The 139840-nt window shown below is 39.0% G+C and overlaps 18 protein-coding genes across 30 annotated transcripts; 8 read left to right on the forward strand and 10 right to left on the reverse strand.

Moving 5' to 3' along the window:
* The first annotated feature begins 677 nt into the window (after window positions 1–677).
* Window positions 678–10108, forward strand: Elp1 (elongator complex protein 1). The gene is made up of 6 exons (XM_002056289.4): window positions 678–1319; window positions 1419–2499; window positions 2932–4341; window positions 6340–6574; window positions 6673–7034; window positions 9897–10108. The coding sequence occupies exons 1-6, from the start codon at window positions 747–749 to the stop codon at window positions 9959–9961; spliced, it is 3726 nt and encodes a 1241-aa protein (XP_002056325.1). The 5' UTR covers window positions 678–746; the 3' UTR covers window positions 9962–10108.
* A 578-nt stretch (window positions 10109–10686) lies between these two features.
* LOC6632569 (mucin-2) lies at window positions 10687–40405 on the forward strand. Of its 2 annotated transcripts, none has more exons than XM_002056292.4 (5): window positions 10687–11279; window positions 32132–36300; window positions 36916–37012; window positions 38914–39488; window positions 39808–40405. In XM_002056292.4, the coding sequence occupies exons 2-5, from the start codon at window positions 32408–32410 to the stop codon at window positions 40040–40042; spliced, it is 4800 nt and encodes a 1599-aa protein (XP_002056328.2). In that variant the 5' UTR covers window positions 10687–11279; window positions 32132–32407; the 3' UTR covers window positions 40043–40405. The 2 variants fall into 2 exon arrangements, with proteins under 2 accessions (XP_002056328.2, XP_015026098.1); XM_015170612.3 differs by having other exon boundaries at window positions 39834–40001.
* Window positions 20268–23789, forward strand: LOC6632567 (histone H3.3). Its single transcript, XM_002056290.4, has one exon. It carries the CDS (start codon window positions 20916–20918, stop codon window positions 21330–21332), a length of 417 nt encoding a protein of 138 aa, XP_002056326.1. The 5' UTR covers window positions 20268–20915; the 3' UTR covers window positions 21333–23789.
* Window positions 40406–40654: 249 nt separating the features above from the next.
* Window positions 40655–41395, forward strand: LOC6632570 (peptidyl-prolyl cis-trans isomerase FKBP2). The gene is made up of 2 exons (XM_002056293.4): window positions 40655–40847; window positions 41037–41395. The coding sequence occupies exons 1-2, from the start codon at window positions 40698–40700 to the stop codon at window positions 41301–41303; spliced, it is 417 nt and encodes a 138-aa protein (XP_002056329.1). The 5' UTR covers window positions 40655–40697; the 3' UTR covers window positions 41304–41395.
* Window positions 41334–45217, reverse strand: LOC6632571 (zinc finger protein 271). The gene is made up of 6 exons (XM_002056294.4): window positions 44974–45217; window positions 44707–44916; window positions 44408–44649; window positions 43427–44357; window positions 42761–43360; window positions 41334–42199 (listed from the first exon to the last, which is right to left on the reverse strand). Exons 1-6 carry the CDS (start codon window positions 45103–45105, stop codon window positions 41396–41398), a joined length of 2919 nt encoding a protein of 972 aa, XP_002056330.1. The 5' UTR covers window positions 45106–45217; the 3' UTR covers window positions 41334–41395.
* Window positions 45218–45335: 118 nt separating this feature from the next.
* Window positions 45336–48393, forward strand: Ho (Heme oxygenase). 2 transcript variants are annotated; one of them, XM_015170613.3, is made up of 3 exons: window positions 45336–45406; window positions 47250–47458; window positions 47524–48393. In XM_015170613.3, the coding sequence occupies exons 2-3, from the start codon at window positions 47281–47283 to the stop codon at window positions 48267–48269; spliced, it is 924 nt and encodes a 307-aa protein (XP_015026099.1). In that variant the 5' UTR covers window positions 45336–45406; window positions 47250–47280; the 3' UTR covers window positions 48270–48393. The 2 variants fall into 2 exon arrangements, with proteins under 2 accessions (XP_015026099.1, XP_070063656.1); XM_070207555.1 differs by lacking the exon at window positions 45336–45406 and having other exon boundaries at window positions 47175–47458.
* On the reverse strand, window positions 45430–46843 carry Taf12 (TATA-box binding protein associated factor 12). Of its 4 annotated transcripts, none has more exons than XM_002056295.4 (3): window positions 46708–46843; window positions 46049–46283; window positions 45430–45976 (listed from the first exon to the last, which is right to left on the reverse strand). In XM_002056295.4, exons 2-3 carry the CDS (start codon window positions 46256–46258, stop codon window positions 45656–45658), a joined length of 531 nt encoding a protein of 176 aa, XP_002056331.2. In that variant the 5' UTR covers window positions 46259–46283; window positions 46708–46843; the 3' UTR covers window positions 45430–45655. The 4 variants fall into 4 exon arrangements, with proteins under 4 accessions (XP_002056331.2, XP_015025854.1, XP_070063657.1 ...); XM_015170368.3 differs by having other exon boundaries at window positions 46049–46521; window positions 46708–46842; XM_070207556.1 differs by having other exon boundaries at window positions 46049–46277; window positions 46708–46817.
* On the reverse strand, window positions 47869–54634 carry LOC6632772 (uncharacterized). The gene is made up of 9 exons (XM_032433734.2): window positions 54218–54634; window positions 53090–53610; window positions 52458–53017; window positions 51661–52399; window positions 50765–51324; window positions 49640–49830; window positions 49093–49583; window positions 48663–49029; window positions 47869–48600 (listed from the first exon to the last, which is right to left on the reverse strand). The coding sequence occupies exons 1-9, from the start codon at window positions 54561–54563 to the stop codon at window positions 48404–48406; spliced, it is 3972 nt and encodes a 1323-aa protein (XP_032289625.1). The 5' UTR covers window positions 54564–54634; the 3' UTR covers window positions 47869–48403.
* Window positions 54635–56371: 1737 nt separating this feature from the next.
* On the reverse strand, window positions 56372–58713 carry LOC116650339 (uncharacterized). Of its 3 annotated transcripts, XM_032433736.2 has the most exons (5): window positions 58513–58712; window positions 58016–58072; window positions 57731–57961; window positions 57137–57657; window positions 56372–57075 (listed from the first exon to the last, which is right to left on the reverse strand). In XM_032433736.2, exons 2-5 carry the CDS (start codon window positions 58035–58037, stop codon window positions 56551–56553), a joined length of 1299 nt encoding a protein of 432 aa, XP_032289627.1. In that variant the 5' UTR covers window positions 58038–58072; window positions 58513–58712; the 3' UTR covers window positions 56372–56550. The 3 variants fall into 3 exon arrangements, with proteins under 3 accessions (XP_032289627.1, XP_032289626.1, XP_070063655.1); XM_032433735.2 differs by having other exon boundaries at window positions 57731–58072; window positions 58513–58713; XM_070207554.1 differs by lacking the exon at window positions 58513–58712 and having other exon boundaries at window positions 57731–57951.
* A 1992-nt stretch (window positions 58714–60705) lies between these two features.
* Window positions 60706–62466, reverse strand: LOC6632775 (uncharacterized). The gene is made up of 4 exons (XM_002056300.4): window positions 62220–62466; window positions 61662–62149; window positions 61049–61415; window positions 60706–60983 (listed from the first exon to the last, which is right to left on the reverse strand). The coding sequence occupies exons 1-4, from the start codon at window positions 62419–62421 to the stop codon at window positions 60778–60780; spliced, it is 1263 nt and encodes a 420-aa protein (XP_002056336.3). The 5' UTR covers window positions 62422–62466; the 3' UTR covers window positions 60706–60777.
* Window positions 62467–64603: 2137 nt separating this feature from the next.
* Window positions 64604–66280, reverse strand: LOC138910959 (uncharacterized). Its single transcript, XM_070207436.1, has 4 exons — window positions 66079–66280; window positions 65522–66015; window positions 65106–65460; window positions 64604–65045 (listed from the first exon to the last, which is right to left on the reverse strand). Exons 1-4 carry the CDS (start codon window positions 66260–66262, stop codon window positions 64894–64896), a joined length of 1185 nt encoding a protein of 394 aa, XP_070063537.1. The 5' UTR covers window positions 66263–66280; the 3' UTR covers window positions 64604–64893.
* Window positions 66281–66936: 656 nt separating this feature from the next.
* Window positions 66937–68142, reverse strand: Fer3 (48 related 3). The gene is made up of 2 exons (XM_002056302.3): window positions 67808–68142; window positions 66937–67745 (listed from the first exon to the last, which is right to left on the reverse strand). The coding sequence occupies exons 1-2, from the start codon at window positions 67941–67943 to the stop codon at window positions 67285–67287; spliced, it is 597 nt and encodes a 198-aa protein (XP_002056338.1). The 5' UTR covers window positions 67944–68142; the 3' UTR covers window positions 66937–67284.
* A 2150-nt stretch (window positions 68143–70292) lies between these two features.
* LOC6632778 (sn-1-specific diacylglycerol lipase ABHD11) lies at window positions 70293–72492 on the forward strand. Its single transcript, XM_002056303.4, has one exon. It carries the CDS (start codon window positions 70424–70426, stop codon window positions 71438–71440), a length of 1017 nt encoding a protein of 338 aa, XP_002056339.2. The 5' UTR covers window positions 70293–70423; the 3' UTR covers window positions 71441–72492.
* An 8640-nt stretch (window positions 72493–81132) lies between these two features.
* LOC6632779 (uncharacterized) lies at window positions 81133–82562 on the forward strand. Its single transcript, XM_002056304.4, has one exon. It carries the CDS (start codon window positions 81229–81231, stop codon window positions 82486–82488), a length of 1260 nt encoding a protein of 419 aa, XP_002056340.3. The 5' UTR covers window positions 81133–81228; the 3' UTR covers window positions 82489–82562.
* Window positions 82563–95181: 12619 nt separating this feature from the next.
* On the reverse strand, window positions 95182–96000 carry LOC6632833 (uncharacterized). The gene has a single exon (XM_002056305.3). The coding sequence runs from the start codon at window positions 95854–95856 to the stop codon at window positions 95269–95271; it is 588 nt and encodes a 195-aa protein (XP_002056341.1). The 5' UTR covers window positions 95857–96000; the 3' UTR covers window positions 95182–95268.
* A 283-nt stretch (window positions 96001–96283) lies between these two features.
* On the reverse strand, window positions 96284–97161 carry LOC6632834 (uncharacterized). Its single transcript, XM_002056306.4, has one exon. The coding sequence runs from the start codon at window positions 97063–97065 to the stop codon at window positions 96430–96432; it is 636 nt and encodes a 211-aa protein (XP_002056342.3). The 5' UTR covers window positions 97066–97161; the 3' UTR covers window positions 96284–96429.
* A 10822-nt stretch (window positions 97162–107983) lies between these two features.
* LOC6632835 (uncharacterized) lies at window positions 107984–124285 on the forward strand. Of its 6 annotated transcripts, none has more exons than XM_002056307.3 (9): window positions 107984–108367; window positions 108869–109198; window positions 116757–117436; window positions 117991–118289; window positions 119939–120628; window positions 120704–120927; window positions 121762–121934; window positions 122527–122650; window positions 123532–124285. In XM_002056307.3, exons 3-9 carry the CDS (start codon window positions 116970–116972, stop codon window positions 123661–123663), a joined length of 2109 nt encoding a protein of 702 aa, XP_002056343.1. In that variant the 5' UTR covers window positions 107984–108367; window positions 108869–109198; window positions 116757–116969; the 3' UTR covers window positions 123664–124285. The 6 variants fall into 6 exon arrangements, with proteins under 6 accessions (XP_002056343.1, XP_032289594.1, XP_070063338.1 ...); XM_032433703.1 differs by having other exon boundaries at window positions 108869–109174; XM_070207237.1 differs by having other exon boundaries at window positions 107984–108246.
* A 5867-nt stretch (window positions 124286–130152) lies between these two features.
* Scm (Polycomb protein Scm) lies at window positions 130153–136257 on the reverse strand. The gene is made up of 4 exons (XM_002056308.4): window positions 135326–136257; window positions 134336–135253; window positions 133221–134276; window positions 130153–133146 (listed from the first exon to the last, which is right to left on the reverse strand). The coding sequence occupies exons 1-4, from the start codon at window positions 135812–135814 to the stop codon at window positions 133009–133011; spliced, it is 2601 nt and encodes an 866-aa protein (XP_002056344.1). The 5' UTR covers window positions 135815–136257; the 3' UTR covers window positions 130153–133008.
* Between the last annotated feature and the right edge of the window lie 3583 nt (window positions 136258–139840).

Here is a 139840-nt window from a genome sequence, read left to right on the forward strand (position 1 = left end):
TTTTTTTCTTTTTGATTACCAATTTTACAAGGCTTATCGAGTTACAAAATTACGCAATGAGCAGCTATCGATAGGCGTAAATTCAGTAGGTCGTGACGTAAAATCTTAAATATTTTTTTATTAATATTAGTTAAATTAATTTCAAAGAGCTTATGCGCCTTTCGTATTGAAATTCAGTATAATTCAAAAATGAATTATATTAAGGCATATATAGTGATGTTTATTATTCAAAAATTTGATCTCGGCGCTAAACATTGCTGACGCAGTAGCGCTAAAAACGATAGTTTAAATATGTTATCGTTGTGTTTATTTTGTATAGAAATTAAACTGGAACACCAAACAAATATAAAAAAGTATCTTGATGGCTAATTTTCCTATTGCAGACATTGCTTATTGTGCTGCAAAGTATTTTTAAATATCAGTATGGCGCCCTGCCTTCTTGCTTGACGTAGTTGCGCATGACAGCGATAGTAGAAATATCGTGATGTAAATATGTAAGCTCGATAACTGATGTTTATTTTAATTTGTCTATAACAATCTATAATGACACCAATAAATTGTTTTAAGAATAGCTTTAAATGTGCCAATAACAATGGTTAGGTTTTAGTTTTTGCTTATTGTTTGTTACACTCGATTATTATTCGATAAGTGGCTCATTCGATATAAAGGTCATTGAGAGTATTTTATGTGGTATTTACTCGTGCGCACGTTGTTGTCATTGCATGACAAAATAATATAAAGAAAATATGCGCAATCTGAAACTGCAATATTGCAAGGAACAGACCACAGGCGTCAAAAATGCCAAACAACTGTTGCTCCAACCGGATCACGAACGTAGTGGCCAAGAAATCACATTCATTGTGACCGACAGCACAATCTACGCCACAGACAATGAAGCCGGCGATGGGGAAGCGCCTAAACTGGTAGCCGAACTGCCGGATATAGTCGGTGCAGAGTATCTGCAGCTGGAGAACGCAATATGTGTGGCCACGGGCGCCGGCGAGGTGCTAATCCTCAAACCCGACACACTGGCCCAGAGCGAGGGCACCTACTGCGACGTGGGCATTGAGTGCATGGCCTGGTCACCCAACCAGGAGGTGGTCGCCTTTATAACCAAAACAAAAAATGTGGTCGTCATGACCTGTACATATGATGTACTGGGCGAGCAGCCCCTAGATGCGGCACTCGCGGACGATCAACAGTTCGTGAACGTGGGCTGGGGCAAGAAGGAGACACAGTTCCATGGCACGGCCGGTAAACAGGCGGCCAAGCAGTCCGCAGAGTTTCAACCGCCTGAAGATGTGCAGCAGTTACCTCAGGTGAGTGAGACTGACTGAGCGGTTAGATTTTATATTAGAAGATTTGTAACATTTGCTTGTGTACATATATTTACTTATTTACGATGTATTTTCCAACAGGACGTGCAGATAGCCTGGCGCGGCGATGGCGCCTATTTCGCCGTCTCATATGTGGCCACCCAGGTGGGTCGCACCTTCAGCGTCTACGACTGCGAGGGCAAGCTGCAGTATACGGCGGAAAAGTGGAATGGATTGCAGACACCAATCGCCTGGCGTCCCAGCGGCAATTGGATTGCCCAACCACAAATTCTGCCCAGCAAATCAACTGTGGCGCTGTTCGAAAAGAACGGTTTGCGTCATCGCGAATTTGTATTGCCCTTCGATTTGCACGAGGAGTCAATTGTGCGGCTTCGCTGGAGCAACGATTCAGACATCCTGGCGCTGCATACGGTTACAGAAGAGGCGCAAACAATTTATTTGTATACGATTGGCAATTATCATTGGTATCTGAAGCAGGTGCTCGTCTATAAGGAGCAACTGGATCCGCTTGCCTTCTTCCACTGGGACACTCGCCTGGGTAACGAGCACATGCTGCACGTTCTGCTCGAGAGTGGCAAACGTTATACGCATCGCTTTCATTATGCCATCGATTGCCAGCCGGGCACAGCCATTGTCTGTGTTATCGATGGCAAGCGCCTACTGCTGACCAATTTCTCGGCGGCTGTGGTGCCGCCGCCCATGTGCTGGCGCGTCGTCGAAATGAGTAGCTATATAAATGCCGTTTGCTCCTGCGATTCTCACATATGTATTTATACCAGCGATCGTGTGCTGCACTTTTATGTGCCGGAAATGAATCAGTTCTTATGCCACGAGCAGCTTCAACCTGAGTTCGAGCAAATCCAATTGGCCAATTTGAGCTGCTTCTTCGATTCATATTTGCTGGCCACACACAGCGTGGGCAGCCAGACTCGCATCCTCTTGCTTAATAATGGCAAGACGACAAGCTCGCAGCGCATCGCTGGCACCATAAATGCCCTGGCCGTGAGCAATGGCAATTTCTACATCCAAACCCTCAACAATGGCCACATCTACGAGTTTGCCCTGACCGCCGACAAGCAGACAAAGCTAATGCGCAGCTATTTGCAGCTCGGACAGGCCGTGGACCAAATGATAATTCACAGCAGCCCCTTTGCACCGGCAGGTATGTTCCAATCGATATGCATAAGCGTGTGATTGATTGACTGACTGACTGAGCTTACTCTACATCTCTTTTATGTGCTGAACATGAATACATAGACTTGAGAAAGCGAGGAAAATTAGTGACTGATCTAGGCTCTTGTGATGTAAATGAATTCAACTTTTTAGTCTGACTGATTGATTGAAGATTCAAAAAATATATATAATTTGGTGCGGCCTGACGTTGCTGTGTCAAGAAAGAATAATTATGTTCGGCACGCTTTCAGTAAACAAAGAAGGGCTTCGCCCAATCATTCCTATAGCAGCTATATGCTACAGAGATGCTGATCCTGTCGATTCCTTGGCACCTTAGTTCCTTAGCGGAACCTAATTATTAAATAATTAATTAAAGTCTGAAGTCCCTTTGATAATACTTACCAATGCACTTATTTTTCAGGTAAACTGATTACGCTGCGCTCGCAGCAGCTGCTACACATAGATGGGCAGAGGATTGACGAGGATGTTACCTCAATCTGCGTGGTCGACGACTATTTGGTCTATACACAACTGAATTCGCTGCACTTCGTGCGGCTGTTGGATAAAAGCACTGTGTCCACGCGCAGCATTGAGCGTGGCGCCAAGCTGGTGACATCGGCAAGTGATGCCCGGCTGGTGTTGCAGCTGCCGCGCGGCAATCTAGAGGTGATCTGTCCCCGTGTCCTGGCACTGGGCCTAATTGGCAGGCAGCTTGATCGTTATCAATACGAGGAGGCAATGCGAATAGTGCGCAAGCAGCGCATCAATCTGAACATCATCTGTGACCACAATGTCGAGCAATTTCGTGCCAATGTGGACAAGTTTCTGCGCCAGATTGTGGACGCCCAATGGATATGCCTGTTCCTTAGCGAGCTGCAGAACGAGGACTATGCGCTGGGCATGTACGCCAGCAACTATGACGCATCGCAGCAACACTATCCGCCCGACTACAATGTCAAGCAGAAGGTGCAAAAGATATGCGCCCTATTGATCGCCCACATGACCCAGGCCACAGATCCCGCTCTAATGGCACGCTATCGCCTGCCCATTATCACCGCGTACGTGAAGGCCGGCAGCTTGCCGCATGCATTGCAATACATTTGGCGGCACAAGCAAACCGATGCACAACTGGGCGAGCAGCTGCTCAAGTATCTGCTCTATTTGGTCGATGTGAATGAACTGTATAATGCCGCCTTGGGCACCTATCATTTTGGCCTGGTCCTGTTCGTTGCCGAGCAATCGCAAAAGGATCCCAAAGAGTTTTTGCCCTATCTCAACGAGCTGAAGGCTCTGCCGCTGAACTATCGCAAATTCAAGATCGATGAGCATCTGAAGCGTTTTGAACGTGCTCTCAATCATTTGGCTGAATGTGGCGAAGAGCATTATGATCTGGCGCTCGACTTTATACAAAAGCATAATCTTTATGGCCAGGCTCTGGTCGCCTATCAGGCTCAGCACGATTTCCATCGGCGCATTTGTGTCGCCTATGCGGATCATTTGCGCGCCAATGCCCAACTGGAGGCGGCCAGTCTTATGTACGAGCGGGGCGGGCAGCTGCAGCAGGCGCTGCTCAGCGCCCGCCACACACTCGACTGGCAGCGTGTCCTGAGGCTGGCACAGTGTGCCGGCGAGCCACTGGCACAGGTCGCCAATTCACTGGTGGCGCCGCTCCAGCAACACGATCGCCATTTGGAAGCCTACGAGCTGCTCAAACGGTTTGAAGAGCCGACCAGTGAGGCGCCGCTGGAAGTGCTGCTGCACGGCCATCTCTACGGACGCGCCATCTACGAGGCGGGCCTGCTGGACCTAGACGGCACAGCTGATCTGTTGGGTAAGTCAACTCTGGGAGATCTCCAAATAACTTCTGTTAAATTAGTTTTCAAGCGAATTGCTTGGTTTGAATCGGCAACTCTTGAAGTTCATAATTTTAGCATTATTTAAAATATGGAAATTTGCCAAAAACAAGATCTTCTATGCCTCGAATTCAAAAAGTAATTGAAGCTGCCGCTGGCTAAAAAGTAGCTTGTAAATAGACGAACGTGCCATTAAATAGCTAAATCAGTTTAAAATGCCAACCGATTCCAGCTGAAAATAGCTACATACAGCTAGCAAATAGCTAAATTCGTAATACTTTGTATTGAATCTTGAAAATATTAGCTTGTGATGGTTTTTGAAGACTTTTTCGGTTTAGAAATTTGATAACGCCCATGCAATAAATTATATTTAATATGTTTTTATATAACAAATAGTTTCCAGAACACAATTTTTCTTCCAAATTAGAAATTGCTTTGAAAGCAAAGTTCTGCTAAAAGGGATATTAAGAAGTTAATATATGAACTAAAACTTCATCAGTTCACATTTAATAGTTAAACGTTGAAAAAGTTTCAGCGAAAACCATTTAGTAAGTAATAAATATATTTTCAAACCAGACTCTAGTTTAAAAAAGCTCTAAATGGTTAAATTTTGGAAATGTTTACAACTGACAACAGTGAAATAAAGTTAAAGTCTTAACGATCCGAAAAATTGCGACTTCGGATTTCGGTAATTGCATTAGATAAGAGCAAATTGTCGAGACCCTAGCCAAATGAATAATGGTCCATAAATTTCGACAAAAAGCTAGCCAAACGGAATCTCAGCTAGACTTGGGGTATAAATATGGCCGGGTCAAGATTGGAAAACATCATTCAAAAGCCGATATCATGAAGTTTTTAACGCTTGCAATTTTCGCAATCTTGTTGGTCGCCGTCCTGGGACAGCAGCTGGAACGCTTTGGTCCCCGTTATGGGCCTGGTGAATTGGAAAAATCAGCTCGTAACCTATTTGAAGCGCCCATTACTCCCATGGGGCGTGTTCAGCGCAGTGTGCGCTCAGAGGAGAAGGTATCCGTTGGACCTCATGTGGCTTACATGCCTCGGCATGTCTTTCAATAAAACTATGAATGAACGAACAAAGGATGTTGGGCTAACAGTGGACACCCATCAGCATTCATAGAGGCTACACAAGTAACCCATCTATCTATCTTCCCACACTTCAAAATAGAGCATTAAAAAAAAATGAAATTTTTTTCCTGCACAAATCGATTTCAATAAAAATCACTGTGAAAGGAACTTAAAGTGTTTTAAGTGTGATTTCAAGATTTAATACCAGCTCACAATTATATATGCATAGGGAAGTTTGAGAAATTCTGGATGAATCGCGAGAAACTAAAGCTATGAAAATTGTAGATAATCCATGGAAATGTATGGAATTTTTCATGTTTTGCTTGCGATCTTTGTTAAACAGCATAATCCATTTCTCTTGGTTGAAAAATAGTTCAAAATAGGTCGAAAAATGTGCAATAGTTTTTCATTTTACTTCTAATTTATTTTCAACAATTTTTGTGGTGCACACCAGGCACTTAAATGGGCGAAAACTTTGATTCCAACTTTTGGCTTTTCATTCGTATGTTCGGAAATATTTTCTTTCAAATATATTATGTGCGGCATTATCTGTGACGTTGTCATGGACATGGGCTTCCAGCAAAAAACTTGGGCCGTGCAAGGCCGGATAATTTTCGCTTGTAATAAATATGCAGAAAAATTGTTATCCCAACTGACTAAGGGAAGAGCTGAATTTCAGTTTTCGGTGAATGCTTGAAAGTTGTTTTTAGAAAATTCCACGCGCAAGCGTGAAAAATAAGTGGAAACTGGTTGCATGAAACTCTTTTTTATTCGATATGTTAGAAAGTAAATGAAGAAGACTATATATAGTCTCTAGATATTTTTATTTAAATGGTATTTTGTTAAATCCAGTCTATATCCAGCCAACTAATTTAATTCCCTGCAATCAGGTAAACGCGTTAGGCCCGCGCTCATTGCATATGTCGGACAATTGGAGGCTTCACTGCGTGCAGATCGGGACCTCTTCGTGGAGTACAAACAGCGTCTGCTGGACATACGCAAGCGCCAGGCGACGGCGGCGGATGCCGGCGAGGAGCACGAGCTGGATATTGATGAGGTGGATTTGTTGTCGGACACCAGCAGCATCAGCTCGTCGCGGCACAGCGGCAGCTCGCGGGGCACCGGGTAAGGCGTCACTTGCTGTTGCACCTGACTGCATCGGAGTTATATTTTCTTTTTGTTTTTTGTTTTTTTTTCTGGTACACACTTTCGTTTTGGTGCAGAAAAACATTTCGCTCCAGCAAAAATCGACGCAAACACGAACGCAAACTGCTTAGCCTGAAGCCGGGCAACCCCTTCGAAGATATCGCGCTCATCGATGCGCTGCACAACCAAGTCACGAAGCTCGGCCAGCAGCAGCAGCAGCAGCTTGTGCGTGACACATGCAAAGCGCTCCTCCAGCTGCACACCGAGGATGTCCAGGCGGCGGCACTGCAGCGCCAATACGAGGGCATACTGACGGAGCTGCTCGCGTCGCTGGACGAGATCTGGTTGCCGGAGCTAATGGGCGGCACCACACAGCATCTGACCGGACCCAATGTCGACTATCTGGCCCTGCAAAAGGAACAGCGTTATGCTCTAATATGTGGGTATTATTCAAATTAGCCATTGGCTAGGCTTAATAATAATATGCGTAGTCAGAGATTTTGAGAATCGAGTAGGAGGGTGGGTGTCTCCATGCATGAAAAAAATAATCGTAAAATAATATGTAATATACAGTACGATATATGAAATGCAACTGAGAGAGAGCTTTCCTTTTTCATATGTCTAAAAAAAAGTGTAATAGAAATTGATGTAGTACTTTCTACAATATTTCATATGACATACAGTATGTCAATAAAGTGTTTTTACTAACAAAAAAAAACTAATTTTTTGGGTTTAGTTGAAAATAAATGTACCTAAAAGTGAGAATTTTTTTTCAATTATAATTTATTTCGATTCTATATTTCTCCTAGAACTTAATGGCAAAAAGAATTGTTAAATAACATTACCCAAACATTTTATAAAATTAAAAAACTAAAAACATTCACATTTTATGCTGTCAATAAAGTGTTTTTACAGCTACGGTAAATTGTTTTGCCGTTCTCTTTTGGGTGATCCCGTTAGATTTGGGCCCATGCGTTTTGGCTTCTCTTGTGTCTTCGACTTTTCTTGTCATTTTCTATTGCAATTTATAACGTTTTGCTTTAATTTTATGAAAAATAAAATGCCAGGAAAAAGAACAACTTTTGAAGTCGCTCAGCTGGTGTATTATAACCATCAGATGGGACGTCAAGTCTCGGAACTGGCTGATATGTTTAATTTATCAAAAGCAACGATATACAACATATTAAACAGAGCCAATAAGGAAGATAGGCTAGAGGCAAAGCCAGTATGTGGTCGACCCTGCAAAATTTCTGACAGAGATAAGCGAAAAATTCTGAGAAAAATTGAGAAAAATCCACAAATTTCGCTTAGGGATATTGCTCAGGAGTTCAAGGAAGAAAGTGGTGTTGATGTGTCACATGAAACTGTCCGAAAATTACTGAATTCCAATGACTACACATCACGAGTTGCCAGGAAAAAACCTCTACTATCGGCGGCGAATATTTTGAAGCGGCTATCGTTCGCTCAAGTCCATGTAAATAGTTCGAACGATTTTTGGAGTAACGTCATATTCTGTGACGAAAGCAAGATGATGCTATTCTACAACGATGGGCCATCCAGAGTCTGGAGAAAGCCACTAACAGCGTTGGAAAACCGCAATATTATTCCAACCGTTAAATTCGGAAAACTATCAGTGATGGTGTGGGGGTGTATTTCGAGCAAGGGTGTAGGAGATTTGACCTTCATTGAGAATACCATGGATGCTAGACAATATCTGAGCATTTTACAGACACATCTCGTCAGTAGTGCACAGAAATTTGGATTCTATGAGGACAATAAGCCAATTTTTAAATTTTACCAGGACAATGACCCGAAGCATAAAGCTCATATGGTAAGAGTTTGGCTGTTGTACAACTGTGGAAAGGTGTTAGACACTCCACCACAAAGTCCAGATATGAATCCAATAGAAAATGTGTGGTCATATTTGAAAAAAAAAGTCGCAAAGCGGAGTCCAAAATCAAAAACTGATTTAAAAGCTGCTGTACTGGAAGAATGGCAGAAGATTCCAGAAACATACATACAAAACCTTATTGTTTCAATGAAACGGCGATTGCAGGCTGTATGTGACGCTAATGGCAGCCACACAAAGTATTAAAAAAAAATATTCCTGTTTTTTTAACATTGTTATTTAGTAATAAAGTTTCGTGTAAAAACACTTTATTGACAGCATAAAATTTGAATGTTTTTAGTTTTTTAATTTTATAAAATGTTTGGGTAATGTTATTTAACAATTCTTTTTGCCATTAAGTTCTAGGAAAAATATAGAATCGAAATAAATTAGAATTGAAAAAAAATTCTCACTTTTAGGTACATTTATTTTCAACTAAACCCAAAAAATTAGTTTTTTTTCGTTAGTCAAAACACTTTATTGACATACTGTATGTCATATTTGATATCTCAAAGAGAGAGATTCCCTTTTCAATTATGTGAAGTAATAGAATTTTATATGATGTGATATATGGCATATGCTATTTAACTGATTCCTTATCTATGCATATCTCAAGGAGAGAGAAATTTTTCTTACATATATCTATAAAATAGTTTAATAGAGTTGTATATGATGCGATTTACCATATGATATATAACATATGATTTATATATATTATATCATTCTATATATATGTCATGGTACATGTCATGTCATTGGGTTCTCTAGGAGTTAGATTATGTAGATATGTATGTATGTAATATGTATTATATCATATATATTCAACAAAATTGTTCAGTAGTTCGGTTGAGGGCTCAAACCCATGCTTGGATCTATAAGAAACAGGCACAATTCTTGAGTAGAAATTAAATTAAATATTATACATAATTACATAAATATATTTAGGAAATTAATTACCTATTTGCATTCCCATTTGAGCTAGTGTTGGGTAATTTGTTGAACTGCTCGAAGTCCTAAGTATTTTCAAGTTGTCCTTATTATAATATTAAATTCCTGGCAAATACATGAACTTAGTAAACTGATTGAAAATGCTCAACATTAGTCGGAAATTGTGTTTTGTTGTCGATTGTTAACAGATTTTCACTCGCAAAACGTTAACAAGTTTTTTAAAATTAAATTTAGATCGGCATTTTCTGTCTCTGTCCAACGTTTTAAATTAACAGTTTTAAGGCTTTAGGAGACTTTTGTAATTTAACGAATAACTATGGAGAGTTTTAATCCTAAGTAAGATATTATTCAATTATATTTGATCTGACATATCGACCGCTCAGTTGAAAAACCGTCAAATCTTTATTTTAACTAGAAATCGATACTAATTCAAAGTATTTCCCTCCCCCCCTCTATTTATTTCAGCTCCCCTGAAGCGATTCAAGCCGCAATTGATCATTATCGATTGGAAGCATGGCATATTGCATTAGTTCTTGTCATAATTGTGGTCATATTATGGATAGGTTAAATGGATATATAATTTACGTGCAAAAATAGTTTATCTATCGAATCGCCGCCTCTCCTTGACTTTCACTATGTTTTCACAGCTCTGAGATAAACGTTGCATTAAAATATCACTAATTGAGTTTATTTATTGGCACGCAAACAGTTGCGTGCTTTGGCTGTAAAAAATGGGTGTATACATATTCAATTAAATGTGGTATTTGGTACGGACTATCATTTAGGAGGCGTTTACTTTTGCTTATCACTGTGCAACGCCCTTCAAAGAATTCCAGCTGATTTCCTGGAGCTGCTGCGCTGCCGTTAACAGTGGCGTGGGCGTCGCTGCCTGGAACAAGTTTACAGTGTTTTGTTCAGACGCACGGTATGCCGTTATATCCAAAGCAAGACATTTAAAATACGTTTAGTAAAAGTAAAAGTTTTGTCTAAGGCATCACTACCATATTATTGGTATACTTATGCCTTCAAGCATTAATAACTGCATTAAATTAGTATACAATTTACTTAAGCACCCATTTAATTAACTCATTTCGCCACATGAAACACCCTAATGCCCGCTGGACATGCGCAGCTAACATAGTCAGCCGCTGCTGCTGCTGCCGCGCTGAGCGCCGACGTCGACGTCGCAACTCCAATTGAGCTCTCTCTCTCTCTCAGCAGTGCTCACGTAGTTTTCGTTTTCGCAGCGCATTTCAGTGAGAGACATTGAACGCTGCGGTCGTGTGTTCGCTGTCGCTGCGCATAACGTTTACATTGGCGCGTCTCCTGTTTCATTGTGCGCCAAAAAATAAACTAAACTTGGGTGAATTTGTTAATAAACAAAAAAGAAATATTTGTGCGTGTATATATTTGTATATAGAGCAGCTGCGAGCTGTTTAATAAATCGAAAATTTTGGCCCAAGCAACAAGTGCGACAGGAAACGCGCGCGTGGAAAACGTAACGAAATCGAAAATAAAGTGCAAATTAAAAAGTGTGTGTGCATGTGGAATTGCATTTTTTTGCTAATTGGAAATCGCACTGGAAGCTTATAGCTATTGATAGCTTATAATAGTAAGCATTTAATAGTGCTAATTGGAAAGAAAGTGTGAAATGCATTGAAATATAATTAAGTAAAAATATAAAAATTCCATTCAAGCGCGCAGTCGCAGTTGTGCGTTAAGTTAATAAACGCGCTAAATAAATAATAGTTGCTCAAGCGAAATCAAATAATATTAACCAAAGCAGATTAAAATTTCCCAATTGGAAGCGGCCAGCAAAACAACAGCAACAATTATAACATATTCTTGGTAAGTTCCAATGTGTTCTATATGTATTTATGTGTTAGAAGCAGCGCTGTCCAGTCCAGTTTTAAGCTTTGCATTTGTTTTTGTTTTTGTTTTTTTTCGGTAAGTCACCTCTTGGTGTTCTATAAGCAGCGCTGTCGACGTCAAGTGCTGCTGTTACGCGCGCTCTCTCTCTCTCTCTCCTCTCTTCGCTCTAGTACGCTGTCCAGTTTAAAGCTCAGCTCAAACTTGCAAAACGACTTTCAACATCATTTTTGGTGTTGTTGTTTTTGCTACTTCTATTCGCCCCAACGTTGTTGTTGTTTTTTTAATTACACCTACTTTTTTCGCCGTGCTTTATATATGGATTTGTCGCTTTTGTTGTGTTTTGCTGCTGCTTTAGCACTTTTATTTTTTGGCACATGTCGAAATCGCCGCGGGCCTTAAATTGTTTTTCGCACAAAGCAATTATTTATTTATAGACTAAATGCCATAATTGCGTGGCTATTTTTTTGCTGGAAAATTTGAATTTGAATTTTTTTTTTAATTTTGTTTGGCACAAGTCTGGAATATTGCTTAACTGTTATAGTTGTTGATTGAAACCAATTTTTTAAGCCTTGACATTGATTAAAGTTTTATTGGAATGCGCTGAAAATCCTTGGAATTGGAATTTGAAGTTGGAGTTCGAATTGGATTTGGAAATGTTATAGATCATGTTAAAGATTAGAGTTACAATGATTACAATGAATTACATAACTAAGGCAAGGTTAATGTTAACATTAACATTAACATTATCCCGTTTCAGATTCCTGAGATTCCAATTAGGATCCTAATGGGATGTTCAAGTTACTTTTTTTCTCTATGTGTATCATTCGGTTTCGCTTTGCAAATCTGTTGATAGATCTTATTTAAAACAAACAATGCCAAGCTGAGCCCATTTTGCGAATAAATTATGATTATTTGTAGTCGTAGCGCGACTTCCTATACGGATTCTATGACTGACATAAGAGTATAGCATAAATATAGCACACGATTATCATTTATCTCATGATTTACAATGCGAATGTTGCCGTTGTTTCATTGTTTTGTTTTTGTTGCTTCTGCTCGTCTAGGCGAATGTTACCCAATCCGAAAAGTACACACAACTCGAGGCACGTCTCGTATCTCTACGAAAGAGCCAAAACCAAAAAAAAAAAGTGCTGAACGTGACTCAGACTTAGCTTATGCTACTCTTATCTCACCGAGCTCGAGCCCCGAGTCCGAGTTCGAGTTCGAGCTCGAGCCTCGAATCGACTCTGACCCGGGCTGACCACAGACCCTGTAAAATACAATCCATAAGCTACCTAAATCTGATGTGGCAACGGCTCCATTGGAACCGGTTTATAGCCAAACGCGTTCTGGACTCAAATCGACGACATTCCATGGAAGTCAAACATTGGGCTTCTCTGGGGTTGGGTCTTTCGATATTTCTTTGCTGAAACCTCTCGCAAATGCCTTTGCAACGTTGGCGGCGGCAGCTCATTTGGCATTCAAAATGTTTTCTCTGTAAGAGACCCGAGGCCCATTATTAACAATTTATGTTGTAACTGCAAAATGCATAATGCATTTGTTGTCTCAGTTGTTGTTTGTCTCTAATTAAAAAAAAAAAAAAGAAATGAAGAAAAAACCTGACTGCAACATGATGTGGCAAATGGCGACGAGTGGCAACCTTCGCTTGAGGCATTCGATCTTGCATAGATTGGCTTAAGAAGAAACATATATAAAGTCATATATATATATATATATATATATATATGTGTAGAGATAGAGAGACTTATAGATATAGTCAGAGTCTCAGCCACGTTTTAAATGCAGCTCTTAGCACAAGTTAAGGCTTTTGTTTTATGACCTTCCCGCTTGTTAAGTTGCGCTGCACAGTGGTACACAGCTGTGTGAAAAGCGCATGAAATGCAGTGTGCAGAAGTTGAGCACTCACAGAATCTTGTTGCGTGTCAGGGACTGAATACAGTGCTCACTCGCTAATAATTACCTCCGGAAAGGAAAAAAAAAAAAAAACAAAACAATATCAAAAGAAATCCGGTTATTTTTTTATTTATATTCATCTATTAGTCAATATGAAAATAGGAAATACAATTGAGCTGTATTTAAATATTTATCATATTTAACATTCTGTTAAACGTAACTTTTTAGTTTTGTCTAAAAAAAAAAATATATATGAAATGTAGAAATTAAAGCGAGCGGTAAAACTCAATTTTCTTTATAGACTCGCTTAGATTTTTACAGTAGAAATCGGTTCTCAAGTTGTTAACCTCAAAGTTGAATATAAAACTATATAAAGATACTTGGAAATTTTAGACCGCATGCAAATGAGGCATTTTTACTGAGAGCTCTTTCCGATTGTTTGCTTCTTTAATATCATCAATAATCGATAGTAATATTGTTGAACAAAATCGAAATTAAACTTGGAATTTGTAAACTCGCAAAAAAATCAAGAAGCATAAGAGACGAAATAGAAAAAGTTGTAGAAAAATGTAAATTGCAGAAATTGTGTTGCAAATTGGAATAGTTACTGTAGCATCGCTCTCTCACTCACTCTCTCTCGCTCTCTCTCTGTGTCTCTCTTTTCAACTCTCTTGCTTCTATTATTTCTCGTTAAAAGCACCGTTCTATAACTTTATGCTGAAAAGATACACTTCTCCCCCTCTAACTTAAATCATTTCAAATTAGTTGTCTCTTAAATAAAGAAACTTTTGCGTGCCCAGAAATTAACAGCTTTGGTCTCATTAACTTAAATAGCCTATGCTCTGTGGGCGTTACTCAACACTAGCTGTCTTCAGTTTCAGTGGAGGTCTGTGGAGCAGGAAGGCGGAAGGGGGGGGGGGGGCACCTGAAACGAGTCGCATTGCATTAAGGTTGCCCTGCAGACCCACAGACCTGACCTATCGCGGTTCTTGTTTTTTCTTCTTAATTTTTTTTCTCTGTCGTTTTCATGTCTAATTCTTTCTTCTTCTTCTTCTCTTTCTGCATCTCTCAGTTTCGGTGTCTTTTATTCAGTTTTGTTGTTGGTTTCGTCTTGCAAAACTTTTTGCGGTTTGCATTTGCAATCATCAAATGGCCATTTGGTTACGTTGTGGTTGATTGATGAGGAGGAACAGATTACACAGCAGAAGCTCTTCAAAATGTGCTAGTACAACGGTACAATAATCATAAGAGACAAAGGTCAAATTTTCTGGAAGTCTTAGTGGAAGCCAATTTCACTGGAAAGCTAAATATCTTATTGCAAAGACACTTAAAATGATAGCAACTGGAAGTCTTGGTTTCTGAGAGCCAGCTCCTAGAAATCTCTGAAATCTCTGGAAGTCTTAATTACTGGAAGTCAAAGTCTCTGGAAAGCCGAAAATTTAAATGTCAAAGACAGCTTAAGCGTTAGTTACTGGAAGTATTGATCCCCTTAAATGAAGTCAAAGTTATTGGAAGCGTTGGTGCTTAAATCCAAGTTCTTGGAAGTGCCTGGAAGTCTATAAAATTAATATACCTATAAGTCAAAGTTACTGGAAGTCTTGCTTCCTCACAGTCCGTGTTCCTGGAAGTGCCTGGAACTGCCTGAAATGGAAATCCGTGGAATTTACTGTACTCAAATGTCAAAGTAGCTGAAAATCAATGTTCTCGGATATTAAAATGTCAAAGTTCCGGAAAGTCAAAATACAACAAAATGAAGACTGTTTGTCAACTTAAAGCAATGGAAGTTTTTCGCTTTTTATCTTATTAAATAAAGTTTAAAAGTTGTGTCAACTTTTAAATTCTCTGAATTTATCAATCTCCCTCTCTCTCTCTTGTTCTCTTTCTCTCTCTCCCCTGTTTATCTCTCTGTTTCTTTTTATAAGATGCGTGCTGCTCTTTGCGCTTCTCACACAAGTTTTCCAGACTTAATTCAATTAAAAGTTAAATTATTTTGTTGACAAGCGCAACTACTTGCAACGGAAAAAAAGTCAATGAACGTTTAGCTTTTCGTAGGAAGCAACTTTTTGGGTGCAAGTGAGACAGCGAATAATTCGGTATAGAACATTCAATGTTTTCTTTCAGTTTCCATTTGCAGTTTCTATGCAATGCCAATTTGTTTTCTTTACATTATGCCCGGCATCTTCTTACGTCGTGTGGCAAGCTTTTCCGCATTCGAATAAAATTGACCATGGAGAACTTGATGCAAGTATAGAAATTAGAATCAAACTTAATAATGACACGCTTTTAAAGGTAACTCAATTCGTACTCCAATAAAGTAAAGATTATGGTTTCTTTTGTAGCTGCCAGTCTAAGCCCAGGTAGCTGTCCAAACGGCGTCCTCCATGGTCACATTATGTTGAGTTAAGAAGCAGCCGCTAAACATCGAATTCGTTGAATATATTAAGCTAAAATTCTTCCACAACAGGGTATTTCATGCACGTCACCTGGCATTGCACAATGCACATATGTACATATATCAATATCTAGTATATATATATTGTAATTTTTATGTAAGTCCAACTAGTCTTTCAGTTTCTATTGTGGAGTGCTTGAAATTAATTAAATTCTGAGAATGCTTTTTGTTGGCTCTATTATTATTCGGCACATTGCGCTGATTGAACTTAATTGAATTATGTGCTGTGTGTGTGTGTGTGTGTGTGTGTGTGCGTGAGTTACATCTTGCTCTAGCATTGGTTCTCTCTGCTCCAATCGGCCCTGAACTGTAACCCATTGTGCCTGGCCCCTTTGCGCCACAAAAAGCAGGAAATTGTTGTTTTGGGGCCTAGTTTTATGTTTTTGTTTCTTTCGAGTTGGTAACCAGCTTTTGGCCCAAAACCCATTTGTTTTGGCTTTGTGTTTACCTGTACACATATGTCGCCATATTTCTGAGTGTGTGTGTGTGTGTGTGTTTAGCCGCAGCTGCTGGCATAAAAATGCATTTAACAAAAACTGTTTCTGTTTACCTTTCACATACGGCCATTGAGGGCAGCCCACACACACACATCAACACACACACACACAAGTGTTGTTTGTTTATGCTTTGCACTCACAGATACTTTGCGTTTTTAGCTGCAGTTCTTTTATGCATCCCTAAGATACACAACCTATGCCCATTGTCAGCCGCTGTCAGTGCAATATGGCTTGCAATTTTTTGTTCAACAAAAATAAACAACATTTGTTGTAAACACTCGCTGTGAGTGGTAGGCGATGCGGCTTACACTGACAGAAAATATATGTAAATGCTTGGGTTCACCTCTTTTTTTTTTTGTTGGCAAGTAGGCAAAGTGTCCCATACACATCTAGTTCTTATATCTATTAGTTATTTGTAGAAAAGTAATCTCCAAGTTGTTATGTACAATACGTGTTTTTTTAATTGTTTATTTTTTTTCTCAAAATATATTTATTTATGATTTTTGTTGCTCTGGTTACATGCAAGAGCCGGGTTATATTATTGCATTTCCTAAAATCTATCTTATTTTATTGAGCCCATAAAGTGCACGAACTTTCACCTATTTAATATGTATAACTGTCAATACTTCTGTTCGGAATATTACAGTATTACCACAAAAAAAAATGTATTACTCTTTCCTCGGAGTAGCACCTTTTATATCTATATTGCTTATACTACTTGTTACTCTTATACTAACTTCTAAATATACTTCGTAGTAATATCTTTCATATTATATTATATTTATATCTTATAATTATACCTTTTACTACTACTTATACTTCTTATACTACTTGTTACTCTTATACTGACTACAAAATATATTTCAGGGCAATATCTTTCATATTGACAGTTCTTCCCTTCTTATACTGTCTATACTACGACTACTTATATTTTTAACAATTGCTTATACTATATGTTCTACTTATACTTACACTACTTATATACAACTTATAACTCAATATATATCCTGCTACTACTTATACTTGTTTTTTCGAGGCATATAACTTTTTTTTACGTATACGTTCTTGTACTTTCTTGTAGTTTCTTTCTGCGTATACTACACCACCTAAATACTACTTATATCTCTACACTACTTATATTATATTAGTTTATCTTCTTATACTTCTTATGCTTTCTACTAATACTCTTGCTTATATCTGAACATGTTTTCTACTTTTACTTGTACTTATACTTCTTTACGCATACAACTTATTGTATATACTCTTACTCTCTACTAGAACTTTGTTCTTTTTCTTTTTATTTAATGTACAAAAAACTCTTGATCTTATCACATATTCTCTGCAGAAGTACAGAGATTGATACAAAAAGTTGTTCACAAACTAAATATAACTAAAAAAAGTGTTTTGCTTAAGTTGACATTCTTTTCTCACAGTGCACGCGCTCGTATCCATTATGGCCGACTCTGAACACTTAGTTTTCCGTAGGCGCAACACGTGCACCTATTTTGCATAGTAAATCACATTCCCTATGCGCCGCAAGTAATTGGCCACAGAATATTCTAAACTGTGTAAATGTACTTCAAATTTTGTATATATATTATTTTTTTGATTTGTTTATTGTTTGTGTTTGCCCTTTGGGCAGAGAAGTTCCCCGAATTCAACATACACAAACACCTGGCATGTAGAGTTCCCATGAATTTCTTTCTATCTCGACATAAAACCAGTTTTTATATTCGTGCTAGCCACAGAAGTCAGGCAAAACAGTTGGTCCAGTGGTCCGGCGGGGCAAAACCCACACAATTTATTATGCATTTGCGATTATTTAATAAATGTATATATATGAGTAGGTATACTATATGGCATTCAACATTTGGTTAACTTTTTATTATCAATTAGCAGCGTCTCGCCATATCATTTGTCTTTACTCGAGATTGCGCATTACACAGATCGTCGGATGTATTCACTATATCATTCGAAAGCCATATTAAATTCTCGAAATGCTAATTAAATTGTTAATTTATTGTTATTTTTTTATGCACATTAACTGCGCACTTTCAATTTAATTTTTTTCTTTCTCTTAGCTGACTTTTCGAACCAGGAATATTTTGTAAATACAAATCAGCTATTTTCAATACAAGTTCTAGGAAGTTAGTAAATTGTTTATGTTGTTGCTTATATTAAATTATTAACATATACTGTAGTATATCATAAACAAAGATTATTGCATGTATTTCCATTCCATTCCCTTAACATTTATTTTGAGATGAACAATAAAATTAGTTTTTAAAACAATTCCTAAATAATTTTGGGCATATACACACATTCGAATACTAACTTAAAGCTCATCACCGAAGTTATTGAAGAATGAAATTTTGCATTGGATGCGTCTCAATTGGAGAACTCTTGTGTTTATCAGCCGCTAATTTTTATGCCCTGAACCCATTAAAAATGGGTATATATATATATATTAAAAATATATATATATTCTTGATCAGCATCAATAGCTGAGTCGATCTAGCCATGCCCGTATTAACGAAAGGATCTCAGAACCTATAAGAGCTAAAGACTTTTAGATGTAGGTGCTCCTAGTGCCTGTGCAGATCGAGTTTGTTACCGATTATCGATAACTTACTCCATTTCCAAGCAATCGATAAAAATCTATATAGATATCCTGTTTTTTGAGCAATTTTGGTAAATAATAAAAGCTAGAGTCACCAAACTTGACATATAAGTAGCTTCTAAAATAGAATATATATATATGCATTTGATGTTGGGAGAATAGGGTTCAGGGTATTCCCCAGTCGGAAGCTCCCGACTAGAACCTCTTACTTGTTTCATATTATTTGTAGCTTTCAGCTTATACGAGTATATTAATAGCAAGTCTTGAGTTCCATTAAGACCTTTCACTCCAAACAGCATACATTTTTGCAAACAGCTTTAAGTTTTTTATGGGGCATATTATTTGAGTTAAAAGTTAACGCTCCATTGCTAATCAATTACTTCTACAAACCTTGAACTCTCGAGGTAAAGATTCAAATTTAAGCTAAATATATGTCTGCCCCACAAGCATATATATGCCCTTTACGTATACATGTAAATATTTTTGTTTATATTTTACTTTTGTTTAAACCTTAATATTCGCATTGCCAATGACAAATGAGCGTGTGCAGCAACAACAGAAGAGGAAAAGCGAATTTGCGATGACCCTAAAAAATAAAACCAATAAAAAAAGTCAAAAAAAGCAGACAAAATGTATATATATATATATAATTTATATATATATATTCCATAGGTTATTGACAATTTTTTTTAAGGTCCAAATTATTGTTTGTCATGTGAAAGAGCCGCAAAGTCTGGGAAAATTTCTAAAAGAGAAACAGCTTGGCATCAAAATAAATGTAATTATATGCCAAATACGTTATATCGATGGCGATGGGCGATATCACCCAATTGAGTGGAACATAAATGAAAGTCAAGCCTGAATTGAATTATATAATGATCAGCTGCCGCCCACGTCAACCGCAACAACTTGTCGCCTCTCACTGGCAGCTCACCCGCTCTCTGGCATTAACACATTTAAATGTGGCTGAGTCTGCGGAAAAACTTGTTTTCTTTCTTTCTCTTTGTTTTTTTTTTTTTGTCTGCCGCTGTGAAAATTAGCCATGAAAATGTGTCTGGGAGAGATGCCAAGCGATGCCATCTCAGAGCTCAGCTGGAAAGTAAAAGTGCTGTGGCAGCGCCTACTTTTGCTTTCATTTAACAACAACTTTAACTGCAGCAGCAGCAGCAGCAACAACTAAAACAACAACAACAACTGCAACTATTACAAGCACTTGCTTTCAATAAAAACAAAAATTACAATTCATTTAGTTGACATTAAACTTAAGAAAACAAACCAAAAAAAAAAAGCAGTATTGTTTTTCCACTTTCATATTTTTTCGAGCGTGCATTTTTTAAGAAAAGTATTTGAGTATTTCTCTTTGAGCATGTACTCAATATTCTGAATATTATTTCGTAAAGCCTGGGGACCCAACCAGGCCAACTGTATTGTTATAATGAACATTTATAAAAAAATATATATTCTTTTCTTAGTTTGAGCAAATCTTAATGCTACTCAATTCTTTTCCCTGCTCAGTCGAAGTACTTAGGGTGCTAAACCATATCATTAAGGCTTATGACAACAAAATCGAATGATATGTGGTCTTTGTAGACGTTAAGGAGGCTTTCGACTGCGTATCGATTGAAGGATTGCTCTAGAAAATAAATATGAGTCTACCCATTCCCTTCTTTCTACTCCGGCGATCATATCTAGTAGAGTGAAAATTGGAATTTAAAATCAGGCCAACATCTCTCTTTTTCGCAAATGAAGGCTAGTTTCAGAAATATGAAATTATGCCTGACCTTTTCCAGTGTAAATATAATTGTTTACGGCTTAAAGGAACTGGGAACAATCCCTTTATCCATGTTTTGGTTGCAAACATGATTTTCCTTTATCAAAATAGTTTGGCAAATATTCCAAGATCTGTTTAAACGCCAAGTCAAGTATATGAGTTGAAAGTCTTTAGCTTCTTTAAGAGCTTAAAGTTCAAGCAGTAGAAATGTTGTTTACGATGCGGTTCAATTTGAAAACTATTTTAGAGTCTTTTACAAGGCACAATAGACTTAGCAAATTGTAAGAATAGTTGGCCTAGTTAAACTTTATATTCAGTGTAATATTATTTCAGTCAAAAGTCTTAAAATCGGCTCAAAATGCCGCGCATTAAGCAAACCCCTCATCTACAAATTATTGGCAAGACGCCACGCAAGCCGCTGGCACCGAAGGTGACCCGCAAGACGACAGCCCCTGGCATCGGTTTCCCCGAGTTGAGGAAACCCCATCGCTATCGACCCGGTGCAGTTGTGCTGCGTGAGATACGTCGCTATCAGAGGTCCTCGGATCTGCTCATACATAAGCAGCCCTTTCAGCGTTTGGTGCGTGAAATAAGCCAAGCGTTTGGCTGTCGAATGCGCATCCAGCCGGCGGCTCTGGCTGCCATGCAGGAGGCTGCCGAGGCCTATCTGGTTGGTCTGTTCGAGGAGTCCAATCTGTGTGCGCTGCATGGCCAGCGAAAGACCCTTATGCCCAAGGATCTGTGGCTAGCTCAGCGTATAAGGGGTGACAAATAGTCTGAAATATTTAAATATTTATTTGTTAGCTGTTTCAAACGTTTTCAGTTGCTAGTTTAAAATGTTTTCAACGTTTTTTAAATTGTTTAATAATTTGTTAAGTTATGCTTACAAATTTTTGAGTAGTTACCAACTATTTTTCTATAGAAGCAATTACAGAGCCAAATACCAAAAATGAATTACTTTCTATGGCTTTACTTTTGTATATGTTTTGTTCTTTCGGCTTATGTGAGAAAATCAGCCCGTTTCGAACTCTATTATAAAGCTGCGATAGGAAGGATAGGTAGAAATTGTATTTATTGCATGAGAAACTAGTTGGTTTTGCAAGATGTCTTGCACAAGCTCCACAGTTAGGAATTTCGATATGTTCGAATATCTCGAACAATTTCACTTTGCTTTTCATATATTTGCAAAATCTTAATAAAATCGGAGCAGATATGTGAAAAATATGTGAAGATATGTGAAAAATACTCTGTTTTTCAAACTCCTTTACGAGTTTCACTATGCTCAAATATTTGTAAAACCTTTGGACAAATGTCTGTAAGGGTATTAAATCTTCGGTATGTCGAAGATATCTCTACTTTCTCGTTCGAGCTGCAGTTAAAAGCTTTGCTATACTTCCCTAACGAGATTTAGAATTAACTCTCATACTTCTACTTGTAGTCAACTTTCCTGTCAAACCAAGTTGCAATTGCATAAATAGTTGGTCGAGAATTGCCACAGCGTATTATTTCACGACTTACATGATCCGCAGCTCATTTGCCATGCTGTGAGCTAAGCGAATGCGCTAAAAGTTTTCAGCTGACGCGACAACAATGAATGAACTCACATGAGTCACAACTCCAATGCACACACACTTCACACACACACACACACACACACACACACACACACACACACACACACACACACACACTATACACACTTTGCAGACCTGGCTTAAAATGTTAACTCATCTGGCTGCTCGTTTGCGCTTGTGTGGAATAACCTCAATTTGGTTCACACTGCGGATTGCGACTGCGTCACGGCTCCAACTATTTTCATGCTCTTCGTAACGAAAAGCGAAAAACCCAAAAAAAAAAAAAAAACACGGTCCAAACCCAACCAAATACCACAAACTACAAACCCAGTACACGTGCAATTGTGTCCAGCAACAACAATAACAAAACCAATAGCTGTAGAAATTTGTCGAGTCTTTTTATTGCTGCACAGTGGGACGGCATAGCAAAAAGTTGGCCAAAAATGGGTATTGAAAGACTTGTTTTAATTGCGTAAATATTTCTCAATTAAATATTGGAGCAAACCAAGAATATTTTTCGTTTCATTAATATTATATTTTTGATTGGAACACGTAAATTATGCAAACATTTCTTTGATGATAATTGTGTAGAATTTCTCATTGTACTTAAATAAAGAAATCTTGAATGTTTTTTAATACTTCAAATCTTCTCCATTAATTAAATGCGATCCGAATCCGATTTGGAAAGAGACCTACGCGTGTTAATATACTTATATACAGAATTATATTATCATAATTAACTTACCAGCTGTCTTCTAGCTGTCTCTTTGTGGAATTGGAGGGGATTGCGAAGGTCTCATCCGATCGATCTCTCAGATTGGCTTATATACCCAACCAAGTTTTGTTTATTCTCTTTAGTTAGACTAAGACAACTTTACTTTACAAAAGCATTTTCAGCTCAACTAACATGTTTCATACCAAAATATATTGAATGTGACCACTGTGCAACGGTAGCCCTCTTCTGTCAGTGCCCAATTTACCAAACGCTTTTCAATTTCGTGACATTCAAATTGGCCACGTAAAAAGGGCACAGATTTTCGAATTAGTTGCCTCCGTATTCGCATGTAGCAAGTGGCCAAATGTTTTTTGTATTTGCTCCAATTTTCAGTTTAATTTGGTCACCATAAAAGGTTTATTTTTGTGGTACTTGGTGGGCGAATAAGTGTTTGTTGATTGACGGCCTTCGGCTGATTGAATGCGTCAAGATTCAGACAAGGCTGTTCCAAATGGTCTGCTTAAAATAAGATGACAAATGACAATTGTTGATTAATCAAGTGACATACATTTATAATAAACTGTTTTATTTGAAGTGTATTGGACATGTTCTGAGCGATTTAAAGATTACATTACAAACATAAAATAATTTGCTGCGAGCTTTTATTTAAGCCCCTGAGTATAAAAAGCTTCATGTTCTGAATTTAAAGAGCTTTAAGCACTCTTACAGCGCATTTTAATATTTTGTTTCTTGTTCTGAAAGTAAAAAGATTCAAATTTTGAAGACGTTAAAGCTCAGTTTTATTTTTGATTTTAAAGCCTCTAAGCTACAACGAAACAGTGGTTCAAGCTAATAAACATTTAGACGTCAAAGTCTATTCAATTTAATAGCATTTGAATAAAGAACTCAAGCTTTAATATTCTACAGCTAAAACTCCTAAAGCTCCGTCTAATTTTTGTTTTTAATCCTCAAAACGAAAGAGTGGTTTAAGCAAATAAACACTGAGACTTGAGGTTTGAAAATGAAAACTTTAAGCTTCTGCGAAAGCTTAAAAGCGTAAGCTTTAAATATATTTTATCAGTTTTGTAAGTCTCTAAGCTAAACGCAGTTCCTTTGTATTTCAGCTCGCCCTAACTATTTTTCCATCAGAGATAATACTTTCCGGCTCTATCTGGAGCCACCCTACAAAATGTGCACTGCTTCTGTAAATTAAAAAAAAAAAAAATCAACCCCAAAGAAACACATAAATTGCCGTACAGTTTGCCGCTCGGTCTCACTTTGCCGTTTCATTAGGCAGCATAGATTGAAATCTTGGCCACACCAAATGCAACTTATGGGCCCGGCCTACAGCCATATATGAATATATATATATATATATATATAAATGTCTGAACAGACGACAAGTCGCGTGCCCAATTTGGAGCCAAACTGGCTCAGTAAATCAAATTTAGTATTTGCCCCAAATGCATACGAATATTGTATCATGTTTTTCTTTCTTTGGTTTTCCTTTTTTTTTTTTATACTGTACAATTACTCTAATGACAAGCTCTATGGAATTGGTGGAGATATACGAGATATGCGACACGAAACGAATTCATTTGCTCGTTAATGTGCTGCTGCATAATTGCCTCTAATGCAGTTCAACAATTAGACGAAATTGCATCGTTTCCCCTATAAAAAGTCCTATTTCGATTGTAATGCTCTATGATTAACATACTATTTATATATGTACTGACTTTTTCAGTTCTGTTTCGCTTTTGTCGTTACTGTCATGTCGTAATTGCTTTACACTCTCTTTTTGTTTTGCCATTCACAGTGAATGGGCTAAAGCCATGCTTTTGGTACAGTCTCAGCCAAGATAGGGTACAACAATTCTACCTTTTCTGTGAATATTATGACACATTGTTTGCCTCTCCTTCTCTTCCTTTCTCTCTCTTTCAGGTTAATTGTCATGTAATTGCTGTTTATTCTGTTCTTTGTTTCCTTTTTATTGGCTCATTTGCCATTCACAGCGATTGCAGAGTAGTGACACCTTTGTTTAGAGTCTTTGCATAGTTGGGGTAAAAAACCTAGCGTAATATACGCTTCTGTATTCTATGAATATTATATCATAGTGTCTGTCTCTCTCTTTCTTTTTAATGTTTATTATCATGCAATTGATTTTAATTCTGTTCTTTGTTTGCTTTTTATTGGCTCATTTGGCATTCACAGCGAATGCAGAGTAGTGACACCTTTGGGTACTCAGGTCTCAGTTTATTTGGTGGGCAGGCCATTGTAATATTTATATGGAGCGCACATTTGTCAACTTGATTAGTGCACATAAGTCTTTGGCCATTCAATCGCACGAATTTAATTTGTGGCGCGGCTTTTGTTGTGGAGCCAATTTCATTTCTGTGATCAGGCGATTGTGCAGTTGACGCCAACTAAGCGGCTTATGAATTGGCTTTGTGTGACTTGATTTCGACACGAGCTATGCATGTAATTGCAACTAAAGTAGTTTATGTCAATAAATCATTTCACAAAAATTTCAATTTTATATAATTATGCACTCTGAATCGTATGTGAGATGTGTGAATCGTTAGTTTACTGAAAAAAAAAAAAACTAAATATTTGATGTTTGTGTTTATTCAAGTGCTGCCTTTTAATGGGTTATGAAAATATTCAAACTTATTTTAAATTTCTCTTAAATATTGAAAAAAAAAGCGAGACAGTAAAGTCAGTTTCGGCACGCCGAAGATCTAATACCCTTGTATTAGAGAATACATGAAAACACTTTTCGACAGATCGTTCCTATGGTAGGTTTATGATAACTTGATAAACAAAAAATAACCTATTTTTCGACTGATCTTTCCTATATCAGCTATATGATATAGTGGGCTCCGATTCAGACAGAATAATCTATGCAACGTTGCAAGACGATAACTCTATGGAATTGAGAGACTAGTTCGCATAGAAAAGACAGACTGACAGAAGGACATGCCAATATCAACTCGGCTGTTGATGCTGATCTACAATATATACATATATATATATATATATATATATATATATGCTTTATTGTGTCGGTGACATCTCCTTCTATGCATTACACATATCATGACAAAATTATAATGCCTTTAAAAGCGTATAGAAAGACTTGATATAAGAATTAGCTTTTACAGATTCGTTTGGATTTTAATTTGCCAAAAATACAAATTTGCTAATGTTTGCTAAAAGTCTGGCAAACATATGATGCAGTCGCTGTGGCCATTAAATGGCTAAAAGGGGTATATAAAACCAACAGACTGATGAATATATACGCACAACTTTTCTGATCTAAGTACAAGGATAAGGATAAAGATACCCTAGGTGTGCTTAGTTAGTTATCAATAGCTCATCAGCTACTGCATACAGGGTATTTTGCCGTTTTGCTTCCATTTGATTTATAATTTGAAGTGCACTACATCAAAATAACTGCGGCTATATCTACATCATTATGGAATGTATATGTATTTCTACAATAAATTAAATGTCTAATATGCTCGTTAGCTATTTGAGCAACAAATATGAGAGCTAGAAGAAAAACTGACCGGCATATTGTGGAGGCATCGCTGCCTGGTTCAATAAACGCCATAGCAGTTGGGGCCACAAGGTCAAAATTGATGGTGTTTTTGGCATATTATGAATTTGTGGATTTTTGTTGTTTGATTTTGATTTCTATTTTAATTACGTTGAAAGTTCAGCCCGAGGCGCCCACAAAACATAATGTGAATTGAGCTTTGATTTCCCTCGAATGCGTGATATAAGCAAATGTCATGCAAATGAGTCATCCCAAAGACGTATTCAAACGAATCAAATGAATGAACTGCGGCTTGGCCCAAATGCTTTGAATGCATGTGAATTATGAATAAAAAACAAGATATAACGTACTATCTATAAATTAAATTGAAAAAGTTGGAATAGACTTGTATTTAGTTGAATTGAAACTTTTTATTAACATGAAACATTTGGAATTTGTTTAAAATTTCTCTCACATTATATAATGACTGAATGTCAGACACAAATTGACAATATGCTACATTTTTACCTTTCCCCTCATATTCCACTCGAATATTTAAGTTTTTAACAAATTCCACCTTTACCAGTGGAACTGTTGAATACACAAGTATGTTGCATGTTAATTAATACTATTGAGATTTACTCAGTGACTTCTCCTTAGAAGCGTATTCAAAACTTTCCATTCATATTCCACTCGTATGAAAATTTCCACGCGTGCGGGTGAAATTCTATTAGTTGCATATGTATATAAACTAGAATATGTTTAATATTATATGTATGCATTTATACCGTATAATTGTATTTTTACCCCAGATGTACATTTCTGTTATTACTAGAGTTGTTTGCGTATGGAAATACCTATTATATTCCATATAGGTATCTCTTAGAGAGTTGCCCACCTTCTGCTTTATCCACCCACAGCCCGACTTTTAAAAACTTGAGCAACTGTCAAACATTTTGCGAAACAATTATTTTCACATTTCGACACACATAATTACCAAGGTAAAGTAAAACAGTTATAAATACTTTTAGTCAACGTACTGTGAATTACAAGCCAAAATAAAGCAGAAGAAGAAAAACAAACGTGGAAGCCAACCTTATACAATAATTAACGCCCGGCAACCGCTATAAAACGTCATGTGCCCCATTCTGCACTTGGCTGATTTTTGTGCAAAAAAAAAAAAAAAATAATAGAGTAGAAGTTGAATAAAAATTCCTATTTATTATTGTTAAATAAGCTTCTGTGGAACTGCATGAAATAGTTGCCAACAATTAGTCGGCTGCGATCTGTGATTAACAAGCATAACTGTCTGCATTCTCCGCAGATTCTACAATTCTACAATTTGTTGAGTGCGTGCATATACCCAGATTTGGGTTAGCTTCAGATTTGGTTCGTGAATTCTGGTGATTAGTCGCGCAGACCCGCAGCTGAGTAGAAAGAAAGCGGCAAATGCTTCAATTAAGGCTAAAGATTGTAAATAATTGTTGACTTCAAGAGTTGATTTAAATTTCTTGCAGATGATATCTCTGCGATGGAAGAAAGCAGCAGGCCAAATAAAATTCTTGTATATTCTTTGTTCACTTTGAAGCTTTCCTAACTATCTATGCATTTTTTAAATTTTCTAAGCTTCTCCTATTACGATCTACAACTAGGGCTATCTTCGTTGCGATCATTGTTCAATTTCCTGAGCTACTAAGGATCAACGATCAACGGAACAAAACTTCGATCGACGCTAAGATGATCTTGCTGTGAAGTATTCAGAGTATATAATTGATCTTTTCACATAACGATCGACTATCAAGCCAAACATGGAATTTTAAAAAAAATTTCCGCAAACAGTTCTCATGCAACCTGCGATCATCTATTAACAAAATTATCTCATTGTTCTTAAGAGTTCAATTACACTTTTTAAGATAATCTGAGCTGCTGTTGATCTTGGAGTCAAACTAGAAGATTTTCAACATTGCAGAGTTGCTGCCATGGCTTTCCACATAACGATCAGCAATCAAGAGATCAGCTCTTGCTCAACTTGCGATCATTTGGAGTAAAAATAGCTCACGTTCTGCTCATCAATCAATGCTACGGTCCGAACTTATGACTGACTGTCTGATCGAGTCACAGGTCTTGGTCTTAGGCAAGATCATTAGACGATCGTCACAGTATGCAGCAATACATTTTCCAACATTATCTGTTTCTGTTTCTGTGTCTGTTTCTGTTTCACTCGAAGTGAAATCATTTTAATTGCAAATCGATTTCAACTAAAGATCGTTGGTAAATCTCCCTCTCGGCTGGGACGCCGCAAAAACTGGTTTAGCATTCAGCTCACGATCATCCGTTGTGTGGCAGATCGCTAAAGTGGTCTTTGCTGAGATATTTTCAGATTCTAAGCCATTCGTTCATCTTCAGCGCGTTGCCGCTGATGCGGAAATGATACTTCTTCTTCTAGTTAAAGTCTGCGGATTTCTTTCAGGGTTTCCATTAACATTTCTTTGGGTCTTCTGCACTTGTTGTAATATCTTGCTCGAGTCACGTTTATAGCACCAGTTGCCTGCTAACTTGTTTTGATTTGGGTTAAGTGTACTGAGTTTCAAATTGCAAACCAAGTTATGCCCTTTTGTTTTGTTGCTCTTTTAACCCTCTGCCTTGCCTGTGGCTATAGTTCAACTATGTTTCGTAATTGGATCTGCGTAATGCTTCGATTATGCTGTAACATTCTGCTCCGTCATGCTAGACTTCAGGCTTTTAGTGTTCTTGGTTTTTCTTCATTTGGGTTCTTAGTTTACTATATAATATTTACTGATGCATTGATCTAAATCATATATTTTACACACTAAGCAATTATATATTTTTCTCACTTTATAAAGAATTGCAAATAATAACGATTCAGTTTTAGAAATATTAAAAAAAATTAAATCAAATAAATTTCAACAATTTATAAATTTTATAAGAATGCTTTTTTTAAGAGGTAATTTTGAAAAAAAATATTAAATTATTTGTACTTCTTTCCAATGTATATAATATATATATATATACATATACATATTTTGTTAATTTTAAATAATCAATTTCATATATATTTTTTTGAGGAAAAATTCAAACAAACATAATTTTGTATAAATCGGTATTTAAAAGTATTTTTCTATAATTTAATACTTATTATTTCTAAAGATTAAAGTATTTTATTATAATTTATTTAGATGGCTTTTATGGCAACAAAGAGCAAGCTTCAGTTTAACAACCAAAATTATGTTTTACTTTAGCTTAAATTTGGGTAATGAAGCGGCTTTTGATAACATTTCCCGTTTAGCCTAAAAGTATGCTACGATTTGTATGCGATGATTTGTACGCCCATTCATCACATATAACATTATATCGTATCGTACCCAATACACAAAAATAACTCGAGTTTTCAGTTAGCTACTTAAAAATTCAAATAAATAAACTATAATTTAATATTTGATTTCTAAGTAATTTGCCTATGGTCCCAAAACGGATTACAAATAAAGAACAAATTTTGGAAATTGTTTAAAAACTTAAAATATCTTTTGCATAATGTTTCAAAAATAGCCGTATATATATTTTATACATTCAAAGATTTGATAAATTGAAACTCGAAATAATACAAGCTCGTTTCAAATGAATATCCGTTTAAAATATAATAAATAAACATCTCAATCATCTCGCTCTTGAATACTCTATTTGTGAATTCTGAGCATATTTTCGGCAGATTTGTTGTGCTCAATAAAGATAACTGTTTGCCCTGCAATATGGAATTGTTGTAAGGTCTAAAGCAATCTTTTTGCCTTGCCCAGTTGCTGGACAAGCAGCCGGCCTCCGCTGATAAGAATTTACCTTTGCCGACGCTGCTTATCAGCAGCGACAGTTGACATTCAGAAAAATAAAGTTACAAAATTCTGTGTTTTTTCTTTTTTTCTTTCTACTATATCTGACTTATATATCTTATCAGCGTGTTTGTGTTTTTTTTTCTGTTCGTTTTCGGTTAGTTAGCAAACATTCGCAGTTTATGGGCTTAACATTTTTTACATATTTATTTGTGAGCTTCTGTTATTTGTATATATACATTTTGTTGTAAATTGCCCAACTGTACCATATTTGCATGCCCAGGCGCCCATTAAGAACCCATGTGTGGCCCGAAACTCCGTTGACACACCTGAGCTCAAGCCACACCTTACGCTTGTGTTCACAGGTAGCCGCCACCAAGGCACAGTGGTTCAAGCTCTGATAAACTAGGGCTGAAAGTTGTAAAAAAGGAAAAAAGTAATATCTATATTATATAATTAAAATAAAATTATATAAAAAAAATAATTAGCTGAAAAATAATCTCAATTTAATAAAAACATAAAAGTTAATATTAAAAAAAATGTTAAACAAATAATTAGTAAAAAATTAATATTTAATTTGATAAGTTAAAATAATGTTTTTGTTTTTATAAAAAACCTTTCCTAGAAATGAAACCTAGATTATAATAATTGTTTGTATGTGACTCACGGTCTTCACAATTTGTTATGACTTTGCACCACTGTGCAGCAGTTGCTTTCAACGTTAATTGCCACCCGTTCGGGCCCTTTGCGTAGACCAGCACCTCGTGACCAGGGTGAACTGTAGCCGTTGCATGCCTTATTGACATGACATCGGGCGAATCGGTAGATAACAAAGCCTCGAATAACCATGGTGAAACCAGCCCCCAATTGGGCCAATATATAAACTAGCTGCCTCATATACACCAAGGCTTGCAATAGTTTTTATTGCTGCATGCGAGACGATGAACTTTGCCGAAGGGGAGTGTCGATAATTGGGGGACCTTTGCATTAATATGGCGTGTGAGCTGCAGTTGAATGAACCCAACATTTGCTCCATTTTGATTACATATTTGATTTCATTTCATCAATAGTCAAATTGGAGTTTCATTGCGAACCAAGTGCACTGAACTGTTCAGCTATTGTTCGTGGCGTGCGCCAAAGTAAAGATCGCGTTATCTATATATATATGATAAATAGGTTATATCTGGACTCATTTGTGCTGCAGTTCTGTGAGAGGTTCGCAGGGTTAACTAGTTTTCGTAACAAAATGGGTTAATAGACGACAATTTGGCTATTGTCATGATGATGATGAAGATGATAAGAATGATGATGATTATCATGATTATATTAGCAATCTATATGCATACGATATATACAGTATTGATTTGTCTACAATATATATATGTATATACTGATATAATTATTTATTTTTATATTTTTAGACTTTAAGAAAATTCCCAAAAGTATTGTAATTATGGAACATACGGAAAACACGCTTAAAGCCTGTGAAAAGCAATTTCAAAGCTACAGTTAATTATTTTTCCAGCTTTCATATTCGCTTGGCCTATTTACTTTTGCCTAGAACCGATTAACCTTGAACTTGTGCGAGGCTTATGGAACCCACAAATAATTAAAAAAAAAAAGAAAAACATTTCATAACGTGTTCTAATGATATTCCAAACGTTTATGGGGAAATTGTTTGATTAACTACCGTTAAGGCAAGGGAAATTGTTTCGATGTTTGTTTTTGTTTTTGTAATTATTTCAAAGAAAGTGCCGCGAAATAGTTAAACGTTCCTGACCCGCATTGGGCTGACCTTAAAGGGAGAAACGCTTGGGCAAATATCGACTTTAATTTAGAAATAAAAAAAATGATTATTAATAATTCTATTGTTTATTCATATTTATGTTTTACGTATTTTTGCAGGTCGCGCTAATTGAAATAATTACAAAATGGCAACGTGAAGAAACGTGGAACAACAGCAAAACACGTAAAAATAAAATATTAAAACAACAATAAGCGAGCTTAAAATGGGCACATAAATACGCACAACAATTGTAACCAAAGCTTTAAGCATATATTTAGTGGAAGAAGAATAAGAAGAAGAAGCAGCGAGTGCAGGAGAACAAGCGTTAAATTGCAGCAACAATTTTCAAACGCAACGACACGAGGAATTTTATTGAGAGCGAGCGAGTCGGCAGTATGCGTCTAGCCGGTGGGTCTCTGTCACGCCCCTGGGCCATGGGCGCCTGTTTGCTGCTGCTGTTGCTGCTTTGGCCCGTGACGCCGACGCAGGCACGTTTTATTGCTAAAAGAGAAACCGCCCATGTGGGGGATATGGGTGTGGATGCCCATACAGCTGACCCTGACATTGTTAAACCGAACAGTGAAAGTGCGAGCGGATCGGAACTGACAAACACAATAACAGCCACAAATACACATCAAGAAAATGTAACTGTGTTAGCAGAGCGATCACAGCTGAGAACAACATCAACAACAACAACAACAACAGATGCACCAATGCGACAGGCGCAGTTAACAGTGAACAGCAGCAGCAGCAACTTAACAGAGCTAAAGCCCGAATTAAAAATACCAGAAGAGCCACGGTTAGCGACAACAGCAGCAACAACAGCAAATGTTACTGCAAACTCCAGCACTGCAGCTACCCTGCCTGCTTATATGGAGATAGTTAAGCTAAATGAAGAAGTCAAGCACGATTCCAACAGCAGCAGCACTGTAGCAGCGCTGTTATTAAATGCAGCACAGCAGCCGACAGCCAAACAGCAGAATAACAGCGCTCTTGAAATTTTACAAAATATTACAACAACAGCAGTAAATGCAGCCACAGTTACACATGCAAAAGATGTTGAGCTGAACATAAACAAAACACATGAAATTTTACAGCAAGTAACAACAGCGAATGTAGAAAATATGCAGCAACTGCAAGCGACAACAGAAATGCCTAAGGCAGAAATTCAGGAGCAGCTAAAACCTCTGGAAGGAGATTTATCAGACCAGCAGCCAGAATATACAACATCGCCCACAACAACAACAACGAGGATGACGACAACAACATCAAGAACACACTTTGCGTCCACACAGCGAGCCGAGGATCATGCGCGTGCCATGCAATTTCCCAGCAGCACTGAAAATGTTGCCGCTCTCTCACCCGTTACGCCCATGAAGCTGCGACCGCTGCCGCTGCCGGCAACGACAACAATAACAACCACGCACACACCACAGCTGCTGGCAGCTCTGCTGCACGCTGGCGTCACTGTTACGCCCAGCGCCTCGCACGAAAATGTTATCGAAGAGGAGCAGCTACTTCAGCCACAGCACGAGAAACGTGCGAAATTCATCAGCGGTAATTCGACAAATGCGCAACAGCTGACGCTGCCCAATGGGGCGGAGGTGTGGAGCTTGGCCGCCATGAAAATGGTGCCAACAACAACAACCACCAGCACCATAGCGCCCACAGAGCTGGCCAATGAAATTGAGCTGCAGCAACAGAATCTAACGGAACAGCACAAGGAAAAGAATCTCTTAGACTGGCAGCAGATAATGTTAATGCAAACAAGCCAGGAGAATCACACAGAGCTCACGATGAGCACCACGCTGGATGCCACCGAGGCAGCTACACAGGCGACAACATTAAAATTGAATGATATATTAGATGCCAAGGAAATGGAGACTTCAGCTAGCAGCGCTGTAACAGCCAGCACTGTTAACAGAACTGCTACAACAGCGGACAGGCGACAGGATGAGTATGCAATAGATGAGATAGCAACAACAACAAAAGAGAACTCAACAGCGGCCATAAAAGCTAAGCCAGAGTTGGTAAAGGTAGCTAGCACGGAAGATGCAATAGTGACAGCGACTGCGCAGCCAGAGTTTACAGCTGCAGCTAACGTAAAAGCAGAGGCAAATATAACAGCGACAACAACTGCGCGGCCAGCCCTAACAGAGCTTGATAAGCAAATTCCAAAAGCAGGCGTATCAGACGATCCAGTTACAGAGACTGCAACTTCACAACCAGACCTAACAGTGCTAGCAAATCCTAACTCAACAGCCCACGCAGCTGCAGTAGGCGCAACAGGCGAAACAGACATAGCAGCAGCAGCGACTGCGACTGCACAGCCAGCGTTAACAGTTGCAGAAGCAGGCGAGCAAAATCCAACAATAACAGCAAATGCAACTGAGCAGCCAGCGTTAACAGAGCTGACAAAGCTCGCCTCCCAAGTAGCAGCAGCTGCTGCTGCTGGCGTTGCAACGGAGTCCGTAATAACAACAACTGCAACAACGAAAAACGCAGAGACAGCTGCAGCAACAACGACACCTGCTGCGCCGCCAACAGCTGTGCCCGAGATGCCAACAACAACAACAACTATAACAACAGTAACACAAAGAACAACAACAACAACAACTGCGCTGCCAAGTGCGTTGAACGACACCCGCTATGCGAATGAATTGGCAATGAAAGCGACGGCGCATGAAAATAATGAAAACGGCGATAAAAGCAACAATGTCGACAGCGACGACGTCATCAACGTCTCCGTCTCAGTCGGGGTCTCAACGACCGAGCGCCAGCCAATAACAGTTAGTATGCGAACAGCTGGCGAGGTGAGCACAACGAAGACGACGCCAACGTCAACGCCGACGCCGACGCCGACACCGCGTACATTGCTTAAAGAACAATTAGAAACAACAACAACCACTTTGGCAACGCCAACGCCAACGGAAATTGTCCAAATTAGCAATGAAGTCAATTCAGACACAATTACAGTTAAAAATGTGACAAAAGACACAAATAATATATTAATTGAAAAGAGCAACGAGAAAAACAATAACAGCGCTGCCAACAGCGCTGCCAACAGCGCAGCCAACAGCGTAGCGCAGCCAATCAATAACAGCGCTGCCCACGACCCAGCACTGCAAATCAATAATAACAGCACTTCTAGTACAACAACAACAACAAGAACAACACCCTCAACGCTGTTGACAGATGCTAAGGCTAACAGTGCGCTGAACGAGCATGACACATTGCTTGAAACTAATAACATAGGCGAATCACCGGCTATAGCAACAACAATAACAACAACAACATCAACTACTGTTAAGCCACTAGCAACAACAGCTGTTAATGAGCTAGACGCAAGCACAGCAACAATAACAGCTGTTACTGCAGCAACAGCTGCAGCTGCTAAGGACGTATCCGAGCTTTACGATGAGGATGATGATAATGAGGATAAGCGACAGCAGATTGAACATGAAAGTGTCACAGAGCAACAGTTGCTGAGCAAAACAAAAATGGCGAACGCGACAACACCAACAACTGAGACTACAACAACCACAGAGGCAACAACAACAACAACATCAATTAGGCCGCCAACAACAAGCACCACAACGGAGGAGCCGTTTATCAGTTTGCTAGATGATAGCACCACAACGACGACATCAACAACAACAACAACAACCACAACAGAAACCATAACAACAACCACAACTACAGCAACAGAGCCCATCTACAGCTCCACCAGCGACAATAACATTAACATTAACAGCAACAGCACCAACAACAGCATGCTGCCCACTGCCAGCAGTGCCAATGTTAATCAACCCACCACCACCAGAATCCCTATGTTAATGCCAACACAACCGCCAACCGATGTGAATCACATGCAACAGCCGCCCGGCAACACTGGCACCGATGTCAACGTCATAATTGCCATAACTGTGAGCGTAATTGGCGTCGTGGCGCTCATCCTGCTGGTGGCTTTCCTCTATTTGATGCGCAAACGCCAAAAGCAGATGTCCTACAGCCAGCGCTGTCGTCCCGTCAGCCTGGATGCCTACTCCCTGGACAATGTCTCAGTGTTGGGCAGCGTGCGGCGCAAAGGACGCGACTTACGCGCCTCAAAACGTACCTACGGCAACGCCGCCTTCGATGATCCCTCGCTGCGACACAATCTGCTGAGCGCCACGGAGCTGGGCAAGTTTGTGGAGCGGCGTTCGACCATCTTTGAGGAGTTCCGTGATGTGCCGCAGATCATTGCTAGGGCGGATGAGGTGCCAGCCGGCTGTGAGGACAAAAATCGGTGAGTAAGAGGGCAAAATGCGCGGATTAATAGCTGAGAATAAAAGAGTGAATGAAAAGAATAACAGAAGAAAGGCAAAGCAATAAGATGAGGCAGGAAATTCAGCGAGAGCGAGCCAGAAAAGGAATAGAATTGAAACTTGAAGAGTCATTGGAAAGCAATGAAAAGAAGGAAACAAAGAAACACTTCATGTTCAAGGTTACAAGCTTGTGACGTAGTATGATGAGTGTATAGAGGTAGAGGTAGTGTATAGAGGTAGCAATTATTCTATACGATTTTTGACAGAATACACCAAAAATTATCTCGTTCTCTTATCTTATCAACCAGTTTTCCATTATAAAGTACAAGCTCGCGGGTTCAAGTTGCTTTTTAGGGAAAGTTATCTGTATAAATCATTTTTGCTCTGATATAGAAGCTCACGTGTTGTACTTAATATAAAGATTACGCATCTCATGCCAAATACATAAATTATACAATTCTTTATTTTCTTTTTTTTTTCGAATCACTTCCTGATGATCGTGAATTAAATGAATCAAACAAATCGCTGAATCGCTGGATTGTCGGATTGCTGGATTATTGCTCACATCCAACGTAACCTCAAACCTGAAACCGCAGCTACGCAAACGTAATTCCGCTTCCCGAGACGCGAGTGGTGCTCCAGCGGCAGGGCGATGATGACAAAACGGAATACATTAATGCCAATTATGTGCGGGTGAGTGAAACGAACAGATCTCCTTTGCAAACAAAATGCAAATTATTGCTGAATTGGAGATACCCTGTACACAGCTCCGAGGCCTGCTATCTCTCTCCCTGAGCTCTCATTTAAGATCTAAATACAGCCTTAAGTTTCGCTTTTATCTTTCAAGTGCTAGGGTTCCAAAATCTGTTGTATTCCTTACAAGAATCTACAGACCAACTAGGGTATTTCTAGATATTATATTCTATATTCTAGAGATATGCTCGAACGCCTTGGCTGAATATAAACTTACTCTGCGTACTATATAGAATTTATGGGTTCAACCTTCACATACATGAAGCCTGTTACATACAAATCTACGCAATCAGCATACCTTTCTAGCCCCTTTACAATATTTCCAGGGTATACAAAACAATCAAAAACTGTCTCTCAACAGCCAAAGCTGCAGCTTTCTCACATGTGTGTGGGCGTCTGTAGTTGCGGGCGTGTATGTGTGTGTGTCTTAATATTGCAACGGTACTTTTCAGAGTTGCCACTGCGTCTAGCCTTGCATGACGTGTGCATGAAAGGGGGGATGGTGTGGGGGCGTTGCGAGCGGCCATAATTATACGGCCCATGAGATTAGCGAAGTGCCAAGAAAATTGTTTCAACCTCTTTGTTACATTGCCTGTTGTAAGTAAATGAGTTTTGTGCAAAAATAAAAATAAAAATAAAAACATAATAATAAACGTATCAAAAACAAAACAAAAACTTTATGCATAATAATCATAAACGGAGAGAAAGTTTTTCGAGTGCACAACGAACTGTGAATATCCTAAGCACATTATATTTGCAGTAAAAATACAAACTTAAAGTAATACAGTCTTACAAACTGATCAAATCGAATCCGTATCAATCATTCCGAGATAAGAAATCCCAAGTTAAATTTAAATAACTGAACATTTTTAGCTCACTTGGACACAAGCCCTTTTCCTTTGTTAATTATATTGAATCGCTGGAAAAGCAGGCAGCTTCATACTTCAGTCAATATTTACATACTCATGGCAAACTTACCAGGCGGATAGTCTTTGTTGCGTTCTTTCAGCATTCATGCAACAGTTTGTATACATATATGTATGTGCATATATGAATATATGTATATAAAGTTTATTGATCATAATTATCAGGATGTCACTAAACTTGTTAAATTGATTCGATAACAGCCAAAAAAAACTAAAAAAACAAAAAAAAGAAGCACATTTGTGAGTCACATTTGGAAATTGAGTAGTTATAAATATATTTTGAGGCGTTCGACTGTTTGTTGTCAAAGCACATGCATAGCTGTTAAGCCCCTTCTGTTGAGGGTATTCCCTAGATCAATTAAGGCAAGCAAATGCGCTACAGCATTGACGCGTAACGCGTGCGTTGCGCTGCGGTGCGCTTTTCAGGCGTTAGCCAAGTGCATTCAGGCGAAAAGGCTGCAACAAGATAAGCTCGCAGATATAAATGTGCATATGTATCAGTGCGCTTTATATGTATGCAACTAGATTCTCAGCTCTTAAAACGTGTGGCAGCTGGCGATAAGCAAAGCATGCCTTGACTTTATATACATACATACATGCATATACATGTACAATAAATATGCATGCATTTGTGTACACAATAGCAAATGTAAAGCAATTTTTTAAAAAGAGCGCGCGTGCAGCTCAATGGCGGTCATTAAATGACGCACGCACACTCACAACATGCACAAAGAGAGCGCCAAATTGAGAGAGCGGTCGAGAGAGTCATGCATGTAATGTAAAGCTTTTAATTAACTGTTATGTCATTGAATAATGTTCGTTATGTTAAGTTACGCATTAACACAATGTATATTATCTGTTATTATTATGCATTAACATAATGCTAAACTTTTGCTATCTCTTTTACACGCACAGGGACCGCGGGATGCGCCCAACTATTACATTGCCTGCCAGGCGCCCCTGGAGAGCACCACCGCCGACTTTTGGCGCATGATCTGGGAGCAGCAGTCGCGCGTCATCGTCCAGGCAACCGACCTCACCGAAAATGGCATCGAGCGCTGTGCCGAGTATCTGCCGCCGTCGGTGACACTCGATAATCACAGCAGCTACGGCGACTATCAGGTCACGCTGAAGCATCGCGAGGTCAAGGATAAATATGCGATCTCAACACTCATGCTGAAGCGGGTCGATGGCGCCGAGTGCCGCGAGCTGACGCACTACTGGTACAAATGGCCCGAGTCGGGCGTGCCGCTCGAGGAGGCGCCCATCATTGCCATGCTGCTCGAGGCGCGCTCCTCACTCAAGTCGTATGCCCTGGAGCAGGCCAATGAGCTGAAGCATGAGAAGTCCTCCACACTCACTCTCAAATCGCTGGAGGGCCAGACGTCAAAAGCACCGCCAGCCCAAGAGGAGGAGTGCAGCACGTCGAGCGCGGCGAGCAATGAGATTAACGGCAATGTGGCCAACAAGACGGCGCGCACTCAGCAGGGGTGAGTGAAAACTGGAAAGAAGCATTGTTCGGTGTACCGAATTCGAAATACCCTTGCAGACTTGTGAGTGAAGTGCTCACTACAAAAGCCTAATTTTAGATCTATTACGAAAAATAGATAAGTTGACATTTCTGTGAGTTACATAGTTCGTGGCAAAATCAGAATACCCACTGCAAGGGTATTAAAAAAAAAAAAAAAACCAGTAAATAAATACTTGTCAATTTTGTGACTTTGTTTATGTGACGTTGATTGTTGATCGTTAATTGTTTTCTGTTACTCATTCTTTTGTGTGTATCCTCCCTCCTCCCGTCCCTTTTAGACCGCTAACCATTCACTGCTCCCCAGGAACGGGCCGTACCGGCACCATCATTGCCTGTGACATGGCCATACGGAGCCTGGAGACGCCCAAGCGTTCGGTGGATGTGCCCCAGTTGGTGTATTATGTGCGGCGGGGTCGGGCAAGTGCCGTGCAGACCAAGGAGCAATACGAATTTATCTATAAGGTGGCCAATATGTATGCGACCAAAATCACAAATCTGTCAAATGATAATTGAGACTGTGCGAAGACAGTTGAGAACATTTAAACAAGTCCTTATATACACGCTGTATGCATATTATAGTCATAGTTCATATATGTATCCATAAATATTTACATATATATATATATATACAGATATTTAAAATGTAACGCTATTTGTATTAGTATATTATGTACCTAGGTATTATCTATGATATACACATGTACGTGCTGGCAAAAAAAATTCATTTGTGTATGCTTGTATTCCTTTATTATTGTGATATATTCGTATATTTGTAAATCTCTTGTATAATCTGTTGCATATTTATAATAAGGCTTTGTTTTTTAATTGTGCGCTATTTGTGTTATTTTAGATTAAAGCATCAAAACGTTAATATTACATTCGGCCCAACTTTGTATTTAAAAAAGAGCTTTAATGTAAATTGTTTAATAAATACTTAGCATATTTGATGTGTGAAAAAGATGAAATAAATTTCGATCCTACCCGCTGTGAATGGCAAAACAAAGCGCTAATAACGAAGGTAACATTTAAGTGTAATTCAAATTTGGCGCCAACTGCGCTGTGAATGACAACACTGCAGCGATGATTATCAAAAGAGCCATGCGGCGATAGTTATCGATACTCGATAGCACGTTTGTTTGCATTTGGCAAAGCTCAAAGTTGGGGCAAAATGAAGCTGCAGTATTTGTTATTTATTTGCGCGGTTTTTGGCGCCGCCGTTGCCAATGACACGCCCAAAGTGAAAATAGGCGTTAAGAAGCGTGTGGAAAACTGCACGCGAAAAGCCAAAGGCGGCGATTTAATACACGTGCATTATAAGGTAACGGTGAATTGAAATTGCGGTACACGTCAGTTTATTTAATCTATTTTAATGCTCTGCTCACAAAGTAATAAACAGGGTATATCGGCTATTTAAGCTTAAAGGGGCAACCAAACCGATATATTCTTCTACTTTTCGTTCTTGATGTTGGAAATTTAAGGTATAGTGATGATATTCCTCATATTCTAGGGCACCCTACAAGATGGCACCGAATTCGATAGCAGCCACAATCGCGGCAAACCATTCTCCTTCACGCTGGGCGCACGCCAGGTGATCAAGGGCTGGGATCAGGGCCTGCTGGGCATGTGCGAGGGCGAACGCCGCACGCTGACCATTCCACCCGAACTGGGCTATGGCGCCAGCGGTGCGGGCGGTGGCAAAATACCGCCCAATGCGGTGCTCGTTTTCGATGTGGAAATGATCAAAATCGAGGCACGCGGCTCCGAGGAGCTGTAGAAGCAAGCAGTAAAAGGCAACCGTAAACAATTTGGTGCACATTTGATTAGAAAACCAAACATTTATTAAAAATTAAATAATTATAAACATAATTAAGCAATTGATGTGTTAGTGCTGCGCTCCTCCACCTCGTCAAAGTGGCGGCGCATCATGCGATGCTTCTCCAGGGCGGTGCCCTGTATGAAACGTTCGCCACAGGTGCCGCATATAAAGGGGCACTCGCCCGTGTGCTGCTGCAGATGGAGCTTCAGATCCTTCGCCTGGCGATAGCTCTTGTCGCAGTAGGTGCACTTGTGCGGCTTCAGGCCACTGTGCGTCAGCATGTGCCGCTTCAGTTTGTCGGATCGCGCAAAATCCTTACCACACACAGTGCAATGGAATGGCTTCTCGCCCGTATGCATACGGCGGTGCGACATCATCTCCGAATGGCGCGGAAATGCCATTTCACATAGATCGCATTTGAAGGGCTTCTCGCCCGTATGACGCCGCATATGGGTGACCAATGTGGCCGCCGACTGGGTCTCCCGGCCGCACAGTGAGCACAGAAACTTCTTGATGGCCTCCTTGCGCTTGCGATCCCCATTGATGTGCACATCCCGTATATGATTGTTCAGGCGCGCCTTCATCTGATAGGTGCGATCACAGTGTGGACACTGCAGCAGCTGCACATCATCTGCCGGCGCTGCGGTATCAGCTGACAAAGCTGGCACCTGATCCGCGCTGGCTGCTGCTGCTGATTCACTAGCGGCTGCAGAGCTCAACTCCGCGCCACCATGCTGCAGTTGCATGTGCTGCTGCAGATTCTCTGGCCACATGAATTTATAGCTGCATCTGCTGCACGCCAGTTTCTTATCGCTGCTCTGGCACTGCGATTGCTTGTGCTGGTCCATGATGCTCTGGAAAATGCAATAAAAGGTAAGTAATGTCACTTAAGTATTGGATTACTATTGAACTCTATGAAAAAGCTCAACTAATAGGTCTATTCAAAGAGCTGGGCAAAGTAAGCGTAGAATTCAATTAAAAGCGATTTTTCAATGCTTCAAGTTTGCAATTCTGATAAAATATATAGAATCTATGCAAAAGCGCGCTTAAAGCATACACTCATAAGCTTTTTGAGAATTTAATGTGCTTAATCGAACTATTGCTCGATTTGAGATTCATTTATATTAATACTTATAAATAAAGCTCATTTCAAGCACGCAGTTTATTAAGCTTAAAAGCTTCTAACATACATTTTAATCGCAAAAAAGTGTTCTTGAAATTTAAGCAGCTTTTTGAGATAGCTTAAATTTAAGCAGCTTTCAGATCTCGTTTAAACTGTTTGAGCTTTTAGATTTTGGAGCCAGCTAAGATTAATGCTTTGTTTTTAAGATAACATTTTTAAGGCCGTAGGATTAATTTGGTTCCAAATGCTGCAAGTTGTTGTTATTGGTTTGGCAGGAGGTTTATTATCTCACCTTGCATACGCATTTGAATATGCATAGCTCGCACTCGTGCGGCATCTTGTCAAAGCGATGCATGGCCCGCTGATGCTGGATCATCTCGTACTTGCGCTTGCATTGCACTTTGCACAGCTCGCAGATGTAGACAAGTCGCGTGTGGGGCGAGGCACGCGGCTGCATTTGCGTTTGCATTTCATCCTCCGTTTCGGAGTCGGCCAGCTGTAGCTCGTAGCCAGATTCGTTTGTGATCGAGTAGTTGTGCGGCGAGTCGTAGTTTTGGTGCAGTGATAGGGCCAGTTTTAGCTCCAGCTGAATGTGCGCACGCAGATCACAGATGCGCTCGAACTGAAGATTACAAACCTTGCAGGTGATGCGCTTGGCGCCGTTGGGCTTTGAGGTGGCCGCAATGAGCGTCTCGGCCAGCGGTATATCCTGTTCCCGTATGCCATGACGCTTCAGATGCTTCACCAGGTAGTCTCGACGATAGAACTTGCGTGTACACCATTGGCACGGTATGAGCTTGGATTCCTCCGCATGCACGCTGAGCATGTGCACCGTCAGGGATTTCTTCTTGTCGAAGACGCGCTTGCAATCGTTGCATTCGTACGTTTGATTCTGGAATATATGTATGTGCTTTAAGTTAGCGTCTAATAAGGCGCAAAAGATTTGTTATACCCTTACAGTAATACGGTGTTCGCGTATATGCGCCTTTAGATTGTGCCGCCAGCGGAAGCGTAGCGGACATCTGTGGCACAGGAAACGTTTTTGTGCGTTCTTGCACTGCAGCTCGTTGTGATGTCGCAGCAGCTGGAGGCTAACAAAGCGCGCATCACAACGTCCGCAGACATGTGGCGCATCCAGCCAGGCGTGCATCAGACGCTGATGATCAAAGATCTGGTATTTGCGTTGAAAGCGCTCGTGGCACAGTTCACAGCTATATTTGGCTTTGGGTATGCTGCGCAGCTGTTTGCCATCCAGCTGTTCCTCGCCATCCAGCTCAGCCTCGCTTTCCGTCTCCGAGCTGTCCAGATCCATTTCATAGCCCGACTGGTTGGTTATTGAGTAAAAACGTTGGTATATGCCCGCAGCCAGATCTTTGTGTATGAGCACCTTTAGCTGTTCTTCGCTGATATGCTTGGCATCCGGATAGAACAGCTCGGCCAGTTCGTGTGGCTGCATATTTGAGCGTGCGCCAAAATTAACAATGTCCGGATGATGCTCCAGATGTCGTCGCAAATCCGCTATCTTCTCGTATTGACTCTGACAGATCATGCACTCGATTAGCTTATAGCCATGCGGCTTGCACATGTTCACATCAATATCCTTGGCCTTTTTGCTCTCGCCCAAGTTGGCTGAACGCTTGGAATCGCGATGCACTTTCAGATGCGATTGCAGAGCTTCTCTGTGACTGAACTTGCGTATGCAATAGGAGCAGGAGAACCAATCGGTTTTTGATTTGTGCGCCCGTGTTGCATGCTGCTTGAGATACTCGGGCCGCTTGAAGCTTTTTGGGCAATCCGTGCATTTGAAAGTTGAACGCTTCACGGTGCGCATCTTGTCCATTTGCTTCCACTTGCGCACACGCTGTTGCAAAGGCAAATCATCGAGTGATCTAAAATAAAATCCATTAACAGAATGTTATTTTTGCTATTCGACGCTTACTCCTCGTCTTCAATATCAGCCTTATATTCCCGTTTCTGCACATTGGTTGCTCCGGCAGCAGATGGCTCATCCTCCTGTTTCACTGGCTCGAGCATGGTAAGCGGATCGTCAGACTTTTTATTATGCAGCTCGTCGTCGGCATCCACTTCCACATCGTGGGCGTTTTGTACAGTTGTAAACTCCGGCAGTTCCGTGCAGGTTATATCATTTTCAGCCTCCTCCTCCTCTGTCTCCATTTTAATCTGCGCTTATACAATTGATTATTGAGTTCTATTAGAAACCTGAAACAGATGACTAACCTCCACATGCTGCTCGGCGCACAGCTCCATGGGCGCCTCCTGCAGGCAGTCATTGACCGCAGTTATGTCGCTCCCCAGGCGGTCCACATGATTCATGAGCAGCTCATTGGCGGCCAACGCCTGTTTCACATAATAATAGGCGCCAATTAGCTTTCTGGCACAAGCGCCGCACAGGCATTGCGGCAGCTGTTGTGCCAGCGTTTCATCCAACTGGAACACAAATAAATTGATTGTAAATTGGACAGCAGTATTTTGATAACAACTCACATTGATGTGTGTCAATTCAGCCAAAATGTCAGAGAGCTGTTTATCCGGAAATCTTTTGGTGGATGTAGCCAATTTGTATAGTTTATCTGTGTCCCTTGCATCGCAAGTACGACACATGACGGGCAGCTTCATTTTATTTCGATTTAATTAACATTTAATACATTTAAAACAGACACAAAGGTAACAAAACACAACATAAAAATTCAATGTCCTGCTAATCTACTAAATACATATGTATGTATGTGCAGTGCAACTGTGATGACAAAAGCTGACACAAAATCTAGACCTATCGATTAGTCACGTGAGCGTATCGATAGCAGCAAGTGATGACAATTTTTGCATGTCATGCAGTAATCATTTTGTGTACAGAACTTTTGTAGTGCAGTGTAGTAGAATTATAATAATTTCTAAAAAAAACTTTTATATGCAAAAGGTAAGTAAATCAAATATATATGATTAAATAGAAACTTTTGCCTTTTGCGCTCGCATTTATTGCATTTTTGTGTATATTTTAAGTAAATGATATCATTTGTAAACTATTGTTCAGCTGTGATATAACTTTGCTGCTTATACTCTAAGTTGAATGTGGCTAAAATGAATTGGAGTGTTCTTTCATGAAAGTATCATACAAATTATATTGACAAACTAGTAACCCTGCATAGCACCCGTCCGCCCCACCCCTCTAGTACTTTTTTATAGTTTTCCTTATCAATGCTAGACGCTGCTTGTGCGCCTCGGTCACCGCAGCACGCTTATACGGACGCAATTCATCTGTGCCAAAGCCGGGTATCCACATATTATATTTTCGCTCAAAATGCAGCTGCACGTCGCGCACCTCGATTTTGTTTGATTTGCGGTGCTTGGCAAAGGCGCTCGTCGATTTGACGGTGTCCTCGACAAAGTCGTCTATGATTTGCAGCAACAGCTCTTCCACATCCTCATCCAGTTGCGTGGTGGTGTCCACCTCGCGCACCAGCTCTGTGAGACGCGGCTTCGTTAACATCTACAAAGAAATGCACGAGATGAATTTTAACTAAATGAGATTTTTGGCTTTTGCGTATGTTTGTGCGCTTACAGGTGTATTCTCCGCGCCCGTTGCAGCGCTGTGGCTTGTGCTCTTACCACTAGCCCCTGTACCGCTCCCACCACCACCACCGCCACCAACACCACCAGCACCAGCACCAGCACCGCTAGCGACCGCTTGAGACGCTGTTGTGCCACCGTTTTGTGTGGAGGATGAGTTACTGTTGTTTGTCATGGGGCTGTGTTGTGAGGGCGATGCCATTGGTGTGTCGTGTTGCCCGCTGTTGCTATCAAAAGTGGTAAAAAGATCCGACATTGCTTTTTGGATAGTCTTGCGTTTTACAATATAGATAGGATATGGATGTTTAAATAAACTACTTAGGTAATGCAAGTTAAAATTTACAAAAATATGTAGCTGTGTGTTTCTGTGTGTGTGTGTGTTGTGTGTGCGTGGGGAGGGGGTAGACAGATAAAACCAAAGCGTAGCAATTGTATCGATGTTGTTGTTGTAGCTGCTGTTGTGTACTGTAATAAGTGTGTGTTTAGTGCGTGATTTGTATGAGAGCGTTATAAATATTAATTAGAAAACTAGTTGTAAAAATAGTGCATGGTTTCCATTATGCCATAGTTTTCACATTTGTTTTAGCATGCATGGGCTCATTAAAGTACAATTTTTTGTGTCCGCGCATAGGCGTCAAGCAAAACACTTACAGTTCGAGTTATAATTGGCGTTTTATTTATTTTAAACAATTAAACTGCAAATTTTATAAGAACAACAGAACAACAACCTCATTAGGCTTGCAGTGTAGTGTTGTGAAACAGCCAAACATCGCTAGTAGCTAACAAGTGCTGTAAAATTAGCCGAATAATAATGCTGCCAGACATCGATAGTTCGATAGGTCTGATGTCTCTTGTTTTGTTTATGTATTAAGCGCGGGCAGAACGTTATAAATGGCGGACTTTCTTGATTGTTCGATTTCTTTTTTGTAGAGTCGTATTTTTAATTATATCGTTTGTGTTAAATTGAGGCGGAACTTTTATGTTTCGCTTGTTTGATTTTAAATCATTTTCAACCCGAATAGATATGTGTGTTACATTTTTGATTTAAAGTTGCCACTTGCAAATAATCGATAATATGTACAATTTATCTTATCGCTCATGGCGAAATCGAAAAAACATTCATTGTGTTAATGCGCACGAAGTCGTTTGGATTTGCGCATTATTTATTAAAAATATATTACGTTTTATTGAAGTTAAACGCGAATTAACACTCACAAAAGAAAAATGTCAACGGCCGAGGCAACACCCATTCTGGAAGTCAAAGAGACTCCCGAAAGCAATGAAAGCGCTGAGAGCAAAGATGAGGATTATGTGGACATGACATTCACAAAAGAAGTGCGCCAGGCCACAAAAGATGTGCATAAGCTTACGGATGTCCTGGTCAATGCTAAATTCGCCATTGGTAAATGTTATTCAAATTATCAATTTGCTTTGTCATTTAACTGTATTCGTGTACCATATGCGCAGCGCTTACGGATGATGAAGTTTGGTACGATGGACTTTTGGTATTTTACGAATTATATAAATTTTTTGAGGCCAACTTGCCAGAGCGGCTGCTGCCCAAAGAACTGCATCGCGCGGCTGCATTTGAACGTGACTTTGCCTATTTCTATGGTGCCGACTGGGACAAAACATATGAGCCGCGTCCAGCTGTCAAAGTCTACTTGGCACACTTGGAGCAAGTGAAGGCCAAAAGCGAGGTGCTACTCTTCGCGTTTGCCTTCCAAATGTACATGGCCCTAATGTCGGGCGGCCAGCTGTTGCAAAAGAAACGCATGATTGCACGCAAACTATGGATTTTTCCCAAAGACAGTGCCGAGCAGCAGCAAAAGCAAGCCGAAGCGGATGCTGCGGAGGCAACAGCCAGGGCAGCTGCCACAGCCCAGGATGATGGCATCACAGACAATGACTTGCGTGCTCGACCCATGCCGGAACAGGTGACAATTGCACAAGTGGGCTGTGAGGCAACATACTTTCCCATACGCATACCCACTCTGAAAGTCAAGCTCCGTCGCATTTTCAATGAGGTTTATGGTCAACTGGATGAAAAAACGCGTGCCGAGTATATCGAAGAGAGTCGCAATGTATTTCGCATGAATATTGAACTGCTGCGCACTGTCAAGGGCGTGAATCGTGCCAATCTCAAAAAACTCGCTATTGCTGTTGTCTTTGTAACCAGTATTTATGTTGCTTTCAAGTTGGCTATCAAGTGATATGTTAGTTATACATTTACAACCTTTTTTTATTTTTATGATATATAAACCTAGTTGTTAGACTCAGATTATATATATACGCATGTTCGAGCCAAAGTCAATAAATTATATGTTACTTCCTTTAGACTGTTGAGCTAAACTAAATCCAATAGACCTCGCCTATTTAACCAGGGCAAAATACGCTCAGCTTGGGTCTTGTAGAGCTCATTGCTATATAGTTGATTGTATAAGGCATCGCTAGCTGGACTTTCTTCCAAAAATAAGTCGGAAGCTAAATTCTCATTACGTTTCGCCAGACAAATGGTTAAAGTTGTGATCACAGTGCCAGCAGCTATAATGCAAAATACCATTATTATAAAAAATACATTTAAATATAAACATCCAAAGACTTGCCATATATGGGATGCTTGAGCAATATGCTGTGCAGCTGCTTCAGATCGGGCACAAAGCCCGTGTATTTTAATAGTTGGGCATTTTCTATTAAATTCTCATGATACCAACGAATTAGATAGTCGAATTGCTCGATCTTAAGCTCCAGCTGTGGTGAGCTCATTAGGAAAAAGTATAGATCCTGTGCTACATTGCCATATTTGGTGTTCTGATGATCTAGCAGATAGGTCTCTTGCACTTGTCCGTTCTGGTCATGCTTGAACATAATATTGTTCGTCCATATATCAGCATGGTTTAGCACATTGAATTCCTGCTCATCAATTTGGGCATCTTTTATGGTGGTATCCAGATAGGCCTTTAACAGGGGTTCCTATTGTAAAATTAAAATTAGTTTATATGGCAATTAGATATTTCTGATATATTTCTCTCTGACCAATTTGTGCTCATATTCCTCGACACCCTTGAAATCACGCACGGTTTTTAGAAAAGCTTTTTCACAGCACTTTGTTATGGTTTTAAATAGCTCGCGTGACTTTTCGCAGATCATGCCATCATCATATCTAGCTGGATATGGTCCATTTAGTTCCTTATACCGCAGCGAGGCGGCATGCCACTGGGCCAGCTTTTTCAGCGCACACTTGGTGTGCTCCAAGTCCAGACCCTGCATGCGATCCGCCATTGTAAAGCCGGACGCCTGCAGATTCTCCATAAGCAAATAGTTTTTGTCAATTGACTGATTAAATCTGTAGGTCCTGGGACTGAAGCTGATCGATAGACCCGCCTCCTGGTATAGCTGCTCAAAGGCAGGCACGTACTTTTCATATACTTCATGCTCCTTGGGAACCATGTTAAATGCTGAGTTCTCATCCATCTTAATGTCAGGCTCTATTTTCAGCATATAGGCGTAGTTCTTTGTGGTGTTATCTAAGAGGATGTAGAGCTTGAATTTAGAAAGTAGGCTTACTTTATTTAAGACGAACCTTTAAGCTGCACTTTAATGTCCACTTTGAGCAGCTTGGCACCATAATTATCACCAGGCTTGGTTGCTGGAATCGAAGCACTTTCCAAAATCTTCTCAAACAGAGGCTCTTCCTCGCCAATAAGCTTGGCAAAATGTTGAAAATTCAACCAATCTAAATCCAAGTCATCTTTGGATTTTGTATCGCCATCGCTATAAAATTAAATACGTATTTTTAATAAATATTTACTATCTATTTTAACAAGTAAGAGGTTGTTCTAGTCGGGAGAGGTTCAGGGGATAACCTGAACCCTCTTCTCCCAACATCAAATGCATATATATATATTCTATTTTAGAAGTTATATGTCAGGTTTGGTGACTCTAGCTATTATTATTTACAAAAATTGACCAAAATACAGGATATCGATATCGATATCGATTCTTATCGATTGCTTGGAAACGGAGTAAGTTATCGATAATCGAAAACAAACTCGATCTGCGCAGGCACTAGGAGCACCTACATCTGAACACATCTGATTTCAAGTCTCTAGCTCTTATAGGTTCTGAAATCCTTGCGTTCATACATACGGACAAACGGACGGACGGACAGACCGACAGACAGACAGACGGATCGACTCGGCTATTGATGCTGATCAAGAATATATATACTTTATAGGGTCAGAGATGCTTCCTTCTGCCTGTTACATACATTTGGATTTCGCACAAATACAATATACTCTTATACCCATTTTTAATGGGTTCAGGGTGTAATAATAAAAGATAACAAAAAAATGGTTCATGCAGATTGGGCTGGGTTCGCAAAAGAAAGACGGATGCATGTTAAACTTAGCAAAATATTCTAGGCTATAAAAATATTTGATGTACCCCTAAGATCATGTGTTTGTAATACATCTGATCCGATCCGATAGATGCGATAGCTCTCTCAATACATATAACAACTTCTTGGGCTCGCAGAGAATTCTTTGACAATAAAAGTTGTTCCTTATCAACAAAATTAGTGATTGTTAAAAATATATTTGTAGGCTTTTATTTTATTTTATTTTTTTTATTAACTATTTAACTCAAACTTAAAAAAAACTAATTGCACTTAAAATAAGTTGTAACAGTAACATTTACAGAAACTTACTCTAAATCCAGGAGTCCTCTGTGATTTAGCCAGGGATATAGGGCCTCAGCATGTTGGCGATACCTGTCGTTTTGGAAGAGCTTCTTCTTAAACTGTTTTCCCTCCTCATCGTTGGCCAACATGGTGTCAATGCTCGCATTGGCGGTGGGATCGAGCAGCACAGCCGACATGACAGTCGCAACCGTAATCGGGGCCCACAGGGGATTCTTTAGCAGAATGGTGTGCAGCTCCTTGAGGCTGGGTATGTGTCGGGGATACTTTAAGAGTTCCAAATTGCGCTGCAATTCCGTATGATAGTAGCGCACAAAGTAGTCGAATTTCTCGAGTTTTATATCAAAACTGGGCGACGACAATAGAAAGTAATACAAATCCAGGGCGGGCGAATTAAAGGTCGACCGCTGAAAGTCCACAAAGAGCGTGTCCACAATTTCGCCCTGTGCATCATACTTAAACATCACATTATTTGTCCAGCAATCGCCATGATTGAGGCAATTAAATTGGGTATCATCGTAGATGCCTGCCTTGGCTTCCCAATGGAACATGTTCTCCAGGATCTTGGTCTGTAAATGGAATACTTTATAGGCGCGCACTGGGAAAAATATGACGTTCTAAATTCTAAACTCTTAATACAATCGTGCTTCAATATTTTTCAATTGATAAACCTAATAGGATTTAAATTTAATCAATTCAAAATGAAGGGGATTGTCTTGGATGAAGTAGAATACGATTACTCACAAAAGTTTGCCTACATTCAATAAGTGGACAAAAGGCTTTGTTAAAGAAATATCTGACAGAATTTGGACAAGATTCGTACCAAATCCATCTACAAAGCTGTTTTCTACTTTTTAGTATACTTTAGATTTATCTTTATAGTTTAGCTCTAGCCCAAAACTTACCACTTTATCGCCAAAGAGCTCGCTGCCCTTAAAGCTTCTCACTGCCTCTGTATTAAAAGCCACAAAGCTTTTACTTTGCGGGTTCTCAAAGAATGGGCGTGTCGACTCATTATACAGCGACTTGTCCAGGCAATCCGCATAGGGGCCCTTGGTCACATAGAGCTGTGCGGATGCGGCATGCAACAGCGCCAATTTGGCCAGGACCTTCTCCGTTTCTTTTATGTTCAGTCCCTGTAGGCGATCCGCATTCTTGAAGCCTGCTGGACGCAGATTCTGCAACAGAATGTGATCAGACTCGGGTGCATTTTGTAGTTTGTAGCTCTTGGGGGCAAAGACAACGGGCTGACCAGCCTGCTGGTAAAGCTGCTCCAGCTGTGGTATGACATCATTATACATGGTCATCTCCTTCTTGAAGGTGAGCATAAAATCAAGCATTACGGCTGATGCACTACTGGCTGGCGGCACTTTAAGCATAAAGGACGCACTAGAACTTTGACCATTTACGGCTTGGTATTCAATATCCACGGAGAGCATAATTGAGGAATAATTGTCACCGGCTTCGGTGGCCTTTTTGACACGAAAATCAAGAATTTCCTTGAAATCGGAATGATTGCGCTTGAGCAGTTGCTTGAATTGGTCGCTGTTTACCCAGGCGGGCACATTAGAGTCGAGCTCGGCTTTCGCAGGCGTTGCAATTGTTAAGGGCACAGCTGGGGCCTGCACAGCTTGCGGTGGTTCACTGAACAAGTAAATAAATTAATGTTAGCAACTAACTATGATTATAGAGCGGCACTTACTAAACCTCCAATAGGCCACGGTTATCCAGCCAGGGCAGCATCTGTTCGATGTAGTGCTTGAAGCGTTTATTCGTGTACATTTGCTTCTTGAAGTCGGCCGCCGATTCGCCGGTGCCCAAGAAGTTCTCAAACGTGGCCGTTTCCGTGGGATCCAGCAGCACCACGGGCAGCACCAGATAGCTGGCCATTAGTGCCCAGCTGCCGTATTTGTACATCTCCATTTGCAGCTCCACCAATTTGGGCAAACGTTCCTTGTACTCCAGCAGCTGAAGGTGTTTGATCAACTGATCGTGATAGTATTTGATAAAATAGTCGAAATCCTTCAGTTTGTAATCTATGTGCACAGATGTCATAATAAAGTAGAGCACATCTGCGGAAGGATGACCGTATCTGGGATTCTGGAAATCCACAAAAAGCATATCGAGCAGCTGCCCACTTGGATCGAATTTAAAGAGGAAATTGTTGACCCAACAATCACCATGATTGATGACATTGAATTCGTTAGGATTGGCCTGGCCCAGAGCTATGAACATGTCGTGCATTTTAGAGAAATATTTTTCCTACAAAAATCAATTGGCAATATGCTTAGGTTAATAAGATAGAAAATTCATATATATTATACAGCTGCTTACCAGCTTGTCGCGATATTGCTCGCAGTTGTCATAGTTCTTTAGATTCTCCACGAACATTTTCTGTGTGGGTATCATCATAGCGTCCATCACAGCCATAGCCTTTTCTGGATTCGAGCCAAACATGCCATACATTATGGTATCTGAGTAGGGTCCATGCAAGCTCTTGTAAGCGGCACTTGCGGCATGATATTGCGCCAGCTTGCAGAGCACCACCTTGGCCTGTTCAAAATCGAGGCATTCCAGGCGATTCACATTTCTATAACCATCCTGACCCAAATCGTACATAAGCACCGTACTCTTCAGTTTGGGCTCCGTTTTCTGGCTCTCTTCGAATCTATAGGCGCGCGGCCCAAAGGTTATGTCCAAGCCTTTGGACTTGTACAACTGCTCAAATTTGGGTATCAGATCAATGTAACACTCGTTTTCAATATCGAAGAAGTTTGCCATTTGCAACATTTCTTGCATTTGAGACGAGTCGTGGGGCACTTTCATCATATAAGAAATGGGCTTGACGGTTTTGTCTAGTCGAAAGATTAAAGAGAAATTAATGTTAATATCCATTTCCATTCACTAATTTTTTAATTCCTATAATCTACTTTCGACTAGCACGAACAAAGTTTTAAAAAGTAATATATACCTAAACATAAAAGCCCAAAAATAAATTTATTTATTTCTTTTTTCTTTTTAATATTAATAAAGTGCTTGGCCTTGAATTTAACCACACATATGTTTATTTAATTTTATTTTTACGAATTTCTATTTATAAGCTCTAGCTATAAGTACTTTCTTTCATTCTCAGAATTCTATTTTACAATTTTTTTAGCTCATACATTTTATAATTTTCAACTGAGCAATCTACAAATGCTCCATATATAGTTAAGTATATGGTATTAGTTCTGTTATCTCAGTAAAAAAAATGCATGTAGAAACACCTCCCAAACCCCCCGCTGAGCAGACGCGATTAACAGAAAATTGTGATGTGTTGATAAGAGAATTGGGTATTCCACATATCATAATCTTAATTGAATTTTGAGCTATTTCCAAAGTGTGTATTTTATTTAAAGGTATTTCCTCAGTCTGCATAGCTAATCCAAAATTTGTGACGTCATCGGCAGCTGTTTTACTCACCTGTCAGCTCTGCCTCAATGCTCACTCTCAGCATGAGCGTCGCATAGTTCTCGCCAGCGCCCATGGCGGGCTTTACGCTGAAGCTTTGAATTTTTGAGAACTGCGGCACAGTTTGTTTGAGTATTTCCACAAATTGCGCTTCATTAATCCATTCGGGCGCTGGCGTGGAATTGATAACGACTGGTGGGGTGGCCGCGGCCGGTGCGGGGGATAACTTGATCTTTGATTTGGCGTCGTCCACTGGCTCGGTGCTGGGCTGCGGCTGGGACTGGGGCTGTGCCTGTGGCTTCTGCGTGGCAGGTTCCACATTATAGCTATGCTTTGACTTGCTGTTATTATGACCCATAACAGATGTTGAATTAAAAGCAAAAAAACTGCGCGATTTCTAAACGTCTGTACGACTTGACAAACAATTTTCAACTGAGCATTTGCCTTAAAATTTACGTTGATATTTATACCCAACTTTTACCGATAGCCGCTGATAGTCGAACTATTTTATCAGCATTTGTTTTGTATTTGAGTATATACAAGAAAAAATATAAATAAACATAAAAAAAAAAAAAAACAACAGCATTATCGTACGAATATTTCACTCTACTTAAACTGGTTGATTACTCGAAACTTTACAATACCTGCCGAGGGCAAAAGCTCTCTGATACGCCAAATATGGATAGATTTGCAGATGTGCAGGCAATTATTCAATTCAATGCTCAAATGTTGAAATAAACTAGAGCGCTTTAGTGAGTGGGGACTGAAAGATGCCCTACACTCGGATACTAACATAAACGTAAGTTCTATAATAATTCAACGATCGAATTATTCGTGTACCAAAAGTGAACCAGTTACTCAGAGCAATGCAAATTGAATCTTTGGAACGCTTCGAGTTTGGAGCTTATTCCCATCTTGGTATTCCTTTTTGATAGTCGAATGCATGCTTAACTTTTAATAGAGCGCATTGTACGCTGTATCTAATTTATATATAATTTTACTCAAAAAAAAAAAGATTGATGTATATAACTCATATAAAGTCTAATCTATATATGTATATATAAATTCAACTTAGGTAGCGACCACTGTACTTGTAAATTAAATTCGTCTTAAGACAATAAGTAAATTTAGTTCGCTATTATTCAAATTAACAGGAATAGAAAGTTTTCAGTGAAACCTAGTTTAATTATATTTAACTTATTTTGTATGTTAGCTTGAAGTTGTACTTATTTAATTTATCTATTCGGGAGATCGAGTTCTTCTTACTAGCTAGACTGTTATCTGTTAGATTTAAAGCTAGTCTTTTGCTTCAACATCTGCTTCGCATTGGGGAGTGAGAGCTAACGAAATGCCTTGGATTTACTCTGATCAAGTCTATATACGACATAGGCTATATATACACATAAGCTCAACTCTATTACTGTATATTTTTTTCTGAATTGGGTTTGAATGATCGTTTGTAGAATTTAAAATTTAAAAATCTCTCCTCTCATTACTACCAGATCTGCTGTTAGTATAATCACAATGACTATGTCAAATACATATAATACTTATATTTCTTTCATAACCTGTTTGCTTATCTAATCTGAATACAATTAGTTGCATTCCTGATTGTATACGGTTCTCATTAGTGTATATATATATATATATGTGTGCATGTGTGTACACGGTCAATTTATAGATTAGAAAAAAACTCGCTCTGTTATGAGCATGTTAAAGGTCTATGACCGAATATTTGAAACATATGAATATGTTCTTGTTAAATAATTGCATTTAATTTCAATAGCAATCCATTTCGAATTTTTGAGTTTTGTGCAAAAGGCATTTACACTTTAGTGTTTATCTATTATTATATTATTCCTCGAGTCCCATGTTTAATCATTTGTTTCGACTATGTTCAGCTGAGGCGGTCGAATCGAAAAATATAAACGAGAGCATTTTTAAAAATTGACATTTATATTTTTTCATTATTACTAAATAATATAGTTTGAAAGTGCTATCAATATAAATATTGGATAGTACTAGTTAATAAATCTTAGGTTAAGGCATGATTATTTGCATTATTGTTTTCCTAAAGGCTGGGTCTTTCAGCCAATCTCTACCAGAAGCTGTCATAATTTAAAATTTTACGTTTCAAATCCCAAATAGCATAGATTAGCAAAATAATTTTAGCATAAATGATAAGTATATATATATTGACTAAATAAATATGCAGTTTAAAATCGTTGGAACGGACTGAAACGGCCAAATCGGGGTTTGTTTGCCGCCTGCAGCCTTTCTCCCAAAACTAAAGTTCTTGCTGTGTTGTTATTTTGTTATTTATCGAATCGGATGTTATTTTGCTGCTATACTTCCAATAGGCCACGATTGTCCAGCCAGGGCATTATCTGTTCTATATTAGCCTTGTAGCGCTCATTCGTGTACAGTTGACTCTTGTACTCTCTCGTTTCCTCATTCTGATCCAATAGGACAATGGGTAGGACCATGACAGAGGCTGTTATCGCCCATATACCATATTTATAGATTTGCATGTGCAGCTCCGCCAGCGTGGGCAGACGATCTTCATATTCCAGTAGTTTCAGATGTTCAATCAGTTGATCGTGATAATACTTTATAAAATAGTCAAAATATTTTAGCTTGTAATCTATGTGAACCGAGGTCATGATAAAGTTTAGTAAATCAGCCGATGGGTGACCATATTTTGGCAACTGAAAGTCCACGAAAATCATATCGATCAGCTCGCCTTTGGAACCGAATTTAAAGAGTAGATTGTTAATCCAACAATCGCCATGATTGATCACATTGAATTCGGTTGGATCGAATGTGCTGAGTCTCAAAAACTTTCTGCTCATTTTGGAGAAGAGTAATGCCTAAATTAAGATCAAATACATTGTAATCAAATATTTAGTCCAAGTTCATTATCAAACTTACAAACTTTTCGCTGTACTTCTCTCCATCCTTATAGAAGTTAAGATGTTCCAAAAACATTTTCTTGAATGGCCCCATTATGCCCTCCAGTATGGAAATGGCTCTCTCCTTGTTCGAGCCAAACATGGGCTGCGTAAACAGTTCCGGGTAGGGTCCATTGATGACCCGACAGTGTGCACCCGCTGCATGATATTGTGCCAGTTTGCGCAGCACCATTTTGGACTGTTCCACATCGAGACATTCTAGGCGATTCACATTTCTATAACCATCCTGGCTCAAATCGTGCATCAGCACCGTATTGGCCAGTTTGGGTTCCTTTTTCAGGCTCTCCGTGAACTTGTAGGCACGTGGTGCAAATTTGATGTTCATACCTATCGATTTATAGAGATCCTCGAACCTGGATATGAGCTCTGTGTAGGTTGCGTTCTCGACAGTAAAGAAATTTACAGTCTTTAGCATCTGCTGCATTTTGGCTGATTCATGTGGTACTTTCATCATGAATGACATGGACTTGACGCTTTTGTCTATATGGGAAATGTGTTACACAAAAAAAAAGGAAAATTTCAATGGAGCTACCGCCAGGCAGCCTCAACTCACCTGTCAGCTTAACATCAATGCTTATGCGCAATATCAACGAGGAATAGTTTTCGCCAGCCGTTGTGGCTGGTTTGATGCAAAAGTTTTCGATCTTCGAGAACTCTGGCACATTGGCACTAAGTATTTCTAAAAATTGCGACTTGTTTATCCAGCCTGGCACCAAATTATTATCAACATGTATTGGATACGTTAAATGGGTCAAATGGTCTTCGTTCTCATTTCTAATAGTCTCTAAAGAGCTGTGCATTTGAACTCCTCTCGATTTCATTTTACATTTATGCTTACGCTTGGAGCTGCTCTGACCCATGTTGAACACTGAACTAAGTACACAAATTTTCAAGACTTGATGAGGAAGGCACAAGCAGAGGAATGCAGAGGCAGAGTGATAGATAGATTGAGAAAGTAGAGAGGTAGAATGAGAGGTTATTAATATCTGAATAATTTGAGCGACTTATTTAAATTATGGTAAATATTTACTTATTTTATTTTTTAATCCATTTATTCCTTATTCAATCAAATAGATCCTTTCTGAATTCCCATTTTGTTTGAATTCAGCGGAAATAAATTAATATGCCAAATAGTAACAAAAGCTTATAATATGAATGAAGTGGATAGTCCACATAATCATTATCGATACCAATAAATCGAAAACGGATTTACAATCGGTTTCAAAACGATGAAAACGATTCCGTTTCAGCCGGAATAGAGCACGATACACAATATTTGAAAATGTGTAGTACTCGGAATATCTGTCTTTGCTCCTTGCCTATCTTTATACTTACATACATATTATTTTCAAGGATAAGAGCGATCACGCTGCGCCATCGATGTGTGCGCTTTGCTTTCCAAAGTTGCAGTCATATTAATTCGATTTACATGACTTTAGTTAATGTTTACACTAGCACATTTGCCACGCTTGTTGTCTGGCTTAATCTATCATTTTAATACTAAAATTTAAATTGCTTTTTTTGTTCATATATAAATATTTATATAATTTTATCATGGTGTAGCCTACTGATTTTTCTTACATATATTAATGACAGGCAATTTCTAGGTTTATTTCAATTTCATTTTCAAGCCTATTTATAAACAATGAGCATCTCTGCAGTTTCGGACACCGGAATCCTTCTTGTTCCCAGTTCATTGTAGCTACTTGGCTCAGCGTAGATGAAGTAACTGTTATTTTCAATGTTTACCAAACAGGCTTTATCCCTAGCTTCTTCGGGTAGTCTCTTATAGTTTAAGGTGCAAGTCTTCAGATCCAGCGCAGATCTTGAATTGGATGCAAAGAGCGCTTTTAACAGGCTCATGACAATGCAATTGGAATAAAACTGTGTGAACTGTTGGTAATTAACTTTCTTATTTATACCAGAACTATTGGCATAGGTCTGTCTAAAATTAGACTGCAAAAGCTTTTCATATAATCAGAGTGGAGCCTAGCTTATATACTGTTCGTAAATAGAATTTAACTCCATACACAAACATATAGTCAATTCGATCTATCTTATCTACGTATTCTTATAAAGTTTGTCAATTGTACGAAATTTTAAATTGATTTGCTTAACAATATTATTGCAAGCGTGATGAAATAGTTGATAAAAAGAATCATACATGTTACGGCTAGCCTTATCGGAAAGCTTCTCAATAAAAATATGAGCAAATACCACTTCAAATTATAAACCATCAAAACTGAAGAAAAATGTTCATTTTGAATGCCAAATTAGTTGAGGTCATGTTTATTAACTTTGGGTACTTTGGGATTTATTCTGCTAATTTGCTAATTTTCCCGAAGTTTGATATATTCAAGCCTAATCAAAGACAAAAATAGCCGACACATTTTATCAATACAAAAATATCAGATAGAATCTAATATTCAATATGTTAGAGACTGTATCCTCTCAAATATGTTATATACATATGTAAATAGTTCTGAGTTTGTATTTATATTTATTTATTAATTTTTTGTCACCTAACATTGGTTACTTAAAATAATTTCGTTTTATACACATTTAATTGTAAGATTGGGGTAATAAGTAATAAGTTGTCAATAGCGAAATGTTCCCAAAATGGTCTAATATCTAATCGGGCGATCCACTTGAACAGTATATTTCCCTGGGGTAAGCATGTAAGGGTAGGTTGCAACCCTAAACATTATGTTCTTGCTTACAATTCTCAAGTGGTTGTTGCTGTGGACTGACAAATAGGACTGGCAAATCAGAAACCGGGAAGCTCTTGGAGCTCTTAGTTACAAACAAAATTGATTCATTTAATCTCGTTTTAAAGGCTACACAATGTTTACAATTCAATATTAGCCAATCGATTGCAGTTGTAGTAAAACAGTTGAGTGCAAACATTTATTTGGCATGCGCCAAAAGTTATCACTAAAATAATACGCAATTATTTATCGCCAGCTCATGTGCCACCTTATCAGGTCATAATATGATTTAGCAATGCTTATAAAGCTCCCAAATAAATGTACAATTCCTAAAATGGCCATTTCGATCGTAACAAAGCGATATTTAAGAACTGGCAGTTGGCAGCAGCATTTGATAGAACCAGAATTAAAATTGGGTTCAGCTTTGTAGAATCACAATGACTGCGTCTTCTTTTTTGTTCCATTGAGATACTGCCAGACATATAGTTTTCAACGCCTGTTAAAAATTTTACTAACTTTTGGAGTGTGACGTCGTTAGATTTGAAGGCCTGTTACCCCCTAGGGTAGCTCCTAATCTAGTTTGTTCTGCGAGTGTAAGAAATTTGTAGATAGCTTCTTTCTTTTATAAATCTCTTTTGTTTTCAACACGATGTCTTATATTAGTGGCATATGAGGAGATTATCTAAAATTTTGAAAATATCAGAAATCAATTCGCTTTTGTACAAAATCGAGGTTAAGATTTATATAGGTCTTTCTAGTAACCTTTTATCTCTTTCGAGTTCCACTATCTTTTAATACAGTAAAAAGTATGTTTTTTTTTTATAAAACAATCATTTATTTATTTGTACTCTTTTGTATGAAATAAGAAATCGATATCACAGTTGCTTTTCAGTCATTTGTTTGGTCCATACACAAACAAGCCACGATTGTAAGCCCAGGGCAGCAGCTGCTTGTATTGCTGTACAACACGTTGATGTCCAAACATGGTGTTTCGCAGTTGGTCACCTTCACTCTCCTGGTCCATCATGGTGTCCATATTGGTCTTTTCGCTGGGATCTATCAGCACAAGTGGCAGTAGCAGTGATATTACGGGGTAAACTTAAATAATAAAATTAGATAATAAATTTAACAATAAGTTGTGTGTAATAAATGTTGAAACCAACCCCAATCGCCGTGGTTGAGAATCGCAACGTGGAGTCCCCTCAATGTAGGCAGAGGCTGTGGATAATCCAAAAGACTTAGATACTCAACCAGCCTGCTGTGATAGTAGTGTACAAAGTAGTCGAATTTGGAAAACTTAAGCTCGAAAGCAACCGAGGAGAGCAGTATATAGATTAAATCCTGTGCGGGCGAGCAATAGCGACTCATCTGCAGATCAAGAAAGTAGGTTTCGCTAATTTCGCCTTGTTCATCATATTGAAACATGATATTATTGCAATAAAAATCGCCATGATTAAGACAACGGAATTCGCCCTCAAACTTGGGTGCATGGGCCTGAAACATATCCGGTGCGATTGAGGTGTAGGATTTCTGGAATTGATTCAGAAATTACAGAATAAATTCTATATATTGAAGATGTAGAAAGACACTTAAATATTTTCCTATTAATATTCTTCAATTATTAAGCTATTCTAATTAACATGAGAAGTTTTCTTCTCCCAGCGAACTCCGATTATTTACCCCACAGCTTAATAGCCAAAGAGTTCAAATAGATAAATTGGACTCTTCAAATAATCTGCCATAATTACAGGGTATATATATATATCGCTTACTTACCAGTTCGCTCTCCATATAGGCAGCCTCATAGAGCGGCAGCGCCTTGATAAGCGACTTGGCTTGCGTGTCTCGAAACTCTTGAAATTTATCCTCCTCACTGCACAGATTCCGATCATAGAGTTTTGGATAGGCACCCTTGTGTTCATAGCGCACAGCTGAGGCGGCATGAAATTGGGCCAACTTATCTAGCACAGCTTTGGTATGCGCCATGTTCAAACCCTCCTGACGATTTACGTTCTTGAAGCCGCGATTGCCCAGATCTTCCAGTATGATCAGCTCCTGACTCGCTGCAGTTGTTGGCGCATAGTATTTGGCTCCAAATGTTATTTCCTTTTTGTTGTTCCTGAACATTTGCTCGAATTCGGGCACATAGCTGCTGTAGGTTAGCTTTTCCTTATCGAAGATCTTCCAGCTGGCAATCATATCACGTGTGCTCAAGGTTGTGGGCAACAATTTGACTATATACGAGGTAGCTGCTTCGCTGCCGTCTGCAGAGGTTTGTATTGAATTTATTAGAATTTTCGATTTCTTGACCTCAAATTAAGTTTAATCATTTACCATTTAGCTCAACGTTTATCTTAACGCGCACCACCAAAGTCGTAAAGTTTTCGCCTTTGCCGCCTGTGGGTTCTATCTTAAAGTTTTTGATGGCCTTGAACTCTTTAAAGTCCCGTTGCAAGAACTCCACAAACATATGCTCATCCAACCAGTTCGGCAACTCTGGCAACTCTGGCACCTCTTTTTCACCCGTCTTTTCCATGTTTTTTTCACGTCGAATTACGTTTTTACTGTCAGCTCTCTAAATTTATACTATAAGTTTCTTACTTGCCGAATGGTATGTTTATAAACAAAACAGAGCTTTCGTGCTTAAAGCTTAAAGCTTTTTTAAATTACACCACTTTGTCAAATGAGTAAAGCTCTTGAGCGTGTACGAATTTGTGATGCCCTGTATATAGTTTTATGTGAAGAACTGTCATCAAATAGTTTTTGTTTGTTTAACAATCTTTATAAAATTATAATGTTTATATTTGAAATATTTTTTTCAGACTTTATAAGATAAATTCGATTAGTATATAGGTAGCTCTACCTATTAGGTTCCTATACCTACAGTGTATAAACAAGTTCATTTTAATATATAACATATATTTTATTTGGCATAAAACAGTATATTTGAATATCTTAAATTCTTAAACACAGGGTATTGGGAACTCGCTCATTAAATGCGTAAAATGAGCTTGTTTACCAAGTGATACTTAAATTTCATTCAAAGCTTTTGCAGCTTTTATGATGATCAAAGCTTTGTAAGCGAATCTTCTCATTATTAAGAGACATACATTTTAATACCCTGAACCCGTTAAAAATGGGTATAAGGGTATATTGTATTTGTGCAAAATCCAAATGTATGTAACAGGGGGAAGGAAGCATCTCCGTTTGTCTGTCTGTCCGTATGTATGAACAGAAGGATCTCATAGCCTATAAGAGCTAGAGAATTGAAAGAGTCAGCAAACGTGACTTCTAAAATAGAATATATATATTCTAAAATAGTATATATGTATGCATTTTATGTTGGAATAGAGTGTTCAGGGTATTCCCTAGTCGGGAGCTCCCGACTCAAACCTCTTACTTGTTAGATCTGAATTTGGCGCAAATTTCTTTATATATTCAAATAATATCAACTTATTTAAGCTGTTTTTGATTATTAAAATAATTCTCGTTTGATTATATATCATATGATATCGTATAATATAACATATTAATCTTTATCGTATAATTTCTGACCATCTGTTTGGCTCATCTATCATGCCGTCAAATATATATTGGATTTTGTTCTAATAGCTTCAGAAAGTGTCGATATTTTTGCGCAAAATTTGCCAAAAATTGTAACAAAATTCAATTAATTTGTCACAGCGATTTGACATGCGCACAATAGACCCAAAGGGGGAGAGGGTGAGGATTACGCAAATCTCAGCCAGAAATTGTTCATAGACTTGTTAATTTCCTACGCTGATTTACTATGGGTAACATTTAATTAGCGACACGTGGCAAGGACAAACTGTCAAACTCATAAGAAACATGCTATGTGATCTTGAAATTTTAAGCTCACTTCTTTTGGCTGAAGTTTCCCACACAGCAGGTGGTCTAGTTTTAGGCATTTGAGTCAGTTACTGTAAACACTACAGATAGATACGATTCTGACATAAGACGCTAATCACAGACACGTGAGCGCACTTCATAAAGCCAAAGCCAAAGTCAAGCGTCAACCCCTATAGCAGGGGTAGCAATTGCTCAACCTAATGCGGCATGAAGTGTCACGAATTCATCAAAACATATTGCCAGCTACCGCACAACCAAAACAGGAGCAAAAAGGGTCGCTGTGTGTTACAGATCCTGCCGAGCAACCCTCAGGTGGGTCTAGTTAGGTCTAACAGATTTTTTGTGCTTCCCTCAAAACTAATTTGCCCAATGTTGCGCTCTGTGGCAACAACAATAGAAAGGGCCCGCTAATCTGTTGAAAATGGGCGTTGAACGCAAAAATTCCTCGGTATTTAGGCGGGGCGGAAAAATAGCTAAATAGGCTAACAGATACCCTGTACTTGCAGACAACAGTATTAGGCAGACCAATGTGATCTTCCCAAAAAATATTATCTAATTATTTTTTCGCTGTAGTATTTGTGGTTTGCCTCGTGTGTCGAATTCAGTAGATCTTAGATCTTAAATAAAATATGTTCAAGTGAGATGTGTAAAATTTCACTCATTTAAATGAGAATTGTGTATCTCAATCTATTACGGGTAAGGCACAAAATCCCAAAATCAAATCGCATTCAAGTAAATTTACAGGGTATTCAAATTCTGCGCTAACGCGCCCCTCATAATTGTTGCACTTGCTTGCGCCTAACGAGGGTTGTTACAAAAATTGTCATTGTATTGCAGCCCTATCACATTAATTTATTAATAATAATTTTACGCTTTGTTTACGTTGTCAAATTGTTGTTGGGTTGTCTTGTGTTTTGGCTGGCTCGGTGTTCTACCTAATGTGACTTCATTGTGTGGCATCAACATGTGCCGCAGCAGCTGCACTAGTTCGCACGCAAATCAAGCTTTAATAATGTTGTAGGTTGCAGTTACAAGTGCGGTTCTTAGGGGATTATCAGGTGGTTGTTGGTATACATTTTTTTGTTCAATGTAATTTGTACAAGTTGACTTTAAACGCTAGGTAAAGTGATTTCGTTTGCTATTCTACCTCAAAGTAACCACGATTCTCCAGCCAGGGCAGCAGCTTTTTAATTTCCGCAGAGTATTTTGTATACTTAAACAATTCATCCGTATCCTCACATTCGAAATCGGCCAGTACAATGGGCAGAATTTCCGTTACAGTCTCAAAGGCTATATAGTTAAGAATATTATTATATGGAATTTATAATGTCAGCTATTTCCATAGCTTACCCCAGTGTCCATAGTTGAGTACATCCAACTGAAAGTCCGTTAAGGTGGGCAACTTTCCCTTGAACTTTAACAATTTTAGATTTTCGTTCAGCTCATCCGTATAGTATCGCAAACAGACGTCAAATTGTTCAGTTTTTGCCGCAGCTGCAGTTAAGATTAGTTGCAGCAGATCACGTATAGCAGGTCCATAGGCTGCACCACCGAAATCGTGGAAAATCACATCTTTAAGCTGGCCAAACGCATCGAATTGGCCCAGTAAATTGCTTGGCCAACAGGCGCCGTTCAGGATGACATTGAAAGATTTCTTCAGATCCGGTGTCTCCATATTGCCAGCTATATATTTCTGATATGATTTCTGAGTGAAGGAAACTAGCTGCAAATATCTGATATACTCCGTAGATATTATTTTCACCTACCACCTTATCCTCATAATGCTTCAAATCGTTTGACCGCAAACTCTCATGAAATTTGCGTTGTAGCCAGCTCTTAAGATCTTGTAGCTCTTGGGTTGATTCTCTTTTTGAAACCAGCTCATTTAACTGCGCTTGATTCAGTTGCATGTATCGCGCTGTAGCCGCATGATAAGCGGCCAGTTTTGATAGCGCCACCTCCATAGCTGATTGGTCTAGACCCTTCGGCTGGTTGGCTGACCGAAAGCCCTTGGCTTGAAGATCCTCTAGAAAAAGACAGTTGGACAAATGGTGCTTTGCAGTTGGAGCCTTTTTATAGCAGCTGGGTGTGAATGCTATGTTCTTATTAACATCCTTATAGAGCTCCTCGAGGGCAGGCAGGATCACCTCGTACATGTGCAGCTCACGTTGAAAGTTTTTGTCTTGGGGAAACTTGAAAGTGTCCTGGTTGGGTAGATCCTTCGATTTCACGAGGTAGTTGACAGTGCGAGCAGAGTTGCCTGTTCGATTGTGCAATCGTTATCGTTATCGCCTATCGAGAAGGTAGCTCTGCAAATGCTCACCCGCCAACTTTATTTGGATCTGAAGACGCTGCCCATTTTGCTCGGATCTGCAGCGAAAGCTTTCTATATTTTGAAATGTAGGAAATTCCTCTTTAATTAGTTGCTGCAGTTCCTTCTGATCTAGCCAGGCCGGCGGATCGCTGGAAACCGTGGAAATTTGGGTTACAAATGCGCTCTTCAACATTCTAGTTTGGCTTTCAATCGAATACTGGCGATTTGTCAAAACCAGAAAATTTAACAATCGTCTATGGAATTTAATGAGATCTTTGATAACGTTGTAGGAAATATGTGCCTAGTAGCGTTTGTGCTTGAACGTCGTATCACCTAATCTATTGAACGCAGAAATTATGATATATATAATATTTATCAGTTGTTGGCGTACAGAGATATTGCCAATAGTATTGTGAAAATTTTGATAGTTCTTATGTGCTTATCAGAATATGAAATCAAGAAGGGAAAGAATTGATAAGGGCGGAGAATTTAATGGAAGGCAAATACTGCTGTGTAATAGGTTTTGATTTGCTAACTAGTATAACTCTATAATTATAACTGTTATTAATACGAACATATAATGCATTATTAACCTTTACTCCTCTTTAAAACATCACTATATTCATAAACTAGCCAGTCATTCGAGTCCTATTTTCATAAGTTCTACAGATTCCTTGATCAGTTTACAGTTGAATTTACCATTTCATGTAATTTATTATTGTATATAACTTTGAAGATCTTAGGTCGTCTATTTTCAAATTAAATTTTTAAATTTAAATTTATTCGTTTTAGTTTCCAGGGGTAAGTATATCGATAAAGCCAACTTTTATTTCACTGATTGAAAGCAATCAATTCCTTCTACTAATTTTAATGAATGTTATGTAAAACTGTTTGGGTCTAGTTCATTTTCTAAGAATAGATATTTTTATCTTGCATATGTTTTCATATAACATAATTGAAGCTTCTCTCAAAATTGTATTAGCACTAAAGATCATGAGTTAAGTTGTTTGTTTCTTTCTCTTTAATATGCGAAGTACGGCTCCCTAATAAGAAGCTTTAGCTTCCCAAATCTATTAATATCATATTCAAACTCCACTCACTTCATAATTTGCACATCTATCACATTTATATGGGTTAATCTTAAGTCTAAACACATGATATGGCAACAAAAAACACGGTACAATATTGTAATAATCCCGAAAAGCTCGACGAGATCTATGTCAAACTGTGATTGTAGGGCGAGGCAAAGTCGCGTTGATAGGCCGCCGGATGCAGATGATGTGGATGCATTGGCGGACCTGGGGCCACAGCCGTTGAATGATGGTGTCCATTCATGCCGCCGTACATGTCCGAGCGGGACTTGTGGGTGTTAGAGGGCGTGCCGCTCAACAGCTCCGCCATGAAGCCAATGTAGGTAATGGCCAGGCGCAGGGTCTCAATACGTGATAGCCGCTTCTCATAGGCGAATGTTGGCACCTTGCGGCGCAGCTTGTCAAAGGCCTCGTTCAAATTGAACATGCGACGGCGTTCGCGTATGTTTGCCGCGCGCCTCTGCGCCATGGAGGCAACACGACGACGCGTTTTCTTCGAACTGGCGGAGGAGGATCCATGGGAGCGCCCATTCGTGCTTGGACGTTGGTTAACTAGCGGCGCCACTTGAGATCTTTGCCAGAGTGCTGCAAATTGACAAAACTGTGAGCCGAAAATGTAGAGCATGGAGGAGAACACAAGTACTTACACAAATCGGAGCAGGGAAAACCCGCCATGAGCTCCTGATAGGGCACTATGGGCGGCGGCGGCGGTGCCTCCTGGCCCCACAGTGGCTGAAAGGGTACCTCGGGCATGTAGGTAGGCTGCTCGCTCGGATGCTGCATGGCTGCTGCTGGTGTATATGGTGTATATTGTCCTATTCTGATACGACTGATGACCTTGGGTCTCTACTGTTCTGCTTGGAAGCCCGAATTGGAATAAATTCTGATTGTGCTGACTGCTTTGAAATGAGCTCTTCTCGGTGTGGCTTATTGGATTTCTGCCCACCCTTACGGCGTGCAGCATCTGCGAAGGGCAGTCAAGGCGGCCATTTTGGATTGGCAACAGTTTGCGCCGTTTTGATTGGCTGCCGCTCAACGGGGGTTGGGAGTTAAGCGAAAGTTGTGTTATAATATGCAATTGATTGAAGCGTTTGAAAAACTTAAGGCCTCTTATTGGAGACCTACTCCGCAAATATAATAAACGTAAAAAAGAAAACAAATTGTTTTAACCTTTCAGTATGTAAACCTAAAGTATTGTGCAATGTAAGAGTACTTAAACACTATTTTAAATTTTTAAACAGCTATTTATCATGTATTAAAGTGAGGGAATTATAAGATTTACTTTATTTAATCTAACCAAATATTATCGTTAATTTTTGGGAAGCAAACATGCCCTAGTTCTTTTAAGATTAGTATAGCCTATTTGTCAAACTTTATTGGTTTGTGTGTTCGCTTTAATCATAAATGAAACATAGGTGGCGCCATTATGTTCTTAGAATTCGCTTTTTTTTTAAATCGCCTTATCGGACGTTAAAAGCTTTTTTCCTTTGCCTTTTTTCATTATGAAATAAATGGTTACAAGTAAAAGTAATAAAATCTTAAAAAGGACTTTACACTTCCTTGTCTTGTAACTGTAAGCGTTTATTTCTTATAAATATGTAGTTAGATAAATATTTTTCATACTTTTAGAGACTGAGACAGAGCAAGGCGGATGTTTAGGGACGAAATGAAAAAATATTTATATATAAACTAATATGAAAGTTCGTTTAAAATGCTGTATAGAACATTAAACAAATTGAAGTTCTGTTAAGCTTTTGCACTTGCATTTAATCTAATTAAAAAAATATATGAATGCATAAAACGAATACCCCTAATGTTTTGGTCATCTAACTGTTGCATGCCTTGTTTGTGTTTATAAAAATCTGCCATGAATCACGCTCAGCAGCTTTTCAAATTATGTTTTAATCTCTTTCTCCCTCTTTCACTCTCTCTTTCGCTCTCTCTCACTCTCTCTCTCTCTCTCTCAGAAAAGCCAAAGCGCCAGTGCGGATAAATCCACCGGCACTTACGCTCTTATAAATATAAGAGATAGCATAACAATATAAGTGTAACTGTTTAGGAGACTAGTTTGAATACAGCATATACAAAGTATTCAAATAAAACTTGGATATACTAAAGTGTATTTTAAACTCTCAATGAAATTATGCTCATTAGTATTATTTCGATTTTATATTTGGTTTTGGGTTTCCTTAAATTTATTTATTGGTTATCCTTTTTAGTCAATTCCAGTTGCTGATTAACTCTCACTTTGTTTTGCTGTGCCAAAGGGGGCAAAACTCAAAGGCATTTAATTGTGTCAATAAATAGAAATTGGATAGCATGCGTTTGGGATACGTTCTATTGAAATCACAACCACCTGTCTCCATCTGACTGGCACGAGTTTTCTTTGACATTTAACACCATTGATATACCTCTTTGTATTAAAGCAACTCAACTTCAAACTTTTCCCAACAGTTGCTCTATAAAAAGCACACAGAGATTGTTGTGAATAGGTTTATAAATTTATCTATGTATATATTTTATATCTCAAACGCACTTGACACCTTTCTAAAGATACGCACGCAAAGTTCTCAATAATCCTCAGATATTTTCAAGAAATTTAAAGTGAAAAAAGAGAAAAGAAATTCCAAAGACGATTTGTTTGTGTCTGCGCCAGAGCACTGTGCAAGATTTATGTTCTTATAAGGAATATATATATATATATATACATAGATATTCATACTTCTGTCTATGTATGTGTATTCCGATACTCTAGAGTTTCTGTACTTGTGTGCGTCTTGTTGCAGCGTCATTTGCTGCTACCTAATTTTCCACGCAAATGCATTTTATTTATGACGTCATTTGGGGATTTGCTTGCGTAAAAGCCGCAGTAAACGAACTATGTCTGCCTTATGCTAGAGTTTCCAGACGCTGAGCTTTGTGCTTACTTTAGGGGATTAACGGCTTACTTATTCATATTTTGTGAAAATTGATATTGTTTAAAAAGCAAGGATATTAATAAAAGAATAGCAGAAATATTTGGTATGAAATGATATCATGTCATATTAAATTGTATATAAGAATAAGGAATTCTAATTGCTGAATATTTCCAATTCCTAGCAGCATTTTGTGTCTTTTATGTCAAAACTGACAGATAAATTAACATGGAAGTAGAAGTCTTCTCTCTTCCAAGTCATTTTTCAGTTTGAATATGTAAATTTATAGTTAGCGCCTCAGAACTTATCTTTCATGGTTTTTTGGTACGGAGCCACGGTTTCCCGGTCATGGTTTGTGGAATATGCCTATTGACGAGGAAACTCAGTGGATCAGTGATCAGTTCAATTACCTCATTTTCTATTGCGTCAGTTAAGTCAAATTCAAAATTTTCCGTTTCCAAGAAACACCTGAGACGCTCTCTATGTTCCACAAGGATACACTTGAACCGCAGCTATGGCAGCGTAAAGATGGATTATACGCTGTACGAGATGCCGCATAGTCAACTGAATTCGCCGCCCATATTGCTTATGCATGGCTTAAATCTGTCCCGTTCCAGTTGGCGTCGCACAGCGCGACATTTGGTTAAACAGGGCTCACGCTTGATGATCTCCGTGGATGCCCGGAATCACGGCCGGAGTCCGCATAGTGCGGGCCATACGCCCGCCCACATGGCTGCCGATGTGGAGGCCTTCATGGCGGATCATAAGCTAAATCGGATTGTTGCCTTGGGTCACAGCATGGGCGGACGGGCAATGATGACGCTGGCGCTGACCAAACCCAAGCTGGTGGAGCGTGCCATCATTGTGGACATAACGCCGGGACCGCTGCCTGACGATGTGGTCAAAGCGTTGGAGTTGTTTAAGGTTATGGTTAGCGTGGTGTCGACTATACCCAAAGATTTTTCTCTCTCGAAGGGTCGCAAGCACATAATACCCGAGTTCAGTAAGCTGGTCAAAAGCGATCACGATTTGTTGCTGATCATTCAGAATCTGCGAAAGCTCGACGATGGCAGCTTTGGCTGGAGTGTGAATGCCCAGGCGATCATAGACGGCTGGGATGCAACAATGGTCAACTATGAGCAGACGCTGCAGGGTCTGCAGCCCTATCAGGGTGAGACCCTGCTAATTGCTGCGAAAAATGAATCGTTTGTAACGCCAGCAAATGTTGACACTATGAGAAAATATTTTCCTAAACTGCATGTCGAGTATTTGGATGCCGAACATAAAGTGCATATAGATCAGCCCCACAAGTTTGTTAAGTTGGTCGTCGACTTTACCAAATCCTGCACAGCCTGTCCCCTGTAAGAAATTAAAAAAAAAAGAGACATCCAATTGGTTATCCTCGAAGAAAACAAAACAAAAGTGGAAAGAAGAAATTGCACTTACCTCCCTAGGATAGAAACTGGAAAAGCGACCGTTAACGTATTCCCAATTATCACAATTAATCGTTTTATTTCGTTTTCACTTTCCTTGTAGATTATCGATATATTTCGAAAAGATTAAAATAGATATCAATTCCTATAAGAAAACAAAGTAATAGAGAGCCTTAGACTTGAATGGCAGAGATGAGAGAGGGAGAAAGAGAAAGGAAAAGCGCTCCTGAATCGAAGTAAGTGTCTGCGAGAGAACGAGGATCGTTTGAGTCAGAGACATAATGGAAGACAAAGATGTAGAGAGATGCTTCAAATGAGAAAGGAGCAAAAAAAGATCGCGAATAAGAGATGCGATATAGAGAGAAAGAAAATATTTAAAAAGATAAGAGCGAGTCAGCGGCATCGTAAAAATAATATGTAGATAAAAAGACAGAGAGTACAAAGAGAAAAGTTATTAACTAGTGAGTGCTTAAAATTCTCAAAGCTTATTAACTTCTTTTTGTACAAAGAGAAGGTTTGCAGTCTTGTTCCTGTATTTCAAAAGTTTTTTAAATTCTCAAATGTGTGTTTGCTGAAAACTTCGCCTAGAAGTGGAAGTTTACGTGACAGAACTCTAAGACGAGCTTTACACGACTCGAATGGAAACATTTATTGCAACTGGCTTGCGTGTATTGCTTAAATTGTTTCAACTAAAATAAGTTTCGGAAATGTGACAGTTTATGACGCTTTGCCGGGGCTTTACTCGTAAAAATAAACACATGTGTGCTGCAGGCGCGCATATTGAAAATTGTGCATTTCAATGACAGCACATTCATTCCAAATGTTGACGAAATAAATGCGCTGTCAGCGCATTTCTAGGGACCGCAACCCTTTTGGGTATTCCGCGACAAGCAGAGAAACGAATGTTACTGACAAGGGGATTTAAGCACAGAAACGCAGAGAATACAGTGAAAGTCAAAATCGATGCGAAATCAACGTGGCAGCCAATTGAACCGACCCTTTAGTCCCACCTCAGACACACTCACCGAATTTTGATACAGAACGAGAGTATTTGAGTACAAATGAAGAATATATCTTGGTATTGGTAACTAGCATAGCATAAGGTGAGTCTAAAGTACGCAACAATGGAATACAATTTAGAAGCTTTTCCTCTGATTTATTTGTATCGAACGTGCCGTCTGCTGCCTCACAATTCACGATTTCGAAGCCAACATTGTGAGAGGTGCTAACAACTCTGTGTCAGAGGCAATATTTGCTTATTTGGCTGCCCCAAACAAAACATACCCAGATTTCAGCTTTAAAGTGTTCAATCTCTTAAAGTACTTATAAGCTTTGAGACTTAGCAAAGAACTTATCTGCCTAGACTTAAGATGGAATATCACAATATCATAATTTGCAAAGTTGAATTTATTTATAAGAGAGTTACTTAAACTTAACTTGCAAAACGAACATGCGGCGCACTTTAAATTCATTACAAAAGAGCGACAAGTGAAAGCTATCATAGACTGTAGGCAAAGTAAATAAGCCATGTGCCAAGTTTGTTTGCGGCGCATTGTTTTAAGTTTTGTGCTAAGTTTAAGTTAGTTTGGGATAACAATGTGTATTTGGCATTGAGCCTAAGCGCCCAACCTATGCCAAACTCATTTGGCAAACAAGCCGACGATGCTCGTAAGAGCATGTTCAGCGCAGTGGAAGCGACGATGACTTGTTGGCACTCATTTATGCCTCAATGCATCACACGTTCTTTGTTGTTTGCTGTTAAGATCCTGCACAATGATAAGTGCAAATCAAATTAAACTTTTCGATAAAAAAAGTTTTTAGCCAAGATTAATGTGGAAATTGCAGCAGTCAGGCAATAAATTACATTTCAAAGCAGCGTGCTATCAAAAACTAGCCAAACTGGCCCTATCATCGATAGTGCTAGTAACAGCACCCCTGAGATATATGTATGCGCAAAAAAAAAAAACTAAAAAGTGGCTAAAACGGGCTGATTTTAATGCTCTGCGCACAAAGCGTTAAAGGGCATATATGTTTTGTGCAGCGCTCGGCCGAGTTTGTTGTTTCTGAGCAAAGGGTTAACAAATTTGACTTCCTCTGAAGAATAAATATTAATATTGTCCAAGTCACATTGTTGGCAGTCAGCAGCATTAAACTAAATATTTTACTGATGCCCATAATTTTAGAGATTTGAGGTTCTAACAATAATTAAATATCTATTTTGGTGAGTGAAAAGCTGAGTTTATTTCGAAACACCAATGGAAAGCCAATAGACATTCCATTCCCAATATTATAAACGATTTAAAGTTTAGGAAATGTTTCATTTTTATTAGCATAGAAAGGGACAGATTGAGAATGGGATTTCTTTCTTAATGTTCTTAGCTGATTTTACACTCTGAACAGGGTATTGCGCCGTCGGTTGCCTATGACTTAGAGTTCTTATGTGCTTTTGTTCAAGGCGCACAAAACTTGAATGCGATAATTAATTTTAGTGAATTATGACCGCAGAGTGGAAAATGGCGCTAATGTGATGGTCGCCATTGGCAGAAAACACGAACAGCTGTCAGCAGACGCCAGAACACACACATACACACACACACACACACACACTCACTCTTTTGTGTGTGTGTTACTGTGCGCCATGTCCGAAATGTGGTTAAAAAGTTGTTGGCTAACAGCCTTTTGGTCAACCTTTTTGGCTTAATTCAGCATAATGCAAGCCACAGTTCAAAAATGTACAACTCCCCGATGTGTCATTTGGCATATATGTATAAATGTGTGTGTGTGTGTGTGTGTGTGTGTGTGTGTGAGACGCCAGCGGCGTATACGTGATATTTGCATGCTTTAAAGGCAGCCTCAGATGTGAGTGCCAAATGTCGCCACATTCGCTATGACATTGCCCATTATTTATGGCCAAACAATTGAGGCAGCCCTGGGTTCAAACTATTGTTCGATGCACGTGCAACAAAAAAAGAAGAATAATCGTACACACACACAGACTGTGGCAAAAAGTCGGATGACAACAAAACCTAACAAAATGGCGGCAAAACAACGCGGAAGTCGCGAACTCAGTCGAGCTAAAAATGCTCGTAAAGTACAATGAACCGCAAGAGTTGCATTCAATGTGAGTCTACATGTGTGTGTGCGTGTGTATGTGTGTGTGTGTGAAGCTGAGTGGATTTCAGTGAAAGAAATGCTAGAGAATTGTGCTGGCAAAAAGCAAGGCGCACTGTTATTGTTTTGCAGCATTTGGCATCATTTATTTTGTGGTCCAAACAAAGCGTTAAGTGGGTTGATATGTACGCCAAAAAGGACACACATAGGAGAGCATCTATTGAGCTGTCTACCACTGGCTTCCATGTGGCACAGCTGTTGTCAGTGCCAAGGAGAAATATAGATATGGCTAACGGGTCAAGAGTGTCCATGTGAGGCGCTCAATTCGAGCAGGCTGAAACAGGCTAACACAATCTTAAACTTGTGGAAGTTCGGCTCGAAACAATGTCATGTTTTTCACATCTAGATTTTGGAGCGGGCCTTGTGACGTCACATTTTTTTATATAATTTAGTTTTGCAAAATAGATTTTTTAAATGAATATTCGCAAATATCAAAGATATTTATTTTGCATCAAGCCAGTCAGGCTTTGGCTTGGCTGTTCCACATCCAGCTAATGCGATTAAGGGCTCGGTTCCTGCTAAATACAAAATTGGATATTTGGGTCTTGAACGGATTTTGGCTCAAATCTGGCTAAGCCTGCAAACAAAATATAGGGTTTTTTCGACAATTGCATTGTAAATAATTAAAATGTTCCCTGGACAACCACAAACGAATGAGACAAACAAGTTGTGAAAGTTCCATCTTAGATTTTAATAAAACATTTTATGTAATGAAATAATATAGTTTTGATGGTGCACATTCATCGGCTTAGCGTGGCAAAAAGTTTTAATTAATTTTCTGTTATACTCACGTGTCGTATACGTGATACGCTTTGATATTTGAACAGAATATTAACGCTGCACATCGATTGCGATTATAAGTATTTTTTTCTCAGCGAACTATTCACTTTAAGCTGTCATTTAAATATTGAATGAATACCACAATGAATGAGCGTAATGCGTGTTAATTAAATTGTTACATTTTTTTGTCGGTTTTACTTTATTTAATATTAATTCAATGATGTTGAAACTGAGCGCATTCATTTCAACAGCTTTTAATAATTAATCAAAATAAAAAGACAAGTGTGTTGAAATAAATTTAAAGCACGAGTACAAAAATAGAGCTTGTGTGAGTTAGACTAAACTTTTTGCCTTAAACTATTTTCATATAGTTTAAATGATAGAAAAAATAATTTAATGAAATTACAAATAGAGAAAATATAGTCGGAAATAAACAAATATAAAATATTTCAAATATTCAAATTATGCTTCAGATCCGCATAATTCTTGGAATTCAAGGTTTATATTTTGAACAATTTAAATTTACCTTAATTAAGTTTGAATAAATTGTTTTGTTTTTCCTGGAATTTATAATATTATAAGCATAAATTGATTTTTAGTTTCCTAAATACGCTACAGTTTCCGCCTGGTCAACAGCTCGTAAACCTAATCAACTAAGTATAACAAAACAAAGTGAATAAGAATAAAAAAGAAAGGAACTTGGCAACTCGAACGGCAAACAGGCTGTGAACGATAAGCAAATCACGCAATCTACTTAAAATAGACCTTAGGTTGCAACCGACTTCATGGTGCCTGGTTCGGTTCGGTGTTCGCCTTATGAACCGCATTCAGTTTATGGTACCCGCAGACGCAGTTTTCAGAAACTTTTTCATTCAATTCACTTAGGTTTGCTGTTTGCATTTTTGTTGCTGCAACATTTTCTACACTTCGACTGCGATCTGCTGCCACTCTTTGCTTACCTTGTGGCCTCGATTCTTGTGCTACTTTGCTGCAAAAGTTTGTGTAGCAAAAGTAAAACATGAAAACAAGTCCTGGCACTCTCTGCATGCGCCGTCTGGCGTCGTTTTTGCCATCGCAGCTAATGGTGTTTATTGCATTTACTCTCTCCTGCTGGCACTTAAATCGGCATCAGAAGGACAGAACGGCATTCAGCTGTGACACTCTGTCGGCCATGCCACCCGCTACCCATAACCCGGCATAAAGTCAACGGACATTGGGAGCACCTGCAGCAACACGCAAATATTCAGACAGTCAGCAGCCAGCAGCCAGCAGCCGGCAGCCGGAGACGACTTCGAGTCCAAGTCAACAGCTGACGGTGCTCAAGAAAGTGCTAAGTAAATTCACAATACAAAGTGTACAAGTTTGGTCAGAGGTCCTGCGGTTCACCTAGCCATCTGCCCATTTCGACTACACCCATCAAAATGCACAGTCAGCGCCACGCCCACATCCTGCCCCCCACAAGTGGCGACGATTACGTACAAGATTTGGCTGCAGCAAACTTTGATTAAATCACATGACAAACTCTTCGCCAGCGGGAGTAAAATGTTGAGCCACGAACTTAAGACTTTATGCTGGTAGTGCTTGGGATTGAGGCTGGGTTTGGGTCTGGGTCTGGGTCGGATAGACTCAAGTGGTTTGCCACGGAGCCAATTGACTGGGTGTGGTGCCGGGTGGGGGCAGTAGCCGCAGCAGTCTGGGGTAAATAAATTCATTAAGCGATTAGATTCGCTCTGCAGGTGATGCACCAACCAAGAGACTGGTTGCTGAGTCCTTTTTTGTTGCATATCCTTTGTGCCGTGCTGAAGTATTCAGTTGCTCGGATTAAATGGGTTTACTGTCAGCTATTATTGCCATTGTTTTCCCTCCAGCTGGGGGATAACCACTTTAAGTCGTTCGAGCAATACAGCTGGGCACAGACTCGCCGAATTTAAATGAAAAGAATATTTAGTCGAACTAAGATAAAATAAAAGTTGACTATACATATACATTATAGTAAATATTTAAATTTAATAAAGTTTAGGCACGAACCAGTTAAGAACTGGTTTTATTAGTTTAATATAGAGTTGGTTAACAATCTGACGGAAAAAATATTAATTAAATACGGCATATTAACAAAAGACCCTATTGAGCTGTATTATTTTTAAAATGTTAATCAAACTTGTGGACAAATTATTCAAATAGCAGGAAAACAGAGAACGTCTCTTAATTAAAAGCTGAACTTTGATGCATATCCCATATATTTTCATATACGTTTTAATAAAATCCCTTCTTCCTATATTATTTGTTCATTATGTTGGGTATGATAAACAAATAAGTGTAAATGTTAATTACGCCGGTATTTAAAAATTTGTATTACTTTTAATACCTGTAATAATTCGAGGACTGCAAATTAAGGTGCAATAATATAGAGTTAAGCAGGGCAGGAATATAAATATAATATATATACATATACATGTACATGTATAAATTATATATGTATGTATTCCTAAAATTATTCCAACCCGAATGTTACAGCTGCTTTCAATTGCATTTCGATTAGCTGGTTTGTCTTATTAGCCATCTTATGCGAATTAGCCATAATTCCTAATCACAGTCTACATGGCTATGTCCATTTAACCAGATTCAAGTCAGGTCGGCCCATGCTCTTTGATGGGGACACGTAATTTATCTCAATTAAACTTGGATTACAAATTATGAATATTGATTTATGGCCGAGTCTGTTTGTCTGCCAGTCAATTTGATTTGGGACAAAGGTATGTGAGCTGTCCAACCCTATTCACGGAGATGGCAACTGCAATTTGTATCGTTTCCTGAGAAGTTTTGCGCTCTGTTTGCTGCAAATTCATTAGCAGAAGCTCCTGCTGCTCCTTAAGCTGCCAAGCGAGACAAGATGAAAAGATTGTGCTAGTAAAGGGGGATAAACTGGAGTGCAGGCCAAAATTTTGCCTCGCTGCACTTTTGTCTTTTTTCCAATTAGAGATGAGCGTCAAAGTTTTGTGATAATTTGCGCTGTCTTGATTTTACGCGAGCTCTTCAGATAGTTCTCTCCTTTCAACTAAATGTTGAGTAGTTGATTTTTAATTTTGGTCGCCAGCGATAGCTTTATGTCGCTAAGTGTGGAACGCTGTCATAAGGACATTTTATGATTTAGCTGTGCAATCGCTACGCTTGCCTCCTCTGATAGGGCGCAGAATGCAGGACACTGAACACAGGATACAGGGCACAGGGCACAGGACACTTTAACGGCCAACAATAAAAGCAACAAAAACAACACTGAAAGCTAACTTTGACCTAATGAGCTTCCAGCCACAGACGGCAAAATGAAATTGAGACGCCGCAGCGGCATTTCATTTAATTGTGCAAACTGTGTGGCATACAGTCCTTGGTCCTGGCTCCTAATGAAGCCGCCTGTTGTCGCTGCTAATGTCGATAAGGTCATACGGGGCGTGGCATCGTAAAGAGGCGCCATAAAAGCGAAACGCCACTTGGCAATGCCTCGCCGCCAGCAGAAGGAAGGGGGCCAAGCGGTTGGCGCTTATCAGTGCCGTGTACTGAGCGCAAGATAGATATACCATATATTTTTTATATATATACATATATAATTCTATATATATCAGGATATGTACATAAATGTGTCCTTGCTGCCTGATATACGCAGAATTTATTTCATCAGCTCAGTCGCCAAACTTGGAAACCCTAGAATCTTGCTACTGCGTCAACTTTGGCCCCCACCCGACGCGTCGTTGACTTTTGTTTGTTGGCCTCAAATTAATGTTCGTCTAGTTTTTGGTAGCCCCCTTCTTCTCATTCGCGGGTGGAGTTAATGTGGTTGCTCATTAGTAAAATAATTGCCAACTAATTGGCTTGCGCGACAACAGAGTGTGTTGCCCGGCAATTGGATTAGTCGCAGCGAGATTGCAGTATTTCAATTTGCCATAGAATATAAATTTCAACACCGTTTACTGTGCATGATTTAAGATTAAAGAGGGGTTTAGATAAAACACTCAATCCTCTTATCAATTTAATTTGAATTTGTAAAAATTTTAAGGATAAAGGCTCCATTCCATTTTCCACCAAGTGCACGCCCGGAGAAAATTGAAATCTATCCGTTCCATTTTTAACTCCACTTTTATTTAAAAATATGCTCTAAGTACATTGAATAAAGAACCAAGTGTTGGAATCAGAGGATAGTCTTGTGGCAAGAGTCTTGAGGCCAAATTAAAAACTTGCGTTTACAGATCCGCATTTTCAATGCAATAGTGTTAAGCTTTGCGAAGGCATGTCAAGTAAGTTCTGATAAAGATCTGTTAAAATTAGTTTGAAACCGATAATAAACCAAAAAGTTAAGTTATTGTTTTAAGTTTTTAGGTAGAGCTTCGAAAATAAGTTTGATGCGAATCCTACAAAACTTAAAGCTACACCAAAAAATTCATTGTATCGCTCACGAGGAAGCTTTGGTTTTGCGAAAAATGTGAAACGCGTCTCAAATGATTTTTCGTATCATTGGCAATAAATTTGAGCGCGAAACGTCAACCATCAAATCTTTGACCTTCATTTCCACCAATGAGGAAGGGATTATTGGAAAGGTGTGAAACACGCCTCAAATGAGTTTGAACAAAGTCAGTTATATAGTTGACGAATTGATTTATTATTTTATATTTGTTATATTATTATAAATGTTCACCTATTCCTATTATTCAATTAATAACTAAATAAAACTCATTGTGGTTGGGTTAATCAATTGGTTGAGCTTCAAGTTAATTTATATATTAAACTAATTATCAATAATATGATCGATAAAAATGTAATCGATATACATTTTGCATATATCAAATATGGTTAGGTAAATCGATCGCCCGTATTTTTGTATTTTATACCAAAATATTTTGAGGGAATATGAATTTTTTTCGGATAGCAGACCGACTCAAATTGGGGCTGTTGATGTTAGTTGGAATTCGAATTACAATATGCACGCTCATAAATATAACCGGGTTTGAGCCCCTAAAATATTTAAGTTTTCCTTAGAGTCTCACTCTTTTGGAACAAGCTATTCTCAGTGCTTTTTATATACCTATATATTACTATTCTTCTTTCATGCAACGAGTTGAGTTTGCTCTCCAATTAAGCAGCATTTTTATTTTGTAAGTTTATTGCATTATAGCTGCACCTTTTCAGTTGCAGTTCTCTCTCTAAATGGGAATTTTACCGTATAATTTTCATTTTTATTAGCGCTCTTAATGCTCGCCGTTGCCATAAAAACGCAATCAAACTTTACTGATTAAAGTGAAAATGTGAAAAATTATGAATCAATTTTTCACTCAACGAACGAAAGTGCAAAGTCATCAGCTTTATGCATAAGTTGAGGCCGATCCAATGGGGGCAGGACGAGTTGCTGTAGTTGCACTTTTGCATTTATTTAAAGCTCAGGACAGGGGCCTTAAATTTGTATTTTTTAACATAGCTTTCAATAAATTGGCAAAGCTCTACAAGTGTCTTTTGTTCATATTCGAAACACTCAGCTCAATAAAGTTTACAGTTAAATATAGTTTTTCTCGAAATGGTGGTGGCTTTTAATTTATTGTCAAAAAAAAAAAAAATAATAATAATAGTATTGATAAACCTAGTAGTCTATGGAAATTTACATAGTTTAGGTAACCAGCTTTGTACGCTTAGAGCTAGAATATTCAGTAGTTTTTATTCTTTCATAGGGAACGGTTCGTGTTTAGTTCGGCAGTAAAAAAATCATTTTTTTTTACACTTTTTTAAACGATGGACTTTGCGACAGTTGATTCGGTGTATGAAAATCTTTTTTCAGCTCAAAATTTTTTTGCACTGCACGAGCAGCAACAATTAGATAAGCAAAATTACACTGATATGGTCAATTCTGCGGTCGGAGAACTAGATATGTATCGCTTTGAAGATGGTGGCGGTGATGCGCGCGGTTCGCTGCTGCTGGGCGACGACTACTGCAGGACCTTCAGCGAGGATACAGTCGGGGCTGCGGCCGCGGTAGCAATTCCATCAACATCTGAAACAGCTGCCGCAGGAACAACAACAGCAACAACAGCAACAACAACAACAACAGCAACAGCTGCAACAACTGTATCGGCAACATCGGCAACTGTAACAGAAACATCAGCTGCAACAAACACAATAAAAGAAACAGCAGCAGCAGCAGCAGCAGCAGCAGCAGCAGCAGCGTCGAATACAGCATCCTTGTTACAGCCGAAGGACAAGGACGAGACTACAAAACCTATAAATGATTTTGATCTTTTGACTATGATGGGCTATCGCCCACCAAATGATTGGACATCACAATTCCGGCTGCAGCGCCCAGCGCCGACTATACAAATAGGCGAGGAGAAGTTCGTGCTTCGCTTGGACACGATATTTGTGCTGGGCATGCGTCTGAATGTAACCAAAAATGACATAATTATATTCTTCGGTAAATTGGGACGCATCAAAATGGACGAGCTGACCATGAAGCCAAAGATCTTTGTTTACAAAAACAAGCTAACGGGGCGCTCTAAGGGTGAGGCAACCATTACATATACAAGCCCCTATGCTGCTCAGGCGGCCATACATTATCTAGATGGGGCCAAATTTTTGGGCCAAGTGCTCAACGTGGTGCCCGCCTATCTATCCACACGCCCCGGCAAGAGCGTACGCTTTAGCTACGCCCAGGAGACCGGGATCGAGCAACAGCGCCGTCAGCGACAGAAGAAATGGAAGCCAGCATTTGACAATTGGGTCTGTGAGCTTTGCCGGAACAGCAATTTTGTGTGGCGCATGAGCTGCAATCGTTGTCGTGTCAGCAAGAGTGAGGCCATTGCCATGGCCAATGCTGGGCAGAGCAGCAATTGGCGTCCACGCAAGCACGACTGGACCTGTGGCTACTGTTTCAATGTGAATTTTTGGTATCGTCAGAAGTGCAATCGTTGTAGTGCGCCCAAAGCTGAGCTGCATTCCAGCTCGGAATCAGACAGGGACAAATGGGAGCTGGTAGTTAGCCAGACCTCTGTAGTTTAGTTTGATCCAATTCATAATAGGCCTAAACACCTTACTTCAAATTGATAGTGATAATATATGGTTACAGTTATCGAGCTGCCAGTTTTTTTTAATTTAATAACAGTTTGCTAAGGAGCGCCTACTCCAGCGAAACTCTGGCCTCCCAAACTGTCAGTGTTGTTAAAGTTTTCAATAAATGAAAAGTGGCGTCTTTACATGTAAACCTAAAATAATACTTTTTCTTCAATCTATCCACTGATCCATCCAATCTTTAAGTCAACCCCTTTCATCCTCAACGTAAATTAATAAATAAATTCCATTCGATCCAAGGGGTTGAGTTTATATATATATATATAAATATATAAAAGGATAACTCTTCTTCTTAATCTAATTTTGTAATTTAGACTGGGCCACTTCGCTTTTGATTTATTGCTTGATCTATATATATATATTGAGTTGTATGCCGTATGCGTACAGCTGGCAGGCACTGTGTCGCAAAAGCAATTTGCTATTAGCAGATGGCGAATGCCAGGACAACAAAGGATTTGAATTTAACCAGAACCGTAGACAAGACTCGGGACAGCCCCAACAACATTAACCAGCAATTGTTGCTATTTTTTGTTGTTGCTGTTGGGGCTTGTTGGGTTTATGTGGTTGTTGTTGTAGTTCTTCTTATTGTAGTTGAATGCCTTGTGCTGCAGAGCAGATTTTGATGTTGCACAGTCTGTGGAAGCCGTATTTGTGTGTGTGTGTGTGTGTGTGTGTGTGTGTGTGTGTGTGTGTGATACACCCTCAGTGTGGAAATACATGCAATAAAATATGTACGTGTCTAAATTTTAATATGCCTGCGTGTCTGTTTAGCATTTGATTCAATTCGCTGCGTGTTTGTCTCCGTGACACTGCCATCTCTTGGCCTGCCTTTTCGCCTACGCTCTACTTGGGTTATTTGACTTGCTACTTATTTATTGTACATATAATGAAATTTCACGTAATCCTCATTAAGACAGAAATACCCACACACAAGCAGAGACAGAGACGAGCCCGAAACCAGGCGAATCATTGACATTAGGTTGACTCGCTTGCTTTGTTTTTGTTGGTTCTGCAACTAGCTGAGCTCGGAAAGTCTTTGTACTTTCAGTGCTCAGCCAGAACTGCAGCCAGGAAATAGATGGAGTAACTAAAGTATTATGTCCCTTGAAAATATACTTAGTTTTGCGCAGAGCTGCAAACTGCTTCAGGCTGGCTTTGTTTGAAAGTTTGGATCTGGCTGAATGTGAACTGGTAAGTTCACGAAATGAACTAAAAGCAGACTAAAGGTGTGAGCCGTGAACGGATAATTTTCATTTTATTGTTTTGCAGCCCTGGCGTATTTAATTTCGCGCAGGGCTTCAACCTGGCTTTGTGGACAGCCAAGTTTGTGAACTGAATTAAAGCTATGCACAGATTATTTTCATTTGATTGTTTTGCAGCCTTGGCCTAACAGTTGTGTCAAGCGGAACTTAGAACTACTTTTTGAATGTTAAAAGTTTTCAAAATATTAAAATGAAATAACAACAGCTTAATTCATTGCAGTCCCTTTGAAGCCCAGCGAACTGTACTTAAAAATGCTTTTTACATAATTTCGGCTGTTTATGTTTTTCGTCCCGTTTGTGCCAGTCAGCTAAAAAATAAGAATATGAGGCAACAAAAAGTGAAGTGTTTTGCAAATTATGCAAAACATAATAATAAAATTTAATAAAAATGCCAAGCAGGGAGACGGCATGTGGAAATGGGCTTACGTAGTGCGATGATTGTCTCAAATCTGGGCGGGGCCAGCCTGCAACATTTTTATGCAAATTCCTGTGTCCGCATTTTCGAGTGGCTCAGTTTTAAGCCAGAGCCTGAGAGCTCAAGGCAACGGCTGCCGAGATTATGTGTAAAAGGGCTGCATTTGCTTTTTTTTCCCAATTTCCCCTCCTGCTCACTCTCTCTCTTTCCCTTTCTCTCTCGTTCTCTATTCCAGTCTAACATTATGTTTATCAGGTAGTTGTTTATTCAGCTGCACTTTTAAACTAATTTTATTACATTTCTTGAGAAAGTCTATGACTGCAGACGCCACTCTCTTTCTGTTTCTTCCGCGCTCGTTCTCTCTTTTCGTTTGGCTTTCAATATCTCCCTCTCTTTCTAACTTATCGCTTCTTCATTGTCGGATTTAAGATAATGCCCATTGTTGTATTGTTGTTGCCATATACGAATGGCTTTTCAAATAGGCAAATAAGTACTTTGTAAGTAATTTGGGTGCCAGCTGCTTGACTTGTGGGGAGGGGGGAGTTCAGTGGGTTTGCTTGAGGGGCGCCCATCGGCAGGCACTCGTAAAAATAAGTGAAGAGACAGCCCTCGCGCAATGCTGGCATTCAAATGCTAAACAAAATGCGAGCAGGGAAAGGCCCGCAATGCAAAAAGTTGAAAAACTTTTGTTTTGTTTTATTCGGTTGCGAGGTTATAAAATGAAGCGAATGTAGACAAAAGTTTTCGCCGTTTGAAAAGTCGGCAAATACGCGTACCCGACACGCCCATTGACGTCGCACCGCCCAACGCCAGTGTGGGTTGCCTTGGTCGAAGGGGGTAAGGGGGAAAGGGTCGCTGTCAGCAGTCAGTCAATGTACAATGGTCTAGAAAAGCAAATGCTGCTGGCAAATATGCTAAACATAGTAAATTATCCTCAATACATTCTATTAATGATAATTTAACTAAATTTAAGCAACATATAAAACAATAGTTTTATCGACTTTAGTTGAGCAATAGCATTTTTCTGGAAATTTCTATAAATATTAAGCTCAGAGAATATTCCAGTAAATATGATAACCAAAACTTAATTAAAAACTTAAAAATTTGTTGACTCAATTTAAATGTATAGTTTAGTTTAAGTCTTAGCTTGAATTTAACTTAATAACCATAAAGAATACTTTTAATTCCAAATAAACTTATTGCTAACAATTATTAATAAATTTTATATCACCTAAATTTGCTTTAACATACAATAAGTAAGACAAGGCATATTACTTATACTTTCCACTTTTAAATTGAATTTCAATAATATTAGTTTAGTCCCACTGTTGCCCAGCCCTGCCGCCTGCCGATTCGAATGCGGCCGGAAACAATAAAAATGCCGGTCCGACAATGCGCGCTGCATAAAAACGGCTTATTACGCCGTATAGAAGACTACGGTATTTTTTCTACGCTGGCAGCCGCTCTTGGCGGGGGCTGCCAAAGCTTCAACAACAATTGAAATAAATGAATTTGGCAAAAGGATTGCGGGTCGAGCGCACATAAATTGGCATATTACAATACCAAGTGGGGGAGAAAAACCAAGGGAAAATTTTCATTTTTTGTGGCTGCGAATTTTGAAATTCAATCGGGGCGTGCTCCATCTTATTTGCAACGTTACCTGTACAGAAAATTAAAATCAAATTCATTTCAAACTCGACAAAATTTGTGTCCAACTCAAGCCGCAAAAGGCTCTACGCGTTAACTTAATTAACTTTAGCAAAAAAGGTGCATATCAAGAGGGCAAGCCCACTTAGTGTAAGTGGGATTAAAAGAACACACGTACACACAAACACCCACTCTCATACACACACACACACACACACAGGCACAGACACTCAAATGTAAGCCAATTTCATGCGTCGTCGTATTCCTGTCAAATTTTAGTCCCAAAAAACCTGCACCTATTTCAAACTCAATTAAACACGGCAGCGCTCCGGCAATGTACCAAACCAATTGGAACAGCTGGGCTGGGAGTTGGCTAAAAGCTTACTCTATACCCTGCCCATTTGCACAAATTGTCCACAGCTGTTTTCAATGTGCGTGTGTGTGTGTGTGTCTGTGTGTTTGTGTGTGTGTTTGCGTATGCTCCAACTATAATAACCCTTTTCCGCCTTTTTGGATTAACCGGTTGCCAGATTTGTACGCCTTGTCTGCTGTTGATTTGTTGTTGATTTGTTGTTAATGCAATCGTATATAATATCTAAAAATAGTTGTTTTAATCATATTGAAACTGTAAATTAAAATTGACCTTAAATATTCTCATGTTTCTTGTACGCTTGAAATGCTATAATACGATATAGAAATTAATTGCATTCCTTAATTCAAACCGATGAGTTTTTTAATGGATCTTGAAAAATTTTCAACTTGTTTTTTGGCAAACGATTGCACAAATTCCACTAAAATCATTTTGATTGTGGCCTTCGTTAGTTTTATAGATTTTTATTCATCTATAATCATTTCCTTGCTAATAAACAACAACAATAAAATATAGAAACCCCACGATTAAACATTTTTGGAAAATATACAGTTAACACTTCAACTTCAACTTCATAGCCCCTCCTATATATTCGAGGTGAACGTAATAAACAAAGGATTGGTAAAAAGCGATAAGTTATGCTCTGAAGTACACAAATATTCTTTAAGATTTCATAAGATTATGTGAAACAGTCACCCAACTCACAGCAAAACGATCAATAGATACCACAACTACGATATTTATTTAAGCCTCTTTACCCACAGTAAGGGGTATCTACATTTGTAGCAGACTCGACCAAAGCGTTCTTACTTGTTTTGTGGTAACAAACAGCAGAAATTGGCAACAGTCGCTTGCATTTAAATGACTTAACTCTGTCATTCTTGGGATTATTTCATTTCGTGCCAACTAAGAAAATTGGCAACGAAAATTTACAAATGCATGAAAACAGAACAAGAAGAAGACGAAGATGCAGCACAATAAATTCTTAACTGTGGATTATTTCCGCTCTTGTGTTCCATTCATTCACAAACACTCACAACATACACTCATACACTCACAGACACTCACTTGCACACGTGTGCGCCTTTTTTTGTGGACGGATTGGGTCATTTTGTGCCCCATAAGGCTCTACATTTGAATGGGGCAACTGACCACGCATAATTAGACCATTTTCGGGGCCATAATATGGCCCAAATATTTGTGCCGGCAAATTGATTTCCTTGGACCAGTTGTTTTGGGCAATTCACTTTATTTTTGTATCACATAAAAAGCAAGGTGTTTCGTGTTGAGCTTGCCTATGTTTCTTTCGCAAATGATATGTAAAAAGCAATTTAAGGTGTAAGCCTTTAAGGAAAACAGTTTATGGCTGTGTGGCTCTTAAGTGCGTGGGAGTCTTGACTACTTAACCTTTGTTCGGTTCGTGGAAAACTCAACAAGTAAACAAAGATAATTGGGTTGAAATCGAAACAGAGCCCATTAATTTTTCATGAAAATGCCAATTATTTTCCACATTAACAAACTTTTGACACTTTTTGTTTGAATTGCTAGCTTGTTGGCAAGCTAGCACATTAGCAGACCTCCGGGCAATACCCTAAATAATAGCTATGGTAACAATTGTCTTAAAAATTAATTAATAAATACTTTCTTATTTCTAGACAAAAACAATGCCAATGGCTGAATATTCCACTGGAGTTAATAACATATTGCATGCCTTTCTGCAATTCCAGGTACATAACACGCTTTCAAATGCCATGGTGCTTTATGATTTTACCCCGACTATTCAGTTCGTGTCATCAGCCATTCGCATCTCGACTACTCAACTAATTGCTTATCCGTAGCTATGCGAGCACACAGCCACGCCTACCGCCCACAATCGTTGTCCCTTAAATGGGAGTTTCTTGGGCTGTGCTGAATAGTTGACTGCCCCTGGCTGAAAGAATGACACGCATCAAATACTTCTGCATTTTAAAATTCCTGTGTGCAACGTTCAAGTCACGCACTAGTGATGCCTTTGGGGCGTGGCAGCCGCCCATAAGCAGAGAACTTGACAGTTGCTGATGGAGATGTTGCTGTTGTTGCTGTGGTTGTTGTTGCTGCTGCTGCTGCTGTTACTGCATTTGTTGTTGATGTGCTGTTGTTGTTGCTGATTGATCTGTTGTTGTGATATTCTGTTGCTGATATTGCTATTGTTGTGCTGTTATTGCCGCAGCTATTGCTGCTGCTGTTGCTGCTGATGGATCTGTTGTAATATTCTGTTGCTGCTGCTGGTTGATGCTTCTGCTATTGTTTTGCTGTTGTTGTTTTTCTGTGGCCCTGTTAATGTTGAAGTTGCTGTCGCTGCTGATATTGTTGTAGCTTCTGTTTTGATGATTGTAGTTGTTGTTGCTGTTGCTGTTATAGCTGCTGCTGATGTTGCTGTCGACGCACTTGTTGCTGCCGCTGCTTATTAATTTCCTTAACAACGCAGCAGCAACAACAAGAACAATAACAACAACGTAAGAAGCAACAGCGTTTGCATATGTAATTGTACATGTGCCCTTTCATTGAAAAATTCTTGAGCTAGCACGCAAAAAGCGGGAATATAGTACAACAATAACAACAAGTTTTCTATTAGCAACAACAACAAGAACAACAACAGTTGCTGCAGCTGTCGTCAATCCAAGCTGACGTAAAAGAAAATGCATGCAACAAATTGTAGAAAAATGTCATAAAATTAATGGGCCAAAGGCAGGCAATCAGGGCGCATCCATTTTAATGAGAAGCAGCATTTGTTTATTTTTCCCTCGTGTTTATGTCTGTGACACATTAGCGAAATTGCGTTAAATAATTTTTGTGTTGCGGCTATAAATTTAACGATGCATTAAGCTAAGCGAAGGGCAACAGCTGATGAGCAAAAGTTTAAAGTCGCTGTCGCGCCCCTTGGCCTGAAACGGGACGGGAGTGGAGCATTCAGTGTCGTTCATTTGCAATCATTTGGCAGTCGTGACTTTCGGTTACATTCCAGACCGGAAACAGCCAGACGCTTGCCAACATCCGGCCGACTGTGAGGCCAAAGTCGTTGAAAATTTTAACATTTCAACTTGGCACATTTGGCGAATTATTCAAATTCTTGTCACTGCAACACACAAAAAGCACAAAAAATAAAGGAAACGCAAAAAAAAACATATATATATATGTTAAGACAGCAGGCGAAATAAAAGCAAAGGCAGCCGGCTATAAGAATTGCCAAAAGATTTATGCCAGTTCGCATACAGTCAACTGGCAACTGGCAACAAAGTTAAAAGCGCAAATAAAATGTTTGCTCACATTTTTGTAATTTCGAGAAAATTGCACGTTTATTGCCGGATCGCGTGCTTGTCTCTGGCTTCAACTTTAAATTCAGCACAGGCAAAGCGGAGGCAGACACCGAGTTGAAGAGCAGAAGAAATTTCCCTTCACCCTATCTGCATATCTACATGCCACGCATTGAATAATTAATATTGCGCATACGACGTGTTGCCATCACGTAATGTCGCAATACTGTGCAGCTATGTTCCATTTACAACACTGACTGCTCCCGTCACTTTATTGTGATAATCAGCGCAGACAACTTGCATTTGCGTTAACTTAAGATGCGCATTTATTAGTTATGACATTAAAAAAAGGCTGTTAGCGGCTGTTGAGTAATTTAAAGTATGCGGCAAGTACGTAAAAGAAGTGTTGCAGTGTTGCAATACAACATGTATGTATGTGCGAAAAACAATCTCTTTCTGGTAGGCAGGTATCCGAATATTTAAACCTCCAAATTTGTGTCCTATTTCTGATCAGAAGAAAAGGGCACATAGATAAAAGCGCGATAATATATAGATTTCTTATAAACAGTACTTAATGCTCAAGGAACAGATATAGACTACACTATAAAGATAAGTGTAGGGTATACCCAAGTCGAGCAGCCTCTAGAGCTGCCACACACAAACTTCACAATAATATTTGTCTGATAAAGCTGATAAACTGCCAAATTGGATTCCGTCAACTGTGTAGAAAGTGTTTTGGACTATCTGAGCTGTTGCATGAAATGCAAAATCATAATTTACGCTAAGCTGACAACCCTAGCTACTCGTCCATGAAGTTGCCAACACTGTCAAATGCTTGATTGTAAATTATTTAAAGCCACATAAATCAAAGCACACAAAAGCATTTCAATTGTGTGAGGAGGCGACAACATAAACATGAACTTAAAGCCGCCCACTTTGTCATGCACACAAACACACATACACACACCCATCCATCCATCCATCCACTTATGCACACAATAACAACAGTAATAGGTAGACCCACAATAACGATTGGGGCAGCGACAACAAATTTGTCAACGAACCGCGTAAATGGCAAGCGTTGAGTTCGAGCTGTAACATTTTGGCATTACATCAATGCAACTGGGGCTTGGGCGAACTCCCAGGCGGCATATACGAGGGGATCCGGTCTATGGAATAGGAATTACCATGTCATGCATGCAAATTGGCAAAAACGGAAGAAAACTTAACAACGACTCAGACGAGCTTCAGTTGAAGCAACGGAAACTGATGATGCGGTTGCCAGGTGCTGCTTCAAAGCGCACCAGGTGAATCAATTGCGGTTAACGGGCGGGGCAAACAGGGCTTCAAGTTGTTGAGTCGTTGAAATGAAAGTACGCTGTGAGCCAATAAATAATCAATAGCTATCAATATTTGCATGCACATATTCGATTTTATTCATTTTATTTCTTGGTAAGCGTTGACAAAAACAGGTTTTACTCTTAACATCTTTGAGTAGTTACAAGTCATGAAAAGCGATAATGTGCGCTGATAAGTGATCGATAACTATCGATATTTTTTTCAGCGATTCTTCAGTGTTTTGCCAATCAATATAATTATTATTAGCATTATATAATCGAAGCAATGAATTTAACCTCGATAACAGTTAGTTTTCAAATGTCTTCGAAAAACTTTCAATATATTTACAGTCGGTCGACTTTGTTTGATTACACAAGTTTGTGCAGTGGAATGCCTGTGGAATGTTATTTGATTATCGATATAACAATTCAGTCGATTTGTTACAAAATGTTCCTTAAAAGGAACAAGTTTATTTCTGACATACGGTAAAGATTCGTCAATTTATCAAGAGCACCTCAAATGATTGAGATTTATTGATGGCATTTATGGGCCTTTTACAGAATTGCACAAGTAGCCGCAAGAAGTTAATTGCGAGAATCGATAAAAGTCATGCGGATCTGGTGCATTAATCGATGGCATTTATCGAGCATTTAAGCTGGCTTCAAAAGGACTGCCGAGTGCTTAATTGAGAACAATTAATTTCGAGTAATGCGTACAACAATTGTTTATTGAATACAGTGTCGAGTAGTTCGTGTTCCGATTCCGGAACAGTTGCTGCAGTTCATTTGTCAATGTCAATTTTAAAGCCAATTTTAAAATGTTGTGCCGCAAAATTTAATAACATTGACTCCATGCCACTTTGTTGTTCTCGTGCTGCCAGCAACTGTTGTTGTTGTTCTTGTTGCATGAGCTGAGTACGTGCTGTTTGTTTTGTTGTTGGGCACTCCTTACCCTCTCTCTCTCTCTCTCTCTGCTAACCCCCGCACTCTCCTTGTCCTTATCTTCGGCACTAGTCGCTTGGCTGTGGTTCAAGAAACTCACAAGTGACACTTGCACGAAAGATAAATGCGAACGTAACTTTTGCCATCAAATGTTGCCAATCTATGCGCACTCCTTCTGTGTCCTTCGTCCTGCATCCTGCTTGCTGCCTCCTGCAGCGACGGTGCCTCTCTCTTTCTGCTAAGCCAAGGCTGTGCCTTCGTGGAAGCCTCCTGCACAGCTAGAATCCCTCAACTGCTTTGGCTGCATTTGGACTCTGGTCCTTTACCTTTTCGTTCATGCAGCACTTGGGTCAGGCCAGGCCAGGACAGTCGTCCTTTTTTGCCTCCCTGTTGCGCGTCAAGTGTTCGACAAAGGAGGAAGTCACATTTACTTACTGATTTATGGGCGCATCCGTTTTGCCAGCGTTTTATCTGTTAACTTTTCGGCGCAATCATTTCCAGTCAAAATATTTTCCAAAAGACCCCCAAAAATACTTTCAACCTGAACTCCCCGTATAATAGTTGCTCTGTGGTTATTTCCCTAGGCAATGGCCAGCAATGCTCGACAACGACTCGTTAATCAATGACACTACGTTTATCTTTAACGTCTGCCCATAAATTTCACACTACAAAATTGCAAATCTTTGACTGACAACACAAATACACGCACACACCACTTTACACCAGTATGCCACACCTCCGGCTACACCCTCAAAAATTTGTTTTGGGTAAAGGGATTTTCAGTTTAGTCAGCTATTTTCCCAAAGTTGGCATATTTAAAACTTGCCTTCAAACTTGTCAGTTGGGGTTTTAGCTGAGCAATTTATTGTAGTATTCAAAGAAATTTAAGTAAAGATTGACTTAAATGTGAATCTGTTATTATAGCAAAAAGTTTTAGATTGGCTTAAATGTGAATATAGTAAGTATGATTATTTACATTAATCGTTATATTCTTCAGTGTGCAGCAAGAAAGAACTTTAATCTATACATTTATGAAGTTATTTCATACCTTTTCTTATTTTGTTCTTTTTACAGATATCATGACGAAACCTTGCTGAGACAATTGTTATCATTATCATTATTAATTTAATTTGTTTTAATTATTTTCAGGGCTCAATATGCAATATAGAACTTAAAAATACTAGTTTTTATTTTTTTCTTTTTAATAAATATTAGATGTTCATTAAACGGACGGCCTTTAAGGTCGCTAATTGCCTTTGGCTAAGTTCGCTAGGTTTTTATTGAAAAACTAGTATGGATTTTGCTATGTTTCGAGTGGCTAATAATATTATTTTGAGTTTATCAGGAGAGGTGGCCGCGTCGCCCTGGGGATGAGTGGGCGGAGTTGGGGCAAGAGTTCTTCTCCCTAATCTCCTGAAGAATGCGGCCCTTTCGTTGTATGAGAAAAGGATATTAATATTATTATCATTAATTTTATTAGTATAATAACTCTTAATAGCAATAAAGTATAATATAATAATAATTATTCTTTTCAAATTTTAAGTAAGTACGAAAAAACTAGATCTGTTATGAAGCGAAGCTTCATTTTTTCATATTGATTAAGGGCATTCAATCTTCTGTAATATTTGTCCCACTTTCTATCTTGCTAATTTGATTAAAAAGTAAGTTCAATTTGGCAAACTTCTCTCTACGGCACTCGAGTGCCAGTGCTCACATGGGTCTCAAAGGCAGACTGAAATTCATTTGCATTTGGCTAAATAATTTAGCAAATATGTTTGCCCCTTTGCTTTTTTCGAGTGGCCTCCGGATAGGTTGAAATTAAAGACAAACCGCCTGTGCTGGCAAACCGAACCGGAAGTGGCCTGAGCTGGCAGTCAATATGCTGCTCTATGACTTTCAGTTGCTAGGATTTCAATTATCATATTGTTATTTTTATGTGGCCAAAAAGTTGTAAAAAGACTGCTTGGAGGGGTTTATAGTTGTTTGTGGAGCATTTAAGATAAACATAATATGTTTGAGCACAACAAATGAAGCTGTGCTCAGTGTTTACCAGACAATATTTTGATTTAATTTACCGTGTGATAGGGCCGCCCTGTGGACCACAGGGCCCACAGGGCGTATACGCAATGAGTTCCAAGGGATTTTCTCGTTTGGTTTGCCGACTGGGTCGCCAGCCAGCTAATTAATATTAAATCCGTTTGGTTGAACGGCATTGAAATGCCAAAAGCAAACGGTTTGAGTTTGTCCAGCTACGCCCCAGCCTAAACAAACCCCTCTCACCCTCACGGGCCAAAGGCGTGACGTATCAAGGGTGAGGGTCGGTCGATTTGTTTCTGTTTCATGTCGCGTTTTATTCAATGTGTGTAATTATTTTACGGCTGTGTGAGCACTGGACATGGACATGAACTTGGCCAAGCCGATTGCGTGCCAAAGTATTTAAGCCCATTACGAAGTGGGCGTGTGCTAGGGGGCGGTGGCTACTAGTACGTGTTCTGAATGTGCTCTAATGAGGGAGGCGTTGAAATAAATTTGTATTAAACGCATGTAGCACATAATTCATATAAATTATATTTACTATTTAAATTTAAGTAACACACACATACGTACGCACACACTCACACACACACTCACACATACCCACGATTGCACTCGCATTGCGCATACGCCGCGTATGCCAAATAACACACATCCGTAATTACAATTGATGCTGATTACTATGCGAATCACATTCCGTACGAAAACTAATTAAAATGCTTATTAACTTTACAATTATCACACCTTTGCCTACGTGATTTTTACAGCAACAACAGCTGAAGATAGATGTGCAATTGACAGTTAGTTGTCAACATGTCAGATTAGAATGTTAGCCAAAAGGTTATTTACAACAAATCTGTGATATTTTTAATAAAAATTATGTGTATTTACATCTAACGGTGTTTCTACTCCACATGAGCTATCAATTTGTTCAAATATTTCAAATCATTGTTACATATGTGGCATTGTGACATTGTGAGATATTTTGAAAGGAAATAAAAATAGGAAAAACCAAAATACACCTCGTTTAATCAGACTCAATGTTTCCTATAAATTTGATTATTCTACTGGTATTCAAGTACTTAATGCCATTAAATTATAATTATTATAACAATCTCTGTTAGCGCTAAAAATATAAAAAATAGAAATACGTAAAATATTCATGGCTTTTCAAAATACTGTTCGGTTTCTGTTTGTGCATATTTAAATGAAATAATTCCAAATTGAGTGGGGCTTAAAATATCGATGAACGAATATGCCGCAAATGGCAGCATTCCAGCAAAATAATACACAAGCTATTTACATACTGATGAAATTAACACAAATTACTAATATGTAAATTTCCAGTTTTAATACCTTCATTTTTATATAGTTAAACACTTTTATACTGATCAATTAAATTTGGCTGTCCTTATACTAAAACAGTTATCAAGTCTAGAGTCGACCTTTTACATGTCCTGCCAAAAGCAGACGCGCAGTTGCCGCCACGCCTACCAAAACGCTCCGCTAATAAATAGGTGCGATCCTTGCGCCTTTCGAGCAGATCCTTCGAGCTCGAAGGCGTTAAGAGAATATGCAGCAGCTCAGCCAGCAAGCCGCTTTCATGACTCAAAGGCAGCGCCGCGTGCTCGCAGATCAGACGCAGCAGGCAGCTGTGTCCAGGCAAATGCATGCTCTGTAAAATCATCTCAATGCCACGATAGAATATCCAGCGATAAACTGAGCCCAAGCTTAACTCATCTGTAATACTTTTTCTATCCGTTATGGGCTGTGGCTTTAGATAGACGCGTGTTTTCTCTGTCGCATTGTTGGGCAGAAAGTATTGCATCCGGAGTGCATAGCCAGAGACAACAGACTCAAATGGCAAATCCTCGACGGGAATGCCAATGGCGCAGAGGAATGTAATCGGCGAGGGTGCAATCTTTGGATAGATCATTGTACCACTGGCCACAGCAGCTAACGTTATTAGGGCAATTGCTGGTTGCACGATATGCTCCATTGAAGATCTCGCCAAGAACTAAACGTTAAGGCTTTAACATTGATAGTTTTCTTTCGATTTAAAAAGTTCTCAGATGCATTTACACCTATTTCATCTAATATTTCAAATTAACAAACGCTACATTGTGTAAAATTTCTTGTATAAAAGATTAATGCTAAAGCAGAGAAATTTCTTTATTTGTTCAAAAACTTTGAGCAGTCAAGTGACGACAGGCATGTCAATATTTGGATATGGAATTATGGTTAATGCCAAGTTTTAAGTACACATTAAGTGTGCGTATTGCTAGAATAAAACCACCCGCAGCTGCTATGAATAAGCCTCTAATTTTGCCCAGACAATTTGATTTTCTGTAACTCAAGTTTTTACAAAAAGTTGGCCAGCAAGCTGCTGTCTCTTGTTTTTTGGGTTCATCGATAAATACAGATATTTGTTTTATAAAGTTCTGTTTCCTTTTGGCTTATTAACTTAACATTCTGCAACTGAAACACTGAAAAACGTTCTTGCCGATCATGCGATCGATTTTACTTTAATACAAATTTATCACAATTCTATACCAATTTAGCAGCTATGCACTCACAGCAACACTGTGATCAGTTCCATGGGAGAACTCGGACATTTACGGCCATAGGCAGCCGCACAGTTAGCGCCACGTTTGCCAAAACGTTCCGCCACCAAATACTCGCGATCGGTGTGCAGGGCATAGTGATCCGAGGAGCTAGAAGGAGTCAGAACAATGTGCAGCAGCTCACCCAGCAAACCACTTTCGTGGCTCAAAGGCAGCGCCGCGTGTTCACAGATTACGCGCAGCAGGCAGCTGCGTCCAGGCAGATTCATGTTCTGTAAAACCATCTCGATGCTGCGATAGATGACCCAGCGATACATGGAAGCCATGTTGGATGGCTCTTCCATAGCTGTCATATGCTTTCTGGCCGTTATGGGTTGCGGCTTCATGTAGACTCTGGTGATCTCATCTGCATTGGTGGGCAGAAAGTATTCCGTCTTTAGCACATAGCCCGAAGTGACCGACTCAAAATGCAATTCTTCCACTGGTATGCCGATGCCGCCAATGAACTGGACACGCGTCGGGGAGGTAGCTGGAAATATCAGCGATCTGCTGAAGCGTTTCAGGTGATCAACTTGATAGCTACTCAAGCTGCTGGCCAGTGTGAAGGCTGTCAAATAATAGCAAACGAAAATTGCTCTCAACATGACAGCAGAGCCTCTATACGGTCGAAGATCTTATGCAGAACTGAGCTTGCCGAAGAACTCATGAATTCTCACACATTGCAGTCACTTTCTTTGTTTACACTGTGGAGTGAGGAAGAGGTACTTAAATCAGTTCAATTAGCAACCACTTGACAGTTTGTGACTCGGTCAACCAGTTAAATCGTTGATCTACTTAAAACCCATTTCTGGCTCACAATAATGTGACAAAGGGTTTCATAAATGGGGTTTTGTAAGAGAATTAACATTGCATGTGCTAAACGTTCTGTATAGGAAAGAAATGGTAAACATAATTTTTGAAGTGTGTCTTTGTTTACCAAACTGAAAGTAGAATATTTATTGTGTACTTGACCATGATACGGCTGGAGCTAATGATAGGAAGCAGACTTTAGGTATGATTAAATAGGTTTGCGAACGAAAAATAGTTCATTTATTTTTTAGTTATTTTATTTAGATACTGAATCAATTTTATATTCGTTTATTTCATTGCCTTTCTGCCAAAATTAGTTCAGCTATTCAGTTCACTTAACTTTAATATCTAATACGACTTGTAATTGATTAATCTATATAAATATTACATAAAATATTTTTAGCTTTTAAGCTTGCAGCAAACAAAATCTTTTTATATGCGCACATTTTCAAGACTGACTGTCTCAAGAAGTTCGGCTTGAGTCAGCTTCTTTGTGCTGCTCTATATTTTCAGGTGTTTTCGCTTGATTGGCGCAGATTTGCAGCTTCATGTGCTTAGCTGTTGCCAACTGTAAATAGGTCTGGCGACCCGTATTACAGCTAACAGTAACTCGACCCACACAATTACGCCTGGCTCCAGTCCCAGCCCCTGAATCTGCTCTCAATGGTTAAATAAAGCGTACAAATGCATGAACCAAAGGATCTCGCAATGTATACATCTTGGAAATTGTATAAAATGTGTGTGAGCATTGGCATTAAAACACTAAGCGCCAAGCTCAGCGTGTGGGATGACTATACCGTCAGGATTTAAGCGCTCTGATTCTACTCCTTTTTTGTTTATTTTTTTTTATTTTTTTGAGGATTGCAAAGGAGTGCAGAGAAGTGCGGAAGTTATGCCGACAACGACTTGAGTAAGTTAAGTGAATTGCTGTTGCATCAAGAAGTGCAAAGGAAATGCGCCACAAGGCAGGCATGGAACTAAGAATGGGGCAGAGATTAAAGAGCAGCATGGAATGGAAAGCGGCATACAAGAAAACGCTCAGTTCTAGGACGGCAAAAGGACGACGCATAAAAATAGATGACGTTTAAGTGAGCGACGGTAAATGCATTTCTGCACAGCCAGCTTAGGACAGGACACGGAATATGTATGTCTATAGTACTATCTGCAACAACAGCAAATAAAGGCGGCTATTTATTAAATAAACGAAACAGAAGCTGAAATGCTGCACGGTCTTCATGAATCATCTTTAAGATGTACACAAATATACTCAAGTGAGCACACATAAAGAGAGTTTTATATGAAAACATTTAAAGGCTTATCCTTTAAATAAATATTTGTGTTAAGTTTTCTATAGGGTTAGGCTGGTTCGTTCAGGAATATAAACATTTAATTTTTCTTCATTTTATTTTTATCAAGAAGGAATAAACAAGTTAAAAGAAAAAGGTGAGCAGCTTACCTGATGTGCTATTTTAAGAAGCTTACTATAGAATCAAAGCTTGCTGCTGTCTGGTCAGTCATGTAAAGCCAAAACTCGTTGTGAATTATAGCGGTTTTAGCGAGAAAAGCAGACAAAGGTTATGTGCTATGAAATGCATGAACAATAGTTTCTGTTAATTAATATCCAAAATGATATCCTACATCAAATATTAGGATCAATGTCCCTTTGGCTGGCCCCATTTATTTAAATATTGGTTATTGCCAAATTGTGATCATCTAATTATGATTACATTTTATTTATTTGTATGTACTTAACAGTAATCAGTATTTGCCCTTATCAGATACATAAACCCAGCGCCAAACTGATTGCCAAATGAAAATTCGCAAATTTGTAATTCGGCAAACCAAAATTGGAGACCAACTTTGGCAAAAGCCGAGCAACAATATTGGACAAGGCGAAAGTTTTGCCGCAACACTTTGAACTTGGCTTGCAAGTGGCAAGTGGCATGCGGCATGCGGCAAGTGGAACATTTTATGTGGCTCTTTAGACTCCGCAAAGTTCATGCAGCGCGCAACTTGCCGCCGGGCCAAAGTTTGCACAGTGGGTTCAGCTCGGCATATGCAAATTGCGATTTGAATGGCATCCAAATGTCCAAAGGCAGCGAGACCTATCAAAATAGCTCAAGACTCTGAAAGTTGACAAAATCAATTAAACTGCAAATGGGCAATTGCCGCAAAGTAATTGATGAGCCATTGACAGTTGTTGCAACAACAGCTTTAAAACTACATGCAACTTGGGGCAAGTCTAACACTAGTTGGGTGTGCCCAACTTGAAGACGCCCTGCACACAGCACTGAAATCTGGGGTTGTTTTCGATATTTATCGATTGCGGGCGAATGAGCAACCAACACATTTAAATTTGAAGCTGATCTGTGTGCGCCTAAGAAGTGGGATTAAATATGAAGCTTAAGGTTGAATGGGTGTGCCCAACGAGAAGACGCCCTGTGTGTAGCACCGAGATGCTGAATCGACTAAATATGAGGTTGTTATCGGTTTTTATCTGATCTGATTAGAAGAGATATCTGATATAAAGGTTAAGGTTTTATAGTTTCTGTGGTCATACATAGTACGAGCGAACGGAATGATATATGATATACTTAATACAATAAATGCAGGCTACATACACTCGAACAAAACCAGAACACCTTCCTTTCAGCCCTATGCCTACAGGGTATAATGATGAAAACGTTTAAGAAACTGCAACACTCAAGCAGTTAAGGTTTAGTATGTGAGTGTGCAATGGTGTCGTTGTGTGTGTGCGGTGGGTGTGTGAGTGTGTGCCTAGCCACATCTTGACCTCATAGTTGCCTTTAGAATTGCCACTTGCCGGCACATGTGAAGCATAAATCCTTTTGCAACGTCTGGCAAATAAATGTATCTTCTGCACATTTAGTTGGAGTGGAAGATGTTGATTACGGGAAGAGGAGATGCTCGGGGCTAGTTGCAATCCTACGAAATGTAATGAGTTAAATTATTATGCAAACGAAGTCTCAGTGAATGTGCATACACATAAGCAAAACACTTGGAAATGTGTGCCGGGGACAAGCAGCAAAGGCATCTTATGCAGAAGGCGATGATGATTCAGATGATTAAGATGATGATAATGTTGCTGTTGATGATGTTGATGAAGCAGCAGCTGTTGCACTTAGGGCAAGTGTCTTTTAAAGCACTTGCAATGCCGACAACGAGCACCTTCTAACATTTCCTCACTCAACCCTGCCTCAGACCCTGTCTGCCACCAACTGCCTACCTCTTCCAAGCAACCCCAAACAATGCCTTGCCCGCATATTATTCATGGCATTCTGCATCATATAATTGGGTTGCTTCACATTTCAAAGCACACGAAAAGTTGAATGATATCAATTGATGTTTGATGGCGTCGGTACAGTGGGCAGGTGGGCAGCTGTTCAACTGATGGGCATTGATAAAAAGCCAATTTGAGAAGAAATATACAATGTGAAATTTCTATTGACAAAATGTTGTCAAGCATTAACAAACACTGTCGTCGGTCCATTAAAATGAGAACTTATACATTGATGAGAGGAAATTGAATCCATTGTGATGTATAATTGGCGATTGAAAATTGATAAAGATGAACAAAACATCTTATATCTTAAGAGTTCGTTTAATTATGGAAATAGTTTTTGACAGATTGTCTTTAAGGCAGTTATGCAGAAATTTTGTCTGATCGAGTTTATACATGTAAATATGAAAAATTGCAGTTGATTTGATATTGATATTAATCAAGCAAAAAGTAGAAAAGTTTGTGTGCAAAGGTATGATAGACAGCATTCCGTGGCTAGCTACAGGGTATAATATACTGCACTTAGCAGGGTATTAACATAGGAATTTGATGCCTCGTTGATCTGCAGACTTAATGGACTCGCAGCTGGCAAGAACTGACTAGATTAAGTCCGGTATTAGCACCAGCTCCTTGACCTCAAGAGCTTGAAGCTGTGGCAAACGCATTTGAGAACTCATTAATTATGTAGTCGATTGTTAAGCATTCAAGTGGCTAAGCCTGATAAATGCAACACTTTAATCAACCAAAAGAATACTCAGCCGACTTATGCGCTGTGTGTCTATTTAAATACATAATATATCAAATATAAAAGCAATTAAGCCGGGGACACACTCAAGCAAAAATGCACTGCAATATTTAAGAATTTATGGAATATAATTCCTGTTGTTATCATATTCAAGTTTTTCTTAAACTAAGTAATTCAAAAATGAAAATCACTTGAATAACTATTTAAATAATTTCAAAGAGAGTAAAACAAACTCAATAGCAATATAATTACGCAATTATGCTCTTCATTTGGGAATTTGAAAACTATAAGAATTATTTCAAATAAAACAAAATTCTTCTATGCTTTAATATATACGTATTTAGCCCATATTGATGCTCATATCTTTAAACGTGAACTCCAATATGTGTGTATGTGCTTGTGTGTGTGTGTGTGTGTGTGTTGTGCAGGATAATAATTTTCTGGGATCTGCTGGCTGCCCTGCCTGTGGCAAATAGTACTCGTATCCTTGAGCATTTAAGCGCCGTTCATTTATCACACATTTCTCATTTGCCTTTCTCTCTCTCTCTCCCTCTCTCATTTTGTCTCTCTCCCGCACCCAAGTCGAGCCAAAATTAATATGCGAAAATAAATTATCAAGCCAAATGAGCAGCGTGTTTTCGCCAACAAGGTTTTGCGCCAAAAATAGGTTGGTGGATTCTGGATGCCCAGGGCGGGCTGGGAAGATGCCTGCAAAAAGGCATTCCATTTGCACGCATGTTTGACCACATGGAATGCGTTTGGAGGCCTTTTCAGCTTCATCAGCCACAGCATTAAACATCATTTGTTATGCGATTTTACGGAGAGCAACGTCAGCAACTGACTGGCCAATAGGCCGGATGCGGCTAGTATGAGGACGAGTGGGGCAGAAGAAGGTAACAGGTCAGGCGGCAGTAGTCAAAGCTGTAAATGGCCAACAAATAATGTACACCCAGTCATACAAAGCTCACTAAAAAACAGAAAATCCAAATCTTCATGGAGCATAGAGACTTTTAATTACTCTTTCTTTTAATAATTACGCACCTTATATTCAAGGAAGTATACTTATCCTTTACTCTTAAATTATTACGATTTAAGAATTTGTTTTCCTCAGAGTGGCAAGCAATATACTTTAACAATTTTATTTTAATGTTTTAATTAAATGTATAATCAAGACACATAACTGTAAAAAAATAAAATTATTTAAGAAATAAATTGTGGCCACAATTATATTAGTTATTACTTTTCATTATTTATTTTAAATAGGTAACATTTAAATGTCGCATTATTAATTTAACTACTTAAGCAATTTAATTGTAAATGCACAATAAGAACAGAACATTTTTGTAAATTGTAATGTACTTAAAATTACGAAACATACTCATATATTTGCAGAGCATTCTGTAGCCAAGAACAGATCACATGGAAGCTAAAATAGCTCGAATGCGTGCCCGGCCAATGCCTGCAGGACCTTTATACACGCATTCGTAGGGTAATTGAAAGTTGGTCAACTGTGAACGACAGCTCGGAAATTGGATAGGGATATGTTTGCGCCACCTCTCTCTGCGCTCACTCACCCCCAACTAAAAGCTAACCCCTGCACAGAGCTCGTCTATTATGGGGACTCTGCTTAACGGCTTGAAAAACGATAAAATTCAACTAGGCTCACAGCTGGGCTGCAGCTTAAAGAAACTTTCTGTACAAGTATTAAGTAGTATTTAAGAAACTTTAAGGAAGCCACCGCCAACGCCCAAAAGAAAATCCCAGCACGAGACACATGCACACATGCTATTTTGGGCGAATAATCTGGCAACGTAATGAGCCTAATTTGGACGCATTCATTTGGAAAATTAAAAATTAAATTGCTCTTGTCTCGCTGTTTTCTCATCATGAAAATATTGTTACAATCTGTTGTAATAAATCTCATTAACGTGCGACATACAACAAAATGGCATGGCAAAGACAATAACGCGCTGACATTCATTTGTGCCTGAAGGATCTCAAAAGGAGCTGCTGCTCAATTTTTGGTTTCAAGTATCAAAAGTAAAAATGTATGTAAACAAAATGCAAGCTTGACTAGGCTGCCCGACATGGTGATACCCTGGAAAGAAGCTATGATACATACGTACCGAAATAGTAATAAAAGATGTAATTTTTATTGTTATTGTTATAGATTGTTTATCTAGAATTATATCACTTAAAATGTATCTGTATATTTCATTTAAGAACTATTTATGCTAAACATAGTTTTCTGGGTTATATTTTTAATGTATCCAATTTTAATTGACTTTATAATCAAAGCTTATCGATTTGGTGATCGATACTTATCGATTTGATAATTATTAAGAAAAAATTTGATTTGCCTACGACACAATCGAAAGACGGACAGACAGATAGACAGACTATCTATATTATTTCCTCTTCTTGTAACAAGCAATCGTCAAATTTCGTTAAACCCATTTCTAATCATACACTGTGTTTACTGGAAATACAACATAATTTTATTTGCATTGAGTGTTGGGCTGTTTTTCTTAGAATCGCATTTCAACAATGTTTGATAATATAAAAATATAATTTCGTAAATTGGTTCAAGCTGCGCATAAGTGTTTCTGAATAATCTCTTGCATTTAGTTTTGTTTGCGTTAGCCGCTGATAAAAGTTGCTAAGCAAAGTAACAGAAAATTAGCTGCAATAAAATTGTGTAAGAGTTAAATGTATTCCAAAGATATCGCATATTTATGTATATATTTTTATATCTAAACCAAGTGGTTTTTCATCACAAAACATTTGCATCGCTCGAGGTAAAGCTGGAAAAAAAAGGTAACGCAGACAATTCGCTTATGGCAAATGCTGGTTTGAAATTGTATTTTATCGGCAGCCAGATGCTTGGCAACAAATATAGCCCGTAAATATATACAATAACCGGAAAGCAATTGCTTCACGCCATTCGAGCCGCTGAAATATTAGCCTCGTTTGCCCGGCGGCCCAACCGGCGGAGGACCAGTTGTTATCCATGTCCCGAACCTCTCCTCTTCCTTGACCTGGTTATGGTAGATATTCTGTGCATTTTCCTTTTTTTACACTGATTGAATATGGCCAAACATCTGTTCGGGAAGGAAATTTAAAGTGAGGCAAAAAGAGGTATTGAAGATGTTGCGCACGAATTGTTAAAATAAATATTTAAATATTCAGCAGCAGCTTCTTCAAATTTATGTTTGCATGCACTCCGTAAGCCTGGCATAAGCTGGATGTCTTAAATTTAAGCAGGCAATTGAGAAGGGAACTCGCAGATCAATGTCAATTGGGAATACTTATGTTATATAAATATTTATAGTCAGAAAAATGACAAAAGATAAGGTGATGCAGGGCGAGAGTGGGAATGTTGAAAATAAAATGCCCTTGGATAAATAATAAAAGTCCATTAAATGCCAGTTGTACAGAATTCCATTGCAAATGTGAAAACAGTATCAAATTCGGGCAAATTTTTCATTTTGTATACCATCCGATCATGCGTTTTCTTTAAGATATATCAAAACCGTGGCGACTTGCGTCTAAAAATTCATCCCCTGTGTAAAAAAGGAATATAAGGTTGAAAGGGCGAAAGTTAAAGTCTGTAGAATATGTTATGCAAAACATAAGCTAATTCGCCCGTAGCAGTCTTACATCCACCCTCTATGCGATAAATCGATGTAAGATTTGCAAGTTTATAATACATACTTTATAATACTCTGTTCCCAAACGATTAATAAATCATTACCTATAGGTGCCAATCACATAATCATGCTTGTTTATTTACATTTATTTATATCTATATTAAATATAGTATATTTCTTATACGAAGTTTATCTCCTACCTTAACTCATCAAGCAACGTCGTCTAATAATACCAGTTCGTATTAAATAATTGCTATACCATTGCCATTTTATTTTGCAACCAAGCACATTTACCGTACCACGCACCCGCATCAATCATCGAGTGTTTGGCCAAATAGACTTCAAAGCCATAAACCCATCAACAGCTTGAAGCAAGCGGCTAACACGGCGCTTGCCTCAACCAACTCAAATATTGACGGTTCAGGCACACACACATAATTGAGCCAGCGTTCAGCGCACTCAAAGAAAACACTCTAACACATCGTTCTTTTATACTCTATTTACACAGCGAAATAGAGTATATTTGTTGCTTTCCAGTCCACACCGCGGTAACTCACAGTTCGAAATGCACAGATTAAATGTAGCCGACGTGCACAGAGTATGGCGCAGTCGGTTTTACTTGATTGCATGTGTTTTTTTTTTTTTTTTTTTTTTTTTGTGGTTTAGTATGGTTGAGTATTTGGTCAATAGGTTTTTGGCTTTTTGGGCAGTAATAAACTTTTTGCAGGCTCACAATGCATGCCCAGCCGCATGACCATGCTCCTGCTCATCCTCACTTTCCTGCTGTGTCCGCCTCCAATTAGAGTTGTGCTGATTTGGCGTACTTAGCAAACGGTACGCCTCGCTGCCCGCCCCTCCCCTCTCCTACCCTTCCCATAAGGGTGGTGTTAGGCTGATTCGGTTTAGCTCGATTTGGACTGCCTGTTGTTGAAAACCCATTAAGATCATGCTCCATTAATTGAGTACTAATGAAAACGCCAGTCGCGGCCAGACTAGGCCAGGCCAGGCCAGACCAGACCAGACCAGACCAGACCAGGCCGTACGTACTTGTAACTGGGCGTGTCTGATGCCGCATCGAAGGCGGAGTGGGTGTCAAAATTGTGCATGTACCAAATGGTTTTTGGCTACTGTAACCGCCGTCGGGGTAACAAATTAAGTTACACTTTCAGAACGCCAAACGAATCGTGGTCAGAGAGAAAAACTGAAACAGAGCACTATGAGTAGCCATAGTAGTGGGCATGGAAACGAAAGTGGAAACGGGGAAATGGTAAATGGGATAGGCAATTTGCCAGAAATTTTTCCGACTACACAAAGAATAAAATATGCATGGCTATGTTTGGAGTTTCGATGGGACCATGTCGCGAGCAGCTCTCGCCCCGACACACTCCCGGCGATTGGATGGATACGTAATTGTAATTAGCGTTGAAACGAATCAGACGAACAAAGAAGCCATCGGGATGAGGCCGGAAATGTTTGTAGTAGCTGTGGGTGTGAAATTGGCACAGCGCTTAAATTGTTCTAAGTGGGTTAACACAGCAGATAAGGGGCATACGAAATGAGTTAGGATCGTAGCGTCGATAATATGCAACGCTTTTTCCTTTCCGGGCAGCTGTAATGAAAAAGTGCTGAGGGCGTGTTCTACATAGAACGATTGATTTATTTGCGTTTTCAATAATTTATGATTCAGTTCTTAGATCTTTGTTGATGAATCTTAAAAACACTTCAAGTTTCTTTGAAGCGGGTTTGCTTTTAAGAAAATGTCAAAAACTTAAGGCTGACTTAATAAATAATTGGAAATTGATTTGAGAAAATCCGAAAAATTATTTTGTTGCGGAGAGGAGGGATAGAGGAATATGTTATTTTTATTAAATTGCATTTACAATTACAAATTATATGAATTAAATTAATTATTAATAAGTTCCAAAATTTATTTTAAATTAAAATAAAAACCTTTATATAAATTAACTTACTTAAGTACCTATTGAATTTCCCACATATATATTTTAACAAAAACTACTTAAAGTATCTTTATTATCGAATCTTGTCCCTGAGCAATACAAGCCACACAAAATGCACAAAACGTTCCTTACAAAAGGGGATTAAAATGAAGTTGGTGGCTGCTGCACTTAACCAAAACGCAATAAATCAAAACACCTGGCAGGGTACTTATAAACTCTGCCAACAACAAAAAACAATGGCGCGAAAAGAGCAGCAACTGAAACAAAAGGGAAATCAAAAGTTTTGCTACAGGCAAAATCTAGAGAAAAGGCTAAGTAAGAAACAAACTGAGGGCAACAGCAACAGCAATAACGACAACAACAAACTTTCACGTAATACAACAATAACAACAGGTGTTCGACACAGTTTCTATCAGCCATACACACATACACACGCAGAACACACACGCACACAGCACGCGCTTAGCAAATGAACATTTTATGTTGCCTACTTTTGAGCGCCGCCTTCCCACGTACAACACGACGTATGCGTGTAGCGTGAAACGTCTTTTGTGTTCAATTCGCAATTTTTAAAGTAGCATTTTAGTTAAGAAAAAAAAAAGAATAAGATTTAACAAAATAAAAACAAAAACCAGAGCAACTGTGATAATGCCGCATCAAAAGTGAAAAACTTTAAAGCTGTAAAGTTTTGTTGCACAAAACTTGGCTCACACCTTTTGTGGCTTTGGGGTTGTGTGTGAGAAATGCAGCTGAAAACTTGCAGCCGCAATTCAATTAAAACTTCACTGTAACACACACATACACACACCCCCACACAAGCACACACAGTTGCATCTTAAGCAACACTTGGATGAAATGCCAAGTCTCTGACTTCAGCTGTCGCCATATGTAAACAAACGCTGCCGAACGTTGGCAAAAGAGCATCGCACACAGCCGGCATTCTTTGCATCCTTTGGCAGCCAAATCATAGCTGCGTTTTATCCGCGCCGACGCATTTGGGAGGACCGCAACGCAGTATAAAAGCAGCTGCCTCAAAGTAGTTGGCAAGCAGTTGGCTCGCGTCGCGTTCACCGAATGCCACAAATCTTGGCTAAGAGCGGAGTTGGCAACAGTCAGCTGGACAACTTGTAGATGTTGATTTCGTAGCCAAATAGTGTAAAGTTTTCGTGGCCAAATTGACTCAATTAAAAGCTACTCAAATATACAAATAAAAAAAATCAAAAAAACTTTTAACTCCAATCAAGCAATTTTAACTTGCAACAGTTTGTGGCGCGTATTAGCTATTGTGTTGCAGCATGTTGCTATACGCAATTAAGTAAACTGTAATTGGTTTTTGATTGTGGTTACGTGTAATTTAATTGGCTTGGCAATTAGCTGGGCAATCAAACAATTTAATGAAATACTGTGAAATGCGCACAATAATCACAAAGCCGTCAGTTTCATGTTAGTTTGTGGCTTGCCAATTATGTAACTAAATAGAAACACTTCAAACTGTTTAATATTGCTTGAATAAACCTGTTTATTGATGAATTCAATTAATTAATTGCCTAAAATGCCATTAATATTTAATTTCATATAATAACTTTCCTCACGTGATAGTTAATAATATATTTAGAGTTTTAAAAAGCTAAAAAAAATTCAAATATGTTTTTTTACCCCGTTAATATTTATATTTTAACTAAAACATATGTTTTTTATTGAATATTAAGTTTTTGCATTAAAATCATAAATAAACCGACTTTTGTTTGCCTTTACGCAGTTAAATTAATATTTTCACAATGCTAAAGCCAAAGCAAAAGCTTGTGTAACTATTTATTAAACTTAATTTAAATGAATGACTGCAACATTTTAATTGAATAAATTACGGTGTGAATTATTCAAGCATAAACGGCAATATGCACAAACTACAAGAAACGAGCATAAACATTTAATTAAAACTTTCAGGCTAAATATCAGAACTTTTGTAAGAATACAAATTTATCTGTGAACTTATTTAATCACTCAGATACAGTTTTTCATAGACTCTGTGTTTCTTCGAGCGGGAAATATCAAGCAGTGGGTAGCTTTAAAGAGAGCTACAACCAAAAATAATTATTAGAAATATTCGCCACAATAAGCAAGACTCTAATTAAGTGAGAGTCTTTGATGTATGCATATGTCCACTACAGACATTGGTAAATGTTATTCACAAGCAATTCCAACTGAGTGCCAAAATTGAATATGATGGATACTTAAAAGCACCGTGGATAGGTCAGTTAAAACAAGAACAGAGCGGTGAGTAATCTTAAGATGGTTATTTACATTATTTTTATATATTTTTCCTTTTCATAGGCTTATCATTTGTGAATTATAATGATTAGCTCATATTCTATGCTTTTTGACTGCTTAATTCGAATTCTTCAACAATATTTGAATTTAAATATCAACTTGTCTTTTATAAGAATAAATGAAATACTTGAACACAGCTTTTCCAAAACACATAAAAATTGTATACAGAACGGGAAAGACAAAGAACCCACAAAATATATTTAACTGTGGGCTGTCTTTGCTATCTTATAAAGCTGGCTGCTTTGAAGATTGATTTATGCGCTTGTATGTTTTTATGTGGCTCTGAGCGGATGTGTGTGTTTGGGGCAGAAATATGCTGCAAAGGACACATGTGCCGCATTGTGCATAATTGAATATGGGGCAGCTTGTTTTAAGTCATTTTACAGTCGCAATTGTTTCTAAAAAACACAATAAAAAATCTCGCATTGTTAATGGCAATGGGGCAATGACAAAAGCACCCCAGCGCTTGCTGTTTTGAAAGCATAAGGGAAAGCGCTAGAAAATATACAAAAATAGAAAAGGTAACAGGTTAATGTGCAAAGTTTAGCAGCGATAGCGTAGAATATTCCACGATTTGTATATGTAAAATGCAATAAAATTAATGTATACATAAAGATAATATAGAATGAATGTTATGTGCTTGTGTGTGTGTGAGTGTGAGTGTGTGTGGCTCAATAGTGCCCGCATCATTGTGGCATTCTGATCTATGGTAATTTGCAAGTTAAATGTCCTTAGCGATAATGTTCATAATTTACGAGCAAGAGTAATACAGGAGCGGAATTGACACTGAGCGAGCAGTTGGGCGCCAGGGTAAATGGGGCTCATGAGCTGTTGAATCTACAATAAGCTACTCAAATTTTATTTGTTTATTAATTCAAATTGCATTTGGGGTAGCAAAATAAATAATAATAATAATAATAATAATAAATATATAATTTTGCACTACATATCTCCGCCGTTCCACAAGCAAAGACATATCCCCGGCGAAGCTATGTCGCCTTAAATCAACATAATCTCCCCGTGGTCAACGGCGGAGTTGTGTCGTTTCTAAACGTAGATATGTAAACATTAATTTAAACATTCCGATACCGTTCCTGAACTTCAAGGGCATAACGCCCATGGCATTGTTGGGAAAGCACAACAGAAGACACGCAGGAGCAAGGCTATAGGTCTTATACCATTAAGTGGCATTATAATTATCATCTGCACAGCGAGCAGCACTAAGTGCTGAGAGCAAAGAAGCTTTTCCTTTAACTGAGCAGCTCTTTCACCTATAAAGTTAGCTTTTGATGTGCTCATTAAACCATGAATGAGGCCACTTAAATCGCACGGGTTAACTGCTAACGTTTATGCCGTGGCTACTGCCACTGGTTATCAGCCAGCAAATTAGTATTTGGAGAGGCGCCTAATCACAGCCGAAAATTAAAAGCCTGCCCAATTAGTAAATAAGGCGCTTAGTTGTTAATTAATTGCTCAGGCGAGACAGAAGGAATTAAATGTGCGAGAAGAAGGCGAATGATACGTATTTTGCTTGAACAGCTTATTGAGCTTGGAAAATTTTGAATCCGATGATTATCAATTTCTCGGTCGGGATTCCCATTTTCTTTTCTCAGTATAAATTCAAATTTTTGGTAAATGTTTATTTTCAAGAATTATTTCTTTAATTCCTTAAATAAAATACGAAACAATTATAAATAAGAAAAATATTCAAACAGATAATTGATAAAAAAAAATATTAAAACGTATTGTGCATATCTCTATGGTGCATAGTCTAGCAAAACATTTTTTTTTTTCAGATCAATAATACTCGCAGCAGGTGTATATCTTATATACTCGTAGCGGGCCCTTCTTGTCTGTTAACCATGTTGATATTGTCTGAGATTAGGATTTTAAAATTAATTGTGCGCATAAATTTGCCGGAATGCGCTGCGGGCCGAGGGCCAGATTTAACATCCTTTCAGTTTCCGGTGCCAGGGCATTTGGTTAATGGAGCACACAACCTTTTGGCCTTTTGTTGTTTTTTCTGTTGCTGTTGATGTTGCCGTTTGCTGATGGGCTATAAATTTACTTTCGTCTCAAATGACTTTGCATAAACAAAAGCTGAAAATTGAAATACATATTACACTTCTCCGACTAACTTATTTGCGTAGTTGTTAAGTGGGCTTACGTAAAATCATTATTCTCGAAATTGGCATCAGAATTAAGTAATTTGGATGCCTGATAAATGGTGGAATTAGTGCAACTCCCTTTAGGCCAACATTAATTCAAAGGACTTTTATATTTTAATAAGCTCAATCGTTTTTGAGTTCATCAATAAAAGTAAAAGATCCAAACTTTAGCTCGTTAGCTGGGTAAATATTTAGATAATCAGCTAAATAAAGTTCAGGTATGTTACTTAAGAGCTTTGAGCTTTGAATTGGTCAGAATATTTATTTAAAGTAAATAGTATCTACGATTATTTATTTTACTAAAAGCTAACACATTTTAAGATAAACAAGCTTCAAATTCCAAACTGGATAAACAGAAGCTCTTCAGAGACTCTTTAAGTTCTACGACATTTTACAGCACAGGCTTTTTAAATGGAGTACAAATAAGTATATATGTTCTTCGGTGATTATATTATCATTGTCATGCCGAGACAGATGCGTAAAGCTGTTGCTGCTGTCTAAGTGAATAAAAAGTAGAAGACGCACGAGATATAAATCAATAAAATCGGAATTTAATATAGCCACAATACGTGGCCCGACAAAAAGAGAAGAAGAAATGAGAGAAGAGTTTAGAAAGTGCGGTAGGTCGACCTTTGTATACCCTTGCACAAATTAAAATTTGCTCAGCTAATTGTATTTTAAATAGTAATCAGCGGAGTCTGCAATGTATTTTCTATTAATATACGGCATGACTGATAAAAAAATAAAAATATATACATATATATTACTTAAAGCCATCGTATGGCTCTCCACTTTAGCCTACGTTCGATTCTTGGTTTTTTCTTAAAGGAAACAAAATAATTCAGGTATGGAAATTTGTTTAATAAATTAGATGAAACAAAGAAGAAGAGAAATGAGAGGCTTGCACCGGTTGGGATTGAGCCTTGCCTTGATTTTAGATAAAAGAATCTGAGTATTTGTACAAGCTAAAAATATGCTAAAATATATGATTGTATTCAAAAATCTCAATTCACACAACAGGCGATCAGCTTATATTATATTATTCTCATACGAATTTTTTACGAAATACTCCTGCTGCATGACACGTCGAATATGCTTTTTGCTAGGGCATACGCGCAGTGCAAGGCGGGCGAACAAAATGTTATGCAGGAATTTTTGCGTTCATTGATAAAGTTCGTCAGCAAACAAGGGAATCAACGCAACCCAACCCAACCCATCCTGTCCCTCGTCTTCTCGGCCCGTTCACCCCGTTGCCCATGGCAGTTGGCTCAATTGTGTTGGGTGCAAAATAATTTACATATTATGAGAGCTGGCAAAAAAAGTGGGATAGTACGGAAAAACTGCACGAGTGCGTGGCAAATGGCGGGGAATGGAAAATAGGAACCACTCGATTGAATGGCAGTCGCTGCTGTCGCCCGACAATGGTTGCGGACACCTATCAACTACTTGGATGTCCATTTTTTTATCATCTCTATGGCATGTGGAATATGCGACACTAAAATGGAGCTTCAAAATGTGTGGGTATTTTTTTTCGCGTCTTTCTTTCGAATGGTGCGCGACAAATCTGTGTGGCATATGGGTTGGCAATTGGTTATTTTATAGCAGTTTTTATTGTGGTTTAAGGATAGAGAAAGCACAGAAAGCATTATTTATGCCAAGCAGAGGACACGAATATCAGTTGCCGTAATCCGCATAATGGTGAGCCCCAGCTTACGGCCCAGCGAATGTCTGGCTCTTTGAGGTGACGCCATAAAATTAATTTTAAAACATTTCGAGCTTAATCATTCGTGCTGATAAAAGGCGACAGTTGTCCCCGAGGATAATTGCGTATGCGTGTGGCACACACAAGCAACTCAGACCCAAAACAGAGAAAGAGAGAGAGAGAGAGGGACAGAGAGAGAAAAAAGAAACGAGGATGTTAAGTCAAAATGACTACGTCCAGGGGCATTTAAGGCATAATTTGTGCACAAAATATATTTGCTGGCTTATGCAGAAAATTTGCCTCCCAAACAGGAAGCCAACTTTGAACCACCGACCGCCAACAGCCCAGTGGCAATTCTCTCTGCGCCACTTGTAGAACTTTACGAAAACGTGCGGCGCTTTTCAACTCTGGCCGGGCGTACGAGTGGGCGGCTATCAGTTTTACGAGTCCTTTGAGAGTCGTACTTGTTAAATTTTCGACCCGTCCTTACTCTCTGTTGGGACTCGGGTTTGGGTGTCCGGGGAACCGGTCGAAACATGCCAGAGATTTGCGTTTGGCAACTGGCTTTTGATATTCAATCATGTCGAGCATTGCTAACGAAACGCACAACTTACCAGCACACACACCCGGACACACACACACACACACACAGCCGGACAAACGCACACATACACCGATTGGTGGACATTCAACTGGCCTTCAATTTATTTGTAATAATAGTCTCTCATTTTTAAATGTGGCCTTTTTTGCTTTAGCTATTTTTTTTTCCTATTTTATTTATTGTCTGCATTGCCTTTTATTATTCAATCGCAAGCCAAATATATTTCTTTTTTAATTTTATTTCTTTTAAAATTCAAACTGAAATGATTCAATGATTTTTTACGGATCAACAGCTGGTCCCATATCAAACTGATTGAGGCAAAAAGTTTCCTAGAAAATGAAAAGTTTTTACTAAATATATTTAATTTGAAAAATGGTATTTGATTGATAAATAGAAAAAACTTTTTTTTTGTTGGGACAAATGTTACAAATGTGAGAAAAAGTGCTAATAAATGGCGAGTATTTATATATAACAAAGCAAAAAAGGTTACATAACTAAAAAGCCAAATTCAACAAATGGAAATTCATTTAAAATTCTTACTTTGTCATCCATGTTCACTTTTCACATTTGGTTTTAGATGTTTTTGTACTAAAATTAACTTTAGTCCCACAAAATACTCTTTACATTTGTCTAGCTGAAACTTAATTGCTCTCAACTGGATCTATGTGGTTATATTTTAATTTAAATTGTCATCTCTTAGGCCTTATAACCGGTTTATTTGGTATTCAACTGCTTTTAACCGATTGCTTGTCTATTTGGAAGAAAAAAGTTCAACAACGAAATAAAAGTGGCTACCAGGAGCAATGGAAAAATAAAAACAGAAAAACAATAACAATTACACTGATTGCCGCCCCCGGAGACTCTGCTGAAAGTTGAAAGTGAACTGACGAATGGTCACGAAATGGAAAATGCCATCGGAACCCCTAGACCGTAACTCGGCCGCTTCTACGGTAGACTTGACCGAGTTACTAGCCCTCTACCCTGCAAAAGGGTATTATAAGTTTGTCACAGAATGTGTCACACATGGCAGTATGCATCTACGATCGCATTGAATATGATCCTGATTCGAGTCGTCATAGCCATGCCTGTCTTGATGAGATTCGCCATTCATCTTTTATTGAATCATATATGTACATAAAGATATCATATAGATTTCGGGCTTAGTATATTTTCAAGATAGTTTAAATTTAAATGTCAATTACAAGATTTATAGTTTTATTTATATATATATGGACCTACTGTACAGAAGATATATTAGCCATATGTAAAATTGTTCGAAAATTGAGTTCTACAAAAACTGTGTTCAGTTGGGAAAGTATGCAAAGGTGTACAATATTCGTCTATTCTGGACATTGTTCTGATGATTCTTGTTTTTTGTTTTTCTTTGTTTTACTGGAACAGACAATGCCATAAAACAATTGAGAGCTCAATTTTGCACGGCCGGTGGGTTTTATTTTACATAACTCCTTCTGTTCGAGAAAAAAGGATGCGCCTGCAGCGCAGGATATGCACATTGCGAATGATTTCAGTGGCAGTCGTAACTTTGTTAGTCCCGCATACACACACGCACACACACCGCCAAGGGGCAACTGCCAACATTTATCTGGCAAAATGTTTTGCCCTGCCATTACTCGCATTGTTTCTGCCAGCAGCAGGATGTGCTGCCCGGATAAGGATGGGGCGAGCTATGAGGCTATGCATCGCTTATGTGCGTAAAAATTCTATTTGATTATTGCACGTTTATGTTGGCGAAGAATGGCCCAGGAGCCAGCAGCCAGTAGCCAGCAGCCAGGAGCCAGCAGCCTGGACAATGCATGGCCATTGAATTTCGTTTGCTTCTGCCTGGCTTAGAGAGCTACGAAATAGCTAAAATATTTATTCGAAATATTTATTTCCTGCAGCAGGATACGAAAGAAAATGCATTGACTTTGATGGCGCACACACTGCGTTATCCCCCCTTTAAAGAGCGGCACCCTATCAAATCGTGTGCTGAGTAAAGCAAAAATCTTAAATGGACTGCATCAAAGGATTTCGTTTAATTATTTCTGTGGTCTGTGCGGGGAATGGAAACTGGGTCTTCAGCAGCATGGCAACGTTTCTTCAACTTTAATAGCTGCAATAAATTTCAAACTGAAACATTAAACATGTCCCAGCTATATATATTCCGGGTCATGTTGTGCACGTTCCACCCATGTAATCCCCAATTGCATGGCCAGTATGCAAATAAATGTCCAGAATCTGCAAGTGAAATTATTTTCTTTTAAGTAGGTAATCAAGAGCAATGAGGCAGCTCGCCGTGCACAGTATATAGTCCGTTTGCGCTCATTTTGAAAGGGTTACGTTTGGATATGCTTAAGACGAGCAAATACTTTTGACTTCTTTCGCTTCTCGCTTCACTTCTTACTTCACTTCACGCATTGCTTATTTTGCTGGTCACTGTGCTGTTCGCTTGCTTTACGTTTTCTCTCTACGGGATTCTTTTAATTTATTGCTTCGCTTCTCTCTTCACCTTACATTTTAGCTGCTCCCTTCGCTTCTCGCTTCCCCGTGCCCCTCGTTTCTTGCTTGACGCTGTTTCTAACTTCGGCTCTTACCTTCATAATAGTTTCTCTTCTCAATATGTTTCTCGCATCGCTTCCTTAGCTTATTTCTCTTCTCTTCTCACTTTAATTTACACTGTGCACTTGCTGTATACTTTTAAGCTCTCTTTTAACCTTAAGTCGTTTCTCACTTATCTTCGCTTCGCTTCTTGTTAATTTAATGATTTGCACAATTGGCTTCTCATTTCTCATCTCCATTTGTTATACTCCACTACTTACTACGTTTCTGTGCACTTAACTTTTCTTCTCGCTCTACGCTTCTCGCTTTGTTGCGCAAACTGTAATTTTTCGGTTAGTTTCGTTTCTCTGACGACCTGCATAATCATAAATTATGGTTTACCTAAGAATAACATTCAATTTATTTAAATGAGCTTTACCCATTGTCCCTGCCATCTTTGTCTCTCTAACTTTTTTGTGTGTTTTATCTTTGCAGCATAGAAATGAATGTCAACGCGTTTTAAGTGCGCTCAGCTCTCGCTGCTGGTGGCCCATAAAAGAATCAGGGCCGGAACGTGACTTTTGGTGCAAGTAAATTGAAGCCGCAGAGCGATAAAAAAGTGCAATGCCAACCTGAGCGTAATTCGTTAGCGAAATCAAACAGATAAAAAAATATTTATATATATATACATATATATATCGTTTGTCCATGGCGGCCACTTCAGCTGCATCAGGAATGGGCGCAGCCAGGGGACTGCATCATCTATCCTGCCCGGCAATTTGGATGCTGCTGCTGCCACTGCTTGCCGCAGCTGCGACGGCAGCCCCTACATCAACGACGACCGCGGATCGTCGTCGGTGCGCACACAAAGGCATCGCAGAGCTGATTCGCACCAGTCCGGTAATTGTCAAAGCTCTGGCAGCTCGCATCTTCACCGATGCCGAACTGGCCGAACAGGCGGTGGACACGGCCTTTGCATCGCAGGCTGCCACAATTTTAATAACATTAACTCCTGAAACGATATACAAAGGCGCATCGCTGCTCAAAATGGCCAATGGCGCCGCTGCTGGCAGCCTGGGCGCCGACGGCTCTGCATCCAGCGGAGCGCGACGAGGCGGGCTTTTCAGCGGCTCCAATGCTTGGAGTGGGAGCGGTTCAGCCTATCAGTATGCGGGGTAAGTGCAGCTAATTTTTTAATAAAAATCAAAAATCATGTTTAAAATTTGCAAATTGCAATGTTTGGATTTATCCTTAAGGAAAGCTGATGTTCCAAGAAATCAACTTTTGATTCCCGATTATCATTAAGAATATTTCCTTTAAAAATAGTTTATCTCTTGACAGGGCTACCTCCTGAATCAGAAGTATGTACAATCTTAGACACTTAGCACATATTTAAACAGAAGGTATTGAAACAGCTTAGATTGTAAATAAAATTTTACTTTTTTTATTTATAAAAAATATACAATTCAATTAGGGTCATTGCTCAGTATTAAAAATATAAAATGAATTATCGGAGTATCTCGATATTTAATTTGGCGAATGTGCATCGGCCTCATAGTTAATTAAGAACTGAAGTAGGAGAATGCCGCTATGAATTGGATGCCTAATTGCATTTTCAACAGATATGTGGTGCCCATACTTAGTGGATGTGCGGTTTCTCGTTTTGTGCTGACTCTTTATTGGCTTTAACTTTACCTACCCGTTTTTCCCTCTCTTGGCTCTCTCATAGGCAACTGAATGCCACATTGCAGCCGCTGCAATGCTTCGATGCTAATATGCTGAAAATGTTGCCCACGGAATTAATTGCTTTTGGCAAATTACTGCCTGCCTCAGCGGTAACTGGCACCGGCTTCCCAGGCAGCCCGGGGGGCGCAGCTGTGGCCTCCAGACAGATGCAGCGACCGCCGCAGGGATCAGGCTTGGGTGGTGCCGTTGACATGGCCAACGACAAGGATGTGCTGCATATCAGCGTCAACGGGCTGCATCGTTGGACGCCGCAATTCGAGAATCATATCTGGAAGCATTTGGGTAAGTTGAACCTTTAAGCCTGCTTCTTGTTGTTGCCCCAATTTTCGCAGTGTTTGTTGTTTTTGTTGTTGTCACACTTCCGCTTGTTAATCGCATTTCGCCTGTTGGTTGCATTGTTCAGCAAATCTCCTTTGCGGATGTTTGTGGAGTTTACGTGCATCTCCGGTTCGAGTTTCGGAACTACAACGTATAAGTAGCTCGGTGGACTGCTCAGTCGGCCAATCAAACCTAAATGCTGGCTCCCCAATTTCCCCCATATCAAGTTAGTCCACGTGCATACGACAAGAGTTTTTCTTTTTTCTTTTCACTTGCCTGAAAGCTATCAGGTTTACTTGACTTGATTTGAAATTTAATAAATATTTCCAATAAAAAAAGACTCAAAATTCTTAAATATATCATAAATATGAATAGACTGTTAGCTTTCAGCTTTTCTTGACTTGATTTTTAGTTAAGGAAATATTTTCAATAAAAAAGAAGAGAAAATTCTTCAATGTCATACTATAAATATCTATGGAAAATGATTTTCATAGGCTTTAAGCTGAAATTCAACCCCGATATTTTCTAATTTAGTTGCGTTAAATACAAAACAATTTATAAATGTATAACGCTTAGCTAAATTATGTTGCAACTCTTAAGGACAACGCGTAGTTCGAAATTTTTTCCTTCATACCTTTCATGTTTCTAATCAATTAATCTGAGATGAAGATTGATAAGTGGCAGCCCATCGAAATTACCCAACAAACTTGTTGTCATGCCTGTGTGCATGCACAGCTCGTTCTATAAAAAATGTATACTATATAAAAAAATATTTCGATGATGATGACGCAGCATGCGTCCGTGTGTCCGATTATCCTTCTGTGCTGACAGCACAAGCACGAGGCGCTTTCAGACTGACTGCAGCCCTTGAGGAAAGTAACACTTGACTTTTGTGTCAAGAGATAGATAGTATGACCCCCCCATCCGACAGCCACACACGCAAAAAAATTGTGGCAACAATTCAAGAGGGTTTTTTTTTGGGTGAAAGGCAGAACATATAAACCAAGCTTAGATTTTTTTTTATATTTTTAGTGATTATGACTGGCATAGTTGCATAGATACAGAGATTCACAAATGTAGTTACACAGATACATGGATACAAAGATGCACAGATACATACATGCGTACATATATCCACATGAGCTCGGCGTATGAGGCATTTTCTTTTTTTTTCCATAAATATTTAGTTTCCAATTCCTTATTGTGCTACATGTTGTTAGTTGTTTTTTGTTTTTTAGCCATAGTTGAATTCAGGGTGAATTTCCTGTGTAAGGCCTTACTAGCTATTTCAACACTTGACATTTGTTATTTGATTTTTGCTTTGTGTCGCATCCTTAAATTGTTTTTTAGCAAAAAATAAAACTGCAAGATGCTCGTTAGACGTTTTGTAATCCTGGTTAGTCAGATTCGTAGACCCAGTTTAATCGCAGTTCCTTCAATTTTAAAAAATATTCGCTTTCAAGCAAGGTTTTGAATGTGCCCCTCAATAGTTGTCATTATAGTTAACTGCAAAGAGCTAGCAATATGCCGCCTATTTCACAGAGTTAATGCAATGCTAATCGTTGCGAGAGTTGGGCAATTTAATGGACAAGTGCTGCATTCATCAATTATAGGCTGGGACGATTGGAGCGATTTTACGCTTTGCAGCGTCACCTGCGGCAAAGGTGTGCAGCAGCGTTTCCGTCGCTGTCTGCTGGACAATCCACTGGTGAACATTAACATGAATATGAATCTGAATCTGAATCTGGACGATGACGACGCGATCGAAGAGGAGGAGGAGGTGGCAGAGGAGGAGCAGTTGGATGTCGAGGACGCTGACGAGGCGAATAATGATGCAGCAGAGACAACGACAGCGGCAGCAGCAGCAGCAGCAACAGCAACAGCAGCCACATTGAATGCTGATAATAATGAAGTGCTCAGTCAGGACGACTTTGCCAGTGCGGGTGGAACAGAGGACGAGCCAGAGGATACGCTGCTGCTGATGATGCAACCAGCAGCAGCTGTTGACCTCCCACTCGACCCAACGAAGCAGCAGTCGATGAGCACCCAGACAACGACAACAGCAACTGCAACTGCAAATGCAGCAGCAGCAGCAGCAGCAGCAACTGGGCCAACAAGCGGCGGTAATGAAGCGACAGGCACAGGTGTCAGCTTTGTGGCAGTTGCACGTAATGACCGTCGCAGGACACGTGCAAATAATCAGCACAAAAAACGCAAAGTGACCAAGAGCCTAGCCCTATCCACACTGCTATGCGAGGGCTACAACATCGAGCAGCGCAACTGCAACAGTTTCGAGTGTAGCGGTAAGTGTTGCCCTCATCCTGCAGAGTCCTTTACTGTGTACTAACTGCCCAGTCCCGCCCCTTGCGCATTTGCAGATGATATCAGCGATTTGCTCAAGTTCTACAAGAAGCTACCCATGCCCGTCGCTGAGGAGCTGCCAACTGTCGCCAGCTACGACAATTCGCCAGCTGAGTTCTCAGAGCTGACAACACCCGTTTCTGTGGGCGTGCCCTCCTCGTCCACGCCCGCAAATATGGGCTACATACGCAGCTGGCGGAATATGCTGAACTTCACATTGATGATCACTCTGAGAGCAAAGGTAACGAAATTGTAAAGAAATATTTTAAATAAGCACCGATCGAAATGTTGTCCTAATTGATCAAATACAGTAGATATATCCTACATACACTTATGAAGACAAGTGTTATCGAAACGTATCGATAATAATTGTCTTGTTATCGATTCGCTTGACGTAGTTCCTAGAGGTTACATTGAGGCTAATGATTTAGTACCAAGCAAAGAATATGAGCGCATGTACTTAAATGAGCGCGAGGCTTTTCCGGAGAGGCTTTCAAGCAAACGGAAAATAATCGCAAGCAAGCTAATACAGATATTTCATTTATAGATCGATCTTTCTCGGCGGAGCTAAATAATTTTAAAACGATTACTTTTCGATTAAAACGTTTGCTTCAAACTTTTTTGTTTACCATCCGATCGGCTTTAAAAAAATTCCCAAAGATCTTTGTCGCACTTTTTGGAAAATCCATCCCTCCTTGGTGAATAAGGAGCTTAAAGATTTGGTGAGTTAAGTTCCGCGCTCAAATTCCTTTCCAAGTTTTAGGTTTTTTCCGATTGCCTTCAAATTAATTCTCTAAACTCTGCATAAGAACTTAATGAATGCTTCAGCGAATTGGCAAATTTCGCGCGCAACAGTGGAAAATTGGCTGAAACGAATTTATGAATGTTTGTTTTACCGTGCGGTCGGCTTAAAACTAGTTTTCAAAGACCTTTGCGCTAATTAATTTTTTACGTGCCACGGGCAACGTCGGGTATACTCGACACAAAGCATTTCACGTAAAGTCATTATAATCTATGCGTCAATAAACATTGCCAAAGAGGTTTTCCACTTTTCATCAATTCATTCATTTTGCAGAATGATACGAAAAATGCCTCGACACTTTTCTCCATACGCAACGGGACACACAATTTGTATCTGGAGGCCTGCAAGGATGGACTCCGTTTGTATCTGGAGCGCGACAATACAACGGAAATGTTGCCGGTGAAATTCAATTTATATGATTATCGTTGGCATCAAGTGGCTATCAGGTGAGTGTGCGAGGGGGAAAGAGAACAGACAGAGAGAGAGAGAGAGAGAGAGATTAAATAGTCGGAGCTGTTGTTGTTGTTTTTTCTAGATAGGCAATCAGTGTGCGTGCTTTAAATGGATTTATGTGGGTGTGCGTGTGTGTGAGTGTGATTCTTGATGGCCATTCCCGTCATTGACACTTTCATTTTATTTGCATTTTCAATTTATTAACATAAATCGCTTGGGCCAATGAAACGCACACAGTGGAGACACTTGAAACACACACTTGACACACATGCAAATAGCACGCACAGTCGCACATAAAAGTACGCACACACACACGAGCACGCACAAACACTCGTATGCACTCAAATACATGAATATCGAGTGTCGCTTTGTTTGCGGCTGTATGTGTGTGTGTATATGTGTATGTGTGAATTTTTATATTCGATACAGCTACACCAGCTGCCAAATTGACACTTGGTTAAAGTGGGCGCCATTTGTCATCGGCCGTTGGCACATTTTTCTATGCCACTGTACATAATACTCTGTATGTCTTTTAATTATTTGCACCGCTCGCCACTCGTGTTGCCGCATTTTTGCTGCACACAGCATACAAAATGGCGATTTCATATCGATTTACGTCGATTGCTTGTGGACAAACAGTTTTGTTGTCTCAAAGCGACTGTTTACGCTGCCCCTGGACGCGGATGTGGAAATTGGACGCGGCTTTAATGTGAGTATTGGGACAAATTCCAAAAAACAAATTGACAAGCGCACAGCAATAAATTGTTGAGCACTTGTTGGCTGACATATTTAATAACTATAGCTTAACGCATTTGGTGATAAATTAATCGAAATCACACAAAAACTCTGTTGAAAGGCAATAACAATTCATTTAAGATCAATTATTGCTATGTAAAGATTTTAGTTAAACCATTTTTTATTTTTGTTTAAATAATGTTATCGACACTTTATGGAAATGCTAATTACTTTTCAGTTTTTAAAGGATCGAAAAACTAAGATTATAAATTAATTGGAATTATACGATGATCAAAATTTTGGTGAAAGCCTTCAACAAGTCAAAGGTCTGAGAAAATTACACACCAGGAAGGCATCATATTGTGTTTATCAATAATAAATCGATATTAAATATCACTATAAATAATTAAAAACAGTTTTAATAACGCTTTGATAACCGTTGAATGCAATTTGAAACATTTTCGAACACAGCTGAACCATAAACGGAAACCATTTTTGTATTATTAATTTCCCAATTGATTTTCACCGAATGTACCGCCCGCAGCGCTGCGAAAAACAACGTGCGACATTTTACAAGCAATTTCGGAATTGCAACTGCCACACTGTCAACGGGCAGGGTGCGGGTGGGGCTGTGGGCTGTGGGCGATAGCCCATAAATTGTGCAAACAATTTAATGCGATAACTGTGAATGCTACGCGGCGTATGCGTTATGCACTTTAAATGCTGTATAAAGCCGATAACGCATACGCCTCGTTGGTCCCATAAAAATACTTAATATGCAGATAATTGCCATTCAAACGTTCACTTTTAATATATTTAAGCAAAATACATGCATACATATATATATATTTTCAGGGGGAGCTGCAACAGTTGCTGGTACTGCCGGAGCACCAAGAGCGGCTGCAGTGCAGCAACAAGAGGACATCTATTAACGAGGTGAAGCGCTACATTATCGACACATTCATCGAGGACTATGCCAGCAATTGAGGCGTGACGACATTTATATATGCATGGTAAACACAGCCTATACAATGCCAATAACAGGAGCCAAATCAAATGAGAATCGTAAATGTATTTGAGTTGCAAACATGTGAATGTGTAATGAATAATGCAAATCATTTTGAATGCGGCATTCAAATTCAATGGCTAGAAATTTCAGTCTATAAAACTACACATAAATATGCAAAAGCATTGATATATATAAACACACTACATATATACATAAATATATATTGTGATTGATGTTTCCTAGCAGCGCATTCAAGTATTGTAAATTATGCTCTCGTGTGTGTGTTTGTGTGTGTGTTATTTTGTAATTATAAATGCACCCACAGTATACGCACGAGTGTTTATCAAGTACTCACCGTAGTATGAACACAATTACGATTAATGCTTACGATATTGCACTATATTACACATGAACACATGTATGTGAATGCCAAAAAAATGTATTTGTAATAATTTAAGTTGATTTGACAAAAAACAATAATTATAATGCAAAAAAGGAACGAAATAGTAAAATCAAAAAAAAAAAAAAATAACCTATTATTATATTCATGTAAAATGTGCGGCAAATTGCGTAAATGTAATATCGAATATGATATAAAAATGGAGCAAAAAGTAAAAATAAATCAATAAACTAATTAATTAATTTTATGCATAAGTGTAAAATGCAAAAAATCGTTGTCATTTTTATATTTATTTAAAGGTTATAGCAAACTAGGTTTGTCTGTGCTAAAGTTTATTTAAAGAGGTAAGTAAATGATAAAAATAGGCAGATCTAAAACTTGCAATTAATAAATTAAATAACTACTAAGCAGTATATTTAAAAATTGTATTGTAGCATATTTATTTATTTATTTATTATGTTTTGTAGTATAACCTGAATCTGAATTTGATTTGACCGACTTGAATATAGGTATGGTATATGTAAGTCAATGGCCGTGCGATCGTAGGTTGACCCGCTTGGGCTAAGTAGAGTATTAGCGAATATGAATCACGGTGCTAGCTTCGCCTTAAGAATATTTCTGTACTTAGCCTTAAACCCAAAAGAATAGTAATAAGTTATAAACAAAACGAACATGAAAGTCCATTTAAAGATTCACAATCGGAAATGGAAGTACCCAGGCGAAACTGTATTCCATATAAATTGCGTATATGCTTTATCTTGTTATCTTCTGCATTCGAAAGATTCCTTTAAGATGTATGCTGTTTATTCAAATTTGCTTTCCAACTCAGAGTTTAAAATATGTTAGTTCTTTTCACTTTTACCCTGACAGTTTGTACATTTCGCATTTACATAGTATGCAAAATTGAAATCTAAGTATGTATTCTAATAAGCCAATCTATAGACAATTTTTTTATTTTCTATTTTATTTTTAGGGCTTTCCTTGTTTCTATGCCTCGCTGGCTCTGCCTCTTGGCTGTGTATTGGCTGACTAAGCTCATTTCTGGCCAAACAAAAAATGTGAATTTACATATTGTTGAGCTCTTTCCAGGCACACAGAGAGAGAGAGTGTGTGTGTGTGTGTGTGTAGGTGGGTGGTTGGCTGTGGTGTTAATGTAAGTGGTTGGTTTGGTGGTTTGCTTCGCTCGCTTTGCAGTCACTTTTGTGGATTTTGCGCATTTGAGTACGCTTGACTGATTTGACAAAGGATCAAGTTGTTAATTTTGCTCGCCGCGCCGACTGCCACTGACAAGTGCCAAGTGACTGGCCAAACAGACAGCGCTTTTCGAGACAGCAAACATGAGCCATGTCAGATTAAAATACTACCACATAAGTACATATATTTTTATGATTTCTTTTCAGCAAATTCTCTTTTTGTGCGCCGTGCAACCGACTGTTGCAAGTGCTATATGTTCAATCTTTAAACAGATATGTGGCTTAAGTACTCGCTTTTGTCATTGAACCAAAAATGGAGTTTCGTTTGTGTGTAGACAGCTGCAAGTGTCATACTCTTCTATCAATTCAATGGAATGGCAGTAGAAAAGGTTACAAAATTTGTTCATTCGAGTCAATGATTTCCCAACACACATACAATACACATAACACAACTTTTAATTAAATTTATCTTCATTTTAATTAACTTTTAAAATTCCTGAATTATATACTTTCTTACTATAATATATCTTTAATAACACCATCCTGCTTAGCGGCACATTCTTATAATGTCATATTTTAACGCATTAAATACTTTGGCTGACACTTGTTTTGTAGGCCAATAATAAATAATAATAATAAAATAATTAGCACTAGGGATGTTTACTCAAGTCTCACAGCTAAAGGTCCTTTCACTTCTTTTTCACTTATTCAATGAGAAAACTTAATGAGGAATACCTGATGGCCAGTCTAAAGTTTATGTTCCCTATCACTAGATGGCGCCAGCTCATCATCAAAGTAGCTGCTGTACATTAAATTTGCAGCCTTAAACAAAAATTGTAATGTAAAAGCGAATGGCAAAAAAAAAATCATAATTTCCTCTTTGCTAAAAAAAAATTAAGGAGCAAAGGAAGAAATCGCAGTTGCCTCGCTTCCTTTTGCGTGGTTTTCGCGCTGTCTCCGGCCCGTAAATGAGCCCTGCCCCCAACAGAACCCCAACGTATCTCCTCGTTTGCTGACATTCTGCTTATTTCGCTTTGCAACGTTTGTCAGAGTTGTAGGCAATTACAAGCTCTACTGAAACATGGGGTACGCCTCGGATGTGGGCAACAGACGCTGCAGACATTGATGAATTTCCTGTCGCATCCTCATCGCCAGTCAGTCTGCCACCAGGTGAGGCAACCGAATCCTACTCAGCGCCAGCCACACCTGGCGCAGCTCAAATAAATTTTTATCTGCACAAATGTCGCTCCCTTTGCCGTTGCCCCATTGTGACTTAATAATTTCCTACTCACGTCCTGCCGGTGCATTGAACTGCGCTGCTGAAGATGCTCCGCATGAGTGGGGGGGGGGTTGGTGGGTTATGCACTTCAAAGTTGATACTTTTTACATGTATATAATTATGTTTGCATCTGCTTATATACGAGATATAGTTTGACAGAACCCCCCTCGAACTGGGCAGGACTTGTGCGTGCATCCAGCTGCATGTCAATGCAAAAGTATTGCAATTAGTTTCAGTTGGTTGGAAATGCACGGGAAATGCTCTTATCCAGGTTAACTTTAAAACTTTATAAAAGCTTGACACACAAAAAAACTCACACAAATTCTTGCACTTGCAACTTAAACTTAACCCAAAACTAAGCGCTTGCATAATTAAAATACATAAGCCGCCTGGCAGAAAGTCCAAGCCTCAGTTATATGCGTGTATATATATCATGAATATTCACTCAAGTCTTTCAAATTGTACTGATAAGTTATTTTGCGGGTTTATCTATAAAATTGTCGATCTAAACGTAGAAAATAGCTCCTAGCCGATGCCTATATTTCCTGTATTTTCATCATTTTGTATTTTATTGTGGTCGAACGAAAGGTTTTGGAATAGAAGACATTTAATCATGACATATAATAATGTCATTCAATGTCATATGATTTAAATATTGAAAAAAATTATTGATAACTTAACTCAAAATATATTGATAAAAGTAAACCCGATAAAGCTGGCAGCTTTTATCTTAAAGTATATTCATCCTATCTAATGGAGAGCAGTAGCAAAACTGTCTGACGAATTTATTTAAATGCTGCTCACGCTAGAAACTGCTCTACTTTTATACTGAGTTTCTGGGTTATATTTCCCTATTTCCGCAGGACCCCGTTACTTTGACTACTTAGACGACCCTTTGCCCTAAAATGTACTTAACATTACTTATATTATTCTCTTGCGGCTGCATTACGCATGTATATTATGCCCTGTAATCACAGCCAAGCGCATTAGTTGCATAAATTAATAGCTTAACAATTACTAGCATATTTCTATGTGCAGCCTGCTTTCCCTTCTCCCCCACCACCTGCCCCTCAGTCGCATTTGTTCCCTTGACTTTACGCGCAACGTGTTGCACTTGATGGGCCGCTCTTGGTTTGCTCATTTTTTTGAGTTTCCGCTGCAAATTGCAAACGTAAATCTTGCCAAGTTTTTCCTGACTAGAAACAAAAACAAAAATTATGAGAGCAATGAAAACTTTGTCACAACGAAGCTCAAATACACTTAAAACAAATCTCATTTATAGAAACTATAACAAAATTCAATGGGAATATTTCGATATACTTTGATATTATCAAGTCTCATATTCACAGCATATTTGTATTTATTTTTAACAGAAAAGAAATTTATATGCTTTAGGCATAAAAATGTCATCATATTTCTAGGTATTGTTGGAACTGTCCAAGATGTAGCCCAACGTCGACTTAAGTAATTCGTTTCAAAGTTTTATGAAAAAGCGCAAAAATTGTGTGCCACACACAGCCATTCTGACACACACACACGCACATACACACACATACACACACTTTACACACATTTGTATAAGTAGAATTTTATTTATTTATGACTGCGTCGGCAGCAGAAACAACTTTCACACGGCTTCACGCGCACAAATTTTACTCGCATTTCTCCGATTTCCACTTGGACCCAGTTTTTATGGTTCTTCTTGTGGTTCTTTGACCAGTAGCGTAATTTTAACTATTTAATGCTAACTTCAGTTGGTTTAAACAAGAGAATTTATTGCCCAACTCTCATTAAATGCGGCATTCTCATGGGAAATTGTAATGGGAATTGCGCTAAATTCATTTTTATAAAGATGTCCGAGCTAGTTTTCTTACGTTTTCTTATTCCAGCTTAATCCATGGGCCAATCAATTATTCCTTCAAGTTGTTTAGAATGATTTGTATATTCCATGGAATCCTTTCTACTTCACCCAATAATTTAATCCTGTAAATTTGATCCAATCATAAAGAGATCTATAATCAAAATTTGCAGCTCAATAACATAAAATTAAGTGAAAATATTTTTGGCAAAAATTTTCAACTAAGCAGCACTTTGATATCAAATACATAACACATCAATATCTTAGTCTAAACTGTAGATAAATACTCATAGATTCTGTGCATGCTTTTATCTAAGAATCCAACTCTATTCCTCTGCCCATAAATTATCAATCAAAGCGAAACTCTTAAAAGTTCAGCAATGGAATTTGAACTCTGAGGGGTGTGGCGAAACCCTGTGATTTGACCGGCATGTGGCATGCAAAGTTGGCCCGCAGAAGCCGGCTGAAAACTGTTTTGTGCTCAATGCCAATTCAATTGACCATGCCCACGCGCCCATAAGCCCACACGTTGACGCCCATATGCAAGGCCAAACTGGCCATTGGCCAAGGCAAATAACACAATCTGGCTGAGATGGTGCCCACGGTCAGGCCGGGCATGCCGGGCAACTTTGCTTTGGGTGATGCATAAAATGCTTTATTTGTCCAGGGCAAACAAAATGAACTGTAACAATATTGATACAGCTGACAATCGAGGGTTCATGCACAAAAGGATTGTTGTACAGCCCGGCACAGGATGCCCGACTGCCGTCGCCCTACTCCTGACTGTCACGTCACGTCTAGACGCCAGCCATTGTCCATTGTGGATTTTTGATTTCCGTTGTGGAGCAGCTTCATTAACTCTGTCCACAAAAGTTGTCATTGCCTTTGGTTAACTCACATGATTAAAAGAAGCGACAGGGCCAAAGTTTGAACCAAATCCCAGGCTGTATCCTGTAGCAAATGATTTGCATGCCAAAACAAAATCCAATTTATTTGCCGTTTTTTTTTCTGTCCAACGTTGGAATGCATAAAAAAGTAAACCGCCCCCAAATTGTGGGGGCAGTAAAAAATGCCATTTGATTTGTCTATAAATTGAACGATGATCGCTTAAATCCAATAAAAAGGGAAATCAACTCTCCCGCAGCGACGACTGTTGACCGCAAATTGTAAATGCACCAAAGTTGGGTGGCGGGTGCATGATTTGCAAGGTAAGGGGGAAGGCTTAACGCTTTTGTTATGCGTTAGCCGACCACGGGCCAATGACATGACAACAACTGTTGTTGATTTTCTGAGAGTTGGTTTGGCGTTGTCCGCTTTTTCAGGTTAGTTTTACTAACTTTCCGCTTCCTGAAACAACACATAAATCGTATTCTCTTTATCGACTATTTTACAACTTTGACACAATACGAAGGCTACACCAATACCCATGCCGGAGATCAGAATGCTCGACCAAGAGCTACCTTGTGCAAAGCTCTAATACAATCCCAACTATGATTTTGTCATGAACCCGTGCTAGTCCGGAATTCCAATAGAAACCAAACCTTGAACCGAAGCAATCGACAATAACAACAACTGTTATTATGTGCTGCCTTGATGAGCAATAACTTAAGGCTACCCTGCGAAAAATGTACTAATTTGGATTCTTTCATGAGCTCGAAAGTAAGTGGATGTGTAAGATCTAGTTCAGGAATTAAATTCTATGAAAAATTAACATAAATATTTTGATATATCTTGATAAGTAGATATATATTTTTAAATACAACATTTTCCGATAATACAACTTAACTAAAATCGCGAAACTCAACTTAATAACTAAATTTTAACACTAACAAAAATATTTCCAAAGTCCTACCCTATAACGCAACCAGTATAACTATAGATTTGCTCACTTTCGATAATATCACGGCCCCAATGGTGCTTGGCTTTACGTATTCGCGGCTTGTCGGATCCATTGACTGGTGGCTCTGGGCTACGCTTTATTCCCCAACAACGGCGGTGAAGAGTTTCCGGCGATTCCATTTCTAGTTCCACATAATGCTCATCAAAAAGACCCGATCTTGGTATATCAGGTGTCATTTCCTTGATACAGCTACATTTACTGCTCTCTCTTGTCTGAACCGGAACCAGTCGTTTTATATTGCACAAAGGAAATGGATCGTGCAGCTGACAGCCACAATAAACAGATCTCCCGCCTTGAACAATGGATGTTTCGCTAACATTTATCCATAAATCGTCGCCAGTTGTGCGCGATTCCATTTCGTAGGTGTTTGAAGTATATTTATAAGTTATTTATATTTATATTTGTTAATCTACATTTTTTTTAAATAATTTCTAAGGCAGTAAAGGAAATGAAAGGTTTGCCGTGACGATTGACTACAAATAAAACTTTTCTATTCCTTTTTAATTTGAGGAAAAATGTAAAATGGAACCAGTAGAACTATCAAAGTTGACGAAACTCGGGAAATTTGGATACAAATTCGAATCCGGGATCGAATTCAAGTTTTAGAGAGTCGTGTCTTGTACTTTCTCTTCGGTAAGTCCGAAATTGTATGGGCTAATAATCAAGATTGTATCTCTTACGTGTATTGAATACTACCTTTAGTTCTGAACATGAGAAAATACGCCATACTATGCGAATCTCATTAATTCTCATAGTATTATATATATAATTTGGTAAGCAAAATAAATGCTGAAAACATCGTTAGCGGAAACTGAAATTTGTTAAAATATTATAATAATATTTACAAATACCAAACACATTTTTTTTTTGTTAAAGAATATTTCAGATTAGTTAGTTTGATATTTGATACAATTGATTGAAAGCTTAAAACGGAATAAACAGGTCAGCCCTTATAGAAGGCCAACAGAGTTGGCTGTTGAAGTATATCATAATTTTATAGTAGATACTTATCTATATGCATATGTTTTGCTTTATTCAGATTTCAATTGTCTGGTACAATGTTGTGATTCATCTCTATACATACATAACGTGAAATGAATTAAATAACTATTCACTTAGTATATAATTTAATGTTAATGCAAAAACAAAATGAATACATTATAATAATTTGTATATGAGTGTGTATATATGTATTTGAACTAGCGTGTGAATGTGTGGGTGTTTATGTGAGAGACTGGGTGATTTTAGGAGATAAATGTTTTTTTTCGCATATATTCAATAATTTCATTCCAATTTGTTCATTAGTGCTAATTTATGTTGGTGTAACTCGTAACTCGTATATCAGCATCTGATAAAAGTCCGTTAATTTTCTATATATTTGTTTCTAAAGGTTAGCCAAGAATTAATACGGGATATTATTACTCTCGATTTTCAAGTATACATGAAATTTTTGACTAATTTTATGATTATATGCAACTGCTTTTTGCTTTATTCGAAATTTACCTGTGTCAATCCGAAAGTTTTATATGTATACATCGTATATTTGGGGCTTATGTATATGAAGTATGAGTGTTATAGATTGGAAGTATATAACAAATAAGCGCTATGCAAAACTTAGCTGGAAGAAAGGAGAGCCATAGACTCATACAGTTGGCAATCTAAAATTTTCGATTGAGTACTACAAATTTTAATACTTCTATGGTTCCTAACAGTTTCGTCTTTCATAAGCAGCAATTATTATTAAAGTGAAAAAATAAAATATTTGTTGTTGACCAAGTTTAATAATGTTTACAGTTTGCTATATGTATGGTATAAGTATATCTTATGTGTAGATGTCTGTGAGTTTTTGTGTGGGTGTGTAAATAAACATAATGAGAAATATTGCATAGAAGTGTGTTTATATATATATTTATACATATATATATCTGATTGTGTTATGTGTATCCGCTGTCGGTTCTTTCGAGTTAATATAGTTTACATTTTAAGTTTGGGTTTTCGTTTAGTTTTATATTTTAGGTTTCTTATGTGTCTACAAATAAATTTAAACAGATTGTTCTTTTGTTTGTTGATTTTACTTAAAAGTAAATTGCTAAAATTAAGCAAACATTGTAATAGTTTAAGTTTAAAGAAACGCAATCAGTACATACATAATTACAAAATTATATGTAAAATTATGTACAATATATTCAAGGGATTTTTTTTTTTTGTCGTATATATTTTTATTAAATACAAACTGTTTTTGTTTTCCGTGCCTAATGTGCGTGTGTGTAATAAATATTTTGCATATGCATTTTAAAGGTAATGTGTTATTTTTTTGTTTTATACGTTTTTCTTGCTGGAAAAACTGATATTTTGAATATGAGTTTTTGGAATTTCAAGTTGTTTTTTGCTCGACATTTGTTTTGGTTTCCTTCGCGCATGTTTAACATAGTTCGCATTAGAATTTAAGGTTGAAAATTACATATTTAAAATAAAATTGTTAACGTTCTTCAACTTCATCAATGCCCGAACACATTACAAATATATTCTGCATATCTGTTATCTATTATGTGATTATCTTTCTTTTTTTTTGTTTACTTTTACTTTTTAAGGAGGTACTAATTTGTTAACACTTCCGCGCTGGCCATATTCCGTTTCTTGCGCTTTATTTTGTTCCATTGCCATATCCATGTTTCTTTTATGCTTCTGGCAATTCACAAAGCCATGTTATTTCTTCGTCCATTGACCTTATTCACTAGATTGCATATTTTTAAGGCTGGCCCCAGCTTTAGGCCCATATATTTCATCATCATCTCCGAGTTAAGTAAAAGCAAGGCTTTGCCATCGATTTCCTGCAGATTAAAGAGAATGTATACAACTAATGAGTATTCAGTTATATTAGGTCTATCACATTTTGGCTACTCACGTGCTTTCTGAAGAGATCGCCATGCACAGCCAGCGAGTTGTCATTGCTCTCGATATACTGGATGACCTCTTCGATGGACCAGTCGATAGGTTGCGCTCGCAGATGCGAACAAGCCGTCGATGTAGGTGTGCTGAGCGGTGAGGTGATGGCTGTACCCGCATAACTACTGGATGCAGATGCAGCCACTGGCGCTGTTGCCGCTTTGGCAGCGCTGGCAGCCGGCGCTGCCGGACAGGCCGACTGTGAGGCGGTGAAAGGCGTGGATACCGAAGACGGAAAGGAGGCGCTTGATGATAATGTAGTTGGAGATTTATAGTAGCTGCTAGGTGGCTTGGCGCTTAGCTGCTCTGGATGCACCTCGGCGACGAGTGGTGCCAAATATTTTGCATTTACTGTGCCGCCGGCTAAGCTATTGCTACTGTTTCCGCTGCTGCTGCTACTGCTGGAGGAGTTGGAAGAGGAGGAGCTGTTGTTACTGTTGCTGCCCGTTGAGCCCAAGTTGTTGCTCGTCTCCTGCTGGCAGTTGCCATTGTTATTGTTGTGATGCTGGAAGCGCACCTTGCGCAACGCCTGTGCCTGATTCTGCGCTGAGGCTGTCGCTGGGACGTTGTTCGGCTCCACTTTGATAGCCAGCTTGACACTGCTAACATTATTGTTGCTGTTATTGTTGTTATTATTATTGTTGTTGTTGTTGTTAGTATTGTTGTTATTGTTGTGGTTTAATGTCTCCTTAGTGGCTTTGCTTGCGGGCTGCTGCGTCTGCGCCTTGACACCCGCTTCCTGCTTGATAATTAACGGCTTCTCGGCGGGCGATGTAGGCGTGGGCGTGGCGGATTTGGATTGACGGCTGCGTTTCTCGGCCAGCACAGGCGACGCTGGCGGCGTTGCGGTCTGCAACAACTGACGTTTTCGGCTGTTTGCGCACTTCTTGCACTCCTCGGTCTCTGGCATCAATGAGATAAGATTTGCACATGCTCGGCATGTGATGCATAGCGTCTCAATAAACTGGGCCAGGCTTTCATCATCCTTCATGCGCAGCGGCGAGGGTATTTTGACCTGAAAAACAGCAGGGGATCAGCTATAACTGGAAGTTTGATAAGTTAACAAGAAATTACCGTAAAATTCTTGCCAGCAGCGGTCACAATATGCACATCCCCGTCGAGCGCGAAGAGCAGCTTGGACAACTGCTGTGTATCTGTGCTGGCGGCCAGCACCTCTTGAAGGCAAAGCTTGGCGAGCGTCTGATGCGTCGGCCCCGTCACCATAGACGGTAGCTTGGAGCCATTAATAAAGGGTCCGCCCTTGCAGTTGGTGTGAAAGTGCGCCGTTACCGGGGAGGCGGCCACCATGGCATCCGACTCAGCGACAACGGTATATCTGGGACGCGGGCAACGCTGCTTGCCAGAGCTGGAGTCCATGCGTGACTTATGCCCCGGCGGCTGCATGGGATGGCAGCTGCGCGCGCACCAACCAGCTGGGAAAATGTCACGAGAACGATAATTGCACCAATAGTCGAAGGCGCCGCGCCAGCCATCGAAAGTGACATGAATTTGATCATCCTTGATGGCATCAACTGTTGCGCAGCAAATCAGTTGGGGATTCTTTTTGTCCACCGCCTCCAGTTTCTGGCCAACCTTAAAGAGATTCTCAGTGGGCGTCGGCGGCTCCGGTTGGAATATCTCCTCGGGCGCAACCATTGCATTGTTGAGTATCTTGCAAAGATAGCCGGGCCAGCTGGAAGCATTCATGCGGAAACCAAGAGGAGGCTGCAGCATGCCACCATTCTTCTCGCAATGCCCGATCGCATGGATCTCCGTCGAGTCGACCAGGCGCCAGAAATCGTTCTGTGAGTCGCTGCCGTCGAGTCGCAGGCGCAATCTTGAGCCCAATACGCCCACTACCGTCGCAATACAGGTGGAAGTGACGTTGCGTGGATCTAGTGCCTCCAGTTTCATCCCAATCTTAAAATCGTTGTTGGGCGGATTCAGCGCCTGCTTGAAGCACTCGGCGGGCGCCGCATCACTGCCAGTTTCCTAACACACACCACAGACAAGTAAAGATTAGCCGATTAGCCTTCAACAGCTTCTAGAACCAACACTACTCACCTCCAGATAGGCATCCCAGTCGAATACATGAAAGCTCTCGTACTGAAAGGGACCGGTGGGTGCCGGCGCACCGCTGCTTAGCAATTTGCGCTCCCCATCTGCAGCGCCACCAGCGCCTGCAGCACCACCACTGCTGTGCCGCGTCGACCCGTTTTTCTTCTGATGCTTGTTCATACACATCATGGAGCAGAATTCCTTATTGGGCGCACCCTCGCGTATCACGTTGTCACACTGCGTGCACGCCCCCTTGCTGTACGCCTTACGGAACTCGGCGATGCATGTCTCCGAGCAGAACTCCTTTTTGCCCGTCTGTGTGGGCAGGACGTACTGTAACGGCAGCTTCCCTTCGCCGCACCAGGTGCATGTCGCCCGCTTAGCCGGGCGACCGCGGGCGCGCTGCTGCGTCGGCGTTTGCGGTGTGCTGGAGTTGGCAGCGCTGTTGCCGTTACTACTGCTGGCGCTTGCGCTGCTGTCGCGTCCGCCAGACATTTTTGCGTTGTTTTCGTTTTTTTAACCACGTACTTTTGATTTTTATATTTTTACCTTCACTCCACCTTAATTAATCAGTTAATCTGCATCGTAGTGACGCATTTAGCTCACGCAGTGTTGCATTTGCACTAGATATATTCGTTTTAAGGTAAAATAACACTTTTTGCCACGGATCTGTGAATTTTAATTTTAGCGGCGTTCTCGAGGTCACGTAATAACAAATTTGTATTTGTGTTGACTGTGCAAATCGCATTGCAGCAACAAACGAACTCACATACGAACATGAGAGAGCGCACAGCAAGAGCTATTAATTTCTATATACTCAGCAATTGTACATTGTACGCGGTTAAATGATGCTTGCGATTGCGAATTAGTTAGATTTTTTTATTTTTCTTTGCATTTGCGTTCCGCCATATTTGTTTTCCTAGCGATGAGAAAGTGTCAGAGATGTGCAGCATTTGTGTAACTGTTACTTATGGCAGGAAACGCACAGCACGGCTGGTCGCTGTTTGAACTACAAAATTATTTACTATAGCCTTGCAAACTGCGATTATGCATAAATGTGAAAGATCTAAATAAATTATTTTATTTATTCTTCTAAGGATATTATTTTAATCATTTAAGAGTATTCATATTTGAGTTCAATCAATCGTCAGCTGCCACTGTGACAAAGAAGGCAAGGTACTCTCATCTCTATGGTGGTTGCTTAGTGCCGACAAATATATCGATAACAATGCTATATCGTTATGTTAATTTCAACGCGATATGTTAACAATTTTCCTTTTCTTGTGCCTATTACAATAAAATTTGCAATATTAAAACATAGAAACATCAATATTCAGATATTGTTAATTCCAAACAAAACCTAAGGTAGCACTTTGTTGCTAAGCGACATCTAGCTGGCGCCCTCTACATCTGGCTTGTGGATGCCTTCTCAACAGTTGCTCAACAGTTAGCAGTAAGCTGAACGAAGAGAATTCGCGCGAATTTAACTAAAAACGGTTTGAATCTAGAAAACCAGTTTAGCTTTATTTCAAATTAAAGGGTTCGTATGACCTAGTTTTGTTGCTATCATAATGACATTAAGTGCGCAGCTATAAATTGCTGAGCACTACACGAAATTAACCATGTAATGCAATTAGGCGCAGCAAAATGGGCCCATACCCTGCTGTGCCATCCAATCCGTACCCCTTCCACGCACCCAAATCCAGTCCCATTGATTTCTCTGGCTTATTTCTGCATATATCCAAACGCGCTCATAAATCAAATTTGGACCGGCCGCAGGGGCGAAACAGCTGACAAATGCTTTAGCACAGTGGGCGTGAATTGTGAGTAGGTGCGTGTGTGTTTGTGTGTGTGTGTGTGTACTTTTAATCGCCTCCAACAACAAATCAACGCCAAAATCGGCGCAAAAAATCAAAATCACACACACACACACACACAGACTGACAACTGCATCTCTGTGAAATATATTCGCCTGCATTTGTTCATGTGTTCATCCATCTGGCAGCCCTGGCATGCAGCCATATTTTGCCCCCACGCACACGAGCAGCTGCTACGTAGAAATCAGGAAATGCAAATAAATTTGCGTGAATATTTGGCTACACACAAAAAGCTAACAAAAATTTGCGCATAGTTGAGCCATTCACATTCCACGACCACCTGTTCATCTAAATAACAAAATCAAAATCATGCCCAGAAACTGCACCATTTATATTTCAGTCACAGTTAATGCCAAAAGTTAAGCGCCAAGCACTTCGATAGCTGCTTAAACTAGAAACTTCTACGCTGTAATTATTGCTGTCCAAGCAGAAAAGTTTTTTCTTTTTTGCCTTTTGTTTTTGTGGTTTTCTTAGTTAAATATTTAGCTTAGCTCTTGGCCAAGTTTGGGAGGATTTCGTTGCCTGTTTTTGCTTAACTTGGCTGTAACTCGGTTTCATTTATGGCGCTTCTTCTACAGGCAATAGCGAAAGCAAAAGCTGCTCAAAAATTACGATGCAAATGAAATTAACTACACAAAAAGTTTGAGCCAGAAACAATTTGTTACTACAAAGAAGCCCCTAAAGTCAATTTAAGATTTGCAAGCGATTTGGGCTCGCGGTAAAGTAGTTAATCAGCTAAGCAGTTAATATATGCTGAGATATTGAAATTTAGTAGATAACTTGAGAGAATTTGAATTCTTCGAGTAGAGTGTGCGGTGACTTGTTAATCAATTGAACCCTATTCTTATATGAAATGCTATGTAGGCAGTTTGAGAGCATGTCATAAATTTAATAATTGCTTCTGTTTATCGACAGCAGCTGTCAAGATGACCCTCAGGTTCCTTGACATCGCGACTAGAGACTGGCGGCTGCGAAGGGGGTTGTTGGGTGGGTGCGAGGGGCCACATTAACACGCATAATTGAGCCAAGTGACGTTTACTGTTTAAACGCTTGTCAAATCGACGCTGCGCAATTAGAAATTGTCGCCCCCAATGCGCCAAGGCCCCCCCATTGACTTATTACGTAAATCAAACAAAAGATTGAGACTCGAATGGTGGTTGGGCGCGAGGATTTGAGCTTTGTCGTGATTTTAATCAACATGTTAATGAGTTTATCTCAGCCAGCTCGAGTGTTTCATCAGTGTTAATGATTCTGTTATTGCTTGACGGCTATTGACTGACGATCAAATTGTTGGCCCAGGCTAATGAAAATGTTTAACTTTGACACCACTTGAGCTGGCAAACTTTTGTTCGTCTGAGCTGCTTAAGTGTGGGCAGCGCATGGGAAAGGGATTACAACTTGCAGGAGCTTAGTTAAATGTGCAAAAGTTATCTCTGGCTTATATTTAATGGCCATTTTGGCTGGATACTATAATTGTTTAAGACAAGTTTGTTTGTCAAAGCACATTTAACCAGTATTTTATGCTATTAAAGCTTTGAAAGCACATAAAAGCTTCTGGAGATCTTTTGTTACTGAATACAAAGTTTAAAACGTTTTGAAACCATGTGAACGCATTAAATAAGCTTTAGTGCTATTCATTAGTTGCGTTTATTTGCTAAGTATTTGCTGAGGTGCTCGACAATCTTCTTAATGTCAGTCATCACATATCTTTTTAACAACTTACCAACACTGCCATTCGCTAATTTTCAGCATACAAAAATCGTAAAATACTCACTACATTAGCTTCCTTAGCTATTATTAGTGTATCTACAAAGAATTATCTTATGATTGATCAACACTTTCTATTCCAATTCAGTCACATAAGTATTTCCTTAACCATTTGAACTCAATTATAGATAACTAGTTTTTCACTGCTTTTACGACATCAGATTACCATAATAAATAACCATTTCCAACACACACACACACCCTCCCAGAGTCGTCATTTGTGAAGTGGCAGTCAGTGCTGTAAAGCGTCAGCAACTTTTTGACAGATTTCAATCAGCCGCAAGGCAAATGGTTAACACAAAGGACAGCAGCAGCAGTTGGCGTTGGCAATGGGTAACAGGACTCGGCCCACGTGTTTAATTACACCCGGACACCCATTGACAGCGATTAAAACGGATGAAAAAGCTGTTGAGGAACAGGCAGTGGGGCAATGTGCGTCGCAATCTGATGAATGGTGGCAACACTGTTGCGGCGACATTTTGACAATTCATTTGAGCAAAAGGTTAAATCGGAACGAGGGCCAGGCACATGCCAATATCCATAAAAGTGATAAAAACGCATATATTGAGAGACACGATTCTTGGTGAAAGATGTGCACAATGCTATCGAGAGTTATAAATGAGATTCCCGCAGGATCAATTTTATTGCTCTATAGCCAAGCATATGGTGCATATGGTGCAGCATATGGTGCATATATAAATATGTGTTAAATCGCATGCAATACTCAATACTAAGTACTCACACTTAAATACTCTCACATAAACAATTGGATTGTTTTTTTTTGTTTTTCAGAGATAAAAATGACTGGCGTGCAATTTCACACCTGAATGATGATCGGCGAGTGAACTGCCAAAAGCTGTTAGCCACATGGCCATGA

This window comes from Drosophila virilis, chromosome 2, assembly GCF_030788295.1.
Source record: "Drosophila virilis strain 15010-1051.87 chromosome 2, Dvir_AGI_RSII-ME, whole genome shotgun sequence".
NCBI lineage: Eukaryota > Metazoa > Arthropoda > Insecta > Diptera > Drosophilidae > Drosophila > Drosophila virilis.

Coding starts and splice junctions, on each gene's coding strand:
- Elp1 (XM_002056289.4), top strand. CDS start 747: ATGCGCAATCTGAAACTGCAATATTGCAAGGAACAGACCACAGGCGTC. Junction 1,320..1,418: donor ATGTGCAGCAGTTACCTCAG/GTGAGTGAGACT, acceptor ATTTTCCAACAG/GACGTGCAGATAGCCTGGCG. Junction 2,500..2,931: donor CAGCCCCTTTGCACCGGCAG/GTATGTTCCAAT, acceptor CTTATTTTTCAG/GTAAACTGATTACGCTGCGC.
- LOC6632567 (XM_002056290.4), top strand. CDS start 20,916: ATGCCGCGCATTAAGCAAACCCCTCATCTACAAATTATTGGCAAGACG.
- LOC6632569 (XM_002056292.4), top strand. CDS start 32,408: ATGCGTCTAGCCGGTGGGTCTCTGTCACGCCCCTGGGCCATGGGCGCC. Junction 36,301..36,915: donor GGCTGTGAGGACAAAAATCG/GTGAGTAAGAGG, acceptor CTGAAACCGCAG/CTACGCAAACGTAATTCCGC. Junction 39,489..39,807: donor ACGGCGCGCACTCAGCAGGG/GTGAGTGAAAAC, acceptor CGTCCCTTTTAG/ACCGCTAACCATTCACTGCT.
- LOC6632570 (XM_002056293.4), top strand. CDS start 40,698: ATGAAGCTGCAGTATTTGTTATTTATTTGCGCGGTTTTTGGCGCCGCC. Junction 40,848..41,036: donor TAATACACGTGCATTATAAG/GTAACGGTGAAT, acceptor CTCATATTCTAG/GGCACCCTACAAGATGGCAC.
- LOC6632571 (XM_002056294.4), bottom strand. CDS start 45,105: ATGAAGCTGCCCGTCATGTGTCGTACTTGCGATGCAAGGGACACAGAT. Junction 44,917..44,973: donor CTGAATTGACACACATCAAT/GTGAGTTGTTAT, acceptor TTTGTGTTCCAG/TTGGATGAAACGCTGGCACA. Junction 44,650..44,706: donor GCGCCGAGCAGCATGTGGAG/GTTAGTCATCTG, acceptor GTATAAGCGCAG/ATTAAAATGGAGACAGAGGA.
- Taf12 (XM_015170368.3), bottom strand. CDS start 46,312: ATGTCGGATCTTTTTACCACTTTTGATAGCAACAGCGGGCAACACGAC. Junction 45,977..46,048: donor CGGGCGCGGAGAATACACCT/GTAAGCGCACAA, acceptor ATTTCTTTGTAG/ATGTTAACGAAGCCGCGTCT.
- Ho (XM_015170613.3), top strand. CDS start 47,281: ATGTCAACGGCCGAGGCAACACCCATTCTGGAAGTCAAAGAGACTCCC. Junction 47,459..47,523: donor CAATGCTAAATTCGCCATTG/GTAAATGTTATT, acceptor CCATATGCGCAG/CGCTTACGGATGATGAAGTT.
- LOC6632772 (XM_032433734.2), bottom strand. CDS start 54,563: ATGGGTCATAATAACAGCAAGTCAAAGCATAGCTATAATGTGGAACCT. Junction 49,030..49,092: donor AGGAATATGAGCACAAATTG/GTCAGAGAGAAA, acceptor ATTTTACAATAG/GAACCCCTGTTAAAGGCCTA. Junction 48,601..48,662: donor GCTCAAGCATCCCATATATG/GCAAGTCTTTGG, acceptor TTTGCATTATAG/CTGCTGGCACTGTGATCACA.
- LOC116650339 (XM_032433735.2), bottom strand. CDS start 58,037: ATGGGTCAGAGCAGCTCCAAGCGTAAGCATAAATGTAAAATGAAATCG. Junction 57,658..57,730: donor CATTGATGTTAAGCTGACAG/GTGAGTTGAGGC, acceptor TTTCCCATATAG/ACAAAAGCGTCAAGTCCATG. Junction 57,076..57,136: donor AGAAGTACAGCGAAAAGTTT/GTAAGTTTGATA, acceptor ATCTTAATTTAG/GCATTACTCTTCTCCAAAAT.
- LOC6632775 (XM_002056300.4), bottom strand. CDS start 62,421: ATGGAAAAGACGGGTGAAAAAGAGGTGCCAGAGTTGCCAGAGTTGCCG. Junction 61,416..61,661: donor CCTATATGGAGAGCGAACTG/GTAAGTAAGCGA, acceptor AATCAATTCCAG/AAATCCTACACCTCAATCGC. Junction 60,984..61,048: donor TCTCAACCACGGCGATTGGG/GTTGGTTTCAAC, acceptor TTATTATTTAAG/TTTACCCCGTAATATCACTG.
- LOC138910959 (XM_070207436.1), bottom strand. CDS start 66,262: ATGTTGAAGAGCGCATTTGTAACCCAAATTTCCACGGTTTCCAGCGAT. Junction 66,016..66,078: donor GATCCAAATAAAGTTGGCGG/GTGAGCATTTGC, acceptor ACAATCGAACAG/GCAACTCTGCTCGCACTGTC. Junction 65,461..65,521: donor AGCATTATGAGGATAAGGTG/GTAGGTGAAAAT, acceptor TCCTTCACTCAG/AAATCATATCAGAAATATAT.
- Fer3 (XM_002056302.3), bottom strand. CDS start 67,943: ATGCAGCATCCGAGCGAGCAGCCTACCTACATGCCCGAGGTACCCTTT. Junction 67,746..67,807: donor TTTTCCCTGCTCCGATTTGT/GTAAGTACTTGT, acceptor GTCAATTTGCAG/CACTCTGGCAAAGATCTCAA.
- LOC6632778 (XM_002056303.4), top strand. CDS start 70,424: ATGGTTTGTGGAATATGCCTATTGACGAGGAAACTCAGTGGATCAGTG.
- LOC6632779 (XM_002056304.4), top strand. CDS start 81,229: ATGGACTTTGCGACAGTTGATTCGGTGTATGAAAATCTTTTTTCAGCT.
- LOC6632833 (XM_002056305.3), bottom strand. CDS start 95,856: ATGGAGCATATCGTGCAACCAGCAATTGCCCTAATAACGTTAGCTGCT.
- LOC6632834 (XM_002056306.4), bottom strand. CDS start 97,065: ATGTTGAGAGCAATTTTCGTTTGCTATTATTTGACAGCCTTCACACTG.
- LOC6632835 (XM_002056307.3), top strand. CDS start 116,970: ATGGCGGCCACTTCAGCTGCATCAGGAATGGGCGCAGCCAGGGGACTG. Junction 118,290..119,938: donor TCATATCTGGAAGCATTTGG/GTAAGTTGAACC, acceptor CATCAATTATAG/GCTGGGACGATTGGAGCGAT. Junction 121,935..122,526: donor TGGCATCAAGTGGCTATCAG/GTGAGTGTGCGA, acceptor TGCTGCACACAG/CATACAAAATGGCGATTTCA.
- Scm (XM_002056308.4), bottom strand. CDS start 135,814: ATGTCTGGCGGACGCGACAGCAGCGCAAGCGCCAGCAGTAGTAACGGC. Junction 134,277..134,335: donor CTGCTGGCAAGAATTTTACG/GTAATTTCTTGT, acceptor GCTGTTTTTCAG/GTCAAAATACCCTCGCCGCT. Junction 133,147..133,220: donor GCGATCTCTTCAGAAAGCAC/GTGAGTAGCCAA, acceptor TTTAATCTGCAG/GAAATCGATGGCAAAGCCTT.